The 142,578-nt window shown below is 35.5% G+C and overlaps 11 protein-coding genes and 1 pseudogene across 20 annotated transcripts; 4 read left to right on the top strand and 8 right to left on the bottom strand.

Annotated features, from left to right (window-relative positions):
* The first annotated feature begins 39,914 nt into the window (after positions 1-39,914).
* Positions 39,915-42,053, top strand: LOC117235120 (pyridoxine-5'-phosphate oxidase). Its single transcript, XM_033496855.1, has 6 exons — positions 39,915-40,120; positions 40,927-41,083; positions 41,151-41,250; positions 41,326-41,379; positions 41,527-41,726; positions 41,787-42,053. The coding sequence occupies exons 1-6, from the start codon at positions 40,069-40,071 to the stop codon at positions 41,950-41,952; spliced, it is 729 nt and encodes a 242-aa protein (XP_033352746.1). The 5' UTR covers positions 39,915-40,068; the 3' UTR covers positions 41,953-42,053.
* On the bottom strand, positions 41,954-43,573 carry LOC117235119 (histidine protein methyltransferase 1 homolog). Its single transcript, XM_033496854.1, has 6 exons — positions 43,414-43,573; positions 43,004-43,255; positions 42,735-42,892; positions 42,414-42,664; positions 42,219-42,334; positions 41,954-42,096 (listed from the first exon to the last, which is right to left on the bottom strand). Exons 1-6 carry the CDS (start codon positions 43,451-43,453, stop codon positions 42,050-42,052), a joined length of 864 nt encoding a protein of 287 aa, XP_033352745.1. The 5' UTR covers positions 43,454-43,573; the 3' UTR covers positions 41,954-42,049.
* Positions 43,574-44,815: 1,242 nt separating this feature from the next.
* Positions 44,816-46,064, top strand: LOC117235147 (DTW domain-containing protein 2). The gene is made up of 5 exons (XM_033496906.1): positions 44,816-45,009; positions 45,117-45,278; positions 45,356-45,536; positions 45,604-45,806; positions 45,878-46,064. Exons 1-5 carry the CDS (start codon positions 44,927-44,929, stop codon positions 46,005-46,007), a joined length of 759 nt encoding a protein of 252 aa, XP_033352797.1. The 5' UTR covers positions 44,816-44,926; the 3' UTR covers positions 46,008-46,064.
* An 81-nt stretch (positions 46,065-46,145) lies between these two features.
* Positions 46,146-49,132, bottom strand: LOC117235116 (protein arginine N-methyltransferase 7). 2 transcript variants are annotated; one of them, XM_033496850.1, is made up of 9 exons: positions 48,721-49,132; positions 48,496-48,645; positions 48,197-48,418; positions 47,890-48,122; positions 47,676-47,805; positions 47,390-47,616; positions 46,750-47,320; positions 46,499-46,659; positions 46,146-46,421 (listed from the first exon to the last, which is right to left on the bottom strand). In XM_033496850.1, the coding sequence occupies exons 1-9, from the start codon at positions 48,892-48,894 to the stop codon at positions 46,163-46,165; spliced, it is 2,127 nt and encodes a 708-aa protein (XP_033352741.1). In that variant the 5' UTR covers positions 48,895-49,132; the 3' UTR covers positions 46,146-46,162. The 2 variants fall into 2 exon arrangements, with proteins under 2 accessions (XP_033352741.1, XP_033352742.1); XM_033496851.1 differs by having other exon boundaries at positions 46,163-46,421; positions 46,750-47,308; positions 48,721-49,114.
* Positions 49,133-50,362: 1,230 nt separating this feature from the next.
* On the bottom strand, positions 50,363-60,525 carry LOC117235058 (sodium-dependent neutral amino acid transporter B(0)AT3). The gene is made up of 14 exons (XM_033496727.1): positions 60,400-60,525; positions 58,193-58,460; positions 57,749-57,947; positions 57,490-57,605; positions 57,307-57,414; positions 56,923-57,006; positions 56,685-56,846; positions 56,465-56,575; positions 55,933-56,134; positions 55,644-55,846; positions 55,346-55,547; positions 55,112-55,271; positions 54,768-55,031; positions 50,363-54,380 (listed from the first exon to the last, which is right to left on the bottom strand). Exons 2-14 carry the CDS (start codon positions 58,376-58,378, stop codon positions 54,185-54,187), a joined length of 2,193 nt encoding a protein of 730 aa, XP_033352618.1. The 5' UTR covers positions 58,379-58,460; positions 60,400-60,525; the 3' UTR covers positions 50,363-54,184.
* Positions 60,526-61,985: 1,460 nt separating this feature from the next.
* On the bottom strand, positions 61,986-63,377 carry LOC117235059. 2 transcript variants are annotated; one of them, XM_033496729.1, is made up of 5 exons: positions 63,117-63,377; positions 62,817-62,949; positions 62,413-62,570; positions 62,217-62,329; positions 61,986-62,144 (listed from the first exon to the last, which is right to left on the bottom strand). In XM_033496729.1, exons 1-5 carry the CDS (start codon positions 63,260-63,262, stop codon positions 62,098-62,100), a joined length of 597 nt encoding a protein of 198 aa, XP_033352620.1. In that variant the 5' UTR covers positions 63,263-63,377; the 3' UTR covers positions 61,986-62,097. The 2 variants fall into 2 exon arrangements, with proteins under 2 accessions (XP_033352620.1, XP_033352619.1); XM_033496728.1 differs by having other exon boundaries at positions 62,817-62,952; positions 63,117-63,373.
* A 1,089-nt stretch (positions 63,378-64,466) lies between these two features.
* On the bottom strand, positions 64,467-66,380 carry LOC117235242 (annotated as a pseudogene).
* A 14-nt stretch (positions 66,381-66,394) lies between these two features.
* Positions 66,395-91,642, top strand: LOC117235241 (lysophosphatidylcholine acyltransferase). 2 transcript variants are annotated; one of them, XM_033497096.1, is made up of 11 exons: positions 66,395-66,889; positions 79,296-79,441; positions 86,830-87,044; positions 88,656-88,768; positions 89,188-89,342; positions 89,471-89,608; positions 89,855-89,980; positions 90,063-90,210; positions 90,426-90,524; positions 90,601-90,745; positions 90,840-91,642. In XM_033497096.1, the coding sequence occupies exons 1-11, from the start codon at positions 66,764-66,766 to the stop codon at positions 90,923-90,925; spliced, it is 1,497 nt and encodes a 498-aa protein (XP_033352987.1). In that variant the 5' UTR covers positions 66,395-66,763; the 3' UTR covers positions 90,926-91,642. The 2 variants fall into 2 exon arrangements, with proteins under 2 accessions (XP_033352987.1, XP_033352986.1); XM_033497095.1 differs by lacking the exon at positions 86,830-87,044 and adding an exon at positions 83,166-83,383 and having other exon boundaries at positions 66,401-66,889.
* LOC117235239 (RAB11-binding protein RELCH homolog) lies at positions 91,607-98,599 on the bottom strand. Its single transcript, XM_033497087.1, has 16 exons — positions 98,251-98,599; positions 97,784-97,984; positions 97,291-97,449; positions 96,861-97,213; positions 96,664-96,774; positions 96,340-96,584; positions 95,952-96,262; positions 95,583-95,869; positions 95,177-95,504; positions 94,942-95,095; positions 94,752-94,875; positions 94,406-94,676; positions 94,175-94,310; positions 93,828-94,027; positions 93,497-93,758; positions 91,607-93,430 (listed from the first exon to the last, which is right to left on the bottom strand). Exons 1-16 carry the CDS (start codon positions 98,300-98,302, stop codon positions 93,283-93,285), a joined length of 3,342 nt encoding a protein of 1,113 aa, XP_033352978.1. The 5' UTR covers positions 98,303-98,599; the 3' UTR covers positions 91,607-93,282.
* Positions 98,600-98,855: 256 nt separating this feature from the next.
* On the bottom strand, positions 98,856-105,268 carry LOC117235240 (cyclin-dependent kinase 14). 6 transcript variants are annotated; one of them, XM_033497091.1, is made up of 7 exons: positions 104,711-105,268; positions 103,052-103,170; positions 102,498-102,626; positions 101,876-102,072; positions 101,415-101,800; positions 100,794-101,338; positions 98,856-100,707 (listed from the first exon to the last, which is right to left on the bottom strand). In XM_033497091.1, exons 2-7 carry the CDS (start codon positions 103,128-103,130, stop codon positions 100,616-100,618), a joined length of 1,428 nt encoding a protein of 475 aa, XP_033352982.1. In that variant the 5' UTR covers positions 103,131-103,170; positions 104,711-105,268; the 3' UTR covers positions 98,856-100,615. The 6 variants fall into 6 exon arrangements, with proteins under 6 accessions (XP_033352982.1, XP_033352980.1, XP_033352979.1 ...); XM_033497089.1 differs by having other exon boundaries at positions 103,052-103,141; XM_033497088.1 differs by lacking the exon at positions 104,711-105,268 and adding an exon at positions 104,077-104,465 and having other exon boundaries at positions 103,052-103,141.
* Positions 105,269-106,075: 807 nt separating this feature from the next.
* On the top strand, positions 106,076-110,268 carry LOC117235017 (puromycin-sensitive aminopeptidase). Of its 2 annotated transcripts, none has more exons than XM_033496649.1 (4): positions 106,076-106,339; positions 106,706-106,950; positions 107,263-107,413; positions 107,536-110,268. In XM_033496649.1, exons 1-4 carry the CDS (start codon positions 106,211-106,213, stop codon positions 109,612-109,614), a joined length of 2,604 nt encoding a protein of 867 aa, XP_033352540.1. In that variant the 5' UTR covers positions 106,076-106,210; the 3' UTR covers positions 109,615-110,268. The 2 variants fall into 2 exon arrangements, with proteins under 2 accessions (XP_033352540.1, XP_033352541.1); XM_033496650.1 differs by lacking the exon at positions 107,263-107,413 and adding an exon at positions 107,062-107,209.
* Positions 110,269-111,955: 1,687 nt separating this feature from the next.
* On the bottom strand, positions 111,956-114,188 carry LOC117235018 (DNA-binding protein inhibitor ID-2). The gene has a single exon (XM_033496651.1). It carries the CDS (start codon positions 113,633-113,635, stop codon positions 113,252-113,254), a length of 384 nt encoding a protein of 127 aa, XP_033352542.1. The 5' UTR covers positions 113,636-114,188; the 3' UTR covers positions 111,956-113,251.
* Positions 114,189-142,578: the final 28,390 nt, after the last annotated feature.

The following is a 142,578-nucleotide window of genomic DNA, read 5'->3' as shown; positions in this document are numbered from 1 at the left end:
ACGGGCTCGACCTTCGACCCGTTGAAAACTTTACGACCACTACGAACCGTAGCTTTTCGCAAATTCATTGACGAATACAGTCGTTCTCTTTCTTCTATGGTTCCTTATCCGTGCAAAATTAACTTCTGCCACCGGGAGGTTCTCGCTGCTCGTCTATAACAACAGTGAGCTCACGAGACCCTCGGGACGACGGTGTAACCATTCGCTCAAGTAATACGTGCATTAATATTCATTAAACTGCACCAACTGTGCTCAGTTAAGAAAGGAATTTCCACAAGGTGCACGTTCTTGCGTGAGTAACCTAGTATCGGTCTTACGCTTGGTTTAAACTATTAGCAGAATTTCTAATGTCTTTTGGAAATATAACGTAATTTCATCAAGTACTTTGATTATTTTTCTCGCTGTTGAAATATCGATATTTGTTCGGTACATGTTTCGGTATTGCATATTACATATGGCACTTAAAAGGAACGAAATATGATTTTTAATATCCTCCAAAAAACAGCAATTTAAGTTATTAAAAAGAAAAAGCTTCGGTCTATCGTCCTTGTGATATTTTATCCTTCGTGATTAATAAAATTTGCGACGCTTGTGTAATTGTAAATAGCAATTTCAAAAGTGTTCAATAGATAACGAAGAAAATATAAAACATCGAACCAATAAATTTTTGTTATACATAAATATAATGATATAAATATTTCTCAAATAATAAAAACAGTATTTACCCATTGGAAAGAATGTTATCAGAAGCTATAAAAATAGTATTGTTTAGCAAATCTAACAGAAAGAATTGTTTTGCGTCACGGTCTGAACGTAATTTTAAGCGTCTCATTCTCTCTCATGGCTATTCGGATTTCATTCACCCAGGTGACACCGTGACATTGGGTTCTAGGGGAATTATTCAAAACCAGGTCTGGCTGGCAAAAGTACAGCCGTCCCTGGCACCGTAATCCCGTATTTGATTTGCATAAAACAGAAACGCAAAAAAGCAACAGACGAGAAAACAAAAGCGTACAATAAAGAACACCGATCGAACGCTTAAAACATCAAAAACTGTTACGAACAAATCACGATCTATCAAATACGATCGCTTATTTAACAATTTATATATTTCTATATATATATATGTATAAAATAAAAGTTTTTATAAATTACAGATAATAGGATAATTCATACGATAGCAATTCGTTCCATAATTTCTCATCGAGAATGCTAAGAATTTGTGTTCAGAAAATTAATTTCGAACACAACGTGTGTCTATTCCAGTACTTAGCAATCTTTTCATCAGTCATAATCTATCGCGATCATTCACAATAGTTATACTAATATTTAAAAATAGTTGACACAATATAAGTTCATCTAAAATTCGGTAAACTAGATTATAAAATAAATTTTCGTTCCAACAGGTACAATTTGAATAAATAGTACTACATTTTAACTACGATAAGTATACTGAAATAAAATAGAATTCATCGTCACCAAACTTAAAATCCAACAAACGCAGCTCAGATAAATAATGCTTCGTCTTAGTTACGGTAAACCTATAACTGATAAACTAAAATTCATTTTTACGAACTTAGGAACATTCTACGACGATTCACAGCTTTCAGACGAGACAATTCATTCATCCGTGGCAAAGAGCCCGAGGACCCTTTGCTCTCCCGTACCTGACGATTATGCGCGTGACGAAAGAGATCTTCAGAGAGGTGAGTATGCTAATCAGCAGGCATAATGCAATATCGATACGCCGGAGAAAGCCAATTATAGTATGGGGATCCGTCTCGTTCGACCTATAGGTCGTTCTCTCGAAAAACGTCTCCGTGAAACGCATAGAGGGTCGCACACGGGCGACGCATCGGTGAGAAAATGAATAGCAAATGAAAGAAAAAAAGGAGGAAGAACGAGAGAGGACGGGGCCGCGTGATAGACAACGCCATAGGCGGAGACCTCGTTGGCCGTTGTTCGAAAGTGCTATTTGTATTTATTCGAGGCCTTTGTTCGTACCCGGAGACTCATGGGGAGGAGGGTGGAGCGAGCAGCGAGAGGGAAAGAGAGAAAAAAATTATTCAAAGACGCGGCAAAGGGGTGAGGTCCACTAGTCGTTACGGGACTATGCGACGTTTCGGTCGAAAAAATAGTTGCACGCGGCTCGATACTGCTACGTGTATATTTTGTAGACGAGAGTGTGCTGTTGTATCCGAGTTTTTTCAAAATAATTAATTAAAATTAAATCGTGCACTCATTAAAATAATTAGATAATTAACCGTTGTAATCGAAAGTATACACCAGGAAAATCTTCTTTCAACGTGATACGTAAATTTAATATTTTGAAAAATTTATATACGATTATTTTCAATATTTTAACATTTTTTTCATACTAGAAATAATTTATCGATTACTATCGATCGTCTGCAAGTTTAATTCTTCAATTAATGTATTAATTATTAAATTAGTGTAATTTTCGTACGTCAACTTCGTTAAAAGTTGATCGCCCGGTGAATTTTCGAAATACGCAGAGCCAGGTGAAAATAAAACCGGGAACCAAGGTGCACGGATGTCCAAGCACGTAACACAATTAATCCCAGAGATCGAATTACGGCCAAGTGTTTGCCCCATCATGCAGATTCCCTCGTTCTCGTTGGTGCAGTATGTGACGAGATGATCGCATGTGTGTGTGAATGCATCTCGTGCAGCGGATGCAACTGCGAGTGGTCAGTAGCTCGCAAAACGACTGACCGCTCGGTGCATCCCCTCGGCACTTTTCGATGTACCTCGCGCGAGTGACATATATCGAACCTACATATTTTTCTCCAACATTTCTACGAACGATTCTGAACGTGTGACACGTGATTGTGTCTAGCGACATAACCGATTCCGTTTCCGTAGAAAAATCCTCGACAGCTGTTCTATCGATTTTCAAAAAGAAAAAAAAAAAAAGGAAAAAAGATATAAATATATATACGTTTTGCAATCGTTAGTGTCGCCGCGTGTACAAGAGAGGAAAAAAGTGTGGTTTACAAATTCAATCATAAAATCATGATGTAACGAAAAGTTGAGGTGGATAGAGGAGAGAAAAAAAGTACGAACTGTCGTCGTGCGATAAAGTTTTTAATCACATCTACACGGTCTAAGTTTATTCTATGCGGGATCCGGCACGCTTTTCGACGAGAACGGACAAGTAATTTCATAATGTCACAAGACGAAGTTCTGACAGTTCTTACATGGTCGCAGGCACGGAAGGAAAAGTTCCGTTATAAGTTTTAATGGTACATAAATAAACGGCGACGTTGTAATAGAGTTTCTGCAGGACGAGTTTCCTGGGCGAGATTCGATGCGAAAACGTAACACGGTCTCGTTATAAATATTCAATCATAACCGTGACATTTTTCTCTCTCGAGCAACGCAGCCGTCACGTGAGACCGGGACGGACGATAAGCTTAATTCGCCGAGCATGTGCTAGAATTATAAATTAAACGCGCGCCGTGGCGCAAAAGGACCGCGTTTTCGTTGAAATTATAGAAAATTAACGAGCCGTCCGCCGGCTCGAACCAGCCCGCTCTCGTCGTTCATGCACGAAATAACTACGTCGCGCGATATTATTCTCGAAACGCAACCGAGCTTGTTATCAATGTCTTTCCCGTTGCATTACTGGCTTTTCATCTCGAAACTTCGCCCTCGAACAAGCGCCTCTCTCCTTTAAGACAACGCGAATGAATTTCGAGCGAAGCTTTAAACTACGTATACGAGACAGATTTACAACTACGTGCGTAGTTGAAGAGAAACTTATCGACAGATTTTAATCGATCAACTCGTGCAACGTACCACCGCCCATGTGATTATTGAAGGTCTATTTCGATCGATGAAGTTTCGAAATTGTTACGCGTAAACAACGTAAACTTAACAATGAAATATTGTAAGTATTATTTGAACTAAAGACAAACATCGGCCACGAGATATACCTGTACATCGAAGCAAACAGACTAGGGAAGAGAGAGTAGATACTGCATTTCGCTGAGACGACTGTCTCTAGGCGCTGAACAAGCATCATCCATGCTTTGGAAACATTTTTCATTTTCTTTCCATTTTGCTTGATATTCAATCGCGCGAAGCGAACCTGCCAGAATCCATTCCCGATAAGAGCGGGTGAAGGAGGAAGGGATGAAAGTGGTTGGTGGCTCTCTAATACACGCGGGGGTGCGTGTAATTCCGAGGCCGCGCCATATTTTAACATCGTTCCGAGTTACATTATGTTTCAGCAAAATGGTCGGCGCACACGTGGCAGCAGCGCCCCGTCGACGGGGAGGGTGGTTTATCTCGAATACACAATCCCACCCCAGGCCACCCTCTCTTCGCTGAACGCGGCTCAGGCCGGAAGGGTGGAGGGGAAAGAGAGAAGACGAGAGAGAGAAAGAGCGGAAAAGAGAGAAAGAGAGAGACGGGACCTGTGCATGGAAGGCGGTTCGAGGGGAACCGGGTGAGAGAGGGTGGAGGTCGACGACGACCCTCGGCAACCAACGCCCACCACTAGCCACCCTCCTCCCCTCTACCCGTTAGCTTTTGCGACGTCTATACGGAGAGGGGAACGATGGTGTGGAAGGCAAGCCGGTACGGTACGCGAGCTAACGACGTTCTTTCGCTTTTCGCGGAGAAAAGAGCGAGAAGAAACTATAGAGCGAGAGGAATGATTGGGGGAAACGCGTAGAAAAAGGAAGAAAGGAAAAGAGAAAAGGGGAAAAAAGAGAGAAAGAGGTGGTACAAACCTCGTTCCTCCTCTTTCTTTCTTTCTTTCTTACTTGCTCCTGCTCGCACGCTTCGTTTCTTTGTGAACATAGACACGAAAGAGGAGGGGGGAGGCGACTGCAGCAGGTAATGATGTACCGCGGTAAATTTCCTGCGGAAAATTACCCACGCTGTTGGCCGCGGAGTCACGGGCAAAAGGTAATCATTTTCTTTTTGGAACGCGCTGGCAAACATACGCATAGCCGCGGCGAGCCGACGCTGCAACAATGTCGACGCGATTTATTGAATTATTAGCGACGCGGGGCCACGAGCGGACAAGTAAGGCATCGAGATTCAACTGGCGGGGCTTTTTTCAGACCAAGCATTTGTTGGTCGTGAGTTATTGTTAGCGGGACATGAAAGAAATCATGGTCGTTTGATAGTTTGTATCTGGTGGCTGGGACTAGCGATTTTTCTTTGTCCTTAGAGCACTGTGGATGTACGGTTATTGAGAAATTGCGACAGGTCTAATTGCGATCTACTGTTGGCGGTTTACATCCTTTGAGAGTGTTTTGAACGAATTTGAATAGAGTTTCAGTATTGTAGTAATTTTTACGTTACTATTTGTACCGCTAGTTTTATTATTTATCGTATAAAATGTTATTACTACAATTAATTATACAAGAAATTAATTTTTTTATAACTTTCTTAGAATAATTGAAATATGTAAAATATAAAAATTAACGCTGTGCTAACTTCCAAGGTATAAAGATGGGAGCAAATTATTAAAAATATGTACATAATGAGAGGTTTAAACGCTCTCTGCAAACAATTTTAACGCTGAAGTACTTTGCAAAGAATAACATTTGAGTTGAACTCCTCGATTTTCCTACTCGAAAGTTAAGTAATTGAAGATTATTTGCCCAACGGATAAGGCCAATAATTTAACACGAAGAGGAAGTTTGTTATGCGAATTAAATAGTAATCTGTTTTAACGGTATTACTTCTTACTTACAATTTCTTAATTCATCAACATCTAAACTAATTCGAACAAACAATTTCCTTATTAAGCTCGATGTCCCTGAACGTAAAATTTTATCATAATTAACAATCTCTTCTGATAATCTGTATACACTGATGTATATAAATTTTACATTAACGATTATCTCTTTACCGAATAAAATCATTTTACAGCAAAGAAAACCGTGTACCCTTATTTCACAATAAAAAGAGCAACAACTTTACACATGTTAAGTTCCAACGAAACGCTTTTCGCGGAACGAGGACAGAGCAAAGAAGTGTTAGTGGAATCGTCGTCTGAACCGTTCAGTTAATTTGTTCTGGATTAAGAAGCACGACAGAGCGTGGCCGATCAGACGAGTACTTTCTTCTTTTGCGCGAGGAAAACAAGATGTCAAGTAAGAAAGAGAAATTCTTTCCTATAGTCCGGGTATGCACGGAAACCCCTCGAAGGCGTATTGTGAACGAGACAGCCGATAATTTGTTTTGGGCCTCTTCTCTTGTTCGCAGCACAGAGCCGGAGGTACACGAGGAACAGCGAACTTTGCATTGTTACGGAATCGAGTGTCGCATTCGCTGACTGCCGACAATTTCGAACTTTTAATTTGAGTTTGAGGATTCATTAGAGACATTATGCTCCACCCGGCAAACTTCCAAGCAGCCACGCGAACGCCACCCCGCCCTTCCAAGTCACCCAAAACATCCTCAACCTCTGACCCTTGTGCCAGACCCTCTCTCCACTCGAATCTCGAAGCACAGATCGAATAATTCCGGAGTCGCGGATCGTGTCCCTATTTTTTTTCTTTTATTTCTCTCTCTCTCTCTCTCCCTCTCTCTGTCTCTTCCTCTATTACCCGAGGACCAACTTTTCCTCGAACATCGGCATCGAAAGGGTCGCTTAACAATATGCCGCGCGATTGCTCGACACTTTGAAACGAGGATTCTAATGTCGCCCACGACGGTAATCCTACGCAATCGCGATCGTAGAGACCCGGCGTTATTGCATTCCGCGACAAATTCGAGGTAATTGCAAACTACGCGAAATGCTTTGGGATAAAGAGAGTCGGTTTGTCCGGTTGTAACATATGATATTTGATTAACCTCTTCGAACGGAGTGTGTCACTTTCATTCTCGAATATCGTAGCAAGAAGAATTTCTCGATCTTTCTCGTTCTCTAAACGTTGTCTCAATTTCTAAATTCTGAGAAGTCCAAATATTTGTAATCCTTGACCAGATCGATGAACCCGACTTTGTAAAAAGGACGTACAGCTGCCGTTCACTTTCACCTATCGCGCTATCATCGGTCCTCCCTTTTCTCTCTTTCTTCCTTTCCTTTCCTTTTTTGTCTTTTTTTTTTTTTTTTTGTCAGGGCGAAGGTATCTCGTCGTCAGTGGCAAGATCGCGAGTGAATCGATACCAGAGGTAGATGTACAGGGTCGACCGATGGAGAGAACGAGACAGGCCAGAAGGGACACGGGAGAGGGTGCGAGGGTGGTTTTTGAGGGAGATGTTTCGTTCGTAGGCAGTAGGTTTCCCCCCACCCAGAAGTCCTGCAGCATAATCTCCGTCCCTCTGGCCCGTCTCTTTCGCATCCCTCTCACCCCCTCTCGACGGTGAAGCTCGCTCATCCTCTGTTCCATGAGCGCAGCCCTCCACCCATCTCCGGTGTAAAACCCCCCCAGTGCCGTGACGTAAATGCCAGAGAAATGGGCTGGAGGGGCTGCGAGAACGTGGCGTGGCCAGTGACGCGTGTGCACGCAGGAAAACTCTTCTTATTTATATGCTCCATGCTGCCATAGCGAATCGATATTTCGCATGAGTTCACTTGGAAAAAAAAGGAAGGAAGAAGGTCACCCCCCAGCGTCAACGGGGGCGGGGAACGATTTCCTTTTCCGCTTTTAGCCGAACGATGGCTACTTTCTTACGTATCCTGTTTTTCTCTTAACGCCACCCCACAGAGTCACGGGAATCTAAACTCCGATACGCGCACTGAATTCTAACGATAAATTCTCGCGCTTTCTTCTGGCGTATCTGACGTAATAGTGTTTGTTAATAGCATTAGCGTAAATTTTTTTGGCTCAAAGCGAGGCTTTAATGGCAAGTAAATGTATGGAACAGAGTTGAGGTATGATGAAGGATTAGTTTTGTATAATATTTGCTACTTAAAACAATTAGAGGATCGCTATTACAGTCTATTGCATCAATCAGGCATAAAGTTGATACGTCACTTACTATATGTAGTGCTGTAATAAAGTATATAATATAATAATCAATAAAAAGTAGTAGGATTATTAAAAGTTATGTTTATGAGCAGTTTATTAAGATATATTAAACGTACCTAGTTATTAAACAATAAAAATTAACCATCTATTTGTATAAAAACGAATTCTTATTCGTCTCTGGGCATTAACATAAATGAGCTTCGATGATAAATTCCTGGATTAATTAAAAAGCATAAAAAGTACAAGATATATGCTATCTAAATAACCGATATCAAAAAATGTGATGGAAAATAATTTAACTTGAAACAAATTACATATATATGTATTTAAAAAACCAATGCTTCATATTTACATAGAATCTATTATTTTTAAAAGAACTTTATAGTTAACGAAAGGGGACTATTTTCGTCGTAAACTATATGATACACTCTTCCTTATATATCATGTAAATTCGTAGAAGAATCTTACATATCGCAGTTGGCAAGATTAAACCAAAGGATGGAAGAAACACGGGGGAAGAAAGGGGAAAAAGGGGGTTGGCCAGAAAGATACGAGGGTGGATCGTGGGTAGGAGGCGGATGAAACGTAGTTGGTTCGTATCAGCATAATGTAGATATCTATTCCTTGCCTCTTCCGTTAGCTTCGAGGTTTGGAGATGGCTGGAATACGAGACGGGGGATGAAATTGAAATGAAACTACCCGAAGGAGCAGACGGCCCCGCGGCTTTCCAAACCCGGAGAAAGATTAAAACGCGACCGAATGGATGCGAAAGAAAGTTTTGCCGCCGAACTATACTCCGTCTAAACTAAAACCGATCTCTCTGTGTACGTGTGCGCCCGGTTTCTCCGTCGAGTCTCGAGTGATTCTTTCTATAACTGAAAACTAACCGGAAAATCTGAATGTAACTGTTGAATTATAACTTTTGTATAATGATATTCATTCTTAACGACGACTTCGCGTTCTCTAGCCTGTCTCTTATTATAAAGAAAATAAATATATCGCGAAATTTTGCCGGCAATAAATATTACATTCCTTAACATATTAATCGAGGCATCCTTGAATTCGAAAATTTCAATAAGGGCAAACTAATTTCAATTAGGTCAGATTCAGTCCTTGGAAATGTAAGTATAATTTATTTATAACAAAAATGAAACTACATGTAAGAAGATAGGAAATTTCTAAATAAAAGGAATTATTATCCGAGTGAGGAGTTAACTCGTCTTTCTCGCTTAACGAGTGAAAGATATTTTATTTTTCGTTTTTACGTAACATCATATTTTAATATCTCGGTTTTAAAATATTTAAATACTTTGATCCGAGACACGAATAAACGTATCGTATAATTTTTTCGGGAATACCATACTCTCCGAAGAATGTTTAATTACTACCATTTCTTTATTATTCTTAAATTTTTTATTTCTATCAGTCAAAGCGAATAAAATAAAATTCATGACGTAATTGTTGTAAATTAATGATAAAATAGTTTAATTCCTTTGCCTTGACTAATAATCGGAAAATGCGTAGTTAGGCTATCGAGTAGTCGTAACAAAGAAAAGGATGAAACTTTCCTATTAACAGAAATTACCCTAAGGCAATTTGAGAATTAGAAACGAACACGTGCAGAATAGACTTGCTTAAACTGTGCGATAAGCAGTCTATCGTTCTGGTTATCCTTTTCCTACTCGGTTTCTTGCTCTTACCACCGTGGTCCGAAGAAAGTAAGCGCGTGGCGGTATGAAATGGAATTAATTATGAGAGCGTCTCAACAGGTGGGTGTAGACGTCTTTAAACTCTGTCCGTCTCTCTTTCCCTCTCCTCACCGTTCACTCTCGCTCTCTCTTTCGTGGCCAAACCCCGCCACCCCCTCCGACAATTCACCCCGACCGGCCACCCCTTTTCGCCGTGTCCCGGACCGTCCTCAAGTAATTTACTAAGAAAATAAATAGAGGACGAGTCCCTGGAAAAATGGAAGGTTAAACGAGCGCGTCGGCGCGCGATCTTCAGCTTCCTTAATTGAGAAAGAGGGAAGAAAAAGGTGGAACGGAGTCGGAGGAACGGAGACGAAAAGAAAAAATAAGAGAACTGAAGCTTGGCATAAAAGAATGCATCATTAAGGATCGGAGAAATGAAAACACCATTGTACAGGCGCACCGTGAAATGCCGATTTCAATCGATTTTTAACTAAGCATCCTCCGATACCTTTTGACCCGTTTCCTTTCACTTTGTTCCTTTTCTGCAAATAATTGTTTTTAAAGTGGAGAAACACGAACCCTCGTTTATCCGTCTTGTCGAATAATCTGAATTGTTTTCCTTCAAATTTAAAACGAAGTTGATAATGTTACGTTTTTTATTCGTCGACTGTGGATGTTCATGCATTTACGGAAAATTTAAAGACTCAAAAATGCACAGAATATGTGAAATCGTACAAAATATCCAAACCAGTGATCGTTATAATATTTGATGAATGAAACAAATCTTTGCCTTGGTTCTATTTCTTTGATTATATTTATTGAAATATCAATTAGCATAAACATCCATCGTTTATTCATTTATCAGTTACGAATATGATATGTGATATATCAAAAAAAAAAGAATCAAATTTATAACAGATTGAAATAAATGATGCAGCTTTGACAAACTGTAAGTAGTTCTTTTGTGCAACAGGATGGCTGCGTTTCCTAACTGCACTTCAGTTTGTCGAATCGCTCTCGACCTTCGACCTCGCCCAGGATTGATTAATTGACGTTTAAGGTATATTTGTATCGTCACTATTGTACCGCAGCGCTATTGTAAACCACGGAGCTTGCGGTCCCAGGATATACGATCTATCGAATCCTTTGTCACACCACTTTACAATGTACACGATTTTGATTTATTAGTGACGATTGTCACGTGCCTTCGGACACTATTTTTATTATTAAAAAGTACTCAGTCGTATTATCAGTGCAATATCATACTTCGTACAACGACAAACGTTGAATTAACGATAAAATTACTTAAAAAACTATAATCTGATATTCAAGTATTCTAGCGTTAAAAATGCTATTAGAAAATATCACATTATTGTCTTTTTTCGTCAAATGAAATAAAATAATATTTCATGTAATCCTGAAATAAAATTGTATAATTTCACTTCTCATACACAAAATAGAATTATATGATTTCACCGCTTTCCAAAATAGAATTTTACAAATTTCATCTCACCTATAAAATAACGTTAATATGATTCCACAGATGCCAAAAAATGAATTATTTTTTTAATCAAATCTCGACAGCAGTAGTACGCATTCGAAAGCTAAACAAGTGAAATCATGTCGATGGGACATGACATTTGATACCCACTTGCCTCGCCCCTCAGAACACTATTGACTATTATTCGAAAACGCACGAAGGGGTTCACGCTCTTGGAAATGGAAAATTCAAGCGATGAATTTTTCTCGCTCTTTTCCAGCCCTTCAGTTGGCGTTTACCTTCTCTCCCTGCCCCCCCCCTCCCAGCCATGGAAAGGCCCTCGAAACTCCTGTGAAGGAAAACATACCCTTCGTCTTCGAACGTAGTACGTTCAAGTTCTTTCTTCAACGAACATATGTATGCTGATTTATGCGAGCTTCTCAGTGAGAAGAGCGTCAAAACGGCCACACCATCCCTTTCCCACGTTTAATTTAAACATTCAACGTGTGTTTTACCTGCGCCCTGAACGGGGCAGGTGCGTAGTGACGCGGAAAAGAAAGAAGATGACACGTATCGGTAGCAATTGATATTCCACTAGAAAAAGATGCTAATGAGCCTGATATTCAGATCACCGACATATGTTAAAATTATTTAAGAGAATTTTAAATAGTTTCTTTTATTCCCAAATATTATGAATTTCGGTTATATGTTCGTTTTTTACTCGTACAGAATTAAACGTGTAATGGAAAATGTTTTATCATGGAATAAAAATACTTGAATGTAAATTTCATGAATTTCTGTTAGTATCTTTTATTCCATTTTTAATCGTATTACTTCTGAAAGTGTGGTTTCATCCCAATTTAAAATACTTTAATTTTATTTGATGAGAGAGATATGCTACGAAATTTTCAAGCGAACGTTGCCCAATGAAATGAATTAAACCCCGCTTTTTGAAACGAACAGAGTCATATGATATAATAATTTCAAACAAATAATTTCTTCGCTTGAATAATATTCAGCGCAGAATGTACAAGTGGTGTTGCAATTTTGAACAAAGTCTCCCTTCGTTTCGGTAATTTTCAACTCACGAACGTGATTAACCAAATCTATAATTTAAAAATTTACTAACGATAGACAACGATGTTTCACGGAAAATTGTTGACAAAGGTCGGGTAAAAATCGGCTGTCGCGATGGAGAATTATAAACGAGATCCATTGCATGGAACGTGGTTGGAAATACAGCGAAGCAAAATGCTCGCGAAAAGATATTGATGACAACGTTAATAATGGATCAGGTTCTCCGTCGATGGATATCATTAACGATCATCCGCTATAGTAAACTATAGTGGCTTCGATCAATCATACGAAAGCCCGACGTCGTCGGCAGACCTTCTTCCCCATTCCCTGTCCGTCTCAGGCAGCTCGAGGCCCGTGTTGTCGTTTCTTCTTTCACACCCCCGACAACGACGTCTTCGTCTTCGAATAATTCCCGCATAGGCCGGGATATCTTTTTTCCCTTCTCCCTGTCCTGGAGGTTCGCCAGGATCCATTCATCACCGACATCCGAGGGCGCGAACGGAAGGAGGCAAAAACTCGAAGGAGGAAGAGAAAAGAGCAACGAATAGCGTCGCCAGGGCGAACCAAGATGGAGTGGCATCGTTATAGCGTCTCCGGCATCGTGCCCGTTATGCCGATTATCAATAAATCACCGGAGAAAACACCGAAACAATGTCTTATGGAATACCAAGGGAGTTCGCCTGTGCACCACCTGCACCGATCGTTATTTCGACTTCGTGCGTCGAATTTGTTCGTGAAAACTCTTTTACAAAGTATCATCGTTGCTTATAAAATAAATTTGAAGCGTAAAGTGTAAAGAGAATAAGGTCAATAGGAAACAAAAATAGCGCAATATGCAATATAAAAAATATGACCTACCTAATATCTGAGTTAAGTAATAGACTAAGTCTGTACGATATTAGAAGCGATTGAAATATATGTTCTTAGTAATATTATAAAAGATTATATAGATTCTATCAAACGTCAATTATGTATTTCTTATAGACAAGCACGGAAATAGACCAAAGCAGATTTACTTTTTCTTTCAGTTTACATTTAGCGGAGTAGTTTATCTCGTCTCAATCTTTTAATCGAGTTGCACCAGACGTCCCCGATAGTGTACACACTGTACATGGTGAGAAAGGAATATACCTAACATGCCCGAAATGCACTATCGAACGAACATTAACCCCGATCCAGATTGCCAAAAAAAAGCCACGTAATAGAAAAAAACGTAGAATCACGTATAGCACTCGCGCATACTACACGCGTGCACGAAGAGATAGAGAAGAAGTTGAAGCGATTTCCATCTGGGGCGACCTTTCGTCGCTCGGGAAAGCGCGAGTGTGTAAAAGCTCGAAAGCTGGAAAAAGCTTTTCGGTTCGGTGCCGGTCGGATAAAAGTTCTTCTATTTCTCCTTGCCGCCACCCCCTCGGCCTGGTCGAGCTCTCCTTCGTCTTTCTTCTCGCTCCCTTTCTCGTTCCACCCTGGCCCCTACCTGTCTCACCCTGTCCTTCTCTCCTTCACCCTCTTCGCCTCTCTCGCGATGGAAGGCGAAGATTGAAGCTTACGCGAGTCGTCTCTGTGCTCGCATATTCCGTCTGCTCCTCTCCGCGTTCTCTCCGTCACACGTGTGCGCTTCCCTCGCGAACGCACACGCATGTACCACGAGCTCGGGACGCGAGTGTGCGCGCGTGTTCGCGTCGCTCTGTCTTCGTTGTAGGAGCGGTTGGGCGCCTGCTCTCTCATTCTCTTCGGATACAATGTGTGCGCGTCAAGAATACACGCTATTGATCGCGGGTGGATGCGAGAAAGAGGCAGGAAATACGAGAAACCGGTCCCCGCTTCTGCAAACTCCTTTCCTCCCCGTGTTCTTCACGTGAGAGGAAGAGAATGTGACGTTATTCCAGCAGAGTTCCACCCGGTATTACCGTATACTTGATTCATGCGGACGACTTCGAGAATAGAAAGTATTTCGCACGATTCGACCATCGTTCCACCATTTCATCGCTGCCGAGCAAGATATCGTTTGGAGACGCGTTGTTGGCACGCGGTCAACGTATATTGTCTGATGTAAAAGAATCACTTACAAGCCAAGCTGGTTAACTTTCCACTTTTTATTAATTTCTTTGTCTCGTTGCATAAGTATACACAATTGATATTCAATTTTCACAAAAGAAATACTTCCATAAGCTCGTTCGTCGCGGGAAGATGACGTGAATAACGGGAAATTCTAAGGAAAATTTAAGAAACAACGTTTGTAATATTGTCACTTTTCTGAACTTTTCGATTTATGCAATTGGCCAATATGACTTATGAATGACTGAAACATTAGGACAGCTGTTGGTTGTGCATTTATTGGGAAACTCTAATAAATATTTTATTTTGTATTTTATATTAGATATGATGCGAGTGAAATAATAGATTTAATAAAATAATTAATAGATGAAAGCAATATATGATACAGCAAGTATTCTAGTACTAATGATCGACGTGTAGGTATGCAATGATGTTAATAGTAATTCTCAGAATTGACAGCAACTCTGTTTAAGTTCATGGGGTAGATAAAGTCTTTTGTTTAAAATTGATAGATCTCACCCTTTCCATTTGCACAGAATTTTATATATTTCTCAAGCTCATTTTTATTGGGGAAATTATAAACCGCGCTAATTTTATTACATATTATGAATTTCAATCTTTTCATCCATTTTTCAATTTTACATTTTAATTCATTATTCATAACTAAATGCTAATTCATTATTGTACCTATTTATATAAAATATGATTATCTAGATTGGTTTTCCAAGATAAAATACTGTGTTAAAAAATTTCACGGTACCATGAAACAATTATCAAAGCGTTAGTCACCAAAAATTTCGTACTTGTACAGACGTTTAAATAACTCGTCGTTTAATAAAGAAATTCCGGGTTTATAGTTCGCAGAGACGTGAAATAGACTCGATCTTTCTATTCTACGCTAGAATTAATGTTCCTGCAAATTCGCAGTACGCCAGTAAGCCGTAACATGAAAAAGCGATAAAATGGGTTTACTTGATCTTCGAGACTTCCGTACTCCGTTCAATTTAGAGTGATCTAACAAACGGAAACTTTGAAAAGATCTCGGTTCCTTGGATAAGAAATTAGTTTGAAATCCGTGTGTCTGTATTAAATTAATCCGACGACGGGAAATCACCGAGTAAGCATCGCGGTAACATTTACCATAATACCAAGGAAGTTACGACACGGTAATGAAGTTAAGACCTTCCTCGGGACCAGTTGGGCCGGCTTTTGTTCGAAACGAAATTGAAAAATACCAGGGACAGTCTTTGAAGAGATGAAAATTTTTAAATATAAGTTGAAACTTTCATCAAATCCAAATATTTTTGAATTTATAAAAAGAAATTTAAACGATCACCAAGTTTAAATCTTTTTGGAATTGATAGTATTAATAAAATACAAGTCTCTCTATTTAGTAAGATTGCTATACTTATTCCTAGGTTTTCTTATGAATAATATATTTTACTTTTAATAAGAGTATTAAGATTATTGTTTTAGTAAATAACAAAATAACTATCACATGTATTTAATAATAGAACTACTAAACTTGTCAAAATGCTCGGTTTCACAGTTTTCTTTTTTACAATTGCTATATACAGGCACTTTTAGCGAAATTAACGTTAACTTCTATTAAATTAAAACCGTGATTATATATACTTATTCGCATTTATCACATTATAATCGTAATCATTTCTTTTCGTATTAAACGATTAAAATCTCATACGAGATTTTATTTCAGCCCCATAAGCGTATAGAATATTTGTATACATAAAGTACAGGTAAAATTTTTAATAATATTTTAAATTTTTCGAGTACAATTTTTCAAAAAGTTATATTACATATATGAGCAAACGAGTATATTTCATTGATCACAATACCTAATATTTAAAGACAAAATGATAAATATTCAGATGTACATCAAAGTTTGACAGCTTTAGTATTAATAAAAAGTAAAAAATATCCTTACAATTATTTATTTAAAAAGGCTATAGTATCTATAGTTGATTTAATTTTGATTGATTATTAATAAATACTCCGCATCGACTGCATATCATCTAAAATAATCTAAAATAATCTAAGAATAAAAATGATTAAGATTTTGTCGATTGCAAGTTGCAACTTCCATCGATAGAGATAGGAAAAGAACGAGATGCAGATAGTGTTCGTCGGTAGGTTCGAAGGGAAACACATGCCGAGGATCCAAAAAGAGAGGCAGGCGACGCGACGCCTCGGATCGATGCGCGTCGGAGTGCGCGCTCAACCCCAGACCAACATAGACGCGGATTTACGAGGTTGAAGCGAATGGAAAAAAGAAGACGAGAAGAAAAGGGAACAGTCGTGTCTCCTGACCTTATCGTATAAGCCCTGCGATATACGAATACTGAACGAAACGCGAAATTATAAATCAGTTTAACATTGCGAGCATTTTGAACGCACACACATTGCAAAGATATATGTATATTTAATTGAAGAACATACCTATGAATAATTAAAGTATAAAGAATAACGTATACGCTCCATACGGATACATCTCACGTATATAGTCCTCGCGTGAAAGATTGAAATTGAAATATTTGTATAACAGTAGGTGAATCATTCTGATTCGATATAAATATTAAATATTGAAATATAATACTTCATATAAATACAAATTACTATCATATAAGTACAAACTATTTGGATTTAAAAAATATTTGCATTTATAACTGCCGAAAACAAAACCTCGTTTACTATCCAACATAGATTATTTGTACGAGTATCGATAAATTTTTCTAACCAATTTTCCGAACAAAAGCAAGCATATTATTCTTCTCTGCGAAACTGTTTGTTCAACCGCATTCCGAATTAAAGTCGCGAATTGACCTGACGCTTAACCCCTTTGTCCCCGGCACGTAAACGCTCGTGATCTTCGCCGGTCGGATTTTCTTGGCACCGGCCGCGAGAAGGGTAGAAAGTTTGCCTGACAAAATTCGTCGTCATGCGGCGCGCTTCGTTTTACTTGTAATTCTGGCGCGTTTTAATATTTTAACCGTGTATCTGCACCGTGTACCGCATTAATACGAGCGAAAAAACAACTCTCGAAAGGGAGGCTGCAGTATTCGTCTTTTGTTTTCGGTCGTGCGAGTATTTTCGATGCAATGGCGCCGAAAAGAAGAGGGCCCCAACCGAGTAATGGGGTGTCGCTGGCAGTCGCGCATTTATAATTTCTGTCCCCCACACCTCCCCTCTTCTCTGTTCCCGCCCCTCCACACCTACCGACCACTCTTCGTACTTTATTCTTTCTCTCTTGCAGACTGCCAGGTCGAAACAATTGCTTTCCGCCTGACAGAAAGGAACAAAACTGTCTAGGGTAGTGTACAGGCAACCAGGGTGAAAGTTGCAAGATGAGTTACAGCGACAGCTTAAAGATCCGATGACATCCGATGCTTTCGTCTACTACGACGGCAAAAACGCAGCATCTTTCTTCTTCTATCTTTTCCTTTTATTTAGACCAGTATCGTATAAACCCGTTAATTAAATTATCGTTTGATTGTAAGTTTAAGGTTACGGTAAATGCGTGTTTCGACGAATCGTCGTTGGGATCGATGAAACATCTGAAGATCGAAAGGCATGTTCTTGTGGGAATCTACATACATTGGGCATTTAACATAGAAAACTTTTATGTCCACATTGTATATGTTATATAAAACATTCTGAAACTTCAGTGGTACTGCACTGTAATGAGACTCGATTGCCATGATTATATCGATGAAACTTGAATCCAATTTGAACGTGTAGGTCCAAGTTACGAAATGTTATGTTACGAAACATTTATTTAGCAAAAAAAATGGTATACGACAAGAATTGTCATGTTAAGTATGTAATAAGATACTTAGATGGTTCGAAGATGGTTCCGCTGAATATCGAGGTTCGTTAATATAGCGGATAGTTCACTGTTTAAATATTTTTATGATCTCTAAGAAATATACGAGCGTAATTAATATCTTGTAACTTCCGATGATAGTCGGTCCCATAACAATGTCGATGAAATTTCAAAATGTTTCGTGCAACACACATAAAATATTCATAAAAAGTGTCTACAAATGTTTGAATGCTTTCGTGAGTCTGTGGTAAATTCATCAAAATGATAGTTCGTCAGAACATGCATTCACTGTAAAATGAATTAGATCGAGGATTATTATTAAAATTGAAACTTCAAACGAACTAAGGTAAAATTATGGCGAAAAATCTTACGAATTCTTGAAACGTTTGAGGAAGATCATCGAGTGCTGAAGCTGCAATATCGTGAAAGAGATCGCGCATTAATTCAATAAACTTGATGAGGAACGATCGTGCCAATTTACAAGGATTATCAGGAATGATGGTGTCTCTGTCTCGTTTACGACAACCGAAGGGGATCGAAAAATAAGAGCATCGTAATGTCCTCGCATTCTTCAGCACCGGTGGACACGTTCCTCTCCCTACTTTTGCTCCTTTCTCTTTCCTGCCCTCCTCGGGGATTTGTGTCTTTATCAATGCTGATCATCGCGCTTAATCCTCCGCCCAAAAGTCGTTACAACACGACATGACTCTCATCCACAGCGTTCAAGGGCCAGACTGTCACGGATCCCCGATGTAATTAAATTATATTCTGATTAGTTTTCGAGTAGATACCGATCAGTTAATTTATTTCGATAATAATTTCATCGTTGCGCCGATGTGGAATTGTTAACAACAAAAGTATCTCTCTTTTTTTATTAAATAATCATAAATGAGTTAAATGATTACATTGTGTTGTAAAAGTGGACTAGATCGCAATTTTTCTGAGTGTAATTTATTCTAATAAGCTGTATTAATTATATAGAAATGGAGAAATTCATTTTTTCCAAATTAAATCGGGATACATACAACGAGATCAATTGTACTGAATATTTTGTGCTCTTGTCTATTTTAAACATGGAATTACTTAGTTCGTTTAGTATTTCCTATTAGATTTAATCTACTAATGTCGAAATATTTTCGTATCGTTCGCATATTCTAAACTTCCTGGTATCTTCTCAAAACCATTATACAATAAATATTCATAAAAGAACTACGTTCAAAGAACTCATTAATATGTTAATAGCAGGAAACTGCCATCTGAATCGTTACTAGCGAACGTCAATGAAAACAGCAACGTACTATGAGTGTTCTGGACGAGCAGAAAATGACGGAGGCTTCGACCCTTTTCGATCTGTTGTCTCGCGGAACTCGTTTCGATTTAATTTATGCATCGTGGTCCACGTTTCCCACCCCGGTCTTAAGGCCCTTTTGTACAGTTATTAATGCCCTGGGCCACTTCATTTTCACCGTATGCACGCACACAGCGACGCGCGAGCTGTGACGCATCGCTACCTGACGTCCTTCCGGATCCTGCGATTCGTTCCCGTGTATGCAAATTTTGTCGAACACGAAAGTCCAACAGAGAGAAAAGAAAGAGTGAAAGAGAGAGAAGAAACGAACGACCTTTCAGTATACATCTGCCTGCTCGAACAATCGTCGGAAAAATAATAACTGTTTTTACAGGAGAGAATAGGGACTTTCGGTCTGGTTCGGGGCGAGGGTAACACGCGGACGAAGAGCTCTGTGGAAAAAGTGAAGTGTGAAGGGAAAAAGGAGAAGGAAGTACAAAGAAGAAACGAGGAGAAAGTGAAAGAAAAGCGAAAAGAAGTCAGGAACGAGAGAGAGATACAAATTAGAAAAACTAGAGGAGAAGAGGTTAGGAAGTCAAAAGCGCGGCAAATAAAGTAAGGTAGGGAAACGACAGATGGCGTCAAACAGAGGAAGACCAAGGAACGCGCGTAAAGCGGAAGATAAGGCAGATTTCAGAAACACATTGGATAAATACAGCTCGTCAGAAAAAGAGACACCAACCAGGGAAATAGGAATGGAGGTAATGATGGAAAAAATAAAGAAAAAGGAAAGAGGATTCGATAAAGGAAATAAAAGGGATATTCGAAAAACAAGTGGAGGAGATGAAGAGGGAAATGAAAGAGGAAAGGGAAAAAAGTGAGGAAGAGAGAAAGCCAGAGAGAGAGAGAAGAGTGGGAAAGGGAAAAGAAGGAACTATTGGGCAGAATTAGAAGAATCGAGGAGGAGAAGGACAGAGCAGAGAGAGAGAAAAGAAGAAGGAACATAGTAATCAAAGGAGTAGACTGAAACGAAGGGAGCAATGAAGGGACAGTAAAGGAGTTCATAAGGGAAAAAATGAAAATAGGCGCAGAAGTAGAAAGAACACATATGATAAGGGTGGGGATAAAAACACAATAATAGTGGCGACGATGAAATCAATGGAGGAGAGAGAGAGAAACCAGGTAGAAAGAAGAGTGGAAAGGAAAAAGAACTATTGGGCGAAAGAAGGAGGAGAAGGACAGGAGAGAGGAAAGAGAAGGCGTTTTCAGGTGAAAATCGATCTCGAAAAGGTTTCCTTTCCGAAAAACATAATAGTGGAACAAAAAAAAGGAACAGAAAAGGATGGATAAAATCAAAGTCAAGAACTGTCGTTCAATGGAACAAAATTTCGGTGGACGAAGTAAAATGCAGGGCGAGCGACTCGAAAGATCAGGGATAGGGGAAAAGAGCGATCCTCCTGGATGATAGATTATCCGAGAGAACTCAGACCATGCGTTGTTAGAAATAAAGAGACTGAAGCAATCATATTCAATCATATGATGATTGATATTCAATCATAAGGGCGCTTTATCGAATATATAATTGCTTACGAGATAATACAGTTATCAAAAGAACGGATTTCATTCTAAAAATGGATTTATTAAAGCTAATAAAGTAAAACATATCGAATGTTTTTATTGCCACAAATGAATGAATCAACAATCATGCACTCTTTTTTTTTGTTTTTAGGTTATCTTTTGCGCTCCTCCATATTATTACTATTAATAATATTTTCAATAAAAATAATAACTAATTATTGAACCTGAGCCCATTACTTGTTATTATTTCTGTATTCAGAGCTATGATCACAATAGCTATTATTTTATTCTTCGGATAAATCTATCACACTGTTCTGAGCCGGAAAGCTTTTATTGCACTTTCTTACATGGACTAGGGATAAAAACAAAAGAACTATTCTAGTTACTATTTATTGTAACAAGCGCATCTGCATATGGATGGCGAGCATTGTCATTTTCAACAAGATATTTATTTTGTTTATATTTTACACTTTTGTAAGATATTCACTCCATTTATATTTACACTTAACTCTATAACAAAAAAATAAATGACTTAACTCTTTGACTGTTGTCTTTAAATATATGTTTAGACACATTAAAATAGATTTATCCTGAATTTCGACAATCACGATCCTATTTGAAAGAATTAGACTTTATTGTTAAAGCTAGAATATATACCATAATTGATAGACAATACAAAAGAGGAGAAGTGGGAAGATTTTCAATAATTAAATATATGATTTTTTAATACCTAATGGCGTACATAATTTTATCACGATTGCATTTCCGTAAAGCATAATTACGTATTAGCGATCGTTTGAATGCGTGGAAATACTTTCGCTGGAAGATAAACGAAAGCAATTAAGATGGTAAATTCGAATTTATACGAGCAATTTTCCTGCTTTCAACGCGTAAGTGACTGTTTTATCACGCACATAAATCGTTTAGAAGCGAGCCGATGCGACGCGTCTAATACGTGAGATACCTTCAAACGTGAAAATTAACATGGGATGCAATTTTGAGAACCACTGAGTGTGGTAAAACAAGAATCTATAACCGCAAAGGTCTCTACAGATAAGGGAAATTTCTACCTTGACCGAAAACGTGTTCGATGCGCCTACCCTCTAGCGAAGGGTAGTTGAAACACATTAAGGGTGGCTTTACAGCCGATAACATTGGCCGAAGTTCCAATTGAAAAGTGAGAAGCTATCCTTTGTCACTTACAAATTTTACAACTAAAATTCAATATTTTTTATTAAAATCTTTATACAATCGTGTAATAAAATATTTATAGCCGTAATTATAGTTTATTTTGCATTTAATACCGTAAATTTCATTTTCATTTTTATTAGCTCGAATAAACATCTATACTTGCAAATAATTTTAAATTGTAATGTTTATAAGTAGAATTCTTAGAAGAATATCTAACGCTATTATTAGATTTCTTTATATTTTCTATAATATTTTCTATAAAATCGTATAAAAGAAATGCAAAATCATTTTGTATAGAATCACTAATATTTTACTTATCCCATTCTTTAATGTTATTTTGAAACGATGTCGTAATTTAAAAGTAACAAATAAATTCAATATACTTAACAAATACATAGACACTTTTTTACACGACCTGGACGAGAAACTTCGACAGGAATCGAAATCGTTACGACTCTAAAACGTTGTTCCCTCCGAAACTAACCCTACAAAGTGATAGATCTTACAAGGCTGCGCATTAATTGCGATCCCGGTCTCTTGTTCGAACGAAATGTAAGTCCTGGATTACCTTATACGTTAATTACAGCGTAATTAACTCTCGTCGTCACCATCGTCAGGGAGGAAGTCGTAGAATGTCGACGAAGCGATTTTACACCGCTTACCTCGAAAATCCTTCGTAAACCCGAACCACCGTAGCCGGCGCGGAATAAAACGTGACGATGGCGATTATCGACCCCCACCGAAAAAAAAAGAGGAAACAAAATAAGACGATGGGGGGAGAGAGGACCGGTAGAATTGAACGCGACGCCATTAAAACTTCATTTTACGCTCGCTTATAGCTCGTACTTTTAACAACGTGGCTGAAGACGGGAAGTGTTTGAGGCCCCTTCGATGTAAGAGCGAATCTCGTTTAGCAAATACCGAGACAAACAAAGAATTATGCGGTACAAATTGAAAATATTTTCAATAGCTGTTATATTTCAATATTCTCGAGCAAAGTAGCGACAGAATGATGCATGGATAATTTCAGAATATGAGCCAGACGAGCTCGTTGAAATTTAATTGATATCGAAAATATTTATCGCAAACTATTATTACGATATTACATCGTTTTTATTTTTAGAAAAATACTACTTGTACCGTTTTATTTTATTTGCTTTTAATTGTTTTTAAATAAAAGCGGATATTTATAATTCAATAAATTGACAAATAAAAATTCTTCTCCATCATCTAAGTTACCTACTAATCTTACTAATACCACTTCAGAATTTTTTATGTCTTCTTATAGACGCATAAACTAAACCTGAAACTTTTTCACGCTACACAAAAGTAACTAAACTTGAAAAGTAAAAAATCTTTCTCGTCATCTTCATCATGTATCTCATATACGATTTTTACATTTATATCTTACGCGTTAAATTATTGAAGAAAATAGGGGTAATAGATGAATATTGTTTACAAATATATCCTGTTCGACAGAAGGAAATGGTTAAATTGCCTGGCAGTGCATGGAAGGGAGGCAGGTAACAAATCGGGCTTCCAGCAACAGGTATCAATACCTTTTATTATTTTCGCACCATTGATTCGATACCCAATAGAATCGATATCGTACCTGTTCGGTGCGCAGCAGGTAGGTGGCACGCGACCAGGTAAAACCATCCGCAGGTTCACATCGAATATCATTGAGAGGTAGCCTTTACCTTTTCAACAAGATCAAAAGTAGTTGATGTTTGACACGTTCCAATAAAGAATTTCAATCAAGGATAAGAACTTCCTTTAGCTTTTAATTCTAACGATGTCATTTTTATAAATAAAGTAGTAACTTTTATATAAACAAATAACTTGTTTCGCTATCGTATCACTTAATTTTCTCCTAACATTTAATTTTAATTTAATTCAATCTTATGCTAGATTTATATTTTTAGAGAATTTTGAGATAATCGTTGTAATGTAACTGCTTTTAAATTACTAAATATTCTTAATATTTTGTAATTATAAAATAATACACTGTGTCCGTAAGAATTCGTAGAATATTTAATGACATAGTTGTAAATAGAGTCACAACATTATGATTCTTGTAGGGTTTTCGTTATTTTATTGAAACGTATTTACGAGTTTTCCAATTTCTCCTTACCACGATTAATGAGTTAATTAAATAGATTTAACGAGAGCATTTAAGGAACACAAAACTGAAACGGGCGCCATTGCACAGAAGAGGAGCTTGAATTGTATCGTTGGTCGAGGAACCACCCTCTAACCCCCACCCCAACCACCCTCGTTTATTCTGTGACGATACAAACACCATATTCTATTCGGAAAATTATTCGTATTCTAATTATTAAATCTTTGACAATGGTGAATAAAATTTGGAAAACGTTTTATGTTACAATGGAAATATATTTAACGGAATATAAGTAGAAACTAATAATTTAAAAACATGCAAATATATATGATAGGTGTATAATATAAAATGAATGGAAAATAAGTAAAATAGAATTTTTGAAAACAGATGTTTGCCATTTTCTGAGAAATAGAATAATGATATAATGATAAAATAGTATAATGAATATGATATCAAAATAATGAAAAGATGTTTGATTGTTTTTGGAACGACAATTAAAAGCAAATCTAAGAACTGTTCTTTAAAGACGTGATATTTCTAAAAAAATTTCTCCGACAATAATTATAACATTTTATAACAAATTAAAATTTTCCAGTTATCAAAATTTTTTTTTTTTTTAGTTCTGAAAGTGAGGCTGCAAAAAGGCTTAAAAAGAATATCGCAATTTCCCGCTACTCGAATACAAACCTCATTAATATAATGATCTATTAAGGCCCGTATACAAATTCCTGATATTCCTTTTACTTTCAACTTTTCTTACTCGAATGAAAATTTATATTATTAAATATTTAACTATGTACTTAATAATATTTAAAATATAAGAACATAATGTATTCATATGTAAATATTTATTAAGAAAATGGGTGCTAAATATATAACGTAAAATACTATTAAATATTTAACACTGTCGCTGCAACTAAAATTTCATTTTCTCTCCCCCGTAGTAATGTACTCTTTTTCCCATAAGTATCTTTGCATCCAGCTTTGTTATCAACCCTTATTCGAACAAACCAATTTTAAAAAATCAATGAGTAACCGCATGAAATATCAACGTATCAGAATATTCTTCGCGTGTTTCACGATATTCTTCTCATAACCACGAAGATGCAACATCGATAAGTATTTAATAAATACGAAATCGTAATAGTTGTGTCAACAACATTACCAAAAATCTGGCAAGATGCAACTTATGCGTCAGTAGCGGCAAAACAATTAATATCCCTTGCAAATAAAAACATACGCTACTTTCCTACACATTGCAATTATCTCTCTATCTGTTGCAATGGTTGAAGATTAAAAACCAACATGCGCAACAAACTTTTCTACCTGCACGTCCATCGATAATAAACCATCTCGATATCATACGAACAACTTTACAGTATCCACCATCATCACGATCGACATTCCTTGATTGTGACGTGATCACGAGAGCAGCATTTCAATTACAGAAAAATATTTCAAAATTTTCTGTCGGGGTTCACCGCGAAGGGCAAAGAGAACGAAGGAGAAATCGCTCGGGCGCAATAAGTCAAATCTTGTTTGCGAGTCGGTGCCTAGTTAGGACGACTGGCCGGGTCTGCGCGAGGGATTGATGAGGAAAGCTCGAAGAGGCAGTGACGGAGCGGACGAAGCGGTGTAGAAGGGGGACGCGAGAGCAAGAGGAGGACGAGCACCTTCCTCATCGACCGTATAATTAAACCGGGCGCTGATTAAAAAAGTTACCACGGCCGTAAGATCATTACAGGGGCCTCCGACTCCGACTCCCACCGAGCACCACCCTTCGCTCCCTAGCTCCTCTTTAGTCCTCACTTTCTCTCGCTCGCTTTCGACCCTTGGGGCTGTGAATTCTTTCCACTTGCTACACCCGCGACCGAGCCTGCGAATTCAGACAGTGAATTTCCGCGTCTTACCGTGATTTCTTCACGGTTAAACCGGTTCAATGGTGATGATTTCCTTTTAACGGAGTTGCATCGTTCGAATATTGCGTTTCAATCTCTTGAATCGAGGAGAATTTTGTATCGGTATCGTCATACGAGGCGAATTTTTGTACGAATGTTGCATGTGTAATGAGTTGGAATATATGGCCCTTCATTTGGGAAGATGTGGACATTTTTTCAAACTTTATAAAATATTTTGTATATGAATGAGGAAAATATATGAATCGCGACGTATCGTGCAGTTCTTTTGATAATGCCTTATTGAAAATATCACGGAAAAAGGTTGAATCATTTTTCCAGAGATTGCGAAATATTTCTTGTTCGTATCGTACGCTGCTTCTGGAAACTACGTTGTATCCGAAATATAATGGAAATCATTGTATCCAATTTGAGTTTAAAAACGTAAATTGAATGAAATATATACGCGTGTAGGTACACTGATAATAAATGAGATGCACATGTATGGAGTAATGCAGAGAGAGAAGTTGTAAAATCAAAGATCGAAAAATATAGAAAATCCATGGTTGACCATATGATATACTAAAGTTTTCTTTTAACTATTTCTATATGAAATGTTGTAATAATTTATACCTTCATCAAATCTATCGTACTAAATTACTTTTTAATGTTCGAAGTGATTATTACAATTCGCGATATAACGATGACCGATACATTTTCGAAGTAGAAGTGTGGCAAAGATTTTAATTTACTAAAAGTAATTATATTCATCCTAAAACCAAGCATTATCCTCTTTCTCTATTTTTAGTGAAAAATATAGCGGAAAGCTGTACGCGCCCTTTGTTTGATTCTACTGGAAGGTCCATGCAGCTAAGCGTACAAAGTTTACGAGCGCTCTCCTCCGGGAGATTGTTCCTTTTAAAACAAAAGGTGGAACCGAAGAGAAATATGAAGAGTACTGAAAATATAGAACATTCGCAATCGTAAGCGTGATTTAACATCACCAACCAGCACTTTGATTACAGAAGAAGGAAGATGAGCTTCCTCGATTTTCACAATGATATTGTTGTGTATACTTGGCACATGATTCAAATGATTCAGCAGCTACAACGAAATATATCCAATCTTTTTCTCATAATCCGATCAATCCAATGAAATAATGTCTTAATTTCACCATCGATTTCGTCATCTTGAATTTATAATCGTTCAAAAAATTATAAAAGGTTATAGACTTCGATGGAAGGATAAAAACATACATTTTTCTTGACCACTAGGTATCACTGACAGAGAACGAAAGAACTTCGTCAGATCATATAGGAACACCATGAAGAATAAAAATTATAGAAATCGTGGATAACCAGTGGATACATTTTTCCGCGAGAAGCCACCCCCACGGCTGCATGTATCTTTTCCGCCGGCAGGAACTTCCTTAAAATTCAATATAAGCCCCGCGGGCACCCCTGCGAGACCGGGTCGCCACCCCCCTCGTCGAACGAGTCCCTTCAGCCGATGGCGACGGGGCCTGGTTACCATGGCGATTCTTTTGCTTGACAGGTGGCTGCAGCCACCGCCAACCACCCTCCCCCAGCACCCTCCATCTCCTCCAGACTCGTTTGTTCTGCCTGCCACTGGTACGACGAACCAATCGCGCACAGCGAAAAAATATTCAATCACGCGTTAAGAACTCGAGGGTGGTGGTGTGGTGGTGGTGGTGGTGGTAGTGGTAGTGTTGGTTTTGCGAGTGTGGTGGTAGTAGTAGTGGCAGAGAATCGAATCACCCTCGAAACCCCCTCGTCTTCACCCCACCCTCCTTCTGTGTTCGACTGTGACCAGGGACGAAGGTCGATGGCGGTGGAGGTCGAACCGCCCCTGCCTACAGAGGAACGCCACCCCCTTCCCCAACTTCCAAGTACGATGGAATAATAAAATGCCTCAGATTACATATTCAAAATCAATGGCTCCATACCTTCGACGTACAAAAGGGTGGGTGGGATCTACCTCCCCCATCCTCCCGCCCAACCCCCCAGGAGCCGCGAACCAAAAGAAAGAATGATAACGGACGATTTCGCGGCCGACATTTTAAGCAACCACACCCTCATTTGCAATTGTTGTCCCTGTTTTCAGTTTGCCTTTAAGATTCGCTTCTTTCAGATTATTCCCCCGGAATAATTGACTTGGTTCGTTCGGTTCTTTTGCCAGGATTCTCTTCTTTGTCGTAGATCTTGGTCGCGTCTTGGAACAATTTTCAAATATTTCTGCACGGAATTGAACGATTTCTGAAGAAATATCTATTAACCGTAATTTTTAAACGCTTTGAAATAATAAATTGGATCTTTGCCATAGTTTTCATAGTTAGAAAAGAAATCTGATCTGTTAATGAAGCCGCTATGATTAATTAGTGGAACGATCTATTTGTGGCAGTGCAGTAAAACATGATTTATTGTGGAATTATCTCATAATTAATACGAATATTTTAGATCGTGCTCGACATCGCTCTTCATATTCGATAAAGCAAGCTATGGTTTTAAAGGAATTAAATTATCAAGATAAAGGTGATAAATTTGAGCGATCCTCGAACAATAAGTGGGCAAAACATTAAATAATCATAGAAATTAATAGAAGAATTTAGTAGAATCTATAATTTGTAATTTATTGAAATTTATTATTTATAATTCATTATTGTTTTTAGATTTAGATTTTTTAATCTTCTACTATAGGTAGTTTCTATTATAATTAGTTTCAATATAATTCAAGTTATTAAATTTATTAATTAAGTTTTGTATATCGAAAGCGATTATTATTTATCTGAAAATTACAAAAATATTTTTTCACTAATTTTTTATACTTTAATTTCGTGTACTTACCATCCATACCTTTTTATCTTCACTTTTCCGTATCAAATTTTATTAAAAAAAATATGTAACCTTAAACCGAGGGTCACCCTTCGAATCTCGTCCTAATTAGCTGTAATTAGGCGCGAACTGGAATGGGCTGCAACTTTATAGAAGTCGAGGGGAAGAAAGTCGACCTGATCATTATGAGGTCTGAATTACGCGCGATAATTTCACAGACAATCGAAGAGGAAATGGCCGAGAGGATACTTCGCGAAAATTAATCAGCGACTAATTGATCCTGTAGAGATTAAGGTCATCGTCTTGAAATGGCGACCTGAAAAGTTTTTAGCTAATTAAAATTAATTGGCGCAATGTTACTGAAAGAATCTCTCGAAATCAAATTCTCGTTCTAGTATTAAGAGACAAAATTAAAAAACTACAAATCAAAGAAGTTCAATAATAATTTTACTTTTGGTAAATATATATCAAAAAGACACTTATATTTGAAAAATACATATAAAATATTTTTTATTATTATGGAAGATGTGAAGAAAAATTTTTAAATAAAAATTTATTTTCTTTTTGCTTGTGAAAAGAACTTTTTCGATCGTCTCAAAATGATTGTCCTTCTCCAATGATCAATTTCGCTTTTACATATTCCACGAATTTTATTACAATGTTATAATCTTATTTATTCAGTAAATATACGACAATACCGGTTACGTATAATATGTTAAAGAAAGAAATAATAATAAGCAATTATATTAGCTGGTGCGAAATTACACAGAGTTGTTTCTTTGATGCTGATACATAAATAATACTATAATAAGAAAAAACTGTTAAACTTGTTAAACACTGGAAGTTTCTAAGCTATACGAAAAGATCAAAGTATTCTTTTACAAAACAAACGACCAAATAATAGAATAAAAATTCAATGAGAAATGTAATAACAATAATTTTAGAAAGACGAACCCTTTCGAACTTTCTACACCATCGAGAAGCAATCAAAGACTCTACGCTGTTCAACAAATTTTCCAATCAAGTTTAACAACTCAGCAACTTTACATAGAATTTTGATTTCAATTACTCTGATTTTATAAAACCTAAAAAGATATATAATTACACAAAATTGTATGCTAACGAGTTACTCATTTTCTATTCGATTAATTTCGAAGCGAAGACTTATCTTTCTTCTTCACTAATTACATAATTGCTTGCTTAATCACTCAATAATCACACTCGAATAACAATGCAAAATGAGCAATCTTAGAAATCACCTCTAAGAAATCGACACGATACAACACAACACGGTATAGGTTACAGCAACGCGACTTTCTAAATGAAGCGAACACTTTAAAGTCGTTAAATGAAACATTGGAAATCAATTTCCCTTGATTGTTCCACAGCCGTCTCTAGCAATTACTTTCCCCTGTCCCTTTCCCTCTCGTTTACCTTGCTCGTTACGACTTTCAAGAATGCAATGAACTCGTGACTCGTTTCCCGATTTTTACTATCTCTTCGGGGATAATTCAGAGACGTAATAACGTGGAGATATGATGGCCGGTCGTTTTGAAACTGGCCTCTTGCATTTTGCATGAACGTAGGACTGGTTCCAATGGCAAAGACCACCCTTTCGTCGACCACGTGGTGGGGTGAGCTCATGGACTCGGTCAGGTTTCACATGACCCTTTCAAGATTCCATACGAATTCGCTCTTATGGCAGTTCATGGTACGAGAACTGGACCTTGCTCAGATGTATAACCTTACTTACCGAGAAGGTAACTTTAGAAAAGCAAATATACTTGGTTTCTTTATTCGAGAGCTATTTTTTATTCGTCGTATTCGTTAAGGAGGCACAGGTAATATCATGCGTGATATTTTAAGAAATATTTCCGTTAACGTGTGAAATGTACTAGGTTTCTGTGTCGTTACATTATATTTTTATATCTTTGTGTACCATGAAAATTTTGTTTTCATAACTTGCGTGAAATATGTACTATTTATCTTTAAATTAATATAAAACTACAACGGGTATTCGAGGAATATGTACATAGTATTTTAGGCAAAAATATATCTCCGACGATTGATGAACAGAAAATAATTTCACGATCAGTTAAATCGACGAAAGACTAACTACTTACACGTTCGTCATTGTATATAGAAAGTACGTAAAAAGAAGGTAAAAGAGTCACGAAGAAAAGAGGTTGACCAAAGCGTCAGGTAGACAAGTCACTTGAATCCGACCAGAAAAACATTAAAATTAAAATTAAGTAAGTGAATTCTATCCATTCGCTATATATCGATATAGAATAAATCGGCATAGAAAAAAACCATACAGATTTATGTAAGGAAATACAATTTTTCAAACTTAACGTCCCTACAAGATTATAATATCATTGTAATCATTTGGTCCCCAACTAAATAACTATACATAAACAATAAATAGGTCATCGAAAAAATTCCTCAAACTTGATACCAGTATGAAACAGATTTAAACTCGGTGCAGATCGGCGAGACAATGAAACTAATCATTTGATATTATGCTAAATTTCATTGGCAAAAAATATATTAACAAAAGGTGTTACCCAACATATCTAGATCTATATCGACTTATCGTTAGATGCTTATAAAGAATAATAACAGACCAGAGCTCGTACGAGGCGAAATCTTACGACCCAATGTAACGATCTTTGCGCTTCATCCTTACGGAACCGTCGTCGATGCAATGAGAATATGCGATAGACAAAAGCAACAGTGGTTTTTTTGGCAAGGCAGCTGTCGGACGCAAAACCAGAGGGGGACATTACTTAATAAACGTGCGCATCCGGGGTGCGGTCCGGTCGGCATTGTTTCAGAATCGGTAAATGGGTGCTTGGCAGCGGATGCGTGCGGCCAAAGGGTTAAGGATTAAGGGTTGAGAATCCTGGCTCGGACCCACAATGGACACCTGGACGGGTCCGCGGGAGCCCATAGCAAAAAAAAATCCTCTTTCCAGTCGTCTCTGGACATCTGCCATCGATCGCCATTGCATTCGACCGTATATCGAGGGGTATTACGCCATGGACCACTGTCCATCATCATATAAGAACTTTAACGTACCTGCCATACCTATACCATTCCATTAATTCCCTGCGCTTTTCCTCCTCATCCAGGAATATTTCCTTTCCTTTTTTCTTTCCCTTTCTTTTTTTTTTTTTTTTTTTTGAATTTATTCCCCGTTTCTCACGAGAATCTCGTCTGCGAGATTTTCGCAACAGCAGAGAGGCTAGAGAGGGTACTTCAACCAGACTACCGATACAGAGTTATGATAATTATTTCGCACAACCCTTGAGAACGAGATGCACGAACGAGAGAATCACTCGAGGACTTGTTTCCTTTTTTTCATTCGCTTGAACCAGTACCACTCCCGGAGCTCTCGTGTCTCAGCGAAAACAATAACTTGCATAATAAGCAGGACGAATAAAGAGGAACCTGTTTCTCGGGTGCCGCGGACAAAGAGGGAGCGTACGGCAACGGAGATAGAAGAGACGAAAGAGACAGAGAAAGAAGAAACGATCCGAAGCTCGCTAAGAGGAACGAAGGAATTCTTTCTCTCGCGCCTTAGCCAGCCTGCCGTCTCACGAGTTATGATGATCTTTTTTCGGCGCGCCGATACAGGTATATTGAAATTTCGAAGCGGAAGGACAAAACGACGCACTAATAACGTATGCACCGTGCAGCTGGCACCGTCGTTTTGTTCTTCTTGACGCTACAGGTTCTTGAATTTCACACACGTCGTGCCGCGGTTCGATGGGGTTGCTCTCCGCGGCGGTTCTACTTTCTCTTTCTCACCCTCTTGTTTCTCGCCGACCCGGGTAACCGCGCGCGCGCTCTTTCACTCGCTCGCGCGTTCACCATCTCTACTCTCCTCTGTCGTTCTTTCCCCGGCCGAAGAACCCCCTCTATTGTTTTACCTAGCGAGACCAGTTTTTGTTTCACTCTGTCTCTCTCTCCATGGCTTATTATATGCGCTTTCTGGCGTTCGTGCACGGTCGATTGTGTTCGCACGGGCGAGCTTCGAACCTGATTCGCTCGTTCGCTCGCGGGCCACCAGGAGAAAGAGAAACCGTGAGGGTCGAATGCGAATCCGGTCAAACGGCGAAGAGAGAACGATGGAAAAAAAAGCGATACAATAAAAGGGGTTAAAGTTGATACAATTGAGCGAGAAACGACGACGTTGCACGCGTGATTTATTTTTACAGTCAGCCCTCCCCCCCGCGCGCCGTTCCTCGCCCAGCACCCGGCTATATCGGTCCCATTGTCTTTTCTCTCATGCACCGTTCGCCTGGCAGGCGAAAATACCTTCGCGATGACTTAAAAACTCGACACGCAAGCCTTTTTGTTCGGAAAGTTCGTTACGGCTAACGAATGTCGCGAAAAGGGAGAGAGAGGAGGACTGGTTCCGCTGCGTATCGAACTGTTGCGTTCTTCTTACCGTTATAAAGAACCAAGTTGATGATTATATTCCTTGTGTCAAAGTCTGTTGCACTGCGAAAGTTTTTATAGTACGATCAGCTAAGGAGATTCCAATATAGTTTTACTTTTATAGCGAAACTTTTTGTTTGAAAAAGAAAGAGGTTTCGCGAACGTTTATGAGCTTATTCACAAAGCGGGCTCTTTCAGGTAAGAGCATAAGACGGTTCTTTCTAATCGTAATTGTAATCTAACTTTAACGAACAAAGTAGAAGAAAAATGTCTCCCAACTATGCGTTGTAAGCTGTGTTAATATCTGTTTGGTTTCCAATTTATCTCTATGTCCTTGAGGAAGCTAATGGTTTTCGAAAACCAATGGTCACGATTTTAATATACTGTTTTTTCATGTACACTGCACCCCCATTTACGCCTACTTGTACAATCTACAACGCGGATACATATACTTCGCATAACTCTGTTTCCTATGATGCGGTAGAGGACTTTCTCGTTATACAACCGATCGCCATATTTTTGGAGAAATGAATTACGCAAAAGACATAGATATAGCGACATATTCTTTCTTTGCTTCAAAATTTAAAAAATAAAATTAAAAAATTTCCTGTATAAATTTAAAATTAAAATTAATTTTTAATTCGTGCCACGCAGCTCTATAAAAGTTCAATTCGTGACAAAGGAAACTGAAAATTTGTAAATAAAGAAAGAGAGAAGACAGAAAATAAAAGATCCAACAAATGATCCAAAAATGATCCATTTTGTTGCAAATCTAGATACTGTCAGTCTGTCATTGGCTAAATACTCTATTGGTAATAGAACGATCTGCAAATAAATAATCTAGAATCCATTAACATAGAGAAACAAAAAACTTGTACTTTTAACAAGCATATACTTTTCTATCAAATAATGACGATAGCATATACCTAGATCTGAATGAATAATTGTATGTACCATACACGGTTGTCGTAACTCGAAATTTAGTGGCACCGTACAGAACGCAACCATTAATCATCGGACCACGCACTGACACAACATCCCCTATAGACCACTCCGACACGAGATGGCATGTGACGCCATAAATTGCTAAATTAAAAGGCCGAACGGCTATACAAAATAGTACCAGTGTGCTGTTTTTTACGACCACGGAATGGTTCTGTTGTATTGTTTTTATATTTACTCATTTGCATCCGAATGATGTTCGCGTAATTAGCATAGAAAGAGCACAAGGTGTTACGGTTTAATTGCCTGAAAGGAATACTTTATATCTTCCTGTTTTATTGCAAACCCTATAAATATTGAAAACTTAAAAGATCCAAAATGTTTGGTAATACGACGTTATTATTTTTAGAAGCAAATTAAGAACGTTTGGATTACCTCGATTTTACAAGAAAGAAAATTACTTTTTTAATTCATCTTTCCATTGTGTTATACTGTATATATCGATCATCCATATCGATTGTACAAGATAAAATGTTCATCGAATTGAGAGTAGATGCTCCATTTTAAAATGTTAGTATAAAATAAAAATAGAAGAACGTAATTAATTGTAACATAATTTTTCGAGTCTATTGCAAATGTTCACTTAAAATCTAAAAATTGTACATAAACACGTGAGATTTTATTGAATGCAATACACTTGCTAATCTGATATGAAACAAAATATCTATCATTTGTAAGGACGCGTATTAAAATGGTTTCATAATATTTCTGGAACGTTCGTTAAAATCAAATACTTTTGGATGACACTGTATATAATTTACTGAATCGAATTTTTATTCGATCTTGTCGCTGCCTACGTGACACACGGCTTTTCCAATAAAATTGCAATGTCACGTCAAAAATGACACACGACCGATAAAGTTTAATTCAAAAAATGTAATTTAAGATAACACCAAAAAAGGAGTCTATCAATCAATCAACGAGTCCTAAGCTTCTAGATTAAAAAATAAACGAAGACAAACTTCTCCTTTTCCATACAAATCTCTCTCTGTTAAATTCAATTTTTCCATCGAATACGCGAGTCGAATTCGTCAACGTTACTGCCCCCCCCCTCCTCCTCGCCCTTAATAACGAAACGAAAGAGAAAGAACACGCGGTGGAAAAAAGAAACATTTCACCGAGCGGGTGTATTTTATCCATCGAAATTTCTCGTCGTTCCCTTGCTCTCGTAATCCAGCGATCCGAGAGGGTCGGCACGTCTAACAAATCGGTTCGCGGCCATAAATTGAAATGCTAAAAGCGAAATTGGGTAGGAATTAGGAAAAACGCCACGAAATGGGACGATGATTACACGAAGGAAAGTTGCAAGGCGGAGGTGAACGAGAGAACGAACGAGCGAGCGAGCGAGCGACGGTGAAGGTTGAAAGGGTCGAGGAGGTGGGTCGGACGAAGAGGTGGGCCCAGCGGCAAAGTCGGAATTCCCTTAGCCCGCGTTGAGGGGGTTGCGCTGGCCATCGGTAGTCTATGGTGGAACTGCGACTAGAACGAACGAGGGTGAAAGAAAAGAGTGGAGCAAGCGCGAGGGTTAAAATGGTGGGGGTAGCAGTATTGCTGCGTCTTACCGAAGGAAAAAGGGGGAGGCCGGCGTAGAAACGCGACGAGGAAAGGGAATGGTTACGGGGTTGCGATGGTGGAGGGTGCTCCGAGTGCCGCGTAAATAACTTCCATCTTCGAGGGTGCAACCACCCGCTTGCCTCCTCCTTCCCACCCCCTCCCCCTCCTCTTCTCCCTTCCTATCGGGGGGATGGACTCGCGGAACAGAAGGAGAGAGGGATAGGGGATGAAAAAACGTGGAAAAAGAAAGTCGAACCGAGGGTAAAGAGGGTGGGTGATCCAGAGGAGGGTAGTGATTCCGTTGGAAGAGGGAGACGTAAAATATTCTTAATGAGCAAAGACTTTCAAGTATTGACTCAAAATGGCGGCCGTCCTTTCAAGTCGGCTTGTTAAGCATTATTCCGCGCCCTGCCACCCCCTTTCCTCTTCGCCCTTCGCTTTGTACGAATTCTCGTCCTCCCTCCTCTCGTATTCTTCGTCCTCCTCGTGCGCACCGCTTGCTTAGCGTACCCGGATCCTACGCAAGGACACTAATCCGTGTCCCGAGCCCCTCTGTTCTCCGTAAGCTTTTGACCGAGGTACAGTGGCAAACAAGGGAAAGAAACGAAAGAAAGAAAGCCGCGAAAGAAAGGACAAGAAGCCTACGATGGTAGTCTCGCCGATCTTTTTGAGGTTTTTATTAGGTCGAAGAAGACAAGAAACCCGTCCTTTCCCTCGTTTTTCGCTAATGTCAAAGGAAACCAGCCACAATGGGCTCGTTCATCGCGGAAGAAACGGAAGTCCTTTTTGTTACAATATTTACAAGGGCCGAAGTCATGGCGCCGGAAACATTCAGACGATTCCACGAGCACCGATCCGTAAATACTAATTAAAGTTTTTGAATCGACGTTGAAAAGGATTGACGTTTCGATGTCCTGTTTAAAAAGTTCTCCAGGATTTTTATACGCCCCGGTTGAATAAACGTCGTAAATGAAAGAACATGTATCTGAATATTAGTTTAATAACTTGAATCATGTTTATATTCATTTTCATATTGTATATTCTTTCTCGGTATTTATTTAGTTTGAAATATAAAATAAAATAGAAACATCTTTCGCATCCTCTTTGAAAGCTCAAAATTTAGATACCCATTTCCATATCCACTGTCCTTTCTCTTACATTTCGCACTATTTTTACGTACAATTGTTCTCTCCGATTAAAAAAGATGTAAATGTCACGAATTCAGTTCCACGATTATTAAGAAATCCACTTGAATCACAATTTACTAGGAAAGAACTATCAAAGAATCGGCTTAGATTTTGGATCTTCGGCTTTTCGTCCTTACACCGAGTGTCCAGTCCAATAACGAAATATTTTACGACCGATCTTAACGATTTATAGCCACATGATTCTTAATTCCGCCGACTACTGTCTTTCTTCTCACATTTATCTTACGTTCATATTACAACTTCCCTTTGCCCTAAAAAATATAAATACGAATGCAAGCATGCATGTAAAAACATAGATTCTAAAACAATGTAAAATATCTACCATCTTCTAACGGCAAAAAATATCAAGAAACCAACTTGAAACCTTCGACGAACATCTGATCCGTGTCGAAGTATTTTCCAATCAATCTGAATTTAATTCCTCTACCTACCGTTACGACTACTGTTTTACTTTTCACGTTCAACTTCTCTCTTCCCAAAAAGATGTAAGTAAATACCGCGACTTCGGTGAAGTCCATGAATATTCTAATGTCATTTTATGTATCAAAGAAGCAGCTTAAGACGCTCGACGACCATCTAATCCGATGTCGAAATATTTCCCGACGAATTTCAACCATCTGCAGGCACGTGATCCTTAATTCTGTCGAGCGAAGAGACCGACGAAAGTCCCAAATTTTTTAAGACTCTCTCCCCGCTGAGTGATGGCTATCCAGGCTTTTACAAAAAGGCTTTCGTACGAATGGATCGGGGAGTGGATTATTTAAGGGAGAGGGCCAGCAGCGTTGGGTGCTCGGCTCGAGGCTTGTTAGAACTTGGCTTTCGCTTTGAGCCTTCGTGCACCGTTTCGTCCTCCTCCTTCGCACGAAGAGGGAGGGGAAGCCGGAATAAGGGTTAAAAATGTATAAGATAAGATAGAGAACGTCGGTGGTGGAAGAAAGAGAAAAAGAGGGCCAATAGCTCGGGGCCAAAGAAGACAGTGAAACGAAGAAGAACGTGAAACCGAGACAGAGAGAACTTTCATTATTGATCAAAGAAACTGAGTGTCGCTTCCCTACCCAAAAGCTTGTTCTATTCAACTTGCCTTCGGCTTTCCATTAAAAATACCGGCGTCATCCGCTTTTTGCGACGTCGTCGGCACGATCTCACCTTCCGATACTATTCGCGTGTCCTACCGGGTTCTCTCTCTCTCTCTTTCCCAGTTATTTATCGACTGGTGCCGCTTCCACGAATGCTTTAATTGTATTGTCGACAATCCCAATGCTTCAAACAGTTTATTACCTTCAAGAAGTTAATTAAGTCTCGTTGCGGTGTCTCGTGACTGCTAATAAAAACTTGGAGCAAATACTTTATCCTGGCCTGTTAGAAATGTAAAAGTTTCTTTTCTATGGATTCTACTTATATAAAAATTTAAATTATGCGTCATATAAAAATGAAACTATGGATCGTATGGTGTTCCCAATGATATTTTGCTAATTTGGTAATTTAGTAATAAATGTATGAGGAAATGTTTCAGTAAATATTCTAAGTAACCTACTGCTTGTCTATAGAGAAAATGGTGAAACATTTTTTAACTACAAGAACGTAAAACGCAAGCTATTTTACGAAACATACGAGGATAATATGTTATTGGTACGATCAATGAATTAATAATAAATATCAATTTCCTAAAATATATTGAAGAATTTAGAAATACCAATATGCAACAAATCATGTATTATACTCGATAGAAATATCATTAGTAACGTGATTTTAAGTAGTATAGGTATTTACCTGGAATATCCGATTTATCCACCCATTGTACAACCGTAGTACGAAAAACGTGATGAGATGTAATGGAAATTATTACTTTTATATATTATTATATGTAATTAACAAATTATTGATTTTATCTTTTATTTTTATTATGAGATAAAACACAAAAGAAGGCAAATCACTATATGCTATATACTATACTATACTATGTACTATATCCTTAAAATATGAAACTAGATTTTGATGTCGTTTTACTTTCATCGTGACATAATCATTTAATTATGTTTCTCTTCTCGTACATTTGTATGCATTTGCCTCACATTATGTCTACGATAGCGTTCTTGAAAAGTCGCAAAATGTGTTTTTAATAACGATATTTGTTACAAGTAATGATTTTATATATCATCTAATAAAATTCTATAGTGTTGCATACAGTATCTACCTATACAACACACAGAAACTCGTCGTACTATAAAGTAAATGGCCGAATAATACAGCGTACTCTATCCTAAAAGTGCACAAGTTCTATGAACTGCCATTGTACAGTTACCGACACAGACCTTCTTCTATCACGGACAAAAACCATCGATATTGATTATCGAAAACCTTTTTACCATAGACGATAAGGTCAACTGTGATAGACTTTTAACTTTTGTATGATTAAACGATAAAACATAACGCGATTATGTTATTCTCATATTTGTCTATCTCAGATAGAAAAGTATAAATTTCTGTAAAACCGTAATGATAAAGTTTTTGTAACGTGAAACAATAGCGATTATACCTCGTTTTGGTGAAACTATTGGGTTGTCAACACCATCTAATGACAAAATTCGCAATCACTTAGTTGCCAACCCAATAAATAGGACCTTCAGTAGTAGACCGCTAGGGACAGCGCTGTACTATGGAAGAACAAGAACGATGGATATGAGCTCTGTTACTTCTCTGATATGTATATTTTCCACGGTTTGATAAGATTGTTCGATGTTATACTTATTCATAATCTGTTATTGTTAAGTTTACATTTTTCCAACACTTGGCGTGTGAAGTGTCTCTAAGTAGCATCAGCACCATGTCATCTTCAAAGCTTACTGCAGATGCGAAGTTCGGTGTTGACATCGGAGGTACAACTTTATTTTTTGTAATTACTATTATTATAAAAGAGAATTTCTTTTTATCACCATTTACGTAACTTTTAAGCGAAAGCCTTTCACGATTCTAAAGCAAACATTTTTTGGTTAATTATTTACAATGCCCTCCTCATCGATATCAATAATTTTTGAATATATTGTAGAAATCAGTATTTTGAAGTTTAGTAGTTTTGACAGTTTTCGGTAAAAATCTGTCGGACACAATAGTGAATTCTACGAATTATGTCTACAAACAAAGATCGGGCGAATTTAAAAACCTCATGCACATCTGATATTATTTTATCATTGATATTATTATTTCACAAAAAGAATAAATTTTTATTATTTCACACAAGCGTAGCCGGCCGCTTTGCGACAACCAGATTAAAAATATTAGCCTAAACCCAAACGCAACACATCAATGTTATTCATTTTTAGTTGAATTATAAAATATAGTAGACATTTCTTACAGTCTCGTATATGCTCGCCCGACTCTCGTTTACGTATACTTCGAACAAAACATAAAAGTTCGGTTTCGATTGTATCATTATACCTCCACTACAAGGCCACCGAGAACCAATACTGACGCGAACGCTACCACAGACGTATAATTATAGGCAGAATTCGCTATAATAATGCTGATAACTTTCGTGAATATCTCTAAACGAAACTAAAGCTAATCTACAGTTATATAAGAAAAAGGAAAAATTCAAAACGTTGAGTTTTACAACGCATTAAAAAATCATCGAAATCGAAGTTGAAGGAAAACTTCTAAATATCTAATTACTTACTTCTTGTAGATATGCGAATTAGGTACAAAGGCAAAGACGAAACTTTTACGGAGGAACAACTTGTTAGCAAGGAGCCTATTGGTCAATTTAAAGCATGGTTCGAGGAAGCCTCCAAGAACCCGAATATTATGGAGCCAAACACCATGTTTCTTGCCACGGCTACTAAGTAATACTAAATAAATCGCTTGGCATTGCCTACTATAAGATATTTCCTACAATATCGTTTTTTACAGAAATGGAATTCCGTCCATACGACCAGTATTACTAAAACATTATGGTAACGATGGTTTCAAATTTTATACGAATTACGAAAGTAAAAAAGGTCACGATATAGTAAGTACATTATATTTTCAATTTGCAACGGTTGTAACGATATGTATAAGTACTATATTTAACCATTTTTTTTAGGCTCAAAACTCAAATGTAGCAGCGTACTTCTATTGGCAACCTTTGAGACGAGGCGTAAGAGACGTTATACCGATATACGTTGGCTATAGAAAGAAATAAAATATTATCTTAAATTAACGTTTACAAATTATTAGCATATTATTATAATATTGAAGTAAGAAATTATGTTTAATGAAAATGTTGAACGAATTTTTTTATTAGGTGCGTATGGAAGGCAGAGCAGTAAAAACTTCTCCAGAAGACTCGGATCATTATTTCCAAACCCGACCATATTCGTGTCAAATAGGATCAATGTCTAGTAAACAAAGTAGTGTGATCGCGAGTAGAGAGACGCTTATTGTGAGAGAAAGAGAATTACTGGCACAGTTCCCAAAGGGTCAAGTTAAAAGGCCAGACTGCTGGTAATTCGATGAATTATTAAAAACGCATCATGTACGATAATAATCTAATCTAATTTTTAGGGGAGGGTATATCATTATTCCACATTCCGTAGAATTTTGGCAAGGTCAAAGCGATCGTTTACACGATAGAATTCGTTTCAGACGGCCTATGCCAAACGAAAAAATCGACAACGTATTACTCCATCGGGGAGATGACGGATGGGTTTATGAAAGATTATCTCCGTAGATAATACAAGAAAGGATATTTTTTTATTAAATAACATTTTTTGTTTCACAAATTACAAAAAGAATAATGCTTCTAGAATAATAAGTTCTGAATCAGCCTAAGATTGTTGTTTCCTTGTAATTTTTAGAATTTCTCTTTGCAATCCTAAAAATGTATATATATACATAATATATAAATATAATTACATATACGTTAAACTATATAAATGAACTATATATATAAATAAATTATATATATATATAATTGTTGCTTGTTTAGAAAAATACCCTCTCTATTTGTCCACACTATCTCAACGTCAAAAATAGCATCTTTCTCTATTAGGTCCTGAAATTGCCTCATTCCTCCGCCGACACCGAAATAATAGCTTTTACCGGCAATAAACCTAAGAACACCACGTGAGCCAATGTTATATTGTGCTCTCATAAAAGTCGAAACCAAGATTAGATAATAATTGTACTTGCCCAACGCCATTCGCTTTGAGCCTGCGTTTGAAAACTTCGTACAATTTTTTATGATTATCGGGGTTATAAATTGTTTCACTTGTGAAAATCAGATCGTATTCTACGAATTCATCCCCATTGTTAGAATCACGCAATTTTGTGAACGATTCCCAATCACCGCAAAAAAATTGACACCTATTTAATATGCTCTCTCGATCCTCAAGATTCAATAAAACGTTCGGGATCGTTACAGTTTTAATTACCTCTACATTCTGCAATGGTAATTAATCGTAAAATCAACTTTATAAGTCACATCATGAACATATCATGATAAATACGAACATAATCTTGAAAATGAACGATGGAATTTTTAAGAAGAGCAACAAGGCCAATAATACCGGTACCGCATCCTAAGTCCAAAACAAATTTATCTTGAAATTCGATATTTTTTAATAAGTATTGGCCTAAATCGTAACTGCATTCCCAGATTTTTAAGCCACCTTTATACAAGAAATCGAACAATTCAACAATTTTTTTACTGCCGTTAATGGTGACGAAACTTTTTCAGAAAGTAAATGATATTGTTTTAAGGAAAATTAGATATAGTCTACCTTCGTATTTAGCGGGAATAAGATCAGAATGTTGCGATTCTGCCTCCAGAATATTTGTACAATTATTCTTTTGCAAATCGTGTAACGCCCTTTCAAATCGAATTAATTTTAATTTGCAATCCGGAAAAAACAGACATTCTCTGTAATCATTAGGTTTATATCGGTTCTCGATTTGCAATTCCGATTCTGATACCTCCACCTCTGAGGCAGGTATCCAATTGATTGTTGATTTTTTAGTATCTTCACCTCTCACTAAAATAATAACTCTATTCATTTCTTATTCAACGAAAACTTGGATCGCCTTCAACAATTATATATATGCGGAAGTATAACGCAAGTATAACCTCAAAAATAATTCTCGATGCTGAGAATTTTAATTAGCTATAGGGAAGTGAAATATATAAAAGTACCTTCATCCTGTTTATTTTCCGAAAATCCGAATTTAAACATTTTCTATTTGATAGTTTTCCTGTCACACTTTATTACAAAAAATCATTAAAAAATAAAATAATTGAAGAGAGAAATCAAGCCATAACCGTATGCTTCCACCATTTTAGTGTCGTTACCAACGTTATCGACATAACGTAGAATAAGATAGCAATCACAGAGAATCACTTTCATGTAATTGACATTGATATAGTTTATAACGTCTTTCAAGCTAATAACAGAGTTACGAAGTATTTGCAATTTATTTCAAATTTTGTCGAACTTCCTTTAGGACTTTTAGTTATCTATATTGAACTACAAATATTAATTAACCCTGCTACAGTCCTAAATTTTTTATATCTAAATCTCAATCTTGTTTTAACAAACAGTTTTAACAAATTTTCTATCAAAAAATTAAAATAAAAAATCACGCATGTCAGTAACAATTATTTCATATTTTCCTCAAGTTTAAGGAATTTGTTAACGATAGAGAAATACGCTTGGATGGACAATAATTAAAAGAACGCAACAGGATTAAGTAAAACTAGTAATCATGCACAAACAATACGTAGTCGATACGTATAAATGATTAGTATTATACTTACCATTACCGCCACAATTTTCAACAGCAAGATTCCTGTTTCAAGGTACAACTAGTGACTCGTTCCGCCCAAAACAGTGCAATAAACCGTCAGTTTAGATATTGTAAAGATTTTCTGGGCTAATGATAGGCCTAAACAAAAATTTTGGAAGTACTTGTTAGAATATATGTAAATAATGAAATATTAAACTGAATAGAATATACTTTTTAATTAAATTTAGCTTGTTATTTATAGAAAATTTGTTAATTCATATTTCTGAATGATTATAATCGCAAAAAACACAAATATTTATAAAATAAAATATTAAATATTATGAAATAAAGTACAGTTTGCTTACAAATCAAATCTCTTAAAGAGCATCTTATATCATTGCTTTAATGACTATAGCCCAAAAAACTGTACGCAACAGAAACTAATTCCATTAAAAAGAAATAAAAACATGGAATACAAAATACTTACACTGCTTTATTCACCGTTTTGTTTAATTTTTCGGCAATAATGCAAAACTCTCTTAACCGACACTTTCAAACTTAATAAACTTTTCCGGAAGCTGAACTGCTTGCGATTCTCGCATCACTTGTTATCCTATCGATTATCGATTCTACAAAGACGCGAAATTTAAACTTTCATTATTCAATAGAAAAAAAATATGAAATTATTTGTTGAAAAAAGAAATATAATTATAGAATATATTTAATTTGCTGTTTTATTGATGTTTAATATTAAGGAAACTATTATGTTATTATAAACAATAACGTTAATATATATATATATATATATGTATATATATATTTTTTTATACTATCAATACTATCTCGCCTTTCGTTATGCATGTACTTCTATTAATTATTAAGTTGTTTGATCGTTTCTTTTATCTTTATAGATCATAACTAGAATGAATGAAGAAACTGTATGGCAAGAATTATCAGAAATACTTGCTGATCCTCCAGAGACAAGAGATAAGTGTTCGCAATGCAAGTACGTATAAATATGAAATTAGGTTATGTTTAAGCAATTATATATATATGTATGTATTTCACATATCATTTTGATTCCATTAAAATTGATTAATGGGTTATATACAGAAGGCCTGTACCAGTATGTTGGTGTCCGGGATTACCAAAGCATCCTGTATGTCCTGCATCAAGAATAATAATTTTACAACATCCAGCTGAAGCAAAACGTTGCTTACGAACTGCGCCTATGCTTGCTCTTGGTTTAGAACCTGGAAAATGTGTAATTTATAGGTGATTTATTTAAAATATTGGTGTATAATATTAAAATTTGTAGTTATGTATAACGCTATGGTATTCTTTTATTTTAGAGGAAAAAAGTTTCCACTTTCAAAACATGAAGGCTTAACTGAAATTTTAAATGACAAAGATACTATATTATTATACCCATCTCCGGGTGCTATAGCACTTGATAAATTAAATCCTGTTGGAGTTAATGAACAGAAACCTTATAATCTTATTTTATTGGATGGAACTTGGCCACAAGCGAAGGTAGTGTATCTTGTAACTTAGCCAATTTATATACTAAAATGAATAAAGGAGAAGCTGTTTGTGACAGGCAATATATCATTCAAGTCCAGCACTGTGTGTTTTACGAACATGTAAATTAGTTGGTATTCCAACAAGTGAATATGTTATTAGAACGCAACCAACTGAAGGTTGTTTGTCTACACTTGAAACTGGTGCATTTGCTCTTTCCATTTTAGAAGGTGATCTAGAATTAAAAAATAAAATGCTTGGACCTTTACATTATCTCTGCAGGCAAGATTTCTATTCGTGTAATATAAGATTACATCTTATATAGAAAGAGAATATAATTATGAAAATTTTAGGTTTCAACTAGAAAATGGTGCTGTAACTCATCAAAGTAAAGAATTTCTAATTAAACAGAAAGCTTATCCAAAACTAATAGGACGAAGACTAGCTAAGCAATTACGTATACTGCCAGAAGAATCTACATAACATTTTTTATGTAATAGTTTTTGTAAGAAGATATTTTATAATAAATATGTAATTTTTATAAGCATATCTAAAAAATAAACAAAACAAAGAGGTAAATAAGACAAACGAATAAAATTTTTAATTTAAAAGTATATTTTTATAAATATTACATCATATTATTTCATATTTTTTGACAAGATGCGAAAATCAAATGTAATATTTCCATATCGTGGTACAAAACTAAATGACCATAAAACAGTACTTTGTTGTGTAACCTGTGTTATGTCCTTAAATAGGTGTACACCCTGTCTTGTAAATGGGTCCCATGATATTCGTTTCCCAAATTGTACTTCTACAGTAGGTCCTGATGATACTGTGATTTCGGAATTCAATTGCCAATCAACCCATAATGCTACACCATTACACATTCCACTTCTAAATTAACAAAAAATATAAAAAATGTAAACACGACTTTGTAATAACTATTAACATAAAATACCACAAACTCTTACGTTAAAATGGGTACACTTTCTGAAATATTAATATTCTCAGATTCATTGACATTTTGCGTTAAATCAAATTTTTTAATAACAAAAGGCAAACTTAATGCTTTGGCAGGATATTCCCATAATGGTTGAGCTTCTACAGAACTATCACTTTTGTCACTTGATGTCTACAAACATTATAATTAAAATTAACATTACAATTAAATATTATAAAAATTAAATTTTCATCATTTTATAATCTGTGTTGCTGTACTTACTTGTATAAGTTTGTCAAAAATAGATAAGTCAAAACCCTCACAAACTCCAAGAGGTGCTCGTATTTTATGCAAATCCTTAAATTCAACTATAACGCCCATTATTGTTGCTGCGATTGGAATTCTTTGTATTTGAGGCGAATACCTTGAAACTAGATACCAAAAGTAAAGATTTTCCCAAGGTACAATTGAAGTGATAAAATATGGTTCACCAAAAATTAAATTAATTGCACTTTCAGGAGGCAAATCGTTTACTGATTCAACAATTTCTACTCTCTCGGATAACTCGTTCGTTTTAACAAACATTTCGATACATTTTCGAGACAAAAAATTTGTCTCTAAGATGAAAATCTTTTTCGCACCTAATTGAATAGCTGCAAGACTCAATAGAGAGCCATCTGAAAGACATAAACACACTGTGTCAGGTGTAACTTCTTTTTCTAGAGCTTTGATATATTTTTCATTTCGTATATGATCATTTAATTGTCCTATACGAGTTCTACAATAAGCTACGTGTACATTACAGCTGCAAACAGGTCTCTCACAATCTGGTGCTTCATTTCTGCAAACAAGACTTTGTATTTATTCTTATGAAAAAGTAAAACAACTAAAACAAAATAATAAGATTGTTAAAGCAGCTTACATTGATTCATTTATTAATTGAAACCATAATGAATATTCATCATGATATCCAATCAAGCTAACTTCTTTGTTGACAGTAACTAAGGTTTCAACAGGTAAATAGTAAATAGCTTGCATCCAGTGATCTCTCCAGGGTATTATATCTGCTATTTCTTGCAAACTGAAACCTTTATTTTGTAAAATTTTTGTATCTGGATGTTCCCACACTGGAGCACTGCTTAACAAAACCTACATAAAGACTATTTAGTGATAGATTTAAAATCTTTTAATAAATAATGATTACATACCTCACTATTTACATCCATAACTAAATCCCACCACATAAAAATAGCATGTGCAGTACCACTTGTAGTTGGTTTTACATGCAAACACTTTTTTTCACTATATAATAGAGTTGATTTACCAGATAAATCGAATCTAAAATATTCATTTTATACTTTGATCTTTTAATAGGTCTTTTCAATCTTGAACAATTTACATACATATGTAACATATATTTACCTAAAGATAGGCTGAGGAGGTAATAAAGGTTTGAACGCATTATCAGGAAATTGTGTTAACTGTATATCATGTACTGCAGCTGCTCCAGAACAAGATTTTACAGAACATGGGGTACTTAGTAAATATTTACTTTTATTTTGGATGGGATGTACTGTATTCCATGAGCATACAGTAGGACTCTCCACTACTTGTACCCAAATGGTGGCACTATGTGGAATCACAATACTGTTTTCCTTGAATAAAGTAAAAATGCATATATATTAAATGATATTATTCAAAATTGTATTAACTAAAGATGAGATTATACTTCAAGGAGATTTTCATGAGCATGACGAAATGTAGAAAGTGCTCCTTCTCCAATAAGTTCAGTATCAAATACTTCAGTAACTAAAATGTTTGCTTTTTTTATCATATCACCATCCTTTCCAATAGTCATTCTTGTGGAACGCTTGTGTATTAATTTAATTTTGTCTTCAAAACCATTCTCTTGAATTATTTTTATAGCACATTTAGCCATTGGTGTAAAAGTCTAAAAAATACCGCCAGGACATAAAAGGTTTTTAATTTATAAATGCAATTCATAATAATTTTTGTGAAAATATTCACTTCGCAAGCTGTTATACTATCAGCTCCACATCTTGCAGCCATCATTGACAATAAACCAGTTCCAGTTCCTATATCAAGTACATTAGCTTCTTCTCCATCTTTATGTTTTTTCTCAATCGCTGCTTTAAGAGCTAGGTAATATTTCTGATTCTGTAATTATAAAAATATTTTATAAACAGCACAAGTAAAAACTTATTTTAAAACTATATAATATATAGCACTAACTCTTTCATGATCATGTAACATATCAGCAAATGCTGATCTAGCAACTTCTTGATGATAATCATAATTTTCATCCTTTTCCTCCCAATTAACAGTCCCAATTAAAGGATTCAGGCATTGGATAAATATACTCATATTTCGTGTACGAATTAATTGAGTGAAACAAACTTTTAGCATAACCTTTTTCTGATAAACTCACAGAAATATGAAGTTTATTACCAAAAGCAACTATTTATTTAGGAAACGAGAAATAAAAAACATTATGAAAGGTCAATGTCAAACATGTAATTAATAACAAGTTTATTTATAGATATAAGATACAAATTAAAGCTAAGGTTAAAATTTATCATATATTGAATGATTGAATTTATAATAATTGCGCTATAATTAATGCATAAATCAAAAATAATGAAATGGAACAAAATAAAATGAAATCAATAATTGCAGAAAATTATAATTTTAATTTTAAACACTGCAAACTATAAGAGCACGTGTATTCTACAAATTTATGGAATTTATTGATGAACTGTCGATAAATGTATGTGAATAAATACATATGTATGTATCTGAAATTATTTTCTACTATAGTAGAGTAAGAGATCATTTAATATGATAATTCCTAAAATATTAGTTTTAATTTATGTAATTATTGGTCATTAATATTCTCCTTGTAATAGTACATATAATGTGTTAAAATGGCTACTGCATTTTTTCTACTATAAGTGGATATTTTTTGAACATACTAATGTGTATTAAATATTATAAACTGTAATTAGAAATATACTACTTGAGAAATAAGTAATAAAATAATAAAAATTAATACAAACTGTTAAATTTTTAATTTTTTTCGCTCGTATTTTTACTATTTTGTTTCACTACCAGGTGGCATACTTTCGCGCACATTTTCAACCAATCATAGTCATTTACTTAAACTTCGCAGATATCTAACTCAAGAATACCTTTTCATTTGTTTCGTATCTTGTTTACTGGTAACGCATTTCTTTAAAACGGAATATATGTGTATATTTCTTTAAAGCGCATTTACGTCTCGTTTCGCTTGTTTTATGTGTAATGAAACCAAGAAAAATTTTTAGGAAACTGAAAACTATGATTCATCGAAGCGATTTGATCACCGACATAAAAAGTACGTAAATATATATTTTCTGCATTTTATGATAGTTTTTATGATTTACTGTATAATATTCTATTGTCAGCGGTATATTTAAATAATTTCTATTTCCTATATTCTTAACATATTTCGTGTTCCAAAGATTGAATTTTGGCAGATGTTCGATATATAACCAAGAAATTACATAAAAATATTTATGTATAAAGAAATTGCAACAGCATCGAATTTTTTTCGATATGGTTTCGTTTTGTACGAATTCCTTTGTATTTTGTTTGTATAGTAGATTGAAGAATACTTTTATTTACTGAAGAAACGTTTTATAGTTTAGTGATCAAAATGAAAAGATCTTGATATCAATTATAAAATAATACTTTGCGAATATTATTTTAAATGATATTTTACGTAAATATTAAAATAATATTATATATTAATATTATTAATATGAATATATTATTCTGAATTTAAAACTAAATTTTATCTCTTAAAAAGTTAAGAAAATCGATATAATAAGAAATCCACATTTACGCCCGGTATTTATTTTAACATTCAACTGACAACAATATATATATGTACAGTTTTATGTATGCGTAATATCAGTGTGTATATACTCATTATTCTTTATATATAATTATAACATTAGCTACCGTCCGTACCTGATCTTTATATCTTATTTATTATTGCGCAAGCTACATCGACATTGGTTACTTGATACGATGTATCATTAAAACTTTAATATAATACGAATCATCCTCGAAATCTGACTTCACAGCTTACGCTCGTGTCTCTTCGACCGATATATCAACCTTTCTTTCACGCTTAAATTGTATTTTAAGTATGGATGGACACGACTTCCTTGTTATACACTTTGAAAACACAATGAGATATGTAGGAGAACGACAAACGAAATTATCTAAAATTAAGATATTAGGATTAATAATCCATTTTGTTATCCTTGATTAAGCACATAATAGTTCATAATTATTATTGATACATTTCATTGACCCTTTTCGTGCACTCCACGAACATCGACATGAAACAACGTTCTTCACTTATCCTTGAATGCCATAAATGGATTTTAAACTACTCAAATCGGCGTATAAGTGTACAAAGTGCGCTAAATAAATTATATTTTATTTTTTCTTCCTTTAAATTCTTATCTTTTAATTATTGTCTACTAATTACGTATTGTTTTGCTCAGGCAAATGATACTTACTGCATTTCGTATTTGCGTTATTTACTTAAGTTTCTTTTATTATCGAGATCGATAGGTAGTAACACTTCGTATTTACAAATAATTTGCGAAGATATTAACAATTACGGATTAACAATTAAACGATGTTAGCGCACTGCATACACCAACGCAGCCCTTTCAGGCTCAAGATCTTGAATAACGATACGAAGAAATAAAATTAATTCGTGTGAATTATTGTCTGAGATTTATATGTTTCATAGTTCGAGGCAATGCATACGAAACACATGATAGTGAAAGAAACATTTGTACTATTCATTGCAGGGGCGATTCATCATGTTTCACGCGGCAGCTCCTTGTCCCGCAAGTTATTGTCCATTTAGAGTTTAAAAGACACTTCAACAATTATTTACAATCGAACTATTCCATACGAATAATAATAATATAATATACGAATACAAGTAAATCACTAATCGATTCAGGAGCAACATAATTAATCCTCGGGACTGTTATTAAGTCGATAACAGGACCTTAACAAGTATAATATAATATTATCAACGATTTTGTTTATATATATCATTTTGTATTAAATTCTCTTATATTATCATAGTTTAGCACCTTTCTGAGGAAACAAGAGAAAAACGACCTATGCGAATGTTAATAACTCGAAATCAAAAGTATATGTGGTTATTAGTTTATCGAATATAAAGGTTCGAGTTTCTTCTCTTTACCGATGATGGCAAACCTATTTCCGATACTGTGCGCGATTTCTACAATGAATTTCTTCTGTTTCAAGCTGTTTCGTTAGAATGATAGTGAAACATGTGACAGTTCGTGATCAACAATTTGTCAAAAAGAGTTAAGACCATACCCAAAAGCGCGCATACAAAATAGAGAGATTCGAAGTACAAATAGACGCGATTAGAGCGTATCTCGCTACTGCTCTAGTCTCTGTTAATAAACGATTTTCTTATCGAAGGAATGGATTCGTTTATCTTTTTCGTAAAATACCAATTTCGGAAATATTTCTGGATTTTAATGTTTACGATAGATTTGCATCGTTTTTAGTTTTTGCCTTAAAGAGATCCTTTAAAGTGTAAAATTGATCTAAAAAGTATGCTATCTCATTTGCATGTTACAAAGACGATTGGAATAACGTAAACGATACCGTAACATATATAAAATACATCGTATATAGTACGTTAAGAAAATATATGAAAACGAAATTCTCTATTCCTTCGACCGATGCAGTAGCTCTCGATTTCATAGGCCTCGGTGAATGTGCAAGAAGTGCAGTGCATACGTTTATCTTATTATCGAATTTTTTAATCGATTAAAAGTTCCGATTAATCGAATCTCATTATTGTCGTACGATTCCTCGTCAATATCAAGTCTTAAAAGATTTTCTTATTGTCATACGTTAGAACGTTCGCCGACAAGATCGACGAACATACGCTATAATCGCAACGAAATTTTCTCTCGCCTGATACGTCGTTTTGATATGCGATCCTCTTTTTTTCTCTTTTTTATTCCTATCGGGGTACTTTCAACGCGATATACCAAACAAACATGCTGATCAATTCTCACTTGCCCTTCGAATTCTCGTTCTCTTTTCTCGGCTATACTTAGAAACAAAGTTTATAAATTCGAGACGTAAGATATGTATGTAGAGATACCGTTAAAGTAACTGATATTCGTTTAAGAAGGCTACGATGGAATATTAATTATTCGAATGCAGCACACTTGATCACACCTTGGGAAAGGTTTTTTCTTGATATAATCCTTGATCTGATTGCTTTTTCTCTTTCTTTCGAACTTTCGTCGTAAATTTTGCCATGAAATATAGATGTTACCTTCGTAATATAACTTTCATGTAATATTAGTACGCAATGGTAAGAGCTTAACGGAGAATCAATCAGCGAAGTAGCGCTGTTTAATACCTTCACCAAAAACGAGAATAAAAGCAATACGATTCGGGAACGTCCCCTTTTTTACGCCCATTGGACGGTTCCTACTCTAATCTTAGGTCTCACATTATTTAAAATTTGCTAAGCGGTAAAAGTTCTCTCGAGTCTAATTTTAATATTATCCTAGTTATATTATAATCTGCAACCTGTCGCAGAGATTCAACTTGTCTTTTAAGAATGTATATTGTAAATGCTAAAATGACGCGTTACATTGCTAAATAGTCCGGATATACGATATATCTCTTAAATTATCGCGAAACATATGGTTTAATTTATGAAATTTTATTCGATAGAATTCCTACTATTTTGATAACTGTTCGATCTTTCTTTCTTTCTTTCTTTCTTTCTAGAAGACGATTGAAATACTTTGTTATATTTAATTTAAAACGATTTCTTATTCGCTGTATATACTATGAATAGATATATTTTCTTTTTCCCTTTTTTTTTTTCATTATCGCGCAATGTGTAAAAAACAAAATTTTATCTCTTACAAATTTTTGATATATCGAATATAATAATCGAATTAAATAATGGAATTTAATAGATCTAATGATAGTATATCGTATCGATAGATGTATCGTATATCTGCATCATCAGAGAAACTGTAAGTTTATATTAAAAACAGAACTTGCAGTTTCTTATTAATGTTTATCCTTATCCGCTTTGTATTCGCTTCCACATATTGGAAATTACTTATTGAAAATGTTAAACGCTTCTACTTTACCTTCTCAATTAATATTGACATTCGCACGTACCGCTAAATGATTCAGAGACTCGAGAATCAGCGGAAAGACACGTCTAAAAACGAAGAGCAATTAATTGCGCTTTAATCGTCATATTAAATTCGTACTTTCGAATTTCTCCCTTATTCAAACGTGTTTTATAATATATCTTCTAAAAGAAGTTCATCATAACACCGCAATGTAAATGTAAATCGAATTATATAAACGTCATTTCCAGATTAATTGACACGATGTACCCTTCTACATATTCTCGAAATTAAATTAAATGATGTCAAGTGTTAAATTTAAATTGAGACGAAAAATGGTAATCATAACACCTGGTTACGCTTAAATTAATTTCCAACGATGCAAACCTCGATATGAAGTTAAAAAATGCTGTTTCTCTGTCTATGAACCATTTAAACACGTGTTAATCCAACATATACGAGGATAACCATTCCTAGGTGAGATCCTCGTCGTCATCGCTGGGGCCACCAGTTGGGCAACAAAGACCCTCTGAGCCATCGCTTCTTATACAGAATAACAAAGTTTCAGCAGGTGTAACTTCGTGTGGTACGATTCCGTGAAATTCTTTCAGATCGGCTGCGGGGAACCACGCCTTCTCGTTATCCTCGATTATGAGTATTCCGAAAAGTCTAAATTGAGAAATGAATGACAAAAAATTGTGAGAATATGAAATATTAAAATACATATATAAACTGGTTCCGGATATTACGAAATATTTAAAACGTGAAATTAATCTTTGACTATAGGTCGCATGTTCTTATCGAATTTCGAAATTCGGAATAATCGAAATTTTGTTCCATTATCATGATCTAAATATCTCTAACTGTAAAAATCTTTAACAAAAAAAAAAAAAACGCGTATCGTTGAAGGAAATAATTAGATTAATCTACTAATTTCTATCGCACAATTTAATAAATAGAATCATCGAGTAATTTGTTTGTAATAATAGAAAAATACGAAGTTTATAGTTAGCGGTTTATAATAAAAAAAAAATTGAAAAAATATGAAAAAATCACCTGCAAATAGCAACTGTGGGAATCCAAAGAACAGAAGCGAGAATGAGGATACCGATGAGAACCAAGGCCCAAACCGGCCACTCGTGTTTCTCCGTAATACCTTTGCTGGCAACCCAGGCTGGATAACCACTTCCATCGACAATGATTTCCACGATCGAGGCAACTAAAATGCTCAACATAGCTAACGGACTGAGATATTTCCAACAAATTAGCCAATAAAGGCCTGGACGGTTGCCAGTCATTAGCTCGATATCATCGGCGAATCTATCAACGAAATAACGCCAACAATCCAAATGATTTTACATATAATATCGATGAAAGACGTCACTTATATTATTATATACCTTTTCAAACCATATACATATGACACCGCGATACATTCAAAGAAGGCGATAATCAACAGAGGAAAGTTTCCACTGAAATTATCGAATAATACGAACACGTAGCTACCAGCACCGTGAGCAAAGGCCATTGAAATCGTGCAGCAAACCAAACAAATACCTCCTATATTGAAAATGATTAACTTTAGTCGCGTTTAACTATTTCAATGAATAGCTAATTTTTTAATAATCGCTGACCTGTGAGAATTTCTTTTCGTAAATTTGGAAACAATTTCATGTCCACGATACTTGTAACGACTCCCTCGAGAGTGCCGAATTGAGAGTCGATTCCCAATGTGAATAACATAAGGAAGAATAATATGGACCAGAATTGTGCTCCAGGAAATTGGTTAATCGCTTCTGTGAAGATGATAAACGCTAAACCTGTGCCAGATGCTGACTGAAATGATCATTAGAAAAAGATTAAGCTTCTAAAACAATTGAAGATAAATTCTGTAATAGTAGAATTAGGCTGATCGTCATTATTGTAACTTACATTATCCAACTCTTTCTCGAGATCACATTCGGGTAATTCTGGCATGATTAAATTATCCAGCGTTCCATTCCCTGTAGTAATATTCAAAAGTGTACCGGTTACTGGTATTTCATCCGGTATTTTATCTATCTGACCAAAAATATTCATGAGCGTCGTGTTCCTTTCCACTAAGCAATGTTCATAAACCATAGTCGCTTTGAAACCTATATTTCAACAAATACACATACATATGTATTTAATATATCCCCTTTCGTATTTATTATTTAAAAATCAGTAGAAAAATGATTACCAATAATAGAAAACACAACAATCCCGGCAAACATCGAAGTGAAACAATTCGTCAAACTGACCATGATAGCGTCTCGATAGCAATTGTTATTCACGGGATTGTAAGAAGAGAACGCTATTAAACCACCAAATGCCAAACCGAGGGAAAAGAATATCTGAGTGCCCGCTTCTAGCCATACAACCGGGTCTGTTAATTTCCACCACTAAACAAATTATTTTATTATTGAAATTAATAATAATAATAATTAATATTCATCTACTATAATACTAATACACATTATAATATGAAGATTAAATGGGAACTAATGAAGATTAACATGATAAATTTATATCTGTCGATGTTCTAATTTTTATGTTACCTGATGACTAAAATGAAATACTTTAATATGACACAATTGGAAAAAGAACCATTTGTTAAGTCCGAAGGTATAAATCTTGTTAAATCTCGCTATAAAATGTATCTCATTATCATATTTCCCCCTGTGGTTTTCATGTTAATAATGTTATTATTGATAAAAATTGAAAAATCGTACCTTTGGAGTGAAAAGATGACGTAGACCATCGGACATCCCCGTCAAAGTGACGCCACGAAAGAAGAATATGATCAAAACGATATATGGAAATGTGGCGGTCACGTACACGACCTATAAAAGATATTTCGATTTATAAAATTGTTTGAAAAATTGATCATATAATCCTACACATAATTACATAAAATCATGCAGTCAAAGATTGAATACTTTAAAGGAATACCTTCCCTGAAGACGCGATTCCCTTGATCATGCACATATAGACGAGAATCCAAGCGATCACCAATGCCAGAGCAATTTTCCAATTAAATATTTCTGGGGTATTGATATCTTCGGAGATTGCCAATGTCGTTCGATACCAGAAGTACTGTGTGGGACTGCTAACCTGAGAAGCAATCACTGGTTATAGCGCAATTATCCCGATTAAGCACGGAGGCATTAATTAATTCGATCAATCGTACCACACACTCTGGTTCAGGCGCATATGATCCGTTTTGAAAATATACGTTAGGACACTCTGCCCATGGTAGCTGTGATTGAAAACTCTAGAGAGGAGATGATTTATTCGTTAATTTATTTATTAGCTATATTTAGATATAAGTACTAAAAGAGTTAGCATACGAGTTGACATATCTACAGCTGACAGAAGTTTTCGGCCACAGTGTGACTCTATTTTAGTCTAAATTATGCATTAATAAAATCTTCTTTTTACAAATGTTTTATGTTATCCCAACGATATAATAAAATTATGCTTTGATTGGGAATTTTTGGCAACCGTTATAGAAGTATCAAGGATTATAGCAATTTTTTAGCGAGCAACTATTTAAAAATGAATGAATACTTGCTTGAACGAAGTAAAAGAGGCACCAGGCGATAATAGTATTGTAATACAGAGCTACGTTGAAAGATACTACAGCACTACTTACGCCGATACCAGCCATATATGGAGAAACCTGTTAGAGAGTATGATGTATCGTAAGCGTAAGTTTATTTTGACGGATGCAAGTTATACATCTTTCAACAATCACCTGATTCCATACACCGATAGCACCCTTTCGTAATCTCTGGCCAATTGCCAATTCCAGATAAAATATAGGGATACCCTCGATGGCCAGCATTACAAAGTAAGGGATTAAGAATGCACCTGTTTTGGATGGTTCGAACAAAGAGAAAACAGTGAATTTTAAATATTTAGAATTTCTATAATAAAATAACTCATTAATCATTCCAGAGCCCTACCAATTTTTAAAAATACGTTTTTTTTTCATTATAAAACAATCAACGCACCTCCACCATTTTTTTGCGCGAGATATGGAAATCTCCATACGTTCCCAAGCCCTACTGCGTATCCCACGGTTGCTAATAGAAACGTAAGCTTACTATCCCAGTTTTCTCTTTCATCTTCCCCCGCTTCTGGTCGGAAAATCGGTTTTCCTTCATTACTTCCAAGCTTGCTACCCCCGCCCTCATTCCCCGTTTTGTTGTTCTGCAATCACAAATAATAACCAGATTACTTATTTCAGTTAATAACAGATGTTCTCTACAGTACGTTTATTCACACGTAACAAACAATTTTTAGTCATAAATTAACAAATACAAGTAATTAAATTTACAAGCAATTTATATTACTTATTTAACTTCCAAGTTGTATTTTTTTTTATAATTGTTCCTTCTGTCGTGACCTATTATTTTTATAATATTTTTCAAATTATTATTGCTTGACGTTATTACCTTCGTGTTAGGACTGGAGTCCTCAAAGGCTGCGTTCGTGGCCCCGTAATTGGCAGTGGTGTTAGTCTTTCTATTGTCCACCACTAATCTTCCTCTCATTTCCTTCATTTCGAGTTTGTCGACGCTTTTTTGGGGCTTCAAGTCGCGCGAACTTTGCCGCCGGACGAGGTGAGCCGTGTTCGCCATTCTTTCTGTTTATTGTGCGACCACGATTTTCTTTTCTTCGAAAGATCAAACAAAAATACCACGCGCGCCTATGGACTCCATCCTGTTGGAATTAAAATGTCTATTGTATTTTATAATCATATAAATATTAATTACTATTATACCTATGGAGGAATGTCTGCGATCTTGGAAAGAGAGCAGCAAGTGTGAAAGATGTAAAGGTTCGAAGATTTAAATAGCAATAGAAGGTTGGAAGAAAAAGAGAGAGAAAATCAGAAAAGTATAACTTTTACTACGTATTCATAAACATGAATGAATTTGTAGATACAAACGTAGTAAATTTTAGTCACTTAATAAATGCAAATTTCGGCGAAAAAATTAAACATAGTATTCGTGTTTGAGATATTAAATTTTAGTACATAGATAAATATAAATGCGAACTATAATTATTCAGCTTTTATTTAATTTAGTAGTTCTTAATTTCATTACGCTGATATTGAGTTCAATTAATAATTAATTGACAGCTAATAGATATTAAATTCTTTTGTTCTTTAAAAATTTTTGTATACCATAAAATTCAATATCCTGTGTTTCAACGGTGCTAACGAAATAAAATGCCAATATTATTCGTCGGAAAGGTTCTATTACAGCATCTTATTTTACATTAATTATGAAAAAATCATAAAGGAAGGAAATGAATACATTTCTGGAATTAAAATTAGGCTCGTTTCAGAAAGAATTATTGAATTACTCTTCGTTCCACACGCGTTCACAGTTCTCGGTTCCGTTTTATGGTGTTAACAAGTACAAGCAAGGACTACGACTAGTACAGCCTTTTACAGTCCCATTTGTAAGAACACGCTCCATAAACTCGACACGTTACATTTGGAACCTCTAGTTATTTCACTCGTTCGTTGATCATAGTTTTCAATAAAATAATTGTTGAAAAACAAAATATGGCTTAGAATATTCAACATTAAATATATTCATTGATTTTATATATTTATTGATTTATTAATCATTTTTAAAAAGGTCTATTTTTTCCAACAATTGAAATAATAAACAAGAATAATTACTCAATATTCAGTAAATTCATATGATTATGTAACATAGATATCACATGTAAATTATAATATAGTCGTGAGGATTTAAAGTAAACAATAGATAAGGAAGAGCAAGTGATGTGTAAAGGATCGCACGCGATTTCCCCGTTTACTAATTTGAACGCTCTCTACGCTGTGAGAAAAGCACTTGATAGAAAATGTCTTAATAATTCTACTCAAAGAACCTGGCACACGTCGTTTTTTTCATCGATAGGACAGTTAGTTAGGAGGGACAGATGTTTGCCTTGCGACTTTATCACGGCCCTGACCTCGTATACAAGGAAACTTGACAGTCAATTACGAGTCACTAAATATTCTGCAAGTATGATTACATCGAGAACGCTTGCCGTTGAAAATGTTTACTTCCATGTCGATTGTGATGTATCAACGATCGAATATCGTTACAGTTTTCCAACCGAACGATTTGCGCTAATTTGATGAATAAAAATTTACTCGGAAAAGAAAATGACATTAAGACGAATAATTTTCATACAATTTCCTTCGCTTTTGTTTAATAAAAATCAAGTGAAATCTAATCATTTTTTAAAAATATTTTCGATAACGCGTTGGGCGGCAATTTTACACGAGTGATATGCACTATAACTATCGTTCCCATTGACGTCATGAGCGTACTAGTCAAGTGACATTTTTCGTCCTACGTAATATTCCCAATTGAAAACGGCTTTGAGAAATCTCTTCCAAATATTTCGAACTGTATTCATTCAACGAAACTTATTCATACGAACGTAATTTGATGTGCTTTCATTCAAAAATCCGGAGAGAAAGAAATGAAATAAATACGATTCGACCCTGTTGTTTTCACAAAATAATCTCACGTAACAACAACGTAATACGATCTATACCGACTTCATACAAAATTATTAGCAAAAAAAATTGTGCCATTTAGTCAGAAAATAACATTGCAAGCTCGTCACTAACCTGTTGGGGTGAAATAAAGAAAAGCGCGAGGGCCTCCTTATGGTTCGAGGAGCAGTGAGCTACTGTGGCACCCTCTACTACGATGGTAACTTTTGAAATCACGATATTCAACAGAATCAATAGCAGGCGCCGGCGCCCCAATGCGTCCGTGTCCTACAGACCGGAATATGCGTGAGCTCCTTTTGTCAGGAGATTGGTCGATGATCGGCAAACCGATCGTAGGAATGTGGCGAATAATCAATGTCATCGCGACTTTGTCGTTGATCAAAGGGCTAAAACGCAAACGTAACACGACACGGGACGATGCCTGATATTACAATCGTTTAGTTTGAAATATTACGGAAAAATGGAATTCTTTCTTATGAAATTCCACACGTATAGACATGTATATATGTGACTTTGATAAATGCATTTTGCAATTAATGCATTATCTTCCATACTTTTAGGTAATTCGTCGTTAAAAATTAACGAATAAGAGGATTTTTTAAAGAGAAACTTTTAAAAAGGATTCCAAATACTTAGAAACGCATAATAATTTTATTAAGTTGGAAAAGTTGGTGACAGGTGAGTAGTTCATAATAGACTTTATAGATTAGGTGTATCGAATGCATAGGATTTTATCTGGATAGGTAATTACATTGGAAATTCCGGTGAAAGATTAAATAAAAGCATTTGACCTTTACAAAAACTGAATCGATAATAAGTAACACGAATTCTACTATTCTATATATACGTATGTAGAAGAAAGTGTCCAAGTGTGACATGTCTAACAGAAAAATGTCATGAATTACGTAATTATTATTTTTTCTATTGTGGACTTTACTTCATCTCGCGATGGAATTATGTTTCGCTAAGTGGTTGTTTTCTCCAATTACCAGTTGCTCGTGTTATGGATAAGTAATGCGAAGAGGGTAAACCTCAGCGACAGTAATGAAATTATCGTTAATATTGTTTCAAGCTAACGCTCATTTCGATTAAACAGCACGCTTTACTTCCGATAGACAGCGAAGCGGCTTTGTATTTGCTAGTTGGGACAAGGAACAATCAAATTTTGCTTGTATCATGTCAGAATGTTTGTTAATACAAAAAGGAATATCAAACCTTCCATGTCAGTTCCTTTTTTATCAAATGAATTTAAATTCACATACATATTGGTATAGTAAACAGAACAAAAAGTTAGCGAAGTTTTAATTGAAATTTCACTTCAATAACGTATCAGACATCGTGAATCATTAGTTCACGCAAGAAAAGTTGTGGTATCTTTTTATTGCTGTCACCTGCAGATAAAAGAAGTTTATACATACATTCGTCGTTTCAGTAGATAAACTTGCTTTTAGTCAGACAAGTAGAACACGCCGTGCAGTCTGTGACTGTGAACTTATATAACAGGTTATACTACTTCGCTATGGATTTCATAATCCGCAGGCAATTAGTTTTCGTTATTTTGTATGAATTAAGTTTTCATATACTGATTTTGTGAAGTATACAAATATAAAAACACATATTTGCGAATTCACTCGGTATACTTATGGTTTGCTGTGCGCAGAAACTTTTTGAATTTCAGGAAGATGAAGTCATTGAAGAAATAATATAAATAGAGATATTTTTATTTATTCTAATTATATATAAAATATTGCAGGCTCTAAAAATATTTGTTTATGAAGATTTGTGGTAGTTATACGCAATAAAAAAAAATTTCTAACGTAAAGACTCTTTTATTAAGAATTGCGTGAAATATAGTATACCTGTAATAAATAATGCAAATTAACGACAAAATTGCTAATTAATTAAAATGCTAATTAAAGCCAGGCACTTACGTTCGATCTGCGCCCTTTTAAACCGGTCCTCGACAAAAGACTTCGTTAAATTTTCAATCGTATCTTCATCTTTGTAATTGAATTGTTTCACATTTCCATTGATCAGAAGATATCTAAAGATCTTATAAATTAAGAAAAATCTACACATAGATACAGTAACGTTGAAATCTGAGAAATATTTCCAATTAAAAGATACAATTCATGGTAGTAATTGAAAGCCTCAATAGCCCATTCTAAGAGCAAATTTAATCGTGGTCTATAGGGTGTCCCATTGATTAATTCCTTCATTGTTCCCTCGTCTAGCGAAACCTTGCTTCGTGCATCTTCCAGATTGTTTAAACGATTTTTTAAGTCCTAAAGTAACATTTTCAATAATTCTATCACATCATCGATTAATTAACTTTTTACTTTGACATAATTATCTCTACATATTTTTATATGCGATATTATGTAACAGTTTCTGGGAAAATTAATCTTTTTATATAAATGACAGTGTACTACCTTTAATTCTTTGTAATCAATAAGAGAAGAAGAATTAATTAAGGTTATATGTATAACAAACAAGTAAGATATGAATGTAGAGATGAAAATTTTATTTACTTGATTAATGTTATTGAATCGCGTTAAAATGTTGAACAGCAATGTCAGTTCATTGTCGATCCCCATAAGAATTTTAAAAATCAATCTTTCGCGTAGCTCATCTACTTTACAGAGTTCTGCATCATCAACTTCGCTGCTGTAACAGAACGACATCTGATGGTAGATCAATGAAATTTCTACTTCTCTGAAATATCGACGTAGCTCGGAATTATGTGTCGAGTTTCTACTCTAGCTACTGTATGCGCATAAGGTCTGAAGCAATGATAAAATTCGTGACAAAAAATAGAAAGTTAACGTTACCTTATGACGAGTCGGAGTTGCTCTGATTGATTTCTCAACGCGTGTAGAGGTCGCTTAGCTTCCTCGGATAATTCATTCCACTTGCAATCTACTTTCTCTAACTGTGAGAAATAATTTATCAAACATTTATGTACTTCCTTTGCCATGCCGTCTATAGGTTATTAAACAACTTTGGACATGTCCTAATAGCTTCTGGTAAAAGAAACAGAGAGCGCTGATTCACATTAATGTTATCACCGCGAAGAAAATTTTGTATTGATGTATCCAATGTGTTATAAATACAAAATTCGCAACACAGATAGATGAAATCAATCCAAAATTTGCTATCATTATATTAAATAATAATTGGACATATAAAGATATTGTTTAAGTAATCATATTTCTACAAATCCTGATTTACACAATTTCTTACTTCATATGCAAACGATGTTGCACCTATCAATACACTCTAGCGAAGAAAATTACTATAGAAAACGATTAACGGATAAGTTATGCAATTAATGCAATTGTTTGCTTCATTTTATGAATCGAATTATTTCTGTAGATATAATATATTACATTATCATTATAATTATTTAGATAAAAAACACTTGATTACTGGTTAGTTGCGGCATTGATAGTACTGTCATTGACGATTTGAGATCTCTTTCACAAAGTTCGTAAAACTGATCTCTTGTGTGAACTCATTCATTCATACAGAAGCACAGCTTACATGAAACAGAGAGAAACAAGAACCTTTCTTCCGTTTAATTGTGCTTAGAATAGAGCGAAGCACAACCATTGTATCTGAAATATACATACATATATAAATGCAAAAATATCGATATTAAATTACAGAAAATATAAAAATAGTGTTAAATAAATACAGAAAATTTATTATATTTATAAATACAGAATTAATTTATTATATTTATCTTTTATTTACCTATGTATAATTTACTTAACTACATTGATAATAATAAATGTATCTATGAAATATAGATTAGTTTGAAATCTAGTTTAGTTTAGAATAAGTTAGTAGTCTTTGAAAGATTGGTTTATCATTGTGCCTTGAACTGGAACAAAATTTTTTATTTACACGATTATGAGAATATAACTTCCTCGTTCTATAGAACGTTCTATATCATTAATGTTTAAAGTTTCGATACCTTGAGAACGAAGCTATGGAAAAACTTCCGATTTATAAACTGCACTTTAAAGCGTATCTGTTTCCTTCGTCTTTGTTCTTTTATTGATCATTCTTACAATTGGGTTTACTACAGTATCTTAGTGGCAGTAATTTTCATTTCACAAGAAGTAATTACAAATTTTAACAATTGACACACTTAAAAATTATTTACTTAACACCGTTATTAAAAATTAAATTACCTACATATAAAATTTAAAAAAATATTTTTTTTAATTCTAAATAAGAGCATTATAAGCAGAATTTATTAACATTGACAAAATTATAAAAATATATACGATCGTTTTTAATATCGAAAATATTATAGCTGCCATTAGGTTCCAGAATTTTTCATAAAATGCTACTTTTATTGGGCAATTATTATAGTCCATATATTTCATGTACTAGATACCAAGTAAGTTAATTAGACGTTAATTTCCAATAGTTCTTCTAGCTGAATTGGTCAGAAATCACTCGTTAACTCCGTCAAAAATTACTTCCCTGATTCTGTGAATTTCTCGTAACCATGAACATCGAATAGTTTTAGACCCTTACCTAATTTAATTATTTTTTATATATTTAATTTAACACGGCTATTTATTTGTTTCAAAAATATACTATTTAATTCAAAGGAACAAGTATTAAAATTTATTCTCTATCATGATTATTTCCCTTCCTAGATTATACTTCTAACATTTTTAAACGAAACGTTTGATTAAAAATTTTGACATTAACATACGCTTACATTTTTTAATTTATCTGTACGTAACATAACCTTTTCTTTCTTTATACGTGGGGAAATCTTCATGAACACCCCGCCGCTCTTCTAGGAAGCGGCGGAATAGTGTCGGACTGACTAAAATCTCACAGTGGTCCGCCTGAGGGCCTACAAAGGTGCCCCGGGACCTCTTTCGAACTACTACCGGAACACTCCTGCGTCTTCTCCCATTCTAGAGGAGTCGTTTCTAAGTTAATTCGGGCATTGGGAGGGACCAGCCCTCTCAACGCCATCCCCTGGACCGTTGTGCAAGTCCGAGGAGATCCCAGAACCTTCTTGACGTGTCGACCCCTATGACCACCAATGTGGCGCAGCGCCCCCTTCGGCGCAGAACCCTACAAGAGTGAGTCCTACCTTCTCCCGCTCTGTCCCCGGTTTACGAAAATTACTCAATTAAAAAATACCAATTTTGATTAACTTTTTACAAAATGATGATACCATTAACAGGTGCAAGACATTTTCTTAGTAGCGATAATTCAATTTAGAGGAGTGACAAAAATCATCAAAGTTCAGTGTAACTCCAGAAAGTCCTCATATCCTGTACTTGAAATGTACTTTTCAGAGAAATTAAATTATATCAATAGTTTTTTGCAAAAGTCATACATTATTACAGATTTTGTACTTTCATTGAATTTTTTACCCCTTGAAAGCGAATTATGGATGTGAAAAAATATTACTCGGATTTGTTTAAAAAACTGCTTATAAAAAATATATAATATGTAACAGCATTTGTAAATAAATAATTCCTCGTTGTAAAATTTAAGTGTAGGATTTGAATGTGTATTCAGGCCCCGCAAAATTTTTAAACCCGGCCCCGCAAAAAGTCACGCCGGCCCTGTTGATTCCTTTAAATGTCTTACGATTAATAAAGTGACGTTTTATTATGAGATTTCTCATTCACGTAGTAGTATACAGTACTATACAGTACAAAAAAGCATTAAATATCATACAGTTTTATACAAAATGTTCAAAATTAAATGATGCAGCATATAAATTCACTACATTCCTAATTTTTACTTTTTAATTTCAATTTAGAAAAAAGAATAATATAAAATTATTCGCCTCAAAAAAAAAAGATGATAATTTTTTAAAAGTAAACTTATCTTAAGTGAAGTAAGCTCTTCAGAAACCTAAACGTAGAAAAGGGAAGGGCACCTAGGAACGAAGATAGCGGCCCTGACTCGGCTTCTTCCTGCCACTTCGCTTTCACAGGGGCAGTCTGACGGAGATACCCGAAGGAACTTTCGACTAGGCGGCAAGATGCGCACGCATCCGACAGTATCCCCCATGCATTCGGTGGGGTTCGGTAATAGTCGGAGAGCATTTGGCCGGTTCGTTCCGTCGAGTCGACCGCGAGCACAGTAGATCGTCGACCGACAACCCCTTCGCGTACGATCATGTCTCGCCACGGCTGATTAAGAGCTCCCTTCTTTTTTCTTCGTCATTTTTTTTTTACCTGTCTGTCTCGGCTCGTACCTCATTACAAACAGTGTAAAAAAGCTCAATCATATCGCCGGAAAGTTTCGCACCTACCGATACATATCGACGTTTCGCGGCTTGCAGTGTGTGACACGTCAGGCTACTAAGCCGCGTTTATTGTCTTGCTATCCCTCCGTATATATCTTTCTTCGATCCTCTGTCTCCTTCCTATCCTCTGCCTCTCTCTCTCTCTTTTTCTGTTCGTGACCACTCGGAAAAAAGAATATGGATGAGGCGAATGGAAAAATGCGGAGCAAGCACGAGGACGTGGATACTGCGTCCCTCGGCGCTGACATCCTGAACCCCTTTGTGCACCGTCTCGAGCTCGACACAACCTACGACAAGCTCAAGGTCAGTAGTTCTTTGAATCTTCCTGCACGCGAAAATGCTCCATGGAATCGATGTTCACGCATTGGACCCGAATATTTCAGGGGGTTGTCAAGGGCGGGGCGGGGAATTTTACGATCGTTCCAACAACGTTTACGTCCGCCACTTTTCGACTACCACTCTATACTTTCTACGTTACACATGCCGGTCTGTGTATAGATGAACTTGGTAGACGGCTACCATCTGGTTCGTAAAAATAGAACGAATTTTTTCTGAAGCGACGTAACTCTACGTCACGGATACATCATCAAATGTTCGATCTCAAGTGTTTTTCTTATTCGGGAGCCATCGTGTCGCAAACAGTTACGTAAAGTTCGAATCGTTGTTGCGACGTAATGATCGGTTTCCGATTAGGGGCGAAATTTGACGATTGAATCACCTGGTTACGCATGGACCGCGTAACGTTACTCGTTGTGTTAACGAAAATGTATTCTCATGATATTTTAACATCGTTAATGAGCCATCATCGAATGTAGGTATTGAACATCCGATTTTTTAACATTTTCGGCAGAAATGCTCGTATTTCGTATTAATCGTAAGTTTTCATGAACTCCTTTTATACATATATAGTATTATCTGTTGTGTTATAAACCTTATCTGAATTAAAGTCGATCTTTTAAAGATCTTGTTTTGAACTCGGAAATATATATAGATAAAATGTATAGATGATTTTGATTAATTTAATGTAGATGAATTATTGACATTAAATGAAGAAATCAGAATTTTAATTGACTGAATATAAATAATAACATACATGATTTGCTTTAGAAAAAGTAAATGTCATAAAAGATAAGATTCAAAGATATTGTTTCCTTTTATGATAACGAAGACTAACTGCAAAAGCTGTTTAAAGTTTTTCGCGTTTACGTGCACACGGTTTTGACACCTTGACATTATCGAGTTATCGACATTTTCTAGCTGTTCTTGTCATTTGAAGTGATACAACTTCGCTATGGATGTGATCGAATTTTTCAGCCTCAAATACACTACGATTCATGTAAATCAGCTTACGAGCTATTGAACTTCCCTCACCACAAATATTTTAGCTAAGCAAAAGTAGATTAAAACGTGAATTCCTCGTAAAATCTATATCAAGAAATTGTGAAAAACACCTGTGAATTTTATATGAACGTATTGTACGATTCGTCAAACGTTAATGACAAATCAATGATTTCATCGATCGTTTATACGATCGCTCGATATACATTTACTGTAACAATGAAATGTTTCTTCATTGACACACATTGATAAATATTACAAAATACCATCTTTTTCAACTGTTGCATTTTAATATCATAATCAGTAATAACAAAAACCATTGAGCGATTTCACTTTGCCGAAAGGAAATTAATTTTTCGGCAGATTTCTATTGAGAAAAATCGAACAATGAATTAAAATAGAATTTAATGTAAAGATTATTGCTCTTCTTATTTTTTCCGCTACCGTTTTATAACTTGATCTACCTTCTTAATACAATTTTTGGTAATCGAAAGGCTGATTGGAAAAATAATACAAATACATCTTTTCAACTATGTAAGTGTATTAAATGAGATAAAATTTGTAGTTACGTAGGAAAGAAACGATACAAATATTTCTCATGACGATAGTAACACTCATTTCATCAACGTTTAAATATTTTTAAACATACAAAACTTTTTCTATGAAAATATAGCTTGAAGATTTTATTACTGACGTACCATTTTTTCCATTGAGTTATACGTATAATGATTGAAGATCATAACTAAATTCAATTAAATTAATCAAAACCTATTTAAAAAAACCGAAGAGCAATTTAATCCTAAGCAATCCATTATCAATGAAATGCTTACAATTCTTTCCAGGTGTTACATTCTGTTTTAAGAATAAAAATCTTTTTTGAATACCAAAAGTAAATCGTAGATATTCTTCTACGAATTAATTATGTTTATAGGAACATAATTAAAAATATCGAACATAAATAGAAAATTATTTCATCTAATAAATATTATAAGTAAACCGCGGATTTTTATGATTTCATGGGAAATTTAAGAGTGCAAAAATGAATATGACGCGCATAATATCCAAAAATGTATCTATAAAATATCTAAAGTGGAATACCTATTGTAATTAATATTCAGCGAATAATACAGATACTGTTTAACTTTGATTTCTTTAATTGTGGTCATAAATATAATTGTTACGAATACTATGGATATTATATAAATATATTTTTCCATACTATCTGTATTCTTGAATTTCTATGTATAAAAATATGTAAATGTATAAAAACCAGCTATTTAATCGAAAGATTTTATGGCTTCCGGCCACAAATTCTCAAAAATTCGTCTGACGTGGTAATTAGCACGCATGTTCACTATCTTACAGCGACCCGTGCAGGCGCATAACTTAAACGCACCATGAGATACACTTTTTTGAATAGAAGAGGCTCAGAAAGCGTGCTGCATCGCATTTGATGCGGGCATCACTGCCTCTACATTGTAGACCGTATATATCACGCAATCGTCAGAGATGAAACAAGTTAAAAGATCGCGTTCTCTTTATTCCACGACTCTTTTAGTTTCGTTTCTTATTCGCTTTTTAAACCTGTCGAGCATCCGGATTTCACTACGTGTTTAAAAACCGTTTTGTACCACGTACAAAGTCTGCATTTGAAATTTTTCTCTTTTACTGTCTTTTCCTTTTATGTGAAATAGATGACCGGATAATAATAAAATTAATCGTTTTAAAAAGTTGCTCTATCGTTGGTCTATCGTAGTAGTGAAAAATACTTTGTAAAAAAACGGAGAAACAGATGAAAATACGGATAAGTTACAGATAGGTTAAATTTGGATTCTAATTGACAGATGATCTTCTTATTCGACGACTATAGCATAGACAAAGTGCACTGATTAGACAAGTAAGTTTATTTATAAATAGAATCCTATCATATGATGAAATGACGAACATTCATTTCTTAAAGATATTATTAGTAGAGCTATACTTTGTCTATAGCCATAACGTTAATATTAGGCACATAAGTTAAAATTGTGTTAACATTAAATATGACGCTATATTATAGGCACACGTTAATCTGTTCATGCCAATTAAAATAATAATTAATACTATGTTTCCACATATCTTTTCAAGATCAAACATTATGTATTTTCACATTTCATGACAAACAACAGAGTTGACATCACATAAATTATTTAAAAAATGTCTCTTATCGTGTCATAAAGGATAAAGCATTTTTTTTTTATTTATCATTATAACCCTTATCTTTTGGCTTAACATTGATCATAAAATTTATATGATATTTATCTATAAAATAATTTTCATTAATAATTCTTAATAATATTGACGTCTTTTAACGTTATCCCTTTGCTAGGACAACAAAAAAACTATATTAATAACAAGCACTAATACAAAAATATCATTAATATATGCCATTTAAATCTACGATAGGAAAGAAGTAGTTAGTATAAAAATGAGGAAACATCGTAAAAAGGAAATTGAAGTACATGTAGGTCAACCAAAATTATAATTAACGATATATTCCTTTATATCTTTCCGCTATAGTATAAAATGTATACATTTCCACATTTTATAAATTACTGTGCCAAATTATGAGTTTTCTTAAATTCAGTGTGAAATACAATTTTCTATAATTTATGGGTAAACCATTACCAAAGAAAGATTTATCAAATTAGTCACATTGCTACGCGTATTATCTGTATATTATCTTATATACTTAGGAGTATAAGAAACGCATGATGCAGATACATATTGTAACAATTTTAACGGCATCATTCGGTCTTATCCACTAGGGTAGGTACCGTTAAATTTGATGCGTACATTAAGCGAAATTGCATCGCGCAGATGGTTCGATGAATAACCACATATATCGTGACAGAAGCATTTCGTTGCTTTGTCATAATCTAATAAGAAAAGAGGTGCGACGATGAACATATGGTTAAAAAGAAAAATTCTCTGGTAGCTAGATATAGAAAAGAAGATCCGATAATAAGTACATATATCATAGGCGATAAATAGTATATACCAGATACATTGTTATTTTACATATATAATATTGTAGGTGTAAGTTGTTTGATTTCTTATTTTTGTTAATTTATATTCACAAACATAAAACATATTATAGAATTTTGCAAAAAATAAAGCTTCCACTTGCCATTCCTATTGCAACACTTCTTCTCTAAAATTTGTTCCTTTCTTTAAGTGATAAATTAGGATGTAATATTTTTAACGTAATATCATCGTTCTTGACACCATTTTAATTCTCGCACAAATGACGGCTGTGCACACGAATCGAACTTTCTCCGTTTGAACTGGACATACCGGAACCAGCGTAGATAGAAATAACGTAGTATTACAAAGGAATTATAATAAAAGTTATTTTTCTTTAATAGTGCGAATTTCAATAAGTTGTGTTCCCGTACAAGAGGCTTTTCGTTGGCCTTTGTGCGTTTATTGCAGAGATATTATGCAACAGGAACTCGATAGTATGAAAAGATATTGCCATAGAATATTGCAAAGAGATTCTATAGTTGACACAACGTTGGTCATTTCAAATTACAAGAAAAAGGCATTTGTATTCATAACAAGAAAAAAGTGTATTTCTCAAAAATTGTTCTTTGCATCGTATAGATAAGATGTATTTGTTTCACATTTATTTGTATTTCTAAATGTCAAAGATAAATTAAAGATGTTATTTTCTTTAAAATAATTTGATATTACAACGCGTGCAAAGATTTTATAATAAAATTAACAATTTATGTGAAGTGATAACAAAGGCTGATTTCGATTAATCATGTAATGTAAGAAATAAGAAATAAGAAATGTGAAGGTTGAAATTCAGTTAAAATAGACGATAAAATTTACTTTTTAATAATAATATTTAAATAATATATGATACGATATAATAATCTCTTAATTACGATCAGTTACAAGTTGCTGTATTATTTTTAGTTGCAAAATAGGAAAGATATTTTTAATATTTACTAACATTTTACCACATCGTGTATATGTTATAAATATAAAGAAGACACAGCTATTTAGAGCCTGTAAAATGGTATCCTATTATAGTAAACAGAAAATATTCAGGTAACGCATATGTAATTGATATTGAATTCCGAAGCCTCTAAATATCCTTTCAGTCGGGAAGAAAATCTCTTTAACTACGACAAGAAAATCTGACGATGGTATACTCTATCGGATTCACGATATGCTTCCGGTATTTACCGGTTGTAACTTTTTTCCATATAAATTGGCACAATAAGTATATATCGAGATGCAACAAATTATCAAATTTCATGTAATTAAAACAAGTATCTAATAAATTAATTCACCTTCGATAACAATTTAAATTATATAAAATATATGTTGATTTTAATTTTTAATTTTTATTTGTAAATTTTTAGATTATTAAAAATTTACAAGTAAAAATATATGTGTATTAATAGTCTACAACAGAATCATTACAATGTATACTTTGTGAATTTTTTCACCTAGTTAAGTACAGAATAAACTAGATTTCACATTAAACGAGGCTAAAAATTGTTAAAAATAAATACTAAATAAGAAGTACGAAGATAATTTATACAGAAAAAGACGAATAAAAATATTACCGGTGACTTTTCAACGCAATTTCATCGTTGCGTTTCACGTTTTACTTTCACGTCGTTTAATCTTTCTTAAGGTAAAAGATATGAAAAGACTTCAGTAAAATGAAAGGATACTCTATCTTATCATCGATAAATATCTTGTTTGGCAAATTTTGATCGGTTGCACAAAAACACGCCAAATACTGACGTGAAGAAAATGAGCGATGTAAAACGGCTGGAAAAACAATTCTCGTCAATTTTTGCTGGTAGAAGAGCAAGTCTTTCGCCTGCGCGAAATGTGGGTCACAAGTACGTAGAGAACTTACTCCGTGGAACGTATTCTTTACAAAGAGCAAAAAAGAGAGACAGAAAAACAGTCCTAGAATTTTCTCCCCTTTTTTTATAAAAATTATACCGGGGAAAAATTATGCTTGACGGTAATAATCGAACCACCGGATTATGCATGTAATCTTTACATTTCCGGTTATTTAGAAAAGAAAAAACACAAAAATGTAGTATTAACACCTATAAATGAGTATTGAAATATTTCTGTGCAAATGTAGTCATAGTATTTAATTATCTAAGAGTTTAATACGTCATGCCGAGAAATATCGTCATTGCTAATAGAATACAGGAAGTTTAATAAAAAAGCGTTAGGTAATCCTAATATTATTTTAATCGCAATTAAATGACTCTCGTGAGGTTTATTTAAAAATTCATCATATTTTTGATCACACGACACGTGACATTTAAATATACGCATATCTATATGTACACCGTATATATACGTAGAACTATGTACATAGTTTCTTCTGATTCAATAACGCCGATTGTAAAAATAACATAACTAAAAGGTACGAGGGAAATCATTATAGAGTTGGTAAAAATTGTCTGTAGCATATATACATATTTCTATCAAATGTTTTGGAAATATCTTATCGGTTGCGCAAAAATATTAGTCGCTCTCATAAAGTTCTCATGTTTTATGATATGTTTCACGTATGTACATACAGATTCGGCACATACGGCATGAAAAGCTCCTTGTCGATACACGTTTGAAAATTCTCACATTTAAATCACTTGTTTTCCTCGTCTTCGTCGTCCTGAAGAGCCTTGACACAATTTCTGACCGTCAACCCAAATAGCTATGAGTTCATTAATTCACGACGTAATGTTATACACGGTAGATTAAATTCGTGCTTCGTGCTTCGTTCACGTGTTTTCCGTCTCATTACAGCATATACAACACGTATCATTGACGATGTTCAATGAACAACCTTCTAGATTTCGTACAAATACCTTGCACGACATTGAGAAGTTCATTGAAAGTTTCTGAACGAAGTCTTACGTAGATGCCGCTCATTCTTTTCGAATACTAATTGTTAATTTAGCAAAGACCTCATTCGATCTATTACGTCTTTGACTGTACTTAATATTTGACCATGAATACACTTATAAAATCATGGTTCTCGCAGCCTCATCCAATGTTCGTTTTCAGGAAAAGTATTTTTGTTTGAAAATTATAAGAACATTATAAGAAATGTACCCTAAGAATTTGTTCTCGTTATATTTATGAAAAATGCAGGTCAAAATGGAAAGGTTTTAGCAAATTTTTACTGTAATAAAATTATAGTAAATGAAATTCTAGTAAAATAAAATATATGTATGAACATTATTTATTAACCCCACGTCTTATTTTTACAAACATCGTCTGCATACTAAGTCGTTTAAGCCCACGCAATTCTTTTTTAGGTTTTTGTCGTTTGAAAAATCCAAAAAGATTTTTGAATATTCTCCCAAGTATCCAGAATATCATCCAATAGTTTTTATTACTACATTTTACCTTAATCTTTTTAAGCAACGCAAAATTCAAACAAGAATTTCGAAAAAATGAAAAATTATAAAAAAATTTATGATTAATTACCGAATAACATTTGGATCTTTGGATTCGTACACTACCAGGTATGACCTGGTATAAGAAAACGATGGCATGACAGCCTCGGCTTAGAAAAGTATAATTATTTTAATAATCGAAAATGGTCAAAATTTTTCACCATGCGTCGTCGGGAACATTATCGTAAGTCGAAAAAATACCGATCTAATAATTAAGTAACCATTTTTAAAGCATATAAACATTTGAAAACCAACCAAAAATCGCGAAAAAGCAAAACTTTCAAACTTTTGAAAACATTAATGCGGTCTTCAATTTAAGTCATCCATGATCAACATGACAATACTAGACTAAACTTTATTTTGGAAATAGGACGAGGTCTCGGTTCTTTGCAACCTTCGAGCAACTACAAAAACAAAAACAGTTTATCTCAAAGACGAGCAAGTATGCAAACGATAGATTTATTTAAAAAATTACTCTAAATATTTTTCATCCATTTAGATATATTTATAAAATTCTTTTGTCATCGCATTGTTGATCTATCGAACATTTCAATGTCTTTCAACACCTACTACTATTGTAGTACCTAATTAAAGAGATAAAAATCAGTATTCTTATTTCCTTATTTTCTCTCAAGATCTAGGTTAAGATTTTCCATCATTTAGAGATACGTATCTCGTGAAAATTTTAAGAGAAGAAACTATACGATCAAAGGTGCACATAAGTGGCGAATTTCACTATCAGCGTCTTCTATGGAACTTAGTAACATGTCTAATAATTGGTTGTAAGGTAGTCACAAGCAAATAAATATTTTCTAATGATAAAACGACAAGATTTAATGCATGGTTTGTATTTATAATTGCACAGTCTGCAATATCACTAAAAGTTTATTATTTACTTTCTCTCGTAAACGTAACTTTACGGAAATTGTTTTCGTGAACAGAAGACAAAAAGCAAAATGCAAAAACGATAGTTTCGAGTCGGCTGAAAGCGAATAGACTAATGATCTTTGCCTCGTAAACATTCACCGATCTTTCTCTTTGAAAAGTTTTTAAGCGAGAAGGGGAACGAGAAATCGAACATAACCGACGAAACTGTCAGATCAATTTTCACCGTCACATTTTCAGTTTTTCGATTGATCTACTAGTCTGTATAATATTCGAGAGTAATATGCAACGCGAACAAAGAAGAGCAGAATATAAAAGGTGCAGTTATAGGCCACTTGCAAGTGACCTAAATACAATCATTTTGAAAACGCTGATTTCATAGAATAGTTATTCGACGAAATGCACGATTTAGATTTCGAAATTTTCATAGATAATTTTAATATACACGCGTAATTTATTTCTAAGACATTAAGTTTGTAAGAAGTTATACGTGCATGTTCTTATATTGATAGTTTACGATAAATGATCATGTCGAAGTATATTAAAATTCGTGTTACTTAAAGTTATACATTACTATTACACATTATTATTTCGTCATACAAAAAAGAATACTGTAAAATGTTTTTTTTTTAATTCATAATTTCATTAAATTTATTTCACTAAATACGAGATCGTAGAGAATATAAACAATATCAGTTTCTCGAGGTAGTTATGATCAAGGTAATTCTTTGTAACAATAAGACGAATCCACATTTTTCCATAATCTGACGTATATAGAGCAGAAATATTTCTAGTGGGAAGACAAGAGATTAAATGTGCAGATTTCTGAGGAAGATAGAGTGTTAAAGAAGTTATTTGGATATAGCCTTGGTGTTCAAAGTCACAGATGAATGATACATACATTATGTATGAATAGATGAGAAATTAAACAAGAAGCCGGGGGCATTGAACACCGATTCACTATTGTATGCCTACATATAGTAATCTCATGATTTCATACTTCAAAATCCAAAGGTTTCTAAATTCAGTGTGCGTCCTACTTAGAATATATTTTCATAGAGGCTATTGCATACCTGTCTTGCTAAAAATGTACATGAAACAATTTTTTAAGGTCAAAAATGGTCATGGGAACATGCTTTAGAACAACAAATTGCTAAAACACTAATTTAAACATGCAATCAATAACTTTATTATCCCACTTTTATTAATAACTTCAGCTTTATATCGAGTACTTTTTTTATACGATAGAAATAAAAGTTTAATTAAAAATTGTAATTTCCTCCTCCACCTTCCTCTCTCTTCTTCAAGATATCGAATTGCAAAAAATATGGACAAGATAAAGACACTATCCATTTAATCGACTACATTGTATTCAAACATTTATCGCGTCTAGTATTACCAGTCGCATAGCAACAATTTGGCCAATTAAAGTCTGCACTTAATTACCGCCAACGTCATAAAGAAAAAGTGAAACTTGAAATACAATTTAAATTACTCAGACCTTTTGTATTCGTTAAAAGTCAACTTACAAAGAGGATATCTGCTAAAAGAATTGTAAAAAAATAATCTATGCATAATCTTTTTTCTTGTTTTGAAATAGAACGTGAAAAGGAATTTCATTTGTTAGGAAGCTCAAAGTGTCGAAAGGATTACTCGGTCGTAACCTCGATCTTGAAAGTTTCTTGTGTGCGTGTTATGTAAATACATGTGCGTCTCTCTGTAATACATGGACGAAATGAAGTTAACAGGTGAGATGGAGCCTAACGGAACGACTGAACGGTACTCTTTCTCCTTTTTTACTCTTCGCTCTCCCTTCCGTCTTTCTACGCCTTTACGTTCCTCTCTTTATCGGTCGAACCAAACAGCATCCTAAATCATCTACAGTACCGTAGCCTTGGCCCACTCTGAAGGAAGAAGTAGTTCTTCTCGTCGAGAAAGAAAAGTTCACTCGGTTAATTCAAAATTTATTTGTTCGTTAGGTATCGATTAATTGGCCATCCATTTTGCACATGAACCTTCTTTGGAGCAAATTTCACGTGTAAAAATGTTAAAACGAAATTGTAGATACAGGGCGTCGTACGAAAAAGTTATCGAAATTCTTAGATTATTAAATCGTCGAACAACCTTGCAAAAAGCGTAAGCTCGATTAACTTAAAAAAAGAAAAGATGTTTATCGTATATTTATTTATCAATAATGTATGTTTACAAAAAGTAAAATTATCTATTTACGACAAGAAGCATCTTCTCTTGGAAAGAAATTTGGAAACGTTAAAAAATGCAGGAAGTTCTGAAAATACTACAACGAAATAAATGAGACCCAATGATAATCTGACGTGATGATAATTGGTGTGAAGTAAAAGTCTGCAAATAGATGGAAAGGAGGTTAAAAAAATGTTATATAAGTAATCAGCACAAAAGGTCGTCGTCCTTTTCATCGCTCCTTGTCGTCGAAGGTAGGCGATCAAAGTTTATCGATTATCACGCAAAATGAGCTCTATCGAATATTTGTGGCGTTACTCATTGTCCGCTGATGAATGTACAAAATGTGCTGATCTAGGTTTTGTTAGCCTTATCAGCGAAATACTTGTCCATCCTCCAATTTAAGTCACCGTCAACTACAACTGAAAATGGCGTAAAGCACTACCTTCAGGCAATCGCCAAATAAAGAACCCCGAACCTTTCCTTTTTGACCTGCTCTAACATTTTCTTCCTCGAGAAACGATTTGGCAAATGACCTGCCGCTTTCTGACCTGAGTTCGCTCGCTTCGACGTCGAATTTTGCTCGAAAAATTTTGGAATATTTTATGCTACGTGAGTTTGTCGCAAATTGAAACTATCGACCAGTTTTGACGTTTTGAAATATACATAAACTGGAGTAGTATATTACACACCAGTTCGTAATTATTAGGATATTTAGAAAAATTTAAGTAAACTGGAACGTACCATTAGGAAATTGTTAAAATATTTGAGAATTATTATTTTCCTTGGAAATCTCGTTAATTTATTACAATAAAATTATTGTTTTCTAGTCCATATCTGTCGTGTCTTTCGATAGCCATTTTCATTAATTTTGTACGTTCGTATTATTATTGTATTTGATGTAATTCAATTCTATATATGCTACGAACAATCTTATAATACAGATTCAGATTTTCAATGGACATTTTCTTCCTAATTCGTATGAAATTTTTTCAGTAAGATTTACGTTATCAGCTTCAACACGTAATTATTATAACTTACTATGTTGTTGAGCCTTTGAAAGGTAGTTTTAATAAATTTTTGCTTATATATATTGGATCGCAGTCATGCATGTATTTTAATGCATTAAAATCATACTTTATGTAGTTTATCTAGAAAATCGCAAAATAATGCAATTCAAATTTTCAGACAAATCATATCCAAAACTCAACTGAAATACGAATATCTGAAACTTATTTGAAAATTATATAATCATTAATGTATTATAAAAATAGAGTGACACGCTGTACAATCTATTTAGAAAAAACATAATATAAAGCTACATGAATATCAAAACAAAAAATTATTCAAATCCTAACCGAACTCTACATTTTACCAAACTGAAAAGAGTTTATCTTTACAGTTATTCTGTCTTACAGTCTTAAAGTTTCATATGTTTTATTCGATTTAAGAGAACACAGGGTAATATAACACGAATATCAAAACCATATATTTAAATATATTTAAATCTCAACCAATCGCAAATAACTAAAACTTTAATTTTATCAAGTTGTGAACAATTTATTGTTAATTTATCAACGATACACCTGTCGTAAAATTAACCAACAACGTATAAACAGGTGCTAGACTACAAAGAGTCGAACGGTATAACGATAAACAGGTAGTGAGCATAAAATCGACGCTTTGACGTACAATCCTTCTCCGAGGGTTGTAGAACTTGACGGTTTTTTCGTCTCTCGACCGCTGTAATACGTTGAAAGTGGTTGTTGAAGCGGAAATGCTTCATGTTTCAGACGGCATTCCTGACGGTAGCACTACTACCATTCAGACTGGCTGCAATTACGGCTCTGGTGATCATGGCCTGGCTCCTGGCTTGTTTAGGTCTTCTTGGATTGTCCGAAGAAGATCTACGTCGCGCACCTCTGACAGGGTGGAGACGGTAAGATACATTAACTTACCGTTACGTTTTTCTTCCTTGCATATATGCATATATATCATCTACGCATCATCTCATTCTCTGATGTTCAGTTTGTAGTCACAACTATCCGCGAGCATCGAGCATTTTATTTAACTTTTGCTTCATTTTCATTTAATGACCATATTCGTTTATTCTATTCTTATGCATGTAAAATGATGAGTTTCCGCTTGCTTCCATTACATTGTGTGCTTGTATATGTTAATTTATTTGATGATGTTAAATATATTCGCGCTTTTAGTCTTCAGAACTTGTACCGATTATATGTCTATGATAACATTGCATTTGAAAATCACTGAAGAAAATTGAGTAATTTTTATTTATTTTTAATTTACTATGTAAATCGAGTTCGTGTTATCAAGATCGTTTCTTTTTTCCTTGAACACTTTAAAGATATTGACTATCACAATGTTAATTATGCTAATCGTAATAATAATTACTGTTATATAGCTTCCACCTTTCTTCGTAAAATTTTATGGATTTATCGTGGGTTTTTAGGAGGCTTATACTTTTGAGCCAGAGTTTCTTTCTTCAAATATGTTGCATGAAAATACTACCTTCCAACTACCGAAAGATACTAAAATTATGCAATTAATAAACATGAACTTACTATGTTTCTCCATGCGTTCTTCATTCGTTGTCAGCCTTAGCTTTCATTTACTTCATACTCGCACAGCAAATTATATTTAGGTCGAAACGTTAGTATCATGCCGTCAGACAAAAAATACGCATATTCACTATTTATTTATATGTAGCACGAGCTTTAAGAATTATCCGGTCAGACGTTATTTTTAGATAAATTTTAATTTGATGAGACGTAACGATACGGAGTCACAAAGACAAAATTAGAATTTATGACAAACGGATGTAGTTTATAAGAAAAAATAATACGTAAGTTAATTTAGATCACTATAAAAATGAGCAATGTGCAATCGAGATGACGTGGGTCATATCAAACGTTTAATAAATCCGCAAGTTCCTCTAGAAATTACACAAAGTTTCTAAATCTCAAACTAAGATCATTTTCAACAGAAAATTTCATTTTCAATTCTTTTCTTTTATTCTTTATCTAACGCTTTTTCATGTAGTTTTTATCCTAATATTATAATTTATATTTTCCTGGACCAAATAGAAAGAAATACTGAGGCAATGAATGTCTGTTAAAATTTTCATGATTAAAGAGAGAGATAAGCATATGGTTCCTAGCGAAGGCGTATTATCGTCCAGACGAAATGATGAGGATAAATTGCGGAAATCCCTTGAAGAATTTTATTTCATGGTCATACACTTGAAATGATTGAAGATGTCCAGTGGGGAGAGAGCGTGAATGACCGCGGCGAAGAAACGAGCGAGGATACGATAAAAAGAATAAGTAACGGGAGAAAGTATGCGTCGGATAAGTAGTTCACGTCCGTTTCGGTATGAGCTTCGAATCGAAGTAATTCACAATACGCTTGCCTGAGATGTTTTCGTCGATCGTGTGTCATCATTTCGATTGTTCGATTGTTGCGACATTTAATCGTAGCAAGTAACGTTGCACTTCGCTTTGCTCACAATTCGAACGATACTTCGAACGAGTTTCGCGTGGGAATGTACAATAGATTTTTGAAAATAATTCGAGAAGTTTCATTCAGATAAATGGTACTGCTATATTATTATATTGCGATTAGAAATTTGTATTATTGATTATACTATCATTTTTATAGTAAAAATGAGAGCATTAGTTATTATTTTTTTTTTGATAAAATTTAAAGAATGTAGAATACGATTCAATGGAAAATTATACCCACGATTATTTATTGTAATTATAGGTTTCGTTATTTTTTATTAAAATTTTAAATAATTAAATTTTCGTAACATGGTAATGACATTTGGAATTTAGTTCAATGAAAAGGAAGCGATACTTACGTTTATATTGATAATATTTTAGTTTTTTATGTTATAATTCTATCATTTCTAATTAATGACGAGGCTATAACATAAAAATTTGTTTCATTTTACTATGGTAATCATTTAGGTGCATTTATTTGGGTGTGCATAATTGTTTGGATTTCCATAGCAGAAAGTGTGTCAAACTGAATTGCAACTTTCATTAACACTTTCACACGTGGACATTGTTTAGAATAATAAAATCCTCCGTAAGAATACATGAAAAGGAAAAATATTATCGACAAATATTTGTTCACACGCAAATGTAATCGCATTTTGCATAAAACAATGATTATCCTAGCTGCTATTCTACTTTGCACGCCAAATATTAGATACATACCTGGCATTTATTATTAACTGGAAATGCAAACCTCCATGCACGATGTAGAAGTAGAATATTGATTTTATGTTTTATACGTTTTTAGGTGTAGCATACCATGTAGGTTATTAATCCTCTGAAATACATATTTGTAAATATCAATCCTCCAGAGATAATTAATCATCCGGACATTACTTTTCTAATTAAATAATAGACATTTAAAGGAATGTGAATAGCTCGTACTAAAAATATGTTCAAACGAAGAAAAGACCTATTTCCTTCCGAACTTGTAATTTGTATTATTAATTGCTTTTTACGAACGATTAAAATCTAAATTCTCAGAGTCTTTTAAATATATTTGAAGTCTATGATAAAAAGAGAAATTCAGTTATAAAGTAGATTGATAAAATAATTTCATCGGATATTTGAAATAAAGATCGAGTAAACATTTTTCTGTAAGCTTGACTCGTAGTCGGTGAAGCCAAAGTACACGCGATGATTTTCTTTATTCATGTAATAATCAATATAAACGATACCTTAGATCTAACATACATCGCCGGTGCCTAGTTCCTGATAAAGAATTTAGTAACAAAGTATAGACTTGAGATTCGATGTAATCTTTAGGAAAGTAGTTCAATTGTCCTCTACATATTGTAGGAGAAATCTCAACTGGTCATAAAACGTATATACAATAAATATTCTAAAACTTTGTTCAATTTTTGTTTCGCAATAAACATTTTTGTTTCGCAAATGCACTTGTTATCTTTCGTAGATGCCAACGAATGTGTATTTTGTTTATCATAGTAAGTCTTTCTTTTAAGGAAAATTATTATATCTTTATTTTCTTATCGCAAAAATTTTCAAAATAATTTGGAGAAAGGCCATGCATGTCTTGTAATATCAATATATCGAGTAGTTAAAATGCTTTGCATGTTACAATAAGTGCGAAAATATATTACGTGTACAAAATGAATTCATTTTGCCATTTACTGGAATATCTTCCTCCAATCAAGCGAATAACGATTTTAATCGAAACAATATGCATAACCTCATTTCTACATCAGTTTAACTATTGGCTATAAATAATTTCATAAAAAATTTATTTTAATCAGCACAGTAGAATCTCGGTTACCAAAAGGAAAATAATAAATTTATACATGCATATCATGCAGTTTCTTCGCTAGAGCTACAAAAATCTTTAATCCACGACTATTCTACATTACTAAATTTCATTTGATAGAAAAGAAAAAAAAAAGATATAAATAGAGGACGTTGTCGAATAATGCATGTTGTAAACGAAATTCTACTGAATTTTACGATCGTTCTGAATATCGCAAATTGGGAAATATAGATTGCACGATGTAGCAACTAGTAGAATTATATATACCAAATAATATTATTTAAATATATTTACTACAAACAAAAAAATGGAAAAAACAGAGATATGAGAATTATAATCTGCTGGATGATACGAGCATTGTTCATCTGCGGGGGATTTCATCACCTGAAGGTCAAAGGTCGTAAAGCGGAAACAAAGGATGCCCCCGTGTTAGCCCTAGCTCCGCATTCAAGCTTCTTCGATGCACTTCCGGTTGTTTACCTCGGCGGACCGAGCATCGTCGCCAAGGCAGAGATCGGACGCATTCCTTTTTTCGGAAGTAGGTCTCCTACTTTTTGCTCTGTCAAGCCACCAGAGTCGTTGTTCCATCTCGTGGTATTTCTTTAGCACTGTCAAAATTTACATTTCGCATCTAAAACAATGAAATAAGCTAAAGAACTATTGTTTTATAATTTTACAGTTCATTTACGAATTTGTTGCATTTTTTGCTTTTTTTTTTTTTTACTTGACAACTAAATGTTAAGAACTGTGATAGGTATTAGAGATTAATAATAACGAGAATCCTTCAACACGATAATTTACCAAGCATATAATGACATTAGTGAATCGACATAAGTTACAGGTTATAGATTTCTGTCTTTCTTGGAAATTTATAATTTTGCATTAAATCAACCGATTGGCAATTTGTAAAATTTAGATGTGCAATTTCGTTTGTTTGATATTCCAGCCTGTTGCTGTTATGTTAATAACTTGTGACTTGTAAAATTTCATTAATAATAGCCTGGACATAAGGGGTCATAGCTTTCTATTTCCTTTCTTGAAAGACGCAACAATGATACTGTGCGAAACAGATTGGAGAATTTTCAAAATACAATTTTAAATAAAAGAAGAAAGTACGTCATTTGCTTGGCTCATTTTAAGAAACATGAAATGGTGGAACACGACTTTTATGCGTCTTATAATACATATGCAAATCTACAGATCCTCTACCTTATTCTTATAAGTTGAATACTTGAATACGAACATATCCTTTCGTACTCGCTATTTTATATCGATACTTGGCAAAGAAATATGTTGAACTAGAAGCTCGTAAATTGAAAAGTTTCATTAGTATTCAAGAGTTCTTGCAGTTTGTATCCGACGACCAAAGAATTTAGCTCAAAGTTAAAAAAATAAAGGTCCTAAAAAAAAAAAAAAAAACGAATTTTTAAATAGCAATTCGTAAAAATTTCGTTTGATTCAGTTTTCAATCATATCGTTAAAACGATTTTACTTGCCTACATGTATTGAAAATTATACAGAATCATACTGCTCTTCAAATTTTTGGAAATGCGTAATGTTAATCATAGTAGACATATCAATTGCTAAACTATATATTTGTATACACATGCACAGTTGTGAAAACAGAAAAAAGCAGAGTTATCTAAATTAGGTTAACAGAGAAATGTACATATATATGTGGTGAATGGGAACATCTACATCGTCACTAACAAGCTATGGAATAATGGGCATACCTATGCTATTAACTGATACTATTTAACGTTCTAGAACACAGTTGGAACACGTTATTTTCCATTGCGAGGTTCAAAGTGTTACACTTTTAATGCTTGACGCTACCAGCCGCTTCGTATATTTATTCATTCCTTTATTCTCTAATTATTCTATTTTTTAACTTTTCCTTTCTTTCTGTCTATACTTTAACACTGGAATTAATCAAATCGGCAAATTAAAACGACAAATTTCAGATTCTTCATTTTGACAATTATTAAGAACATGCAGATATTTTTGACGAAAGTCTTAATCCTCGTTCAATAACTTATAAACGTTATATTGTTATTTTTGTAGTAACACGATAACTAATACTTATCGTTCGAAACATTATTTTGGACACCAATTACAAATCAGTGATTCTAGTGTTAGAGTAATCTCAAAACTGGATGTACCTAATCGTTGCGTATAAAACAACATAAAAGTTCATTCTTCTCTTTTTAACCCTTTCGGGAATTCTTTTGGAATCTTCGAAAAAATTATTTTTTTTTTTTATTAACCCTCCAATGTACGAGTGAAAAGTAAATTCCAAGAAAGTCGAATGGAAAGAAATGAGAAAAAAAATGGCACGACCTAATCGGCCACGACGCAACACGTGCACTGGATGGTTAATGATTAGGGCAATACTGAACAATTATAAGGAATATACGATGCATTAACTACAAACTTCAAAGATAACTACATTTATTGTTTCATTAATCAACAACTTATCAAAGTACAATGTTACGTATTTTCGCAACATAGAGGCCGAAAGGGTTAATTGCTTGGGAAAAAAGGAAAAAGTTTTCCGAAGTATATTTTCCTAGGTGTAATAATATAACAAATGAAAATTGTCGGTACTCGTAGAGTAACGAACTCACGGCTGCGTAAACTTTCTCGTTGCAGTGTCACGTGGCTCTCGGAGCCGTAAAGTTTCACTGTTGTGCAAATAAACCTGATCGTGGAATTTTCTGCTATAATAGGTCACTACAGCTACTATTTGAGGTAAAAAGTGCTTGATATATTTTCAGCTCTGTCTACTTTGATGCAATGAGCTATAAGAACCGTGTACCATCGAAAAATGCGATATGATCGCAAAGTTTATATTAGCCAAAAAAGAAAACTTTTGTTTATGCTAAAATTATCGCCAGCTAACTTTCAATTTACGTTTATCGTTAGTTCTTGTCGTGGGTAACTTTACGCTGGTACAATATTCAAGACGTTAATTGGCGCTAATTATATATTTGTACCGATGAAACTGTAAATCACTTCCGTAGAATATGCAACTGAGAGTTCGAGCGAACGAGCACGCGACAATTTTGGATATACATATATACATATACGCAATGAATTTCTGCATGCTTTCGAGCCCATTAATATAACGAGACGATGATTTTTAACGTCGCTAATGCTGCTCGAGATTTCCACAGTTACCTTGTCTTAGAAAGTCGATTCGAAGAAAAGAGCAGAGTAACGTGGCCCACAGAAACTTCGAGCAACGTTACATGTAAAAATCCAGGCCGCGAAATTCTAAAAAGCTGCATCGTCTTTTTCGATCTTTTGGCTATCGACTCTTCGTTATTTGGCTAATAAACTGCAAAAATTGTTACGATATTAAATTTTGTACGATACGATCTATCAACACCTCCAGAATGCTTCTGTAATAAAACCGTTTGAAACCGGGGTTTCACACCAAAAAGGATTATCTTAAATATTCATAAATTTATTTATATAGTATCCTTCTTTTCTCTTGCGTTTTTATCGGTGAAAACGGGGAAAAAGAAACAATGTTCGCCTTATCAATATCAATATCACCGTAGCGCCAATGAAATACAAATAGTCAAATCAAGATCAACGAATCTCATACTAAATTCTAAATTTTTTGTCACCAACGAAATTCCTTTGTATAAAAATACGTTGCATGAAAAAAAAAAAAACAAAAAACAAAAACGAACAAAAAGAGAAAGATATGAAATTATCACTTTTCGAGTGAGCTCTTCGATAATCTCTTAAACAATCCACTCCGTTCAAACGTTCGATTGATAAGCGATCAATGACAAATATTCAGCTTGTATTAAAATTTGGAAAAATAAGAAATAAACGTTGAGCTCGTTAAGAGCGTCTAACGTCCAAACGATGTGTTCTCGAGGCTGAAATCTCGAGACGAAATAAATAGAACGCAAGAAATCGCGTTAATGTAATTGGGATTCGTTAACCATGCTCGATTGAAACCTGCAGCAAAATAGTGCCCTGGCTGTGTTTTATGGGCCGGCTGACATACCAAGCAGGAGGAATGAGAATCATTGTGCGTGGAAGACAGGCGACGAGGGCGGAAGCGCCGATTTTAGTGGTTGCACCCCATTCGACCTTCATGGACGGAGGGATCGTCTACATAACCGGGTTCCCTTCGATCATCGTAAGACGAGAATCAGGATTGAACCCATTTATCGGAAGTATGTGCAAATTATTGAAACGATTTCACGCTCGCTTTCCACGATTAACCCTCTCCGTTAACGGTAGACTAACCGTGGTTGTCGCAACACTTCCGTAATGGCGGTTGTTCGATAGATCGGTGGTTTTAACGAAAACAGTTGAACTAACCGTTTGTAGGATGAAACATAAAACTTGTAACGCACAAACTATTAGAGGTTTTTCTGCGTAAATTCGATTTGATATAGACGATGATAGGGGTTACGTTAGAGCGTTAAAGAGAAAAATTAGAGACTCGAATGCTTCGTGATACTTAATTCATTGAGAAAAGTAGAAATATTTGATTATGTTATTGAAAGAAAGATGAAATTAATTCTTTTACGAGAGGGAAATTTAATTTTTTATGTGTAAATAATTTACGTTTGTTGAAAATGGGTTAAAGATTAATTAAAGAAATGATAAGGAAATATTACATATTAATTTAAAAAACTTAAAAAAGGAAGAAGTATCGTATCATGATAAAAGATTGTCGTTAATATAACGGAGATATAAGATTACAGTAATAATACGTTTACCTGCAATTCGAAGACAACGTTCGTAGACGTGAAATTTCTATTCATTTGAAGTTTTCTTTCACCTCGTGGTGTACACATTTCCCATTCATTGTTCTAACTTAACTACGTTAACTAACGTTGTTGTGGTGCAAATTTAGCTCATTAAGTATTTCTACAAGACTGTATAAAATTATATTTTACACCGAAGCTATTAATATTAGAACCCACATCGATTAAAACGCTCTTTATTCCTTTTTCTCAAAGTTTTCTTCTTTTTTCAATACACCGCATAGTTTTGATATTTTACAGTTTTTCGATTGTTTTCATCATGAAAATTGATTTATGTATTACTGTCAACTATATCGACAGTCTCGTTTACTTATAAATAGAATCGATACGAATACTTATGTTTTGAGTTTTCGGTGCCTGTATTTCGTCTCATTATCTTGTAAAAGAATACGATTCACACTTGAAAACCTCTATTAGTTTAATTGGAAAATCATAAAGTCTTCGAACTTTGATCAAAAGGATGCCCAACCATTTCAATAAGAAATATTTTACCGATACCTAGTAGTAATAAAAGTAATAGTAGTAATAAAAAGACATAATAGTACAATGATTTGATAACATAAACGTTAAAACTTTTCAACTGTTTTATCGATAGCTTTAATGAAAGTTTTAACGCCTATTGTATGCAAATATCACTGGTAATTTAATGGTTACTTGTACAAATAACGCTTCAAGTGTATTCTTTATCAATTGGAAGAAATTTCCAAAAAAGATAAATTTAATAATAATTTCTTTATGGATTGTCCCATTCGCCACTATATTATCTAGAAATGAAAATTTTTTTTTTTAATAAAAAGAAAAAAATTCAGGTTCAAAACATAGCACAGAAAATATGATAAAAAGTAAAAAGTATTATAAAATACGCAGTTTTTATTCACTCTTCTTTCTACATAAATAAAATTTATAGAAAGTAAGTTTCTCTACAGCATATGAATTGCATAACAAATATTGATTTAGGAGTACTACGTTTCCGTTTGTTACATTATGCACTTTTTTATGATGTACTCACAGAGCTTATCAACTATACACAACCGGTCTATGTTTGGAGAGAAGATCCGAATTCACGGCAAAATACTATCAAGGAAATTATCGAAAGAGCTACTTCAAAAGAGGATTGGCCACAGGTAGCCCTCATAAAAATAGTACCTTTATTAAAAATAAGCTTATGAACTCGCTGCAGTCGCTTATTTTCTAAAAATTACTCTTGATATTATGACCCGCATAAATTTTTCAAGTACAGTAGCGTAACGTATAATTTTTAAATTAAACGTATATTTTTTTTATAATTTTATATATAATTTTTAGGTATAATTTTGTTTTTAAATTACATAGCGCTCTAAATCGAATTACAAAGGTAATCGTTCATCTGCAACAAAAATTAAAATTAGCATCGGCATTAGTGTTATTATTTGTTAATTAGAAACATCTTAAGAAATACCTCGCTTGAAAATGTGTACAATCTTTTGAATCTCGCGCAATAAAGTCTCATCTTCGATCCCTTATTAGAAAATATTTAAATCAAATTAACAATTTTCTTCTACAGGTGATGATATTCCCGGAAGGTACTTGTACAAATCGATCGTGCCTTATTACTTTCAAATCAGGTGCATTTTACCCTGGTGTTCCTGTTCAGCCAGTCTGCATCAGATATCCTAACAAATTGGACACCGTAACATGGACGTGGGAAGGTCCTGGGGCGTAAGCGTCTTATTCTAAATGTCTTTTTGTAATTAAGATTACTAAATTGAATATTTTAGAAATTAAACGGAAAGACCTCCTGACATTCTGTTTATCAAAATGTTAAATTACAAAAATTTTTATTTCAGATTAAAGCTACTGTGGCTTACATTGACACAACTGAATAGCAGTTGTGAAATAGAGTTCCTCCCTGTTTACAAACCAAGCGAAGCGGAGAAAACAGATCCCAAGCTTTATGCAAATAACGTGCGACGTCTTATGGCGGAGTGAGTACATTTCGTTACTCCAAACAAGTGTTTCTCAATTCTGAAAAGTCATTTAACTTGTCCGTGTTTGACTTAAGTCGAATGTTCATAAGTTACTAACATGTTCAACGATAAACTCTAATAGGAAAATTAATCTAAAATCTATAAATAATCTAATGAATTCAAACTTAATGGAAAAAGAAATGAAAATGAAATCTGTATTTTTTAAAGTACATTGTTAAAAATGGAATTTTATTTATTTTTTAGGGCATTACAGATTCCCGTGTCAGATTATACGTATGACGATTGCCGAATTATTAGCAAAGCTCATCAGCTAAACATACCACGAGCATCCATCATAGTGGAAGCCCATAAACTTCGTAACAAACTCGGGTATGTCGTTGGAACCAAATACATGTGTGTAGAAAAATACAAATATATATCATATGATTAATCTTGCAATATATTTCCACAGTTTGGTATCGGCCAAAACGGAAGAGGAGTTAGTTCAGAAGAAAACAGAGAGATTTAACGAAGAAGTTAATTTGCACGAATTTGCGCAAATCCTCAGAATAGACGAAAAAGAGCCTGTTACTCAGCAACTATTTCGGATACACGATAGGGTCTGTATCATTTGTCATATCCTCTCTTAATTAAATTTTGTATACGATTGTTAAAATAGCTATGCTCCGTTTGTAATTCTCCAAACATTCTTTATAAACGTTTCTCATTGTGTATCATATATAGGTACATAGTTCATTGTGTAATTCTAATATAACCAATATTTCACTTTTTGTTATACACAACACATCACTTACTCATCCTATAACTATTCCAGCATGGAAATGGTAAAATAGATTTGGAAGAATATTTATTCACGGTGTTAGCTACAACAACCGCAAACTCGGAGCTAGACAAAATCGAAACAGCGTTCGAAGTAAGTACCAATAAGAAATAATCTTCTAAATTATTTATCTGCTACATATACGTATTATTTACGTCATAATCAACAGGTATGTGGTACCAAGTCATTATCTTGTATCAATAAAATGGAATTAAGGAAGGCTTTAAAACTCTCATTAAGTACGCCAACGGAAGAATCTGATAAAATTTTTCAGAATGCAAAGATCGATTTTGCCGACACAACAGTAAATTTTGGTATGTTTTACTTAAACCAAGCTGCTATATTAAGATAGAAAGTTATCTTGACTTTATAACAGTAATTACTTTGTTCTCTATTATGTTTGAATAGAATTCGTACTAGCAGCATTATCAGCAAGAGCAGAATACTGTCATATATTCGCTGGTAACCCCGAGACGAGGAAAAAAACTATTTGAGAGTATTTCATCAACTCGTTCCATGCTCATCGAAGATACAGAACACACCGCGTCTGTGGCAGGCCGCTTCTCAATCAGGCATGCTCCAGCCCTGTATAAATTTGTTCAATTCTTGCTGATATTACTACCCTCTCAACGAATAGATAGCCATTTTTATTTAGTATTATTATCGTTGACGAAGCAAGAAGTGTCGTCTTCGTGAGAATTAAACAAGCGACGTACGGAACGAGAAGATTATATACCGATCACTAAAAAGTCGCGTTAAACGAGTCTGGCGTTTGTATAGCACGAATTTTCTTCCTTTTTTCTTTTTCTTTTCCTTAAATCCTAGAAGAAGAACTTATCTCGTACGAATGAAGTCAATTTTCGAAAGGAACGTTAAAATCCAGAGTAAAAAAGAAAGTAAGGAAGGAAAATGATACGTATTTATTATTTAACTCGTAATGATGACTTAACATTGTAATGATTTTTTATTTTACTGCGATTTAATTTATGAAAATTTAAACTTTTGTATCGTACCATTTTTTCAATACAAGAATTCATATTGCAAAAAACACGTAGTTATAGAAATATGAAAAAGAGGGAGACAACGGTTGACTTTTTTTTAATTTATTGCGCAGTTCATACGCATACGATAGTTGTGATATAGTTTTTTTGTTTCGTTCGAATAACAAGGCATAATAAAAGAGAACTACTATGTATTTTCATTCACAGATATACACTTATCGTTGTTATTCACGTAGAGCTTACTGAAAAGCTTTCTTCCCTTTTATTAAAATGTCACGTTAAAATTCAAAGTCATGTACATAAATAGTATTACACCGAAGGTTTCTTAGACGTAAGCAAGTTCCCCAAATCTAACCCGTGTAAAAATTACGAATCACGGCGGGAAAATTGTCCATGCAAAGTAAAATTAGATTTAGAACTATTATCTAGATTGCTCAGGGTATCGATTAATTCGGACGCTATTGAATGTTTCGCGCGTTATATCGTAATAAAACGTACGTGGCCAACAGTTGGCGAGTCATCGATTCATACAAACATAACCAGAGTTTCTAATATGTCTAAGAAAACCGAATATGTTTAGGACAATGCATTTAGAATAAATATACTATAAAATTTATTCTTTGCACGGTAATGATATATGCTACAGTATTTAATATTTAATAAACGTAAATACATATGCATGTATACGGATGTATATATGTACATATATGTATGTAAAATAACGATAATACATTGATCGTGAGATACGAAGTAAATTATTGATCATTGTATATACACATATATATACATATATACGTATACATGGATTATATACATGTAATGTGTATCAACATATATGTATATACGGGAAATTTAATTGTATATATATATAGATACAATAAAATATTCTTACAAGATATGATCTATTTTAAATAAATTTGATTAATTTTTTTCTTTCTTTCGTTTACAGTGAAGAAGATAATATTACCCGATTTATATTTATATAACCGATTTAAGTACAAATATACATACATATGTTCTAATTGTAATAGATCTATAATATCACACAAAATGCTTAAACATGATAAGAATAAAGACTATTTTGCTTTATAATATCAAACAGTAATACAAAATGAAATTGTCTCTTCCGACATTCAACGCTTAATGATCACAACCGATTTCTTGCACAGTTAATTTATCTATAATTATTTTTTTATATAATTTAAGATATAGCAAATACTCTTAAAACTTTACTTTTAAATTCGTAGTCGTGTTATGGCAGAACATATTTGAAAATTTTTTTAGTAGGAGCACGATAACGTTATACGATTCATAAATTATCGGCGTTAGTAAGTGGTGAGATTCATTTTAATAAATAAACTATAATGTCACAAAATATAAAATAACAAACTATAACAACATTCTACTTATTACGATGCCTTGAAAAAAATGACGATATAAAACATTGCAACTATTTTAGTATTTAACGTTATACTTAGTTGTGCAGTTAAAAAACAAAATTAATATACTATTGACTTTTCTTCTATCTCCAAACATTTAGATTTTGTAATTTACGTGATTTAAAATTACATTTTAAAAGGCACACACATCATTACAGCAATATTGAATAATAATTGTCTTCGAACTTATATGTATTCCGATTATAATGAGTAATACTTACATAATATTATATCCTGATTGGTGTAAATGTTGTGCATCGCTTGTACCGTTAATCGTATAATACATATGCATGCGGTAAGTACAACAGAAATTATGAATAAATAAAATTTGAAAACAATGAAAAGGGAATATAGAATTTTGAAATGATAAAAAGTAATATTTGTGTACAAACATGAATACAAAAAAAGATCTTACTTCTTTCGAAAGATACTTGACATACTTGGTGAACTAGTCTTTTGTTGAAATATTTTGCTCACTCTTTGTCTCATGTCTTCTACACCTTGTCCTACATTTACTGTAGCCATTGATAATGAGAGGCCAGAACTCATTGATAAGGACCTGAGAAAACGACAATAAACAATCCACTGCAAAATTATTTTCAAAATAAACAGATTGTGTATTTACCTCTCCATTGGTTTTGAAAGATCCTGCCGAGATTCGGCTTCTCGCAAAAGTGACCGAACAGCTTCCTTCTGTTGAGGTAAATATTGATTAACCAATTGTTCAAGATATTTCAATCCCGGCAGTAACACGCCAGAAACGCACTGATTACTCAGTGGACAATAAACCAAGACAGAATATGCTTCGACCAAAGCACTAATGAGATCGATCTTGCGGCCTTGTTGCAACGCTGATGAAGTTATCCCCATTAATTGGGTAGCTATAACTATACAGAATTAAAGACTTTAATTTCACGTGTTAAATATTAAAAATGCAAATTTTTATAAAAACTTACCATCTTCTATATAATTTTGAGGACAATTAGGGGCAATAAATGCTAATGTTGAAACCAGTGGGAGTGCTAAAGTAGGCGGAACACCTTGAGGTTCTTTAGCAATGGTTTCTAAAGTTAAACGTGCTTTATCACGCATCTCTCTCACTTTACATTCCGTTATTAAACGACCGAGAGAAGGAATTGCAGCAGATCGAACAGTTCTAGAAGTATGTTAACTATGACAAATGTTCATATTGCTTCAAAATAGATAATTGACTTAATTAATTTAATTAAATGGTTTTATTATTATTATTTTAGTATTAAATAGTTAATTTGAAATAAACGAAATATTTACAAAGATATCTTACATATCAGGATCATTAACGAGCGTAACAATTGCAGGAACTACCTTAGCACTTGCTAACCGATCGGAAACGTGAGCTATTACACAACCAAATAATGTTGCGGTTGCACATCTTACAATGGGTCTTTGGTGCACTACCCCTATAAAAAAAAAAGTATGGAAGACAAAACTTGATTACTAAATTTCTAATTAAAAAAACAACAAAATTCTATCAAAACTATTTGATAAAACTAACCATCCCATAAACCACTAAGGACGTATTCTTGCATATGTTCCTGAGTACATAACATAATGATTCCGATCTGTAAACTAGTAATACTGGTGCCACTCATAGATAAAGCAACAAGGAACTGTTTTAAAGACTTAGAAACATCTATACCGTTTAAAGTGGACAATATAATTAAATATGTTGGGATTAACGTCAAACTCATATTTTTTTTATCTGTTGCAAGAGTCGTTAATTGTTGCTCAAGTTCAGTTACTTCGGATACGACTATCGGTTGGATCTAAAAGATAGAAGGTTGTTAATTATGTCCGTGATATAATATAATAATCAAACTTCATTAAAATATCAAATTTACCCGCGTTTGCGTGATATATCGCCCAAAACCCAAACATAAAGAATGAATATATGTTAAAAGAGCATTTAAAATGGTCTCCTGTGTACTTTCAACAGATTTTACCATTTCCAAAATGTCCAATACTCTGAAAGTGTCAATTGTAAGTATATGAAAGTATCGATTGAGAACTTAAAGGAAAAATATCAAGTACAGTGAGTTTGTAAACCACTCTAATTCTCCCCATGAATCATTCTCCCACGTATTTGCAAAAAACGTATTTAGAAGAGATCCTATATCTACATCTCCATTATAAAATAGCTTTGGATTAACGATATTGGAATGACACAAATTCAGGAACACATCAGCTGCATAATAAAACATATGTAAAATTTTAAATGTCACAATTATTTAAATATTTTCTATACGCAAATATACGATATACTCACGTAAATCGGATGGTGTTCCATGCTCAATATAAGATCTAACAGAATCAGTATCTGCAATGCAAATAACCATATGTGGAAGTAAATACTGTAATACCGCGATTGATGATACTATTCTTCCTTCATCAACATGATCTTTGTTAGGCGAATGTTGAGAATACCCAGACTTTAAATGACTTTTTACTTTAGATATTATACGTGGTAATAAATGTGTTTGTAATCTTTTAAGACAGAGTGCCCACTGGGCTAAAATTGGTAAAAGCAAAGAGGATGCAACGTCAACGACGATAGATGACGTGTCATGAAGTGCCGTTAATGCTAATTCTTCACACTGTAAAAATAAATATCATCGATATGATACATTTAAATCTCTATTAAACGTTAAGTAACTTCTCTTTTTATATCGCACCTGAAAATATTTATCAGGATCATCCATTAAAGCTATCAACAGTGCAAGACTTCTCACTACACTAGCTCTAACTGTTGGATCTTTATCTTCAAGTAACATTTGCTGAAGCATGGAGAGCATTAAAGAATTTCTTATCCCAACTGACATGTATGGAGCTAATACAGAACAGCACTCAACAGCTAACAACCTTTTCTCAGGATACTTATGCTGACTTTGTTCCCAACAAATGGTCAATATTTCTTCACCTTCCATTGGTTCATCTTCAAGTTTAGCCATAGCAACGAAACCTAGTATTAAAAGGAATAAATAAAAAGACATTTCTACTTAAAATGATTATATCATCAGTGATAATTTGCATTAATAACTAACCAGCTAAAATTAATTGCCTTTCATCTTCTTGTGGCCTTTTCTTTAGATTGAATAACATTTGTAATAATTTTTCCCTTTCTGTAGAGTCATTATGAAGTCGAATTGCACTTAACATTAATGGTATTACCTCTTCGCGTTTATTTAAGATAACATTCGGTACGATGCGAGGTAACGTTTGTGCTAAAATATGAACGAGAGTATCGCGCGTAACTCCATTTTTGAAAACTTCTTCTGCTGCCGATATTACAGAACTTGGAACATTTACTAAACAATGTGATATTACTTCCATTTTAAATTTCAATGGTAAATGTCTGAAAAATACTTATTTTTTATAAAATATTTCTATATATTAAAAAAATATGCACGTTATTGAGAAAAAATACAATACCTAGATGGCGGATTTGGAAGGATGGATGATCCTTCAGTAACATCCACCCTAGGCAATTGAATTCTAGTCCATTCTTTATCTCCAGGATCTGTTTCACCAAGACTAACAACAACAGAAACGCTATCGTCTTCCTCGGCTTCTTGAGTCACTGTCGACGTATCACGAGCTGGAGTTTCGAGGAGTTCAAACTTATCTGGAGTAGTAGAATTCGAATTTATCGTTTGTATCGTTCCGCTGCTACCTTGCTACATAGAAAATACATCTATAATAGGAATCTAGAAAATAAATCTTTTTAATATTTTTGTACACGAATTTAGTTTATACCTTAATTGGATTTTGAGATAGATTTTCTGAAGTGGCAATGAATTGTTGCAAGTCCAACCTTTCTTGTTCTAATAATGCAGTCTGTTGTTTAAGTTCTTCTACTTTTTTTACCTGTTAATGATGCTATTTTTTAACAAATCATCCATACAGCACATCATACCAGAAGGTAAAGTTTCTCATAAATACGATCTACAAACCATTTCTTTGAACTCATCCTTCTCTGCTTCTGTTTCTGGTTCTAATTCACAGAAATCAGTTTGCACACCAACACTTACAGAAGGTAATTTATCATATCCATTTGCCTTCATATATTCCCTATATATTTGTAATAATTCTGCTGGTTTTGGGATATTCAACCCTACATCTTGCCAATCTTCAAAATCTTGATTTCCATTTTCATCACTAAATGTAATTGATGTTAATTTGTAAGAACTTGCTAACAGGTATTCATTAACAAGAAAATTTATAGCTCTTTGTTCATGAGGTTTTATGGGTGTTCCAGTAACAAGATGCTTATCAGAGCATTTGTCAGGTGTAGTCCCTTCTGACTCTAAAATATTAAAATAAATATCAGTTTTTATGTCATAACTGATGTTATGAAATTGTAATAGTCAAACTGAAAGAAACCTGTTACTACAGTGAGATTTGCACGAAGAGCAGAAATACTTTCCCTGGCCTTTCTTAATTCAAATTCTAGAATTGCTACTCTCTCATCAACACCTGCACCATCTTCTGAGTATCTGGTCATATCAAGTGAGTCTAAAGTAGCCTGACTAGAGGACCTAGCTAATAAATTAAAATTCAGATATTGTATTACTCTTGCAATATTTTACGAAATTAAATACACAATTTACTTGAAAAAGTGAAATATGCACACAAATATAGATACATATGAACAAATAAGCAAGCTTTAATATTTAACCATAATTTTCTTTATATTTTTAATTAATCTTTTTGTAACATAAAAATGAAGAATTATTACAATATAAATACAATGACAAAAATTTATTTTAATATTAAATTTTTGTATTGGCTTCTATTAATTTCTTATTTATTTTGATTATTTACAAATTTGTATAAGAAAAATAAATAACTCCTGTAATATATATTTTATACATACGCATAGGAGTATATGGTTCTGGCTTAATACTTTGACTCTCAAAATGATTGGGGTTTGAAAAAAATTCTCTTAAAATAGGTAATTCTTTTCCAGCTTCGCATAGTTCTGCGTGTAATTCCAAGGCCGTTAATAAAAGCTTTTCATTTAAAAGCTTGATAGCAATTTCTTCGTATGATATCGTTGGTTTTACAGTCGCACACCCTAAAATAATAAGTAAAAATCCAATATTATGACATTCTCACGACAAGAATGTCACATTATTAAAAATTAATATAGGATAATTTGTTTGCCCTAACGTTTGCCCGATGACGTGTATATATTCTATGGTACCAGTGACACAATTTATATTCGTTAAAAGCACGTTTTTATTTCAAATTGTGATTTTGTATAATACGCAAATATTATTTAAAAAATAGAAAGTGTAAACTTTTTTTCATAAAATTAAGCTACTAAAAAATATTTATTACCTTTACTGTCTGTAGACAGAGGATCTCTAACCTCTTGTGTAGCACCAGCCATAGCTTTCACTTTGTTCGAACGTTAAGAGAGAATGACATGTCCATCTAGGTTGATGAATAAAATAGTAACCTACTCAAGCGCGTGCCATGCTTTCATTAATTTGATTAAGTATATTAATAGAAATCACTTGACTCTACGCAACACAGCAGAGCATTTAAGATGACAACAAAGCCATGTTACCCTCCGTGATGTCAGTTAGTAAACTAGCGCCTTTGAACTGGCAACTATGAACACGTGAATTCTTAAAAGATCTCTCGCAATAATGTATTTAACTATTTGTATATCAGATTAACATAAATTTATGCGACTAATACTACATTATAAAATTCAATTAGGTTAAATTGTTGAAGGATCGAAATAATGCATAATTAACTCCTCTTAATAAGTAAGATTAAATTTCCGTTCTTTTTGTAAGCATTTTGTATAATATTATAAAACGAGACAAAACTTAAACCTCTAGTTTTTAAAAAATATTTAAATAATTTATAAAGGTTCTAGTTCCATAGTACACTGAATAACACATAAAAGGTATAAATTCTTCAACATACACATGTACTTCAAAAACATAGTTCTTTATCTTTCTCAGTACAAGTTTGAAGCAATTTGAATATCAATAATTTCTTAGAAAAATTACAAATAAAATATAATTATAAGGAAATAAATGTGTATAAAATTAATACTTAAGCAGAACAAGTATTACAGATATAAGTGTTTTTGTATTATGTTACACTTAAAAGTCTAAACGATCCTGTGGCTTGCTGCACATGGAAAAACCTAACAAAGAATAGGGTCTGAAGTGTACCGAACTACGCTTTAATTTATTACAAAGTCACATTTATTAGTTCAGCTCAGCTATCTCAGCATCATCAGTAATACGAACCTGTTGTTCTATATACAATCTACCTTCTGCGCGTCTTTTTTCAAATAATAATTTTTAATAAGTAATAATAGTAGTAATAACGTGTCTCAAATTTTTTCGAAATATTTTTCAATTTTTTTTCTTTTTTGCTTTCGCCTCGTTGATATTTTTATAAGTGCGCTGAAAAATCGGTATAAATGTAACTACTAAAGGAGTAATATTTTACCGTAATAATCATCGTAGCTTAGAGAAAACTCGGAAGGACTGTAACACCGCTTTATGTTATCCTATATTACTATTGCAACATTATTAAAGTTGGTTCGTTTAGATATATGGTCATCGAAAACCATTTAGAAACAAGATTGGCCGAACGGTCCATTCTAAGTAACTAATACGAAATTATTAACATTTTATTCCTACAATTCGTTCAAGCACCATTGGCTGTTAAATATATGAGCGATTGAACAAATTGGATTTGATTACGTCTATAATTATTACTTCGTTCTTGTTTTACTATCACTGATAGATACTACTTTGTAAATGTCGATAATGAACTTTGATCGACCCTAGATGCTAATATTAATTCTTACAACTAGATCACTACCGTCGATATCATCAACGATGAGTTTTTTTTCGTTAGTCTTGCCGTGTTTCTTGGTGTTGGTAGCTACGACACTTGATTCGTATTGATATCTTATTTTCTTAAACTTCTATTTATTTTCTATCATCACGTCATATAATTAACAACTAGTTTTAATTCGAACAATGATTTTTTTCGTTATATACCAATATATTCAACTGTCTCAGCAACCAACGGTAAAGTCAAAAACAGCATAAAATTCATATAAAGTATTACAGGTCTTCCAGAATTTTTCTAAGTTATAATTATTTTATTATATTTTTTCTAACCAGAAACCGCCATCTCCAGTTTGGGATCAAGAGACACAAGGCGGTGTAGTACTTTTTTTTTTGATTGATATCAATCTAAATCTAGTATTTGGACGAAGTGCGAGGATGGGTCGTGCGTGCTTTTGCTTTCTAAATCGAGCGTGCAAATCTCATAAAATCGTTTTACTTCATTTAGCCACAGATAGCTTACTTTCGTATTTTCTTCGCCAGTTAATAATTTATCTTCGTTAATTCATTTGATACATGTGTACTAGTCTTGAAAAAAAAAAAAGGAAAAAAAGAAACAAAAATACGAATGTCGCAATTATGTATATGAATGTGTTCATGTTTGTGTGTGCACATATCAACATGTGTGTGAACAATGATTGGAATTTGTAGAGCAGCCCTGAGAAAGAGCGATTGACGCGCGTGGAAATAACGTGTAGGTGAATTAAGGCATGTTGCCTGTGTGAATTTGATCTGTATGAGAATGAACGTTTCATTGAACATGTGAATTTGGGAATTACTTATTATTTACTTTTTTTTTCTTTACGTTTACTTTAACCTCAAGTCTTAAGGGCTGTGTGACGCGAATCTGCACACCCGTGCCTCGAATTTGTATACAAATGACAACCTTCAACACTAAATATCGATACTTCTGTAAAGAAATAATATCTGATCAATGACAAATTACAGTTCCAGTAAGATAAATATATATTTTTTTAATAAATATACTGAACTTACCGTCAGGCAACTCGTATAGTTTTCTAGGAAGAGAGGCAAAGTAAGAATGCCTTAACGCTTCTTCAGCTCCAATCCGTTGATCCGGATTTAACTGCAGAAGCGACGATGCCATACTATCACCTTCGGCGATATCATAGAGTCTAGGAAATGAAAGACCCAATTTTCGTGGAGGATAGAATCCCAGTCTATGTGGTTTATATCCTGGCAGGTGTGTGACACCAGGCCAAGTTTCTTCAGTAGGAGTACCCAATACTTTGAATATTTTATCAAGTTGGTCGTACGTACAGCGTACACCTGGGAATGTTGGTTCACCAGTCAACATCTCCATAAATATGCAACCTACTCCCCACATATCAAGCGAGGTAGAATACTCTGTGGAACCCAAAAGAACATCAGGTGGCCTGTACCATAATGTCACAACTTCATGTGAGTACGTATGTGACGGTACAGATTTAGCTCTCGCTAAACCAAAATCTGCTAGTTTAAGTTCTCCTATTTCACTGATTAACAAGTTTTGCGGCTTCACGTCTCTATGTAATACTCTCCTAAATTAACATACGATAAATTAGTTATTAATATTAAACTCGAAAATCTTAAATTTATATGTACGCGTGCCTTTACCTGCGGTGACAATACGCCAATCCTCTTAATAATTGAAATAAGAATAGTTTAACATTTCGTGGATCTAGACCACCATTACCGCTTCCATACCTCTCCATATATTGCGATAGATCAGTATGAACATATTCAAAAACAAAAGTAAGAGTCTCGCGCGTATGAATTATATCGTGTAAAGTAACGATATTGCTATGCTTCAATTCTTTAAGAAGGCTTGCCTCGCGGATGGCAGTAAATGGAGCACCTTCTTCCTCTTGTAGTCTAATTTCTTTAAGTGCCACCATTTGATTTGTAAGATGACTATAGCCTTTGAACACTGTGGCATACGATCCTTCCCCTAATTGTTCCAGTTTTATATAAGCTTCGGATTTACCGAAAGGAGAATCTCCCTGCGAATATAAGCATAAACACTTGTTAACACTAAAATGTTGAAAGAATATAAGTAAATATGAGTCTAGCATTACCCCAAATGCTGAAAATCTCTTGGTTCTTCTAGGAGGTGGATCTGGCCCAAGGAAGACCTCTGACTTGGGTCGTGGTGGACGCCGAGGTCTTAAGATTACTCTCGCTTCTTCACGTATATCCTCGTCGAGAAGCTTGGAATCACTAGAAACGGAAAGCTGCCGATGCACTCTCTCATGGTCGCCCACACCTGTCCATTCTATGACATCCAATTTCGTCCTTAAAACTTTCTTTAAAATAACAGCAATAGGAATCCACGTAGAATCATAATCCCTCAATATTTTATTAATACATAAAAATTTTAGTGTATGTGCAATACATATTTAGTAAACAATACATTATAATGGGTCAATTTAATCATACTACTGGTTTCTATTAACTACTAAAGTAACAAATATTTACCACAGATATCAAACCCCGATGTAAATGTTTTTCATAACAGTTATCTATTTAACATGTTATGACTTCAAAAAAAAGATGGTATGTAGCTTCCTGATAAGTGCCAATGTGCACTATAAAAACTTAGTTTGATAAATAGAGTTATTTGTTAAACTATTTATAGTCATACCATATATTATAACAAATATAATACTTTCTTTTATAATAAATAAATTTTGCACTTACCATAACGACGATCCTTATCTGCAGGTATATTGCCGTTTGGTTCTAAACGGTCTAGGAACTCCTCGGAATAGCCATTATATGGCAGTTGACCCCTGTTTGCAGCATCATCAGCCTCTTCTTTTGATATTGCTAAAATAGACAAATCAATAATTAATATTTATTAATATCAATAATTTTTTAATTAATAATTTTGATAAACTAATATTAAAAACATTTTTTATCAATCTTTACTATACAATTCAATATAAGAAATAGATAAAGTAAAAAATGTAAATAAAGATCAGAGTAGCAATTACTTAATTAACTTGGAAGTACATGCAATAAGTAATATTATTTTACAATACAAAACTAATACCAATGATAATGAAATTATATTTGTGGAACCTTTCAAGTGTCTAAATGGACATTAATTCTTTTATGACCTATCTTTATATAATGAAAAAGTACTATATTTAAGTAATAGGTATTAAACTCTTCTTAACTTTTTATTTTATAAGGTATTTTACATAATATATCGATGTTGTGTAACATTAGATAATTTTGATTATACTTACAAAGTCTTCCAAAGCTGTGGCTAAGCCTTTTTTTCAGTTTTTGTACTCTGCTAAGAGCACCTCCTTTCTTCTCCCGCATTGTCACAGACCCTGTGCATAATAAGCGCAATCTTTAGCAACTGTAAATCAAAACAAAGATATATAAATTCAGACATTGGCGTACTATAATATATAACCAAGAAACTCAGAATAATTCAAACATTATGGACTATTACATGTGTGATGACATCATGCAGTGTGCAATGCCAGTGTTCCTCAATCTTATGATTAATAGTGGCAGGGATGTGTAAGATATATTTGTCTTGGATAAAGTGCTATATATATATGACAATATTATCAATGAACACTTCTTTCAGAAAGAAGAATATATCTTGTTTATATAGATAACAATATTTTTTCTTCTGTTAAATAAAGTAAAGATTACCACCATGTAACAGTATGTTCGTTGAAACAATGAAATAGTAGAGCAGAAGAGTTTATAACTGCTTCTACAAATACAAACGACATTCTTTCTTAATTTATGTACCATATAAGTATGTATGCTCAATTCGAAAAGATAATAGCACCAGTTGTTCAACTGCATTGACAAAGTTATTCTATTGAAGAAAATTCATATCTAATTAAATTCATGAATTAATACATAACATGAACAATTGTTAGCAGATTATGATATTGAAACAATGATATGCTAATACATAATGATAATGAGAATTTGAAAGTGATCATACATTTTTTCAAATATAAGATAAGTTTTTCTTTAAAAACCTATAGTTTATATCTTAAGAGCAAATAACTTATAGCTCTATAAACATGAATTCCATTTTTAGGAAGCAACAAATAATTAGATGTTTGATAAATATATGCATACATAAATACATGATGTGTATGGTTATATGTATCTCATGTATAACGTATATACACCGTACAATATACATACATGCGTATACGCACATGTGTTGTTACTACAGGTCAATGAACTAAAGAAAGTTTAGTTATAACGTGTGAAATAACGATAGATAAATTACGTTGATAATCTTTAGAGTGACTACTGACTCCACATCTCATTTCACGGTGTTCCGCATGCTTCCCCGTACACAAAAGCACTTTTCTCCATTCACGCATCTGTCGCGGTTCTACGAGTAACGTTTTCGCGGCAATGGAAATGCACTACAATATCCAGAGCACTCGAGGTGACGATGCACAACTTTGATACAATATCACATCTGATAAACTCGTCTACGCAACCGAAGTTCGATAAAAAGCTTCGCCAAGAATGTACATGATTCGTTTCTCTCTTCGAAATACATACTGTCCGCCCCCACCCCTCTCGTTAGTAAACGACACGCTCTCCTTGCCTCTCTCTTTGCTGCACTCTCTTCGCCTGTCACTTTGTCTCTCTTTGTCGGACCAATGTCCGCCCCCATAATCGCGCAACTTTTGACACTCTGTCCGACACTACTCGATTGTGTTTTACCAAGTCCACATGTGTAAACCAGAGAGACAATTCAATTCGCAATGAAACACGAACAGAGGGTAAAAACGGAAAGCGGTACACGAGCGTCGAGGACACGGTCTAAGGCTGCGGAAAAATGAAAAAGGGGGGGGAGCAGCCGGGGGAATTAGTTCTGTGATAGTCGGATCTCGCGGGCGTCAACTTACCCTCTTTGCTCTTGGAGGCGGTGGAGCCCTTGTCTTGACAGTACATGATTACTCATTCGCTCGAACGCACGAAACACATCACATATGGGCGGTGACGCACAGTGTGTGTGTATATGTGAGAAGCTATGTTTCGTGGTGTTCTTCTCGGGCAGGTCAGGTCCGGCGAGTACCTCCTTCACCTTTCCCGTATCTTGTACATCGGTGGCAGGGTACGATACTTTCCTAATGAACTGATCGCCATGAAAAACACACCACCGTCTTCCCGTTCACCGCTTAAAGATCTCGCGCCGTGCGCTCTCGCCGTGCTATGCGCTCCGCCGATATTATCCCCGGTTAGACCTCGCTGAACGTTTACACGTTCTCGATTCAGTGAAATATCTCAAATATCTTTTGCAACCGGGTTTCTCTATCGCGACTTCCTGGATATATGGCGGGTGCTCGCGCACGCCACCACTACCTCGAATAACTCATCCGCGAGAACAAACTTCTCCCACGAAGTTCTCTTTTCCCATAGCCCCACTACTGCCTCGCGCCACAGACAAAAGTCTGAAACTGGCCGATCTACGTTGGCCTGGGTATATACAATATGCAACCAGAATGGCTACTCAATAGGATTTTCATACGTGCTCGTTTACACCCATCTGGATTTCATTATCGTACTCTTTTGGTGCTGGAGTTACATTGTATATATTTCATTGCATTGTGTAATCCTTTTAATTAATAATATGTATATGAGTCTTAAAGTGAGTTTTTATATTTATTTTGCAAAATAAATAAAGTCATCAATTACATATTGTCAGTTTTCATGTTACGAGCAATATCAAATATCAATATTTGTTTTTATTTGCCATATTGTTGACAAACTATTTTTAAAACACGACTACATACTCGGCTAATTTAAAATCTACTTTCCATTACTGTAAAATATACCTAAACAAGTTCCTAGTATAATATTCCTTTCTGTATATTATATAATCATAGGCAAGCGTTAACCGTTTATTCTAGCTGTACCTAAATTATGCAACTTATATCTTTTTCTAATTCAATTCACTTCAAGTACGGACGCGCGGGTACAGTTAATTAAACAATTTTACAAAATATTTACATTTAAGTCAAGTAAAAAGTGAAACAATGACTTGTTTTCAATGAAAATAGGAAAATTATAATATTAAAGAATTAAAAATTAATATAGTTGGAATAAAACAGTAACACTGAAATTTTTAGTGCGAGTATAGGATATGGATTAAAATCAAAATTTGCGCGTTTATGTCCATGGCGACATCAGAGCACGTGATTTGTTCTTTTTAACAGTTATAGTTCCATTTTTATTCGCATCTTTGTGTATAGCATGCATATTGCGCATGCGTCTGCGATGGTTTGAGGCGTTGCGTGTTAGTGCATACTTTCGCGTTGTGAGTCGGCAAAAAGGAAAAGCTCAAAACGGGTTTTAAGACATTTCGATATTTAAGGATTTTTCGAATCGCGGTTCAACATCGAGCGATGTCAAGTGTAGAAAAAAAGCCATTTCGTCGGCTGCCCATAGATGTTCAGCCTTACCACTATAATATCGTTTTGTCACCGAATCTGAAAACTTTTGTTTTCGACGGCAAGGAGGATGTGCACATTGACGTAAGCTCAGTCAATCTAGATCACTCATTGGCATATTAATTATTCACGTGGCTCCTAGTAAATTTGTAATTTGAATGATAGAACAAAAAATGTTGACCATATGGCAAACATAACCACAAAATTTATACGCTATATATAAAACAAATTCTAATATAACCTTGAATGACAGTAAATTTGAAGGCATTTTTCTTATCTTGCTTTATCTGTCCTTAAAATTCTGAAAATGTGTATGATTACTAAAAGTAGAACATGATAAGATAGTCATATGAAAGATATTTGATTTGATGTTTTATGCCAAGATGTTAAATGTTACGTTCTTTTAATTTTATTGTCACTTTATTAATTATGATTTTTTAATATTTGCAGGTCAAATCGTCTACAGACACTATCGTTTTAAATTCATTGGACATTGATATAAAGAGCGTAATTTTTAATGATAATGATGGAAAAGTTATTCCAACAAAACAAATTGAAGTTTGCTCACCCGAAGAAACAGCCACTTTGGTATTTGAAGAAAAATTACCAATGGGTAGAAGTGGATACTTGAGCTTGGAATTTGTTGGGGAAATTAATGATAAAATGAAGGGTTTCTATAGAAGCAAATACATTGGGTACTACAATTTGTATAGAATTATAATAATGTGATTCTATCAAATATTTATTTTATTATAAGAGTTATACATTTTTTTTATCATTTATTATAAGAATTTAACATTTTGTAGACAAAATAAGTACTATGCTGTAACTTATTTATGTCCTACATCAGCTCGTAGACTTTTTCCCTGTTGGGATGAACCATCATTAAAAGCTAATTTTACTATACAACTTGTGCTTCCTCGTGATATGTCACTTGTTGGTTTATCAAATATGGTAAGCAATGATTGGCATTTTTAAAATAACAAGGATCTTTTATGTGTTTGCAGGACCAATGGAACTGTTGAACATGCAGCTGTAACTCAATTCGAGCCAACAGATGCTAGACGTTGCTTCCCATGCTGGGATGAACCAGCACACAAAGCCACGTTTGATATTACTCTAAATGTACCGTCAGGTCTTACAGCACTTTCCAATATGGTAAGCAGCGCCTAGCACATGTGGTTTTATTTATTTTTTCTTTTGTTTTCTTTTTTAAATAAACATTAATATTATTAAACATATACATAATTTTAGAAGAAATATTTATTTATTTGTTTTAGCCTATTAAAAGCAAGGTAACGAATGAATCGGTCGAGACTTTAGTATTTGAAAGGACACCAATCATGTCGACATATTTAGTAGCAGTGGTAGTTGGTGAATTCGATTACATAGAAGACAAATCGAGCGATGGTGTACTAGTACGCGTGTACACCCCGAAATCGAAGAAAGAACAAGGACAGTTCGCGTTGGAAGTAGCGACAAAAGTACTGCCATATTATAAAACCTACTTTGGAATTGCTTATCCACTCCCAAAAATTGATCTTATCGCGATTGCTGATTTCTCATCCGGAGCTATGGAAAATTGGGGTTTAGTTACATATCGAGAAACTTGTCTTCTAGTAGATCCACAAAACACGTCCGCCGTGCGGAAACAGTGGATCGCTTTAGTCGTAGCGCACGAACTGGCGCATCAATGGTTTGGAAATCTCGTAACCATGGAATGGTGGACGCATTTATGGTTAAACGAAGGATACGCTTCATTTGTGGAATTCTTATGCGTTGCCCATCTGTTTCCCGAATACGATATTTGGACTCAATTTGTGACAGACACGTACATCAGAGCATTAGAGCTTGACGCTTTAAAGAATAGTCATCCGATCGAGGTACCAGTCGGTCACCCTTCTGAAATCGATGAGATTTTTGATGACATTTCCTACAATAAAGGGGCATGTGTTATTCGAATGTTGCATTCCTACATTGGAGACGACGATTTTCGAAAAGGTATGAATCTCTACTTGAAAAAGCACAGCTACGCCAATGCAGAAACTGGAGATCTTTGGGACGCTCTGGAGGAAGCCAGCAATAAGGACGTACGCAGCGTGATGTCCACTTGGACCGAGCAGCAAGGATTCCCTGTTGTCAGAGTTCAACATCGTCAAGAAGGCAATGATCGAATTCTGTCTCTGTCTCAGGAAAGATTCCTAGCTGATGGTTCCGTGGATACCGGAAACAGTTTGTGGATCATACCAATTAGCATAAGTACGTCGAAGAATCCAGAGGAGTGTGTACTTAAGGCTTTGTTCGACGAGAAGACGAAAGAGTTTCGAGTCAAAAATGTTCCTGAAGATCACTGGGTAAAGATCAACCCTGGAACAATCGGTTTCTACAGGACTCACTATAGCCCAGAAGCATTGTCTCTCTTGTTACCGGCTGTCAAAGATCACGCGTTACCTCCCTTAGATAGACTGGGTCTATTGGACGATTTATTTGCTATGGTACAAGCTGGTCATGCTTCTACTGTAGAAGTACTTCAACTTATGCAAGCGTTTCAACATGAAGACAATTTCACTGTATGGTCTAGTATAGTCAATAGCCTAGGAAAAATCGGAGTTCTCGTGTCTCACTTGGATTTTGAGGATTCGTTCAAAGCGTTTGGACGTAACTTGATGCGCGACATCACCAACAAACTAGGCTGGGATCCTAAACCTAATGAATGTCATCTGGACACCCTTCTACGATCCCTTGTTCTAGGTCGTATGGCAGCATTGAACGACGAGGATACTATACAAGAAGCGAAAAAGAGATTTGAGTTGCACGTTTCTGGCATCACGCTACTCGCTGCCGATTTACGCAGCCCTGTTTACAGGGCTGTACTCTCTGTTGGCGATGCCGACACTTATGAAACCATGCTGAGGCTTTATCGAGAGGCAGATTTGCACGAAGAGAAAGACAGAATATTGAGAGCGCTAGGTGCGATCAAAGATGAAACCTTGTTGGCAAAGGTTCTAGATTTCGCTATGAGCGACGAAGTTAGAGCTCAGGACACAGTGTTTGCTATCATGTCGGTGGCAATGACTTACAAAGGCCGCGTGATGGCTTGGGACTTTTTCAAGGAAAATTGGAAGACCCTGCTCGATCGATACGGTGGCGGTTTCTTGATTTCGAGATTGGTGAAATTCACTACGGAGAATTTCGTTACCGAGGAACGAGCCAAAGATGTCGAGGAATTCTTCAAGAACCACCCGACACCGGGAACCGAAAGAACGGTCCAACAGAGCGCCGAATCCATCAGATTGAACGCGGCATGGCTTGCCAGGGATAAAGACTCTATCAAGGAATACTTGACCACTCATGTTTAGTAGTACCATGAGTTATTTATCTTGAGTTCTTGTCCTTACCTTGTTACAATTTCTCATACAATAGGAAATCTAAAGGGCTACAGTATGCCATCCTGCGAACGTATTAAAAATAAAACACGAGTTGCTTCGAGTCAATTTAGAGAAAAAGAGAAGATTACAAGGATTCTCTTGTAACACACGACATCGTAGAATTCGCCTTTACAGACATACATATACACATGCATAAACACAGACGGGTACACATATACAACAGTTGCTTCAAAGGAACCTCGACTGCGTGCATAGTTGCTCGTTGTTTCGTTGCAAATTTCGTTGCAATTCTTTCAAACGAATGTACAAGAGTTACGAGAAGATATTACAGTCCGTACTACCGAACTTTATCGAATGACGACGGCATTTTTTAAATTGCTGCATTATATTCTTTGGCATTTACTTTCCCAGTTTTATGATTCACGTACGATGTAAGTTCTTTCCCCGATAAGCATGATGTCTCAAAACCGCGCACTAGTGTTTACCACTTTTATAATATGAGTAAAATGAGTGAATCAAGATGAATAAAAAGAAAGAAAACAAGCGTGTAGCTGCAGAAACTCATTTATATCACGTACTATAACCGAGAAAATTGAAATAAATACTTCTACGCTTGTATCTTTACGACTACGTATTCAATTAGCTTTCTCCGTTCTTAATATTTAACAGTATTAAAAATTTCATTTGATCGACCATATTCACATTTTATTGATCATCAAATTTATAACAACCAGAATCCACCCCTCAAGCCTCCAACCTATGAAACTCTCCGCCTCCTCGGTATCTCGTGATTGAAGCACGCGTGGGCGAGCAGAAGTCATATCGGTCACTTAAGCGTCGTTACACGCTCGCAAGGTGACGGTTGCGGAGTACGAGTTCGCTCCTTATCCCCAGCATTGATCAGCTCTTTTAACCCGCGTAGGAGGGTTGTGCTGCCGTGAGTCAGCTTCCACTTTCGTTTATTAGCGCGTACACACGCGTGTATCCAGCCTGGTGGTTTGCGTCGACTAGTCGTTCGCCACCCTCTTTATCTCTCTCTTTCTATCTCCCTACGGTGCTTCCTCCCCATCTCACCGTATGAATACGAAGCAAACTCGAGTGGCCGAAGGGATGAGAGAGCTAGCCGGGCCGGGGGCACACGCGCTCGGACGGAATCAGTTCCCGTGGGTATTCCGTGGTCTCGAGGTTCCCAGGAGCGCGCACGCGACCCGGGACAGGGGACACACGATCAATACGGGAACTTAGCGAACTCCTACAACGATACATCGTGCGACCACTACCAGCCCTGTCCTCTCCTTGCCTCGACGAGGACGACCATCCGAAGGGCCACCTCCTCCTCGCACGTGTGCACGGATTATTACGTACACGTGTGTCCATTTAAGTCAGCCCACCCCGCGCGTGTTCCACGGGACGCTCGCGGATTTATCGTTGAAAGCGATGCAGCGACCTAACGAGAAGAAATTGCCGATGGGGATCGTTACGGGTTGAGCTCGATTGTCGGGAACAGTCCCTTTTTCGAGGTAATGTCCCCGGAACACCTTATTCGCCAACAACTTCGTTGGCTTTTCCATTGCGTCTCGTCGACCAAGGAAACCTTTATTGGACCATTCTATTTCTTGTAATAGGCACCTGTGCTGGCAGGAACGAACGCGCGGGATATATCACCTATTCGAATCGTTTTATCGATGATTAAGACTTTATACTCGAACGCCTTGGGCAATTTAGCGTGATGTATGCGTTGGGCCGAGGGTGAAAGGATTATGGTATCAGATGGATCTCCCGGATTGGAGATCGGGTAGAAGGGCTGGCGTAATCGCTAGAAGTTTTTAGGGTAAAACTTGGAGGAGAATGGCAAAAGTAAGGTATATATGAATTTATTGGCGATATTTTACGAAAAGGCTGCGTGCTTTGGAACATTATATTTATGAAGAAGGAAATATATTGTCAAGTTATATTTTTACCTTTAGTATCCTTCGAAAGGCTGAGATTTTCTGTTGGATAACAACTTACATAAATACACGACTCTTCTCTTATTTCTTCTCAGCGTTGCGCACAGTGGCGAGCATAAAAATAGAAACAGTCCTAATTTTGTTTGTAATTATTAGTCGAAATAAAGACAAACGTTGTTCTACATTATAGGAAAAAAGACATTTCACGATATAATTAGTTGAAATTACAAGTTGCATTTTCCTCTTTATACGCTTTTTACAGCTTAAACGATATTTTTTATCCTTTTTTTTTTTTTTTTGTTAATCAACTAATCTGTTAAGGGGAGGGATCATCGTCGATGAGAAAACAGTATACACAAAAGTAATCGTATGGACACAGTTTGTATTTTATTTCGCGCGCGAGCGAGCATAACCAACTCGCACATCAAATATACTTACACTTTACAGCCTTTCAGTCTTCGCGAATATACAATAATTACGGAGAAAATTTCTAAATTATAATATGAAAAGCAATAACAATGATAATCATGTAATAATAATATAATATAATAATAATAATAATATAGAATCGACCGTTGCGATTAATGTAATAATTCATAATACAAATAAATTCGCTTTATTATCTACAAGGGGGAGTTCAAAATAATACATGCTCTGATCAACGCGATGATAAACATTTCTCTTCCACGCGAAAACTACGAAAGAAAAGGAAAGGCGATCCATTCACGACTGGTTGCGGACGAGGGGGTGGTACTTACAATTAAAACGCAGGTGATCAATTCGATTTCGATCTTCGTCGATCCTTAAATATACATTCGTTCCTCTAAAACGAACATTTATAGAAAAATTTCCTAGATTTCGAACTAAACTATCGGAATTTCTTGTCGAAACGAATAGTTGCAATATTATAAAATCAATCGACGCGAAGAAACGATCTTTCTATATGTTACAATTCGGAACTACGAAACAAAGTAACAAGAGAATGACAAAAAAAAAAAAGATCAACGCGATCGTCGTTCGCGATATCGAGAAACGAGACACGTGTAACACAGTTCGGATTAGGAGAGGATTATAAGAATCGGAGAAGGGAGGTCGGAAGGCGGAGAGAGTTTGGTGGATCAAAAAAGAAGTGAATCGATTAAAAGATGAGAAAAGGGGTCTCGTGCGAGGAATGCGGTGAGTTCTATGTACAAGTATTTACATCTTTACTCGAAGAAAGAAGTTAAGATCGGCCGTAATCGGCCCGCTTCGTCGTCCTTCTTTCACGTCGTCTTCGTTCTTCTCTTCAGGCGCCGCGCCGCCTCGAGACGTCGAGCGCATCCCTATTCGATGTCCTCGCTCTTTTCTCGAAACGCTCGACAAAATCCCGTTCTTCTCCCGAATACCTGAACATCAGGATACCTTTCATCCCTGTTTCCCTTCTGGACCTTCGAAATCTTCAAGAAATCTCTATACAGTCGAAGACGAGCACAAAACATGGTTGTAGCAACGTTCTTCCGGTGAAACGCTACCACAATGAGCCGAGTTCTCGATTCAACTCCCCGAAGATGACTCGAACAATCCCGCGACGTCGAAACACGGAGGTCAAGCCGTCAGCCCACGAGGACAAGAAGCTCGCAGCGACCTGAACCTCACTGGAGCTCGTTCGCCGATACAGGTCACCGTTCCGCGACCATTCCGGTGATCGTGGATGTTGACGATGTTGTCGTCGTCGTTGGGACGGTCGTCGGGGCATTCAACAACGGTTGCAACGGTTGCCTCGGTGTCGTTTTCGCTACGGTGGATTCGTGATGAACGTTCGTTTCCTCCAGAGTCGTCTGAAGATCGCAGATGTACTCGATCACCCTCTGGATAACCTCGAGCTTGGATAACTTCCGTTTCCTCGGCATGTCAGGCACCAGGGATCTCAGCTTCGTTAGGTAAGCGGCCACTTCTTCTGCTTCCAGGTCACGACGAGTTCCGTTGATGCCCAGGCTGCTGTGCAGAACACCTCGACTTGGCGGTACTCTGCCGCCCACTGGGCTTACCACCATCGCCTTCATGTCGTACGCGTATATGCGTGTTTCTTACTTCTGGTCGATTTTCAGTCGACGCGAGAGTTCGCTCGCTAAACGGCACACAGTCAGCAGTTAAGCGGCGAAAAAGATGTGGGTCGTCGATTAATTCGATCGGGCAGCACACTTTCCGAAATATACGGCTGCTTATCTGCCGGACGCCAGTGCACGCACCCCGTGTATTTATCGATCGAACCAACCCACCAAAGTAAGCGCACGAGATAGCGGTAGAGACTCGCGCGATCTTGGTCTTTCGTTCTTCTTTCTAATTCCGTCCACTTTTGTATGCCGCTCCTTTTTCCTTTCGGTGAAGTTTGACGATTTACAACACCAACGTCACACACTATTTCTATGGCTGTCTGTGTTATCGCAAGATAGTTACACTCGCGTTGAACATCGCCTTGATCGAACTGTTTGTTAATTCGAGAAGAGAAATTTTCTGATGACTATTCCGAACGCAACGAGTGCGCAAGAAAAGAGCGTGCAGCGTACTCCTTGTAACGTACACGTTACGCTCGACGGATCGAAATCAACTGGCCTCCGCCCCTCACCTGCGCGCTTATATAGCTTTCCCCCACCCGGTACCGTTCTACCCGCGACGCCTCCACTATCCATACGGCGCAATCGCTGCCCGAATAAAATAGCGTTGGATTCGAATCGCTCACGAAACGAATTGTTATCTGACCTATTTATATATGCACTTTTGGTAAATATTTATGCATAGGTAATTTCTTTTTTTTTTCTTTCTCTTTCTTTTCGATCGACTGAAAAAAATGGCCGCTATTTGTGATCGGAGATAATGTAATCGACGATAATCTTGTTTGCACTGTACTCGATTGCGCGGGCTATTTGCCGGTACATGTGAACCGAGCGTCGATTTCTTTAGAAAAATTATTTTACTGCGAAGTATAAAGTGGTATTCGTGTCGCATCGGTCTTTGTTCTTAATGCTGGCTAGATTGGTTTATTAAAGAAGAATGTTGATATTTATTTATATTTGAAGATTCTTTTACCTAATTTTTCCTTTTTTCTTTTTGTTTCAGACTTTAGATCTTGTAATTGTCGCCATCTATCTTGGTACGTAGTTTAATAAAAAGGGATATACCTATTGGCAGGATATCGCGTAGGTAGTTCGTTTCATAAATTTAATTTATTCGTCAATGTACAGCTACAAATACGGTAGTTATTAAACAACCGATGGAAACAATTGCTACTATTCAAAGCAAACATTCAGCTTCCTTAATCAGTACGGAAATACCAAAATAGCAACGTATAAAATGTGTCACATGATATATCATTTTCTATTAATATATTCTTTCCACGGGTTAATTTCCTGCGGTATGATCGCATACGTATTATGTAGCCCAAAGTCATACAAACTACCTAAGAACTTCAACCGTACTTCCTTACCCATACCAGGTGTACACAACTTCTATATAACCCAAAATCCTGTACCACGACCGAACACCATATTGTACGTACAAACACGTTCCCAAACCATCGATCTCGTCATTCTTCCAAACGACGTTCTGTTACCCCCTATAAGGCATCCCTTATATTCCATTCACAAGCTGTAGCCAGCAGCTAACCGAAGAAGCAGTGAAAAAGGACGAGGCGAGACAAACAGGAGAAAAGAGGGAAGAAAATCCGACAGAAGCGGACGGGTACACGTATCGTGAGCCGAGGCGACGAATAATTCGCGGAAAGGCACGAGCAGGAACGCCGCCAGGAATTCCTGCTGGACGCCTGCTCGCTATCTCCGTCACCTCCTCCCCGGTCATGGAGCTTGTTCCAGCGAAAATCGTTCGGCTCGAAGCCAACCGTAGTCGGGGGTGTTTGACGACCATGGGACCAGAGGCGTCGGCGGGACAAGCCGGGCGTGGAAGAGAAGGGCGACGCCGCTAAAGCTAAAGCTGCCCACGACGAGAGGGACACTGGTGGCGGCGGCGCTTGAGGGGAGGGGGCAAAGGCAGAGCGGTGTGGCAGCGGGGTAGGAGGGGGTGCGCGCTAAGGGTTCTAGGCGCGGGTGGAGGGGTGGGAGAGCTGCGCGGCTGTACGCGGACGCGGGGAGGGGGGAAGGGGAGACACGACCATTGTTGAACGTCCGGCGGCGCCAGCCACTAGCCATCACGGCTACCACCACCATCACCGACTCGCGTCGTCTCACTACCACCATCATCGACGACAACCACCGTCCTCTCATGCATGCTCATGGTTCACGAGCTCTCGCGGCACCGTGCACCGCCAACCTGTACACCATGATTCCGGCTACGGTTTTCTATATATGTACGCGCGTGTATAGCATATCTATATATACGTGCACGCATATATGTATACGTGCGCGAGGTGCCCAGCGCCGAGACTCTTTCGCCTTCTCGACTTTGCGTGCTAGCGCGTATACATACGACTCCACGCTCTCGTGGTCTTCCTCCGATCGCCGGTTCGTCGATCTCGCTCTCGCTCCTCGTGACTCTCTGGTTACTTCGGCGTCTCGTTACCGGTCGCCGGGACAAGAACCCATCCGTTGTCCGGCGCTACGGACACACAGCGAGCGGAGTCCTTTATTATGCGCTACGTTTCGGATACGAGTCCCACGAGACGTCTCGGTGAAATTGCGTTGGAGGAGGAGGCGAGGGAGATCTCTGATTCGTAGGGTGAGTCGGTACTGATTGCACGAACGCGGCGGTGAGGATACGAGGAAGGTTCCTATATGATATACAGAGAATGGATATATGACACGAGGAACGTTGATGTTAGAACTTCGAATGTATCTATTTTTGTCTTTCTTCGGGTTCCCTTCTTTGGCACCTTTATGTACTGATATGTCACAGTATCGTATCTTTTTTTGAATATGACAGATATAAAACTTTTGTAAAAATGATTATTTCGCTGTAGCTGCTCTGATATTACTTCACCATGCATGGGATTTTAAATGAAACAGCCTCGAATATCATTTCATCCCCACAAAATTACGTACATACAGCGTGAACTTGTTGTTTATTTCCTGTATCTTTTAATATATTCAACTTCGGTAAGGAATTCAATAAGAAGTAATTCGTTAATCGTTATGGTAGCTAAAAAAAACTCAAGGAAAAATGCTGACAAGGTTCTAGTGTCAGAATATATACGAAGCTTATGAATATATATCAAGCTTAGGTACGTTTGCACTTGAGTGTAATTCGCTGTGGGCCAGCTTGCCTCATGGTTATGTTTATGAACGTAGCGAATGTCCGTGCAAAGTTCACGGCGGCGGTGAAGAACCGAAAGAACCCGGGGTTGAACATGATACAAAATGTAGAGCAAAGTTCACATCTGCTACTGTGTATTTTAGAACTCGTTTACATAGTAGAGGTGTTTGTAGAATTTCAACGAACTAGGTATACTTCTGACTTTTTCGTACACTCGAATCATTATCGGTTAAGAACGTCGAAAAAGATGAAAATTTCTAGAATTTCGGAAACGTTTTTAACATTTCTCAATAGAGATGAACGATATTTACGTTAAAATCAAGCAGATAAAACATTTTTACGTTTACATTCGATCGTCGAGCGAAAATGATGCACGAGTATGACACATCGCGATGAAATTTGTCAAGCACAGTTACACTCGAATACTCACGTACCTATTAAACATTCAAAATCTCCTATCTTTAAAACAAATTTATATACAAAATCTTATTCGTGTTTACATCTCATTTTCTCGCATAAATCGCTTTCTCATCGAAGCTAGCAGTTACGAAGCATCTCGCGTAACAAGCACGCGTAACATTCTCCTATAGAAAGAAAATTAAAACTCTGCAGATAGAAGATAACGTTATCTAGTATCGGAAAAGGATGAGATCTTCGTGAGAAAGCTGCTTCACGGTAAAGCTGTTTTTTCATCGATGTCTAACGAGGAAGAAGATTGAATATCTTCGCGAGCAAACTTTGTCGAATGTTGGACGAACAGGTAAAAAGAAAAAAATAGAAAAGTAGAATTTCTAAGAACGAGAAAGAAGAAAATATACTGCTGTAGCGGATAAAATAAGTTTATGCCGAGGAGAAACACGCGGCGAGAGTATAAAGCGGAGAACGCTGAGAGAGATGCGAGTGTGATAATCGGAAATGCAAAGCGTAACGGAGCGCGCCTCATTGCGCGTGAAATCTCGTCGTGATAAAGATTTTAGATACCACGGAATAGTTGGCCGAGTTGGAAGCCGCGATTTTCCATTCGGCTAAAAGCGAAGGCGTGAGTCGAGTCGATCGAGAGGAAGAATATGGGAGTTAACGGTAAACGTGGAAGAAATACGTAATTCGCGAGCTTTTGCTAATCGAGGAGCTGCAGACGACGACGCGCGCCGGATGTTCCGTTTAGCTGTCGGTGGAGCGCGAGACGAGCAAAAAAGAATAACGAGGAGAAATAGAAAATGATGTGGTAATAAGAATTGTGGATGTAATTAAAGCGCTAAGTAGCATGTAAGACGCCGTGACGTTCTGACATGTTAACGCGATGGAATGGCAAGATAAAGGCACTTCAAGTCCTAGGTAAATATTTTTAACATAAAATGATGGGTTTCGTTTCTCTCTTTCTGCGATTAGTAAGAACGTATGGGTGTTTTTGCAAGATTGAAGTTGATTTTCTTTGAAGTCGAAACGTATTAATGTACTTACTTCGTGTTCAGCATACCATTTTGATTATAATTATTTATGTATGTATATATAGTATACTTGTACGCACATCAGTTCTATTGTATTATAAGTAACAGCTAGTATGGAAATATCGTTACATATAAACCTTCTATTTTTATAAAGCGACGTTAAATAAAAAATTAATATTTTTACTATATCTTTAGGCGAAGTTAAAGTTAAATCAGACTGTTGAATATCATCCAACTTTTCGCTGTTCTTTCAGATAGGTACCGAAGACTTCGTATAGATTATGTGTATAATGACTTTTTATTTCGATGCCAAATCATAACACTTCAGCTGCTGTCAGTGCACAGCTATAATCAAAGTCATTATTACTCCATCAAACAAATCTTACAAAAAATTATTCCAATTTATAGCAGCTTTTTGTATCACGGGGAAAAAGCTATTAATAAATCATATTTTATCTAATCGACATAAATCAATCATCACCCTTTCTCGACCAGATACCATCAACGATTTTGCGTAAGTTAATCTGCATACGAGCGGTGAACTAAAACCATGGAATTTTCGATGCTTATCTTTGTCCTTTTGCAATAACGCGAAACAATAACGCATAACTTGACAATGCAGTAATCCACCTTCTAACATAGTTGGTGCGTACGTACGATTATCGAGCAATGACGATCGCGTATAATAATCAGTGTCGTTAGTTCGACGAACGTGAACGATATCTCGATGAAGAGATCGTTGGTGTTTGTCGATGCAGAGTCAACGCTAACCGGCACGAAGATTCCATGGAAAATTACAGGGAATAAAATCGAACGAAACGCCCGTGAGACTCGGGCACTTGCGCGGTTACATACCTGAGCAACCGGATCTCATTGACTTCTTGACCTTCGAGTTTAAGAAATGGAGTTCCCTTGACCTGGGAATAAATAAACTGACGAAACCGCTGCCCGGCAGTATCATTTTAGCCCAAGTGTATTTATACTTTTCCCCGGTATCGTGGCTCTATTACGCGTAAGCAAAGTATTAAGTGGTACCCGGTAATTGAAACTGGATACCGTGCACGCTGTTCCTTTATCTGTCATTACGGGATCGCGAGTCGGAGAACACCAGTTACCGGTAACGACCGCGAGCACCCGCTTTTAACCTCGTTTAATTTCGTTAATTAATTGTTACAATCGATCGCCTTCGGCGTCTCTATTTAAGCTTCCGTTTCTCGTTACACGTGTACCGAGCGAAAAACCGCGTTTACGTATATAGTCGCCGGGGTTATCTGGATATGTTACGAGCTTAATTAGCATGAGAAACGTAGCTTCGCATTAAGTTCCAAGGGAGATAAGTAAATTACTATATTCGAACGCTTTCTAACGAGTCGAATAGTCACGGATGAAAGAAACGTCGACTGGAAACGTTTCGTTCGGCCAGTGTATCATTACTTAACTGGAATTATTTTACTTACTTGCTGTTTATTTGACTTGAAGTATCTTTTTCAATTTCTATCCTCGTTTTTTGCTAGTCAAGATGGTTAACTCGAAGCTGCGTGTGATCAAGAATGCAGCTTGAAACCATTTTACTAATTTGCAGCTATTATCTTACTTCGCTTGAAATATCCTTTCAAGTTTCTCGAAGCTAATATTCTTCCAACTATTCTTTGTCTCGAACGAACAATAACTGTTATCTTCGTGTTTTTTTTCTTTCGCGATCTCTCTCAATGCCATCTACAGTATCCATTTTCCATTAGAAATCCACCTGAAGCCAGGTGGCTCGAATTCGATAAAATTATATATCAAATAACTGAATGAACTATTAACGCAAACTTGAAATGATTCGGGAGCTGGAACGAGATTATACTCTCGATTTATATGTTACGACATCGACCGCTTGCTCGATCGTTAATTACCCTCGGAAACGTTCAGTTTCCACTGAAATTCACGAGATAATTATTCCCGTGTTCCTATTTTCAGCTCGTGGGTCTCACTTATACGCGTCGTTTCGCTGGACACGTTTTTGGATCGTCGTTTGGTTTAGACGATCAGCCAATCTACACTCTCAACTGAGCAGTTTTCTACGAGAAAAAAAAGCTCAATGTCCGCCGTTAGAAACCGGAATAGTAACGCGTTACGTGGAAATTCTACGGAATACTAACGCGAGTCGAGGAAATCACTCGAATGCCGGACACGTAGCTCGTCTCACGAGCACCGGATCTTCATTGACTCTGGATAGCTCGAGTGTCATTCGAAATTAACCCCGGCGAACAGGGTAACATGCTTGTTACGTAACTGGTCGATTGAGAATATAGATGTACTAAAACGTACTATGTAACCAAAAGTGTAAAATTACTTATCCAGTTGTTTTCTTCTAGTCTTAAGCCTTTAAAAATTTCTAAAGAGTCGCATGGCTTTAGATTAACTTTTACATAAAGATTTTGTATTGTACATTTGCTGTTTCTCGAGGCGCGTGAGGCTTTAAACGCCAATTGTAGGAAGCTTAAAGTTGGATGTTACATCTTTTCAGAAAACGGTATACATGAGAATACGCTCCGATATTTGGTTCATAAAGTAAAGATCTTATGTTTAGTCGTGGGTACGATTTGCGTTTTGTAAAATTCTTTATTATATCAATAAATTGAAAGACATGACCAGAGTATATAATAAATCACCTACTAATTTTATTATTAATGTCAAATTAATGTTACAAATATCAATAATATTCTTTAGTTTCGATAGTATCTTGTATCGGGAATTCCAATTTGATTTTTTCTTTAAATTCTTCATTTCTATGAAATACATGGAGATTTCAAATTTTAGATAGCGTACTTCAATAATAATACACCGAAAATTATAGCGTGAGACTTGTATCAGAGAAATAAAAAAAAAAAAAAAAAATAAGAGGAAAGTTATATAGAAAAAAATCCATAACGCAAGGGAAGTATATATTTTACAAAAATCATGATAAAATTTCTCCGTTACGAATCCTTTCAAATCTATAGATCAAGTTACCGTGAACGATTGCGAATTGATCCTACTGATCTCTGTTAGATATCAGCTTGTCACAGTACGATACGATACGATTGTAACTATCTATTATAAATGTCAGCGCATCGCAACTTTTCGAAATATTTTGTATATTAGCCATTAGTCATTCTCGACCTTTGCCTTTTAATTACTAGCCCTTCTCCTTATGCGTCATTGCGTTTCTACGAAGACGTAAATAACAGGTCAACGAGCTAAGTATATTTTCTATCTTTTTGATTTATATCAACTACACGTACTTAACACCAATGCCGTTAGATCAACGTTTATAAAGCTTGAACTTTACCATAACGTTACTTAAACGATATTTTTATCACCGCTACACTGAAAGGAAATATCATGGTAACAGGAATAAAAGAAAAGGTATCAAGGTTTCTGGGTTAAAAAAAAGATGGTAAGATGACTCGAGTTGGAACAAGATCAGCAAAAGATAAGAGGCAGACACGTAACTATAAATTAGATTATGTAAATCACCGATGACGTGCCATTGACTGCGACCCGATACAATTTGCAATCGAGTCGCTTTCATACGTAACGAGGAACTGAACTGGAATTGGATCGAAAATAACTGCGACATTCCTCCGGGGCCGATATCAGTTCGATGTTTTTAACCGTGACCAGACGCAATAGAACGCGCAACGCACGGTTTTAAATAAACCGTAATCGTGCACGCATTACATAAATCTTTTTCGAGCCTGGACAAGTTAATCGGCCATTTTACGCCGCGAAGAGGTGCACCAACGAGTCGTATAAATTATCGAGTAATTGCTCGACGACTTTTCCGAGGGAACGAGAATGCGTGTCGTTCGATGGTACTATCGCGTTGGTAACAGAGACAGATAGATACTTGTTCGTATACATATAACGATCGTGGCGAATCTTATAAAACGCGATCTGGTTAGCAAGACCGATCAAGCTGTAGTTTTCAACTGCACACGGTACAGCCATGAATGCAAATAAGGATAAACTTCGTGTCGTTAAAGGTTGGAGAAAATGATCTTTCGAAGGAACGTTACGCAGGAGTAAAAAGTAAAAATAAAGAAGAAATAGGAAAGTCGAACGGACGACGAAGGTATGGTTTCGATATAAAAACACAAATCGTTGTGATATGCAAATATATCGGAGAAATGCGAAATGCAAGATGATCGAAAAAAAGGAAATGATCTTTCGACAGAACGTTATACGGGAGTAATAAAGTAACTGAAGAATAAAAAGAAAACTCGGACGAGCGATCGAGGTACCGTTTCCACGTAAAATCACGAATCGAATGGAGAAACATTGTAGTATGCAAATGTATCGAGGAAACGTAAAATACGAAAAGGTTGAAGAAGATCTTTCGAAAGAACTTTATATTTACAGAAATAAGAAAAAAAGAAAATCGAGGTTTCGGTCGTAAAATTACGAATCATATGGAGGATCATTGCGATATACAAATATGTTGGGGAAATGCAAAATGCAAAAAGGTCGGAGAAAATGATCCGTCGAAAGAACGTCATATGGAAGTAAAAATGGAAATAAAAAGAAAAATGAGAAATCGAACGAATGATCCAGGTACCGTTTCGACGTAAAATCACCAATCGAATGCAGAGAATCGTTGTGACATGCAAACACGATCCAACACGAATACTCGAAATGCAGTTTCGTTGTACGCTTTGGAACAGCGTCAATCAGAGCGTGAATTCATCGATCGCGCCTCGCCCCTTTTATTTGCTTCGCGATTCGTCCTCGATTAGCTGAAAAGGAAGAAATCCGTCATTTCACGGGGATTCCAGAATAAAAACAGCTTGGTCGTCTGTGCTGCTGTTGACAGTCGGTGCCACTTGCGGTACCACTGGAAAATGGGACAGAGGAAATTTATACGTACGCATCCCATGCTTCACCTGTCTTCGGGTAATTAACATAAATCACAACGCGGAGGAGAGCGAAATTACGATTAACCTCCTACATTCTGTGGTCGGTTATTACGATGTAAAATATAGAATGACTCATGGTGGATTATATTTGTCCCTTGTTAGTAGAATATCATTATCGTATCTTAATTATCAGAGAAGACACGGAAAACTCTACAAACCGATTTTAATTTAATTAACGTTTATACCGTTTAATTTCTGTCTAAATTGTATCGTTCGTGTATCGAATGTGATTTCATTCGATTCGGCTGGAATAATTAAACGGCGAATATATTACGTTGTATTATGCATGCTTGACGTTTGCACAGTGACATTTTCGCCTCGATTCGAGAATTATAATTGCTATCATAGTTCGTCGAATATACGATCTATCTTCTACTATATTACGATTATAATTTTATCATTTCTACTTATATATTCTACTATAAATGAAGTAACTGATATAATTTAACCGAAGAAGAAGCTATTTGATTTATTCATACTGAACTAATATCGTCGGTAATAAATTTTAAATACTTCTATTGAACCGTTGTATACGATACCGTCGAATCTTTAAATACAATCATCGGATATTGTATATTTTTTTTTAATTTCTAAAAAATACAATTTAAATATTACAAATTACGAGTAGTAACTTTTTCCTTTGCATCAAAGAAAGGAGAAGAAGTACTCAATAAAGTATGAATAAATTTGTTGTAATTAATATGATTAAGTAATGAATACGCGTACAATGTTTCAACTAAAACATAATCAAGCGATATCGTTTTTAAATTCGCCTTTTGTATCGGCTCGAGCATCTGAAGCTGTTTGGTTTCGGTGTAAAGTCTGGTTCGTTATACATGTGTTTTCATAATGGAATTGTATCATAAATCATAATTTATAGTTTTATAACGTCTTATGACTTTCTACCTACTAAGGGCCATATGTAGAGAGTGTCCCAAACTTGAAAGTCCCAACTGAGAGAGTCTAATCTGCTGGCAGAAATCCGAAACAGATGTTTTACAAAGTTTGTCAATAAACGCACTGTCGCAGAGAAATAAAGGAATACTGTGCGCATGAAGTAGGTAACGACGCAGCTATCGAAGGTCAATAATTGTTCTTTGCTCGTGTCCGAACACAAGGGCAACATTTTGAAATATGAAATTAAAAGTACCAGGTAAACATTTTTATTGTATTATTGTATTCCATAATTATTAACGACACAGAATTATTTTTTTCCACCCAACTCATGTGTGCTGTGATGGAGAATGCATACGATATTCGTGTATAGCCATGAAACAAAGCGTTTACTGACAAACTTTATATAACATTTCTTTCTTCTTTTTTCCCGTAAATCAAGTCTGGCAAACCCTTGACTGTTTAAAGTTTGGGACTCCCTGTATATTCTTCTTTACAAGACATATGTACGATCAAAAATATAGGCATACAGAAAGCAGCTGTCTCTTTGTTGTTACAATCCCTTCGACTTCTCCTCTTATCACCAATAAAATAGTTCGTTGTTTCTATTCGTCCCTCGTTCCAATTTCAATACGATATTATTCGTTGCGACGTACAAGTACCGATTATATTAGTATGTGCATTATCTTTTAGGCACAAAAGGATCATTTTCCATAAGTTGGAAGAAAGAAAGGGTTACCTGTCCGGCGTACAAAAAGCCACGTTTCCTTCGTGATTTACCGATTTCACCAGGAATCCATAGACCTTTTGAATGGGACGAAACGAAACGCGTCTGTTCTTTGTCGGTCTTGCGCGTGGAAACGCACAGCCGCTGCGGACGCATTCGTCAACGGGTGACTTCAAACTGCTCGTCGCTATTATCTCATGCATTATGAATGATTCATGAACGATCACGGCGTTGGCTACGTGGCCTGTTTTTGTAAAAATCATAGATTTTCCTCGGTGTACCGTTTCCGAGAACGACATTCACGACACGTCGGTTTTCGGAGCGAACCAGAGGAATTTCGAAAGCGACGCTATGTTTGTTATGCTGCATATGCGATACTCGTATCGCAATATTCAACGTTCGTGTTAAAATACGCGAGTACGGTTATATTAATATTTGGTATTCCAGCTGACTGAACAACGTCACATCGATTTGGTTTCTTTGATTAACACGTTAGCCAGCTATTTATTTAGAAATATTTCCGTCGAGTTGTATCTTCGGCGATCTTTAATTGTTGAAGAAGCCGAAAAACCTTTTGTTTCTAAATATACGTGCGTGTATTATTATGCGCAAGAGTATGAACATTTGCTCTGTATTTTGTAATACGATAGATAGATAGACGAGATTCAAAAAACGATAGCAAGCTTTCTTAACGTAAAAGTTCATATGTAATGTGAATCTATTCTCATCCTTGTTCCATTCGTGTTTTTGATAAGATATACATGGATCTATTTTTTAATTAGATTTACTTGACACTATATTTCTCATTATATTAAGTACGTATCTATCTTTCCATTTGTTATTATTTTATATAATGCCTTATTATATCGTAACTAATATATAATTGTACAAATTTTGTAAAGTTCGAATTATCAAAAAGAATAGTATTTAAAATACTATAAAGTTTATTATATATAAAGTTGTAAAAATGTAGTAAATGACGATGGCGAAGAATAAACGTATACTAATTATTTCCGACGAATAATTGTCGAAAAATATTTCGTCGCAAGAATTTGCGAAAAAAGCAAATCTTCGCTAACGCATATGATACGCAAAAGAATCACGTACGGTAGCACAACTAAGCACGTAAACAGAATATCGTATCTCAAATAAGCGAATTATTTGCTGCTTCGCGAGAGAACACCTGAACTAATTACGAGAATCGGTTTGCGTAAGCGATAAAATGTTTTTTAGGGAAACAACAAAGCTATTACGTAATTTTTCGTTATATACCATGCGGTCGAATCGCGTGTACGTGTATATACACGAAGATGCACTTTATCAGACAAGCTTTATCGAGATAAACGAATCAAGAAAAAGACAAGATATCACGATAAAGAGGCTCACGACGAACAGCAAAGAAATATTAAAAATGAAAGAAACGTACGATGTAGGCTTTTCTCAAAAGAGTTCAACGTAAATTCTTGTGAATGATGAAATGGCAAGCTGCATTCGTGTATGTCAGTTGTTCATAGAGCATTCTGTATGAGGCAACCTTGCGATAAGATTACGTGAAATTGTCTTTAATTATTTTTATTCTTTAAAGATTGTTACGTAGTACACAAATAGTTTCATTGAATAAGTAATAAGTAAATTAAAAACGCGTGTACACCGTGATTAAAATTGCAGAATGTAAAATTAAGTAGCTTGTATGGAAAGAAATTTGCATATAATATAGAGGTTTCTTAAGCTAACTGTTCTGTGAACTGTTTCCAACGAATATCGAACGAACGAGTATCACGTAAATACGATGGTAAGTACATATTCCAAGAATAATTAACATGTCATCATTATGTGATTCTTGACGCAGTATATACAAAATTATCTGTAACCTTATGTCGACGTTGCTTTTACTGTACTTCAACTTGTCCAGCGTTCTTTAGTCTTCTGCGTACCTCGTGTTTCTTCCTTCCGAACTTTACAACTTATTTGTCACTCGACGTTTACGTCATGTATGACGTCCAAGTAAATAGCAGTACTTACTTAAATGATTTCTTCTGCCAGTAATCAATGCCCATAAAGGAAAAAAAGAATCTCTACGTATAAAATGCTAGATAGATAGAGTATCAAAAAATACTCTAATCTTTTAGTTTTCTATATTCAACAATCTATTTCTCTACCAATGTACTTTCCGATTTCGTATCCTGTAAAGTTTTCTTTCGCGTAATCTATTTTATCGTTTCCATATTTATTTGTTTTTATTGTATTATTTTCTCTATTGTCCCGTTAAGATTACATTTATAACGCAACGAGTAAACTAAAAAAAAATACCTTTGATTGAAATTTCGATTGAAACCCGACTCTAATCCACTTTAAATCATAATTCTCTAAAATTAAACCTCCATAACCAAAGTTCACTGCTTTCTTAAAACCATTTACGTCTCTTAATACTCTTTCAACGATGCGAATAACGGTCCTCTAAAATCAAACCTAATCCAACAAATTGGAGAGTGCGAAGAATCACACTTATATAAGCTAGCTGCTCCAAATTCTCAACTACTTAACAGGTACCCATACATATAAATACGTCTCTCGGTAAATGTCACGTCCTTTTACGTTTCTCCAGCCATCATCCTATTAATAAATGATTATGTATCTCGATAAACGTTCGCGGTCCTCGAAATAGCGTACGCTTTCGAAACTTCACCGCCGTCGGACAAGGAACATCTTCGCGAGCCTCGAGTGCTGCACGTGTCGAGTGAAATGTAATCGTTGAAATTTACGTGGCGCGAAAACAAGCTACGTGCCAGAATGCAAAACGAACGAACGAACGAGCACTAGCAGAGAAAGAAGATGGTCGTGACTGCGAAAGAAATTGAGTCACACCTACTCGGAGGTGCACGCGATTGTGTACGCGATTTGGTTTGTGATTCACCGAAAGGAAATGATTTGACGGAATCGATCGACGCTCGTCCAGGTGTTTCGGTCAGCTGTACTGACCACGCACTTGAAGGAGTTCCGTTCGTGGCAAAAGAATCGGCTTATCTAGGTATCGCGATAAGGAATCGCGATTACGCTTGTAAGTACACCTTCGGTACAGGTGAACCGAAATTCTACGAAGTTTCGTCGAATCGCGATATCTATGTCGGATTTCGATAAACCACTCGACACAATTTTTCTGTTATTTTTTTTTCAGCTACTTTCCTCGACGCTGTCTACGTTGTTTGTTTACAGCCAACGATTTTTCTGCTTAGCTCCGTGCATAGATATCGATAGGACGTTGTAGGAAAACTACGAAACTGGATTACGATGCGATCGTACGTTGTCGAGGCTAGTTAATGTCGCTTTGCAATTATTTTAAATTCGAAGGTTCTCGTTATTGATGACATCGAGTATAGCGTCAATAGTTTTAAATATTTCACGAATAGTACTCCTAATGTTAAATAACAATGCTTTGAATTTTTCATGAATCTGAAACACTGAAGAATCTAAAATTCTGAACGAATCTGAATAACACTACTTAAAAGGAAAATATATAATGTAAATTGCGATTAGTCTGCTACACTCGTCATCTAATACGATAAATAGTATAAATCTCTTCAATGGAATTATTTATCCTTTAGATAGAATACTGGGAATATTAACGAATCTCCCATATAATCTTTCTCCGTCTCGCAACACCAAGACAGTTTATAAAGACAAGAAATCGTAGGAAAATACTCGATAAAAGATGTACTTTACTCCAACCTCGGCTTCGCTCGTACAAATGAATGAACTCAACGTGGTGACGCAAGTATCTATAATCTGACATGAATTTTGAATCTGGATAAATATCGAAATAGATTTAACTAGACAGAGATTCGATAGAAGACTGTTCACGATAAACAGGTGCGTCGCGATGCGATTTTATCGAGTCGTCTCACACTTCTTTTAATTAAGCCACCAGGTGTTACACCTATCGCAACAATCATATAATCCAAGTGATCTGAAAGAAAAGGGAAAAGAATTCATTTCGTCCATTGTTTTAGATCTTCGATGATTTTCTTCGTGAACATTTGAGTCACGTAATGACTGAAGAATTCTCGAGGTAGTGACGTTTCAAACATCACGCAGACGATGTCCAATGAATGGTCGCTTCTATGTATGTATTTCGTGATAATATAAATTAAGTTAGCATGAGTATGTTCCGTGTAGTAGAAGTCCGAATATATCAAACTTGTCATTATTAATTCCAAACTAATTTTTATATATTTCAGAATTTAACAATCGTTAATTTTTTATTTATTAATATATTTAAATCCTCTCAATTATAGTTCCATCTTTCCCATTTTTTTTTTTTTTTAAACAAGCAGGAATTAAATTTCCTATTAGAAGAATAGCTACATATCGTAATCCTGTATTATTCATTAACTTTCTACAGTTTATCAGTTTTACTTCTTCCTCGAAATCTACTCGAAGAAAAACTACTACGATTTTGATTTCATCTGTTTGATTCAAAATTGGTGAAATTCTTAAAGTTCATGAATTTTAATGTCTTTCCATTTTTTTAAACAAACATGTCAGACATCAATTTCCTATTCGAACGACAACTATTCTAATATTTTATTGTTTACTAGTTTCTGACAGTTCGTCGCTTGAATTTTATTCGATCGAAATCTCGTCAAGTTTTCTCAGAACCTTTTCGAAGGACAACCATTTACTAATTTCAAGTACGTAAAATTCCTAAAGTTTATCAATTTCGGTATCCTCTCCTTCGCACCAAACGAATCAATGAATGATGCATAAGTACCTACATATGTCTATGTCTATATATAGACACACGTCCATACATATGTAAGTACCTACCGTGCGATAATGCAGGCGAGAATGTAACGTAAGCCGACGTGTACGAATACGGGTCGATCGAACGCACTTCTTCGCGCCCGAGGATCGGACGTGGAAGAAAAAAAGCAGACGCACGATCTTTGGCGCAGATACTCGTTTCTCCTCGATACGAAGGTCGAGTCTGCACAAAAACATTTCGTAACGCTTTATGATAAACGAAAGGCTGAAAGGTCGGTTACGTAATTAGACGTATGACGGTGCAGTTTCGTTTCCATTATATCGACGCTAAAGACACGCATCGTTCGATCGAGCTTACGATCCGTACCGATTTTCCGCATACCAGAGCGGTAAACTACGGTTGCCGCTGGGAACAATCTTTCTCTCCTTCGTTTCTTTCTTTTTTTTTTTTTTTTCGTTTACGAAACTATCGCGCGAACAAAGATTGCTCAGAGTCACGTAACGCTCGCTAACAATGAGAGATGAGTATGTGGCGCGTTCAAAAATGGAGCGATCGGTATGACGTTAGGAGAGATTGCGATGTCTTTATACGGAGGTTCATCAGTTTACCGCTCGAGGATTTCGATTTGGTTAATCAAAGTTTACAACTGCGTTTGGGTAATTAGGTCACTATTTACTATTTATCGAGAAGTTTTGCAAGAATATTGTATGGAATTCTTAAGGCCGAAGTAAAAGTAAGGAATGTCTCCTACACCTAGTTCCGTCGAATCCTTCTCTCTTTCCATGATTTCTATTTTCTATAAATCTTCATTCTCTGTATAACAATGGTTTATCGGTTTATTAGTAATGGAGGATCTAGTTTTGGTTAATAAACGATCACTATCTGGTTTGAATAATTAGGTCACAGTCTGCCAAATTGTTAAATAAATTCTGCAAAGCATTGCTCACAATTTTTAAGGTCAAAGTACGTGAACTAAAATTTTGTATACGTTTCATAAATTATCGTCTAGTTTCTCTTTGCGATATAAATAAAATTTAAACTTTCTCAGAATTGGTAATAGATTAGAATGTCTGCATCATACGTAATGTATTGTGTATGATATATTCCGTTTTATGCATTGGAGACAGGCCGTAAAGCGTTAGTCTTTGTTCACACTATGAGTGTTATCGGTGTAATATTGGTTGGGCTATACAGGATAATTCATAAATGCATGTGCATATCTCGGTAGGAAAATCTATGGAAAGAAAACGAGTAAAAAATGTCGTACGAACACGTGTCCGGTATACCTTAGTTTTCGAGTACGAGAAATTAAAGAAAATATTCGATATGGCCTTCTCGTGTGTGGACACACGTTGCTGTACGAGTTACGTACAGACCTTATCTAATGTTTACATATAATGTTCGTACCAGATGGATTTCGGACTATTTGAAGAATATGTGGTATTTTGGAGCGAGTGCGGAACTCGATTCTACGAGTGCCTTCGTGCAGTAGCATCTGCTGAGATACGAGACGGTCATTTCGCATATTTTCTTTAATCACCGATAACTCAAAAACTAAGGTATGTCGAACATATGTGACGTTCTTTACTCGTTTCTTCTACTTGTATAGATTTCTTCACTGAAGCGTGTACATGCGTTTATGAATCACCCTGTATATTTCTCCGGCAGCCGGAAGGCGATCAGTACCCTTATACGAAATGATGTTTGACAAATCGATTCATACATTGACAATAACTTTCGTACCAATGGCTTCGCAAATTAAAAATCGCTATATTTCGTCCTTGTTCGTCGACTACTATCGGAAGACGCAAAAATAGTTAAGCAAGAGGTGACGCCCCGAAACGAAGTTTGACCTATTTTCCCAAACTCTTAGTCGCAGAACGAACCAAAAAAATATTTCCCCTATAATTAGTCCGCTTGCGCGATATAATGATATAACAAATATAAATATAATATATAAATAAAATTGAACATTCCTCTTCGATAGCATCTTACGGTATCGCTATTGAAACACCTCCACGCGAATTACTTCTCAAGCCACCAACAACAAACTACCACAGCAGAACGTACAGCCATTAAAATTCCCGAGATAGCTCGATATTTCACGTAATTACGCGGCAGTGTCGGCCGAACGACGAAGTCAGGTGTGCCCAGGAGTCCATCTATTAACGCGCGAAACTTGGACGAGAGTCGTGGTTCGTCGATAAACTCGATCGTAGATCAACGTTCTCGTTGTTCGATCCGACGATTATAAGATCGGTCGTCGCCGTACGATGCGCTCTCCTAAGTACGATTTGTCGCGAAGAAAGGCTAGAGAACGTACCCACACCTATAATTAGCGTACTCGCGTGCTCGCCCCTTGGAAATCGGGACGGCACGATTGCGGACCGGTGAAACTGCTCTCGCATCTCTTGCAGCTGGCGCGCACGCACCGGCCGCGAACGACCCCAAAGCGAGCCGGTAATCGTGTGCTTCCTGCCGCATCGCGTCCGTCGCTCGTCGCGATAGCATGCGTAGGTACTCACCTCGTACACACGCTCGGTCGTACACTCGCGCGAATAAATTTACGCCACCGACGAGGCGTGCGCGCGTGCAAGGCTGCCGCCGGCGATTCTTTCGTTTCAGAAAAAACCAAGGAAACCAGAGAGACTTTATCGTTTGTGGCTCGTCTCTGCTGCGCGATCAGCGGAAAATGAAGGATTCGCTGTTGGATTTATGGTCGGGGCAATCGAACGAGATACGGTTGGTGGAAATGTTTGATGGATGAAACTTGCGGATTCTGATGTTCAGGGGGTTGGCTGGTGGTTAAAGTAGATGGATCTGGTAGATATTGGTGCTGTGATATTTAGATTTCGATGTCTTATGATTTGATGTAGTTGCACAAATTATGTCCGAACTTTGGTTGTTTTGATATTGCAACAATTAAATTTATCGCAACGAAGAGTTACAGGTATTTTGATTTTGCGATCGGCGAAAATATGAACGCTCCTTTGGGAAAAAATCACGTTGGTATGGATGACTATGTAGATTACATGTATTAAAGGTTACGGTCTTAATGTTTCAAAGATAAGTAGAAGATATTGTATAGCATGTTGAAACGTATAAACAGGGGACAATTTAATTTATTTGCCCCGATAAATGAATCTTCATTTTTTAATTTAATCGTAATTTTAATTACACGAAAGACGAAGAATTATTGGAAAAATAAAGCATTTTAAAGTAACGAAATAAATTTGAAATATTCTTTATTATCGATGATTCGTTGGAAAGTACTAGATTCGTTTGAAAGCTTGGTGTTGTGTTAAGCGATAGTAATTGATTTGACTGCAGTGGACAATTGAATGATGAATTGTTGGTAGCAACGTGAAAAAATAATTAAAATATCGAAGAATATTGAAAACACTCGGTACAGTCTGATTCAATAAAAAGCAACAACATCAGATCTACTTCCTAAACAGAAATTCGAATACATTAGTATGCAAATTTATCGTCACTGATTCGGAACTATTTTTCACATGCTTTAGAATCTAATAATTGACCTATAAATCAAAGACAATTTCTCAAGCAAATTCGATATCCAGTTACTTCTGTCTAGTCAGCGACAAAATTAACTTTTTTCCAAATTTTTTCAATTTTATTCAAAATGAAATCACATTTCCTCAACATCTACTCGAAGATTAGCTATCGTAATTTCATACTGACTTTATTCGTTAATCTGCATAACAATATATTAAAGTTTAACGATTTTAGTCTCCTTTCGTTTTAACAAATATTTTACCAAATTTCCTCAAAACATATCTGAAATGTAAAAAATAGCTGTTACAGTTACTATATGCGTTAAATTATCGTTTAAAACTTAACGAATTGTCAAAAGCAGTAGTATCGTTGTTGATTGACTAAAATTAGAAAATTTAACTGTATTCGCCAGGCGAATAATCCCGCTATTCTCGCAAACGAGAGCCGTAAAAAAATAAAAATAGAGTTACGTCGAAAGGTAAATCGACGAAACCCGTTCTGCTTGGTAGGTAAATCTCTTTTTTCGCGATGCACAGAGTCGAAGGAGGAAGGCATGGGAGTGCCCCACGAAAATTATTCCGTGGAGTGTATCTTGGCATCCGATGATTGTGCGCCAGAGGCTAGAGTGGTCTCTCGGAGTGCACGTGCGCCTTGCACGTGTTAGCTGTGGGGCGACCCTCCCGATTCCTGACTGCCTACAGACTGTAACATCGTATCAGGGCCACGCCGGCTATAACTATATACCCACACTTGCCTCGTCGTACTTCATCTCTCTTCCTCCTCGTCGCTCCCTCGTTCAGCCGCGATTCCACTTTACGATCTCTGTCCTCTTCTATTCTGACGCGGTGCTAATTGTAAGCGCAGAGCTTCTCAGCCGTCACGATCGCGGGAATACGCAGGGAAATCGTGGAATCGGGAACGACACGATCCAATACTATCTTCCTTTACGATCTACTAACGCGTTTCGCTGCAATGCGATTCGATAGGGGCGTTTTTCAACTGTGCAGAGTTTAAGTCCTTTCTTATCGTCTGCTTTTTGTTTGGTGTCTTCTGCACAATTTAAATGTTGTTAGACGTGGAATGGTCTTTTCGCTACTTTTAAAATACTTTAGTCACGATAATTTGATAACGAGGAATAAACGATGACAACAAAATGGAATTTTTCTTATTATAGTCTGGTAATTGTATTGAATTAATGAACTTTTAAGTTGTTTGGTTATCGTTCATTGTGATTTTCATTGATTCAGAGATTAAATATTTTAGACTTGATCGTTCTCTATCTTCTACTTGTATTTTTCACATTTTACTAATTAATTTTATATTCGTTATAATTTGACAAGTAAAATGTCTGTAGAGTGTAATAAATTTTGATTCTGTTCGATGGATTTTTTTTCTTGTATTTTATGAAAATAAATAACGATTATGATAAAATGGAATAATTTATATTATAATATACGGCTATCGAATTGATGGATCTTTTTATAGCGTCGTATATTTTGCAGAATTCGATATCATTAGAATTTCAAAGTGTATCATAAATAATCATTCTTCGTTATAAGAAAGTAAAAAATAACGGTAATGAAAGAACGATAAAAAACGATTAATTATATTGCTATCTCGTTGATGCTTTAACGCTCTAATACCTTAATACAAAGATGACAATAATAGCAAAATCGAGGCGTTTATATTCCCAAGAATGCCAAAGGACGATCAGTTACGATAAGCTAATTTTAAATTCATACGTGACCTCATACACGCCACAAATTAAGTATCATGTGCGACTTCTTTTCCTCCTCAAAAAATCCTTCAATATCCGGTTTTACACGGTCGACTTCGTGGTAACCGGTTCAAACGTGCATATGTCAGGAAGAGAATATCTTTTACAAGTTTGCTCCCACAGTGACGCGACGTACCAATAGGTCGCTAATTAGGAAACAGATAAATAGAAACTAAGTTATGCGTCACTGTCGAAACACGAACGTTGATGTTTCGAATGATGGAGACAAATCAGGACAGCACCTCCCCTTTCCACTAATAACCTCCATTAGTCTAACTTTGACTGATCTGAGATTTTTCTCGAGAGATCTTAATGAACCCATCGATCGGTATCTAACAATTTCACCGATCTATCTAAAAAAAAATTAGGTAAGGAAGAGCTGCAAATATACAGAGAGTGTTTTAAAATATTATCCTCGTTATTTAGAACAGAGCGTACGGTACTTACGGGTTATGTATATGTACGTACGAGTTTTTCCAGTGTATGGGGTATGGTAGACATGTAGCTAGGTACATACGAATTTTCTCCACTTCAGTAGACAAATAGGGAAAGTGAAATTTCATTCCATTGTTTCATTGTTGACTCAAATAATATTTTGAGACTTTTGAATTATATTTTTGTTTATCTTGTATTAACCGAGAAAGCATTTAATGAATATAATCTTAATTTTAAACACTTTTTAAGAGCTTAATGCCTCTATAATACCCTTACGTATATCTAGGTGCAAATGAAATTTCACTTTTGAATATTTCGTCGAGATTAAGAGAATTTTGAACAATTAACTTTAAAATAAGAACGTTACCAAGCAATCTGTAATTTTTTCCAAACTTCTGAAACCTTCGAACGGATGTTAAAAAAGGTGGACAAAGTGTAATAAAAAGTACATAGAAGTACCGTGATATTAATAGAAAAATGTAGTATACTGATCAATGGATCTTCTCATACCTGATAATAATAATAATCGGACAGACAGACATTCTCTACGTCACTTATCTCTTTGTCATTCGACGTGAGATCGAGACACGAAAATAACCGGTTAATTTATACGACCGATTATTTCAGCCAGTATAAAGAGTGGCTCGCAATCGGGCGAGCAATAAAAATACACTCGGCTCCGAAACGGGAGACAAAAATCGCGGCATCGCGTCGCGGCGAGGATCCGCTATTTGCGCAGCTGTTCAAACGGGTCGTACCGCGAAAATACTACACCTCGCCGCCGGTTTTTAAAATATCCGTCAAGTGACGAGTGCGCATTTGCTACGTGCGTAGAACACACCCGTGTCCACGGCCTAGTCATTAACACGGTGAAGAAACGCTTCGTGACCCGTTTTTCGTTGTAAGAGCCTAGGAGGGCCGTTTGTTCTCCGGTTTAACCAAGATCTAGAGCACTAGGTACGTCGATGGCTTCTTCACCTAGCTACGGGAACCGGAGGCCGTTCCATGGAGAACAGAGCCGCTCATTGTACGGCTAGACATTGAATTTTATTATTTCCAACGCACAGCTGTGCGATGCCCAAGCCAGAAAACCAGTCGAATCCCATTAAGACCGAGACAATTGTTTCTTATTCCCCTTTCATTCTTTGCCGAATGAATGCTTAAGCTGTGCTTCGCTACCTGCGTGCATGCTGCACGTCTGTCCGTATACAGTTGTCCGTTTTCACGGTCATCGTTGCCGCGCCGTGAAATTCATTTGGTCTCGAGTCACTTACGAGGACCGTTCAACGTGAAATCTATACGAAGCCTGGAATTCTGCCGTTTCTGGGAATTGTTTCCAAGTAAATGCATCAGGTAATTCAGATATACCGAATACCGTCCAAGGTACGTGGTTGGTCACGAGCAGACGTTCTTGCCGATTTTCGGCACACAATGCACAGTACACCATATGGTTTTAATTTGAATATACGCAGCTGATTGGGAAGCTAAGAGTGGCTGCGAAAACAGCCGTAGTGTACATAGCCCAGGTACACAGAAAATGGCCCATAATCTAGGGCTTAACAAAAACTAAGCGAAAAGAAAAATAACTACTAAAGAGTGGGCGTCGTATTTTTGTAAATTAGGAAGATTAGTCTTGTTGGGAAAATCCCGAATTAACATTAGAGACCCGTATGCTTGACCTTGTCGTTTCCATTCCCTATATCTCCATATGTTCTGTTTTAAGCACTCAATGATGTTTCAGGTTTTATTGCTGCAATATTATGTACGAAAAGTATTGTACAATGTTGTAATTTTTATTTATTTTATTTATACTTATTGAGAAATTGGAAATTCGTGTATAAATTCTAATTTGCGCGATGAAAAATAAATTAAGGGAATCAATGTATTTATATATTTCATTAAGAGAAATTCTTCTTTGTAATTATTTAAAATTATTATTTCTTTGTAATTCGACTTTGCTGTTCGGTGTATTTTGAAATAAAATATATGAATTACATATGTATTAATTTTTAGAAATTCATATAAGTAGAACGATTGATTATTACACAATGTATGTTATGTATCTGTAACAGACAATTGAATATGACGCTAATGAAGAAAATTGTAGAATATAACTGGATGTTTGTTAAAAATATACACACAGTAAAGAAAGTCGTGTACTATCAAAATGACCATTAATGAGGTACTAGGTAGACTGAAATCTCTAAGATTCTAGTGTTATAGATGTAACAAAATAGGGATAGGTTGTTGCCTGTATCGAACAAGAATTAAACACACTTATTACGTATATTATTGACATATCGCTTTTATTCTAATTTAAATAAATATTTGTTAACATCGTACTCATATAGTCAATTTGATAATTGAAATAATTTTTTTAAATTGCAATATTATTGCAGTTGACTAGAAACTCGGTTAAATCGATTTAAATAAACATCGTATATTATTATTATTATACCGTTGTGTCGAAAAATTGTAAAAGAAAGTTCATTTTGTTGCTCTTTGAAGCATCGTTATCTCGTAAATCCAAGTGAGAAGAAAAACAAGATAAAACGAACGAGTACGGTAAGCATAGATTTCCATTAACCACGGTAACCCTTCTACCCTTGTCATCATATTTCTTGAAAACGAGGCACGACTCGCGTATCAAAATTTGGATACGAGTCATGAAAAGCCCAAAAGTACGTCGGCCACCCTCGTAACATCACTCAACGTTACTTCACTTCGGATCGATAACGGTGTATATCACAAGGACCACCTCTGTTCTCAACTCTACATTTTCCTCTCGGCTATACAGAACAGCTTTTTGTGTAAAACGCGTAACGATTAATCAGATGAATATAATGCAAAGTGGCCTTATCGTGATATTAATACCGAAACAATAAAACTATAGATGAATGTTAGAATCTCATAGAATTCTTATATTAAATAATATTTAACAATAAGCGACAAATGTATGAGCGACTATGTATAATCTAAGCATTAATTTCATCTTACTAATATTTTCATATAGCCTTTTGTTAGTCGAAAATTCAGACATTTATTATCTTATTAAAAATATCAACTGAATCAGAATTAACATAAAGACAAACATGACCTATTAACTATTTGCTTTTCTTAAACGATAGCCAATTAAAAATTGTATTTCAATCTCGCAAAATTAAATCTATCGGTTACCAAGTGAACATTGTAATTCGTATAAAGTCCTTATAGGAATCATCTCGATTGAAACATCAATTGCTTCTCGCAATGAAATAAGTCAACCAAAAACGGATGTTTTTCATTCAGCGTCGTTGTCCATCGAACAGAGCCACCATGGCGGTCCTGTATGGTGATTATATGAGCCTGGCGATACTACATAGGGGAATATAACAACGACGATAAATTCATTTGATCATCTCCATCTCGAACATCGTATAAAGCCTACCACGAGCACGCCCGTGGCGACGAATTCTGTAAGAAGAAAGCCTCGAAAGCGAGCTTCTCGCATACGTATGCAACATGTTCTTGCATTAGCTAGCAGGTACGTCGGTAGAAATAAAGGAAATGCGAGAGAAACAAAAAAAAAGAAAATGGGAAAGAGAGGGGAGAAGGTAAAAAGAAGAGGAAGGCGATAAGAAAGGAAGGAAAAAAGAACGAGGAAGGACCCCCGTGTTCGTTTCTCCGTGCTGTTTCGTTCAGTGCGCCACGAGAATAGAGTTGCGAAGCGAAGAAGCTTTTTCAATGAAACGTTAATTGTACCGTTCGAGGACAAGTGTATACGCGTCAAGATAATTTGCTTTTGTCTTTTGTACGAGGTTTCGTTGTCGCGTGATTTATTATCCGTGTTTTTTCCGCCACATTTTTATATATGATATTTTTCATACTTTGTTCTATTTTTTTAAAATGCATCAATTTCTAATGTATCCAATATATTGATCAGAAATTTCATACGTTTTAGATATCTTTGTCTGCATATTGCAGTTTAAATTACGAAGTTGTCATTCGACAAAATAGAAACACATCGGAATAATAAAATTCATCGGAAATAGAAAAGAGTTTGGAGAATGTTCAATTACAAGTGGGGGAACAATGAGTTTAATCTTAAAATCTCTAATTTTCTGAAACGGACTAATTTCAGCGGAAGCACGCACATGTCTAACTGTCTACGTTAAAAATTTTCTACGGAATCGTGTAACCTTTATGGAAATGAAAGTTCATGCTGAATATACATTTCTATGCGGCAACGGGAATAGAGTTGCAACGAAGCAAAGAGGAATCGTGCGTGCGGATATTTTTAATGAAACGTCAATCGTTCGTGTGTCTGGTGATTAGCGCATGCGGAACATTTTAATGATACGCGTGCCCGCTAAAGACTTTACCGAGTTAAATTTAAAATGCATGTACGCGTTCCATTGAAACGAGCAATGCGGCTCTTTGAGCGATGGGCTGCAACACGTGAAGAAACGCTGGAAAAACAATATTTTCCATGAAACTCCTTTCAAATTAAATTAACCGTTCGTGGGAACCGAGGCACGTGCAAATACGATGCCTCGATTGAAAAATAAATTCGTCATATTATTAATAAAAAATGTATACCTAGTTAATAGCAAGAATTATAATTATAAAAGTGAAAGAATTGTAATCATCGTTATACGCGGGTATTTATAGTTATATGAGGGTGTTTCGTAATTGATAGTACAATTGAGAAGGAAGTTCTATTAGTTCTATTAGAGAGAGGAAATTGAAGGTATGGAATAAAATCTTTTCGTACAAGATTTTGTTTCCCAGGAAATTTTCCTTCAATATCCGCGTGATAATGGTTCTCGCGGTAGATTAATTAATTGTATCTATTTATGTTCGTCTTTATTGTATTAGATAATTAAGAAGATATTTATATAGAAAAGTTTCATTTCGTATTTTCAATCTACATTTTTACGTAGTACCAACAATTACACAGGATATCCTGCATATTACTTATCTTACTTAGAAAACTATTTCAACAACGAAAAAACATAAGTGAGTCTCTCTTGAATGAATAAAAGAATGCAATTAACCCTTGATTTCTATCAACTTGCTCGGTATATTGCCCATCAAAGCTCGTACATGATAATAGTATTGCTCAATGATTTCATTATAACTTGTAGTCAATCTCTCGAACGCAAGACACAATAATTTCTTCATTTAGCTCTAGCTTTTCGTGAATCGTATTTTTCCCAAAATAATCGTATTTACGTTTCCAAAATTGAAAATCAACCTGAACCAAAATTGATTTGTCTTCTCTAACTTTTGATCCTATAATTAAGAAACGGCCCGGTTGACAGGTTAAAATTTTCATAATCGTCGCGTGTCTATCGAATAATATTCCAGAAGTCAGGTATTCGGAGAAGAATCAGCCTTTTAGCGGGTTCTTAATCAGCGGCTATCGTTTACGATAGATATTTAGTTAATGACTATCTGGTCGAGGAGGAACAGTCAGTTACGCGCGGCAGTCCATTAAGCTCCGCTCGTTGCTTATGCTTGGGCACCGTCCCGTAAGTAGCAATAAAATCCTAACGATCCTTTCATAAATCATCATCGGGCAGCACGTTTCGAAAACGAATCTCCGTGTCATGCAAAAAGCCATCAAATCGCATTCGAGGGCTTCGTTCTATCCGGTAGAACCGTTGGAATTACACGGCAAGTGCGCCGCGTAAAAACGTTGTTGCACCAGCGTGAGTAATCTTCGCGAAACAACGTGGAAAGGTATGAAGCGGAGGTGAAAAGGAACAGACAGAAAGGGAAGAGAGAAGGAGGAAAAGTAAGACAGGGAGGGAAATAGGGAGAAAAGGAGAGAAGACGAGCGTGATAGGAGGCGAGTGGAAGGGAGACAGCCCAAGGGGCGAAACGGAGAAAGAGAAAGAGGTAAAAGGCGCGTTCGCAAAGGCGACCGAAGCTGGCCGGCCTGGTCGGTTTGGCCCCGTGGGAACGCGTTGGTGGCCAGCTGCACTGATTGCCATGAGAGGACGTGACGTAGTCGTCGTCGAAGCCACACAGCCGCGCATGCAACACGAACGTGTCTTTTACTCTTGTGTGGACCCGCAGCTCTAGCGATGGGACCGAGCCGAGCACTCCACGAACCTTCATTCAAGGAACCAACACACGAATAAAGGTGCGCCGTGCTCTTCAAGGAAAATAGGTGCATCCAGGGAGATGAAAGTTTGCGATTATGCAGCTGGTTTCGATTCACTCGAAATGGGAATTAGAGGGGTGATCCTTCCTGTATTTCTGTATTTTCAAGAAAATTCTATAACGCGGTTTTGCTGTTTTACGTCGCGGTTGCATTGGAATTAGTGGAATTCCTTTTTGAAAACACCGTTTATAATTTGTATTATCCGTTCGGTTAAGATACGAAAATTGGTACGAACTTGATTCATCGTAAACTGCAAGAGTATACATATATGGAATTGGTACGGGGATTATATAGAATATGAGGCAAAGGATAAAAATATTTTTGTGGAAAATATTTTGTGGTACGTTAATCACCGTTGATCTCAAACAGACAGTTTCGAAAAATTTTGGAAAAATGGACGCAAAACGATAATATTAGCAGATCGATAACAATTTACTAGGAGATATCATTTTCGCTGTTTGACCTTAATAATAACTGTTTGGTAGTTGCGCAAAGATTGACTAAGCGTTTATGGTTTTGGAATTCGTCTTAAAAGCTGTGACTCAAAACTATGACTCACAAAGATGTTCAGAATCTCTCATCTAGCTATTATTACGAGTGAATTCGAGTAATAAAAAATTTGCATATAAGCATCATCCTAATTACGTAGTCAAACGCCAACGAGCTGTTGATCACCGCGCATTATATTCAATTCACCTATTGTAACGTCTATTGTTTCAAGTGCACGTTCTAAATCTATCAATCAATCGTTTAAGCTTGCCCTACATTTTTTCCCAAGTCCCTATTTTCAAAGAATGTCGAATACATTCATGCTCGGGCTGGACGTTACCATACTCGAATGAAGTAAACCGTATAAAGATAAAATGGAAATTTTCTACAGCTAAGCGAAATATTGCATCGCGAATGATTGCTTTCGGGCAGACCTATTATCAAAAATATTTCTACTGCTCTCCAACGAAAGAAAAATAGATTTATCGGCGGTGCGACGTTTCTCAAAGTGCAATTAACCCTAAAAATTTCGAAGAAGCTGCGTAAAACTAAAACATCGAGAAGCATCTCTATCTCTGCCCGAACACAACGAATAACCTACA

This window comes from Bombus vosnesenskii, unplaced genomic scaffold (assembly GCF_011952255.1).
Source record: "Bombus vosnesenskii isolate JDL3184/JDL3185 unplaced genomic scaffold, Bvos_JDL3184-5_v1.1 scf7180000013314, whole genome shotgun sequence".
Lineage (NCBI taxonomy): Eukaryota > Metazoa > Arthropoda > Insecta > Hymenoptera > Apidae > Bombus > Bombus vosnesenskii.
Note: the sequence above shows the minus strand (reverse complement) of the source record. Positions and strands in the feature narration are given on the sequence as shown.

Coding starts and splice junctions, on each gene's coding strand:
- LOC117235119 (XM_033496854.1), bottom strand. CDS start 43,453: ATGTTTAAATTCGGATTTTCGGAAAATAAACAGGATGAAG. Junction 43,256..43,413: donor GGAAAATAAACAGGATGAAG/GTACTTTTATAT, acceptor TTATTATTTTAG/TGAGAGGTGAAGATACTAAA. Junction 42,665..42,734: donor TCGTTCATTTTCAAGATTAT/GTTCGTATTTAT, acceptor TTACCATTGCAG/AATGTAGAGGTAATTAAAAC.
- LOC117235017 (XM_033496649.1), top strand. CDS start 106,211: ATGTCAAGTGTAGAAAAAAAGCCATTTCGTCGGCTGCCCATAGATGTT. Junction 106,951..107,262: donor TATAGAAGCAAATACATTGG/GTACTACAATTT, acceptor ATGTGTTTGCAG/GACCAATGGAACTGTTGAAC. Junction 107,414..107,535: donor TTACAGCACTTTCCAATATG/GTAAGCAGCGCC, acceptor TATTTGTTTTAG/CCTATTAAAAGCAAGGTAAC.
- LOC117235239 (XM_033497087.1), bottom strand. CDS start 98,302: ATGGCTGGTGCTACACAAGAGGTTAGAGATCCTCTGTCTACAGACAGT. Junction 97,450..97,783: donor AGAACCATATACTCCTATGC/GTATGTATAAAA, acceptor TTAATTTATTAG/CTAGGTCCTCTAGTCAGGCT. Junction 94,311..94,405: donor CCTTAGTGGTTTATGGGATG/GTTAGTTTTATC, acceptor TTTTTTTTATAG/GGGTAGTGCACCAAAGACCC.
- LOC117235240 (XM_033497088.1), bottom strand. CDS start 104,173: ATGCGTGAATGGAGAAAAGTGCTTTTGTGTACGGGGAAGCATGCGGAA. Junction 103,142..104,076: donor TCACTCTAAAGATTATCAAC/GTAATTTATCTA, acceptor TATTATGCACAG/GGTCTGTGACAATGCGGGAG. Junction 101,801..101,875: donor AGAGATTTTCAGCATTTGGG/GTAATGCTAGAC, acceptor TTATATTCGCAG/GGAGATTCTCCTTTCGGTAA.
- LOC117235018 (XM_033496651.1), bottom strand. CDS start 113,635: ATGAAGGCGATGGTGGTAAGCCCAGTGGGCGGCAGAGTACCGCCAAGT.
- LOC117235147 (XM_033496906.1), top strand. CDS start 44,927: ATGAATGAAGAAACTGTATGGCAAGAATTATCAGAAATACTTGCTGAT. Junction 45,010..45,116: donor GATAAGTGTTCGCAATGCAA/GTACGTATAAAT, acceptor GGTTATATACAG/AAGGCCTGTACCAGTATGTT. Junction 45,537..45,603: donor GAACTTGGCCACAAGCGAAG/GTAGTGTATCTT, acceptor TGTTTGTGACAG/GCAATATATCATTCAAGTCC.
- LOC117235120 (XM_033496855.1), top strand. CDS start 40,069: ATGTCATCTTCAAAGCTTACTGCAGATGCGAAGTTCGGTGTTGACATC. Junction 41,084..41,150: donor TTTCTTGCCACGGCTACTAA/GTAATACTAAAT, acceptor CGTTTTTTACAG/AAATGGAATTCCGTCCATAC. Junction 41,251..41,325: donor GTAAAAAAGGTCACGATATA/GTAAGTACATTA, acceptor CATTTTTTTTAG/GCTCAAAACTCAAATGTAGC.
- LOC117235116 (XM_033496850.1), bottom strand. CDS start 48,894: ATGCTAAAAGTTTGTTTCACTCAATTAATTCGTACACGAAATATGAGT. Junction 48,123..48,196: donor CTCATGAAAATCTCCTTGAA/GTATAATCTCAT, acceptor ACTTTATTCAAG/GAAAACAGTATTGTGATTCC. Junction 46,422..46,498: donor GAAAGTGTACCCATTTTAAC/GTAAGAGTTTGT, acceptor TTGTTAATTTAG/AAGTGGAATGTGTAATGGTG.
- LOC117235059 (XM_033496728.1), bottom strand. CDS start 63,262: ATGGCAAAGGAAGTACATAAATGTTTGATAAATTATTTCTCACAGTTA. Junction 62,571..62,816: donor GATTCAATAACATTAATCAA/GTAAATAAAATT, acceptor ATGTTACTTTAG/GACTTAAAAAATCGTTTAAA. Junction 62,145..62,216: donor TAAAAGGGCGCAGATCGAAC/GTAAGTGCCTGG, acceptor TATTTATTACAG/GTATACTATATTTCACGCAA.
- LOC117235241 (XM_033497095.1), top strand. CDS start 66,764: ATGGATGAGGCGAATGGAAAAATGCGGAGCAAGCACGAGGACGTGGAT. Junction 90,211..90,425: donor TATTTCGGATACACGATAGG/GTCTGTATCATT, acceptor TAACTATTCCAG/CATGGAAATGGTAAAATAGA. Junction 90,525..90,600: donor AAATCGAAACAGCGTTCGAA/GTAAGTACCAAT, acceptor CATAATCAACAG/GTATGTGGTACCAAGTCATT.
- LOC117235058 (XM_033496727.1), bottom strand. CDS start 58,378: ATGGCGAACACGGCTCACCTCGTCCGGCGGCAAAGTTCGCGCGACTTG. Junction 57,948..58,192: donor ACTCCAGTCCTAACACGAAG/GTAATAACGTCA, acceptor TTGTGATTGCAG/AACAACAAAACGGGGAATGA. Junction 57,415..57,489: donor CTATCGGTGTATGGAATCAG/GTGATTGTTGAA, acceptor ACTCTCTAACAG/GTTTCTCCATATATGGCTGG.